The 122,252-nt window shown below is 33.6% G+C and overlaps 4 protein-coding genes across 5 annotated transcripts; 2 read left to right on the top strand and 2 right to left on the bottom strand.

The window, feature by feature from the left end:
- The first annotated feature begins 3,940 nt into the window (after positions 1-3,940).
- On the top strand, positions 3,941-9,265 carry LOC139518669 (uncharacterized). The gene has a single exon (XM_071310143.1). It carries the CDS (start codon positions 3,941-3,943, stop codon positions 9,263-9,265), a length of 5,325 nt encoding a protein of 1,774 aa, XP_071166244.1.
- Positions 9,266-10,427: 1,162 nt separating this feature from the next.
- LOC139518975 (transient receptor potential cation channel subfamily M member 8-like) lies at positions 10,428-121,111 on the top strand. 2 transcript variants are annotated; one of them, XM_071310682.1, is made up of 21 exons: positions 10,428-10,509; positions 20,901-21,169; positions 89,033-89,223; positions 91,198-91,351; positions 92,019-92,169; positions 93,402-93,573; positions 93,964-94,111; positions 94,696-94,937; positions 98,220-98,336; positions 98,941-98,994; positions 100,487-100,643; positions 101,331-101,450; positions 103,398-103,488; positions 104,208-104,439; positions 104,782-104,883; positions 107,295-107,438; positions 110,072-110,377; positions 112,162-112,357; positions 113,912-114,071; positions 114,863-115,047; positions 118,699-121,111. In XM_071310682.1, exons 2-21 carry the CDS (start codon positions 20,926-20,928, stop codon positions 118,767-118,769), a joined length of 3,237 nt encoding a protein of 1,078 aa, XP_071166783.1. In that variant the 5' UTR covers positions 10,428-10,509; positions 20,901-20,925; the 3' UTR covers positions 118,770-121,111. The 2 variants fall into 2 exon arrangements, with proteins under 2 accessions (XP_071166783.1, XP_071166782.1); XM_071310681.1 differs by having other exon boundaries at positions 114,863-115,062.
- On the bottom strand, positions 29,982-64,553 carry LOC139518974 (uncharacterized). Its single transcript, XM_071310680.1, has 9 exons — positions 62,311-64,553; positions 56,044-56,106; positions 52,721-55,376; positions 51,437-51,560; positions 49,103-49,229; positions 43,961-44,079; positions 41,961-42,156; positions 37,334-37,400; positions 29,982-33,790 (listed from the first exon to the last, which is right to left on the bottom strand). The coding sequence occupies exons 2-9, from the start codon at positions 56,081-56,083 to the stop codon at positions 33,463-33,465; spliced, it is 3,657 nt and encodes a 1,218-aa protein (XP_071166781.1). The 5' UTR covers positions 56,084-56,106; positions 62,311-64,553; the 3' UTR covers positions 29,982-33,462.
- Positions 61,627-88,558, bottom strand: LOC139518598 (synapse-associated protein 1-like). Its single transcript, XM_071310075.1, has 8 exons — positions 88,458-88,558; positions 74,592-74,738; positions 72,636-72,775; positions 70,318-70,406; positions 66,675-66,716; positions 62,625-62,729; positions 62,311-62,446; positions 61,627-61,726 (listed from the first exon to the last, which is right to left on the bottom strand). Exons 2-8 carry the CDS (start codon positions 74,730-74,732, stop codon positions 61,627-61,629), a joined length of 753 nt encoding a protein of 250 aa, XP_071166176.1. The 5' UTR covers positions 74,733-74,738; positions 88,458-88,558.
- Positions 121,112-122,252: the final 1,141 nt, after the last annotated feature.

The following is a 122,252-nucleotide window of genomic DNA, read 5'->3' as shown; positions in this document are numbered from 1 at the left end:
TTCCCATGCACAATTTATTCTAAAATTGGTTTTACTTCTTACCAATATATTTATCATATAAATATTCCTGAAGAATATACCTTGTGAGCGAATTTTGTTAAGACAGATTATGATTGGTTTTCAGGGGCCGTGTCAACGAAGCTGTTCTAGGACTAAGACATGTCTTAGGATGGTCTTAGGACACGTCTTAGTCCTAAGTCGGGTTAACGAAAGTCTCCTAAAATAAGATATGTCCTAAATTTGGTCCTAAAGTTAGGATATACAATTAGATGTCTTAGGATAGTCCTAAAGGTTACATCGTCCTAAAACGTAATAAAAACAACAAATATGGCATAAACTCAATACTAAAAATACTAATACAATATTAAACTATCATTAATTAAGATAAAATAAATTTTAAAAAATATTGTTAAATGTTTGTTAAAGATTTAATTGTATTATATTGAATTATTTCGTGCTGCCTTTTTTGAACTATAAGCAACATATTTTAAATAGTTCAAATATGGGAAAAAGTTTACTTCTTGTTTACCTATTCCCGATTCGATACAAGTAATGCAATCGAGTGGACCTAAGGACAAAACTAGTTTATGTACTAAAATTGCAGCACGTATATCACAAATTTTTGTGACCATTTACTTTTATTTTCGTATTAAATTCATTTATATCTTTTATCATATTTAATAACGTATTTATTAGTAAATTTCCGTAAAATTTTTTACTTTTATTTTGCGTTAATTGTTTGTTATATAACAAAGAGTCATCCTCCCTCTCTTTACATATGTCCTAAAATACGATTCAATCTATGTCATACAAATCTCTACATATATTTTCAATTAAATAAATTTGTTAGGATGGTCCTAGGACCATCGTAGTTAGGACTGTCCTAAGACAGCTTTGTTTTACATCCTAAGACATGTCTCAGACACGTCCTAAGACCATCCTAAATAATGTCCTAAGACCTATCGTAGGACATGTCCTAGGATACTTTCATTGACACGGCCCCAGGATTGGAGATATGACGCGAAACGACAGAGAATAATCGAAAGAAGTGAAAGAAAGAAAAATAATAACATCAATTTATTTAAGCGTTACTTATGACTCTTTTGGGAAGGAGACGCTTGTCTGTCGAACATAATTCCAATCTGTTTATTTACGATTAAGTTTATTGGTATAAAGTATATCTCGGACAAGTTCTACAATTTTCGAAGATCGACTTTAAAAAAAAATAGTTATGCCCATTCGGAAATATTTAATAAGTGCATCGCGAGGGACATTGGAGCTGTGTTCTTTTATTTAATTTATAAAAGCACCTCACTTGTTATCTTCCGCTAAGGCGAACGCTTTGTTGTGTCATGGTTGCTTAGCTGGCCTTGTCGGCTGGATACGAATTAAAGGGAAAGTCAACTGTTTTTGATGAAAAACATTGTTTAGTTTATATTTATTTTAATTAAAATTGCCGCTTGTATTAATTGTATTCATTTTTTTTCAGAGAATGCTTATGTCGGGAACATTATAGTTGATTTTGTGAAATGTTTTTTTGTTTTTGTTTGTTGGAAGACATACAGTCATTCATAATTCCCTTCTTTTGATCTTCATAATCGTGATAGTTGTCTCATTCTCAATCATACCTTTTTCTATACTGTTTTGGTAAAATACCCTGACATTGTATCTCAGAAATACTTCTTTTTAATAAATGCGTTTAAAAATTTGAACGTTTGAAATCCTTTAAATATAATCTCCCAGGAAAAAATCTACTTTAAAGATCAGCACATGGTCTTTACCAAGAAACAATTATCTACAAAGAAAAATATCTTAAACTCTAAAATTAATACTATCAGTCGAAAAAGCATTAGTAAAGGAACAAAATAAGATAAAAATAGGTCATGGAGATTCTTTTTGAGATATTTGAGTTTTAAAAAATGGCAAGGAAAAGGGTGACTCGGACTTTTACTCTATATTTGCATTGGTATTATTTGGGTTTCAAATCGAAAATACCCTGTATGATAAGAAAAAACTAAGGCTTCCGAAAATTTGGCACAAATTCCCAAATCTAACCTTAGTACATCCACTGAAAACGCATTATAATACACTTATACCGACTGTCTCTGTATCATGTTTACATGGGACAATCATACAAAACTAATCCATAGTTTCAATTTGTAGCAATTTCACAATTTCGCAAACAATTGAAAAGATAGTAAAACTAGAGGCTCTAAAGAGCCTGTGTCGCTCACCTTGGTCTATGTGAATATAAAATTGACTATGAAGGGCAATAACTCCTTAGGGGGTCAATTGACTATTTTGGTCATAATGACTTGTTTTTAGTTCTTACTTTGCTGTACATTATTGCTGTTTACAGTTTATCTCTATCTATAATAATATAATAACAAAAAAACAACAAAATTTCCTCTAAATTACCAATTCAGGGGCAGCAACCTAACTACCGATTATCCGATTCATCTGAAAATTCCAGGGCATATAGATCGTGACCTGATCAACAATTTCCTGTCAGATTTGCTCTTAATGCTTAGGTTTTTGAGTTATAAGCCAAAAACTGCATTTTACCCCCATGTTCTATTTTTAGCCATGGTGGCCATCTTGGTTTGTTGGCCGAGTTACCGGACACATTTTTAAAACTAAATACCCCAATGATGATTATGGGTAAGTTTGGTTAAATTTGACCCAGTAGTTTCAGAGGAAAAGATTTTTCTAAAAGATTATTAAGATTTACGAAAAATGGTTAAACATTGACTATAAAGGGCAATAACTCCTAAAGTGGTCAACTGACCATTTTTGTCATGTTGACTTATTTGTAGATCTTACTTTGCTGAACATTATTGCTGTTTACAGTTTATCTCTATCTATAATAATATTCAAGATAATAACCAAAAACAGCAAAATTTCCTTAAAATTACCATTTCATCTGAAAATTTCAGGGAAGATAGATCTTGACCTGATGAACAACATTACCCCCGTGTCAGATTTGCTCTAAATGCTTTGGTTTTTGAGTTATAAGCCAAAAACTGCATGTTACCCCTATGTTCTATTTTTAGCCATGGCGGCCATCTTGGTTGGTTGGCCGGGTCACCGGACACATTTTTTAAACTACATACCCCAATGATGATTGTGGCCAAGTTTGGTTAAATTTGGTCCAGTAGTTTCAGAGGAGAAGATTTTTGTAAAAGTTAACGCAGGACGACGACGACAGACGACGACGACTGACGACGGACGCCAAATGATGAGAAAAGCTCACTTGGCCTTTCGGCCAGGTGAGCTAAAAAGAATACAGCGATTTACTGTGTACATAAATTGTATGTGTCAAGATTGAAGGGAAATGAAAAGCAACTGAATGAGGCCCTTAGTTTTCTCATTGAATATTTTTCATATTTATAAGTCGGGACCTGTTATAGGTGACTACAAGGTAAACGTTTCGGTCGTAGAACTGCCTGTAATTGCTTAAATTCTCTTCATTTGAACTTTGGTGGATAAATGTCTTATTACCAATCATACCACATCTCCTTATTTTGATTTAATATTGAAAACTACATGTTAAGAACACCAGATACTTCTTTTAAGCCGCAGGCACATTTCATTGATGGGACAACAAAGGTACAAGGAATAAACCAGTTCGCATTATTTGTTTATTGATTTAAAAATTCAAACAGTATTGTTAAGAAAACTTTTTCCTTCTTCATTTCTTGACAAAATTACTTCATATTCATAATTAAAACAAAAAAATATTACACTTGTAACTGTCGAGATTACCGCGGGATTACGACGTTCCTAAGTTTGTACATTGCCATTGGCGACGTTGGCGACTTCAGTGACGTCGCCGTGGGCTCTTTGAGTTGTTATTAAAAGTTATGGCTGAACAGACGTGTTTGTTTATATTAGCGAAAATATCATACTTTTAACCTCCACATTTATGGTACCGTGACCAATGGATTTAAGCAAGCTCAAGTCGATAAGATCAGGGAACAGAAGTGCTGTTACAAAACTTATTCGGAAAATAGATGCAGCGAAGCAAGATACAGATTTCGATCCAGAAGAATTGAACGCAATATTTGAAAACCTACTTCAGAAGCAAAAGATACTGAACAATTTGAATGAGCAGATACTCAACCTAGCGGAAGCAGAAGATATTGAAAGTGAAATTCTAGACTCAGATGAGTATTGTATTACGTTTGAAACAAAAATAAGACACATAAGAAATTTTATTCAAGATACTCATACCACATCAAAGACACGTCAGAGTGAAACTTCATCGCAAGTATTAAATGTTGATTCTCATCCGTTCGTCTCAGCAAACCTCACAGAAAACTCATGCACGCAGTCGTCACAAAATCCGTTCTCTCAAGCTAGTAACACAGTGAGTACTAATATAAATTCGTATACATCCGCAAGCAGTCAGAATCACTACTTACCAAAACTCTCACTTCCGGTATTCACAGGGAACATATTAGAGTGGCAAACTTTCTGGGATTCGTATGAATGCGCAATACATTTAAACCCTTCATTGACCGATGTCCAGAAATTTAATTACCTCAAAGCGCAGTTACAGAATGAAGCATTACGCACCATAGCTGGTTTTGCACTTACTAATGCAAACTACGCAGACGCCATTATTTTATTGAAGGAGAGATTCGGACAAACACACAAAATCACGCAAGCATACATTCAAGCATTATTAGAAATTCCATCACCACGAAACAATCTTATCAGTTTGAGACAATTCTATGATCAAATGGAAACTTATGTAAGAGGGCTAGAATCTTTAGGCCAATTACAAGACTCGTACGGAACACTACTTGTACCAATTATTTTGAATAAATTACCGGGAGAAATTAAAAAAAACCTTGCCCGTGAACATGGAACAGAAAACTGGTTTTTACGAGACCTCCGGAAAAGTATTTGCAATGAAATAAACATAATTGATGCGGGACAAGACACTGAAACTTCTAACTATTTACCAAGTACATCATCTTTCTTTACCGGAACTAAATCAACAAAACCCCGCCAAAATCAAGCTCTAAATACAAGAAATATACGCCAGAATTTAGACACTAAACCTTGTGTATTTTGCAACGATGTACACGCACCAGCGCATTGCGCGAACGTATCTGATCCAGCATCACGCATGAACATTGTAAAACGCGAGAAATTGTGTTTCAACTGTCTTGGAACACATCGTATACATGAATGTAAGTCAAAACACTTATGCCGAAATTGCAACAAAAGACACCACACAAGTCTGTGTACTGTACGCCAATTTAACAACAAAAACCACGATAATGACAAGAGTAGACAAAGCGTGCAAAATACAAATTACAGCCAACAGCATATGAATTTTCATGGTAACAATGGACAAGCTAATCAGACATCTGTACATTTGGTAAATGACACGAATCAGAAGGAAGAGGACACGTCAATTTTATACTCATCGTCAGTCGAGGTACGTACAAATGTTCTTTTAAAAACTGCAGTAGCACCCGTATGGTCAGACCACTCATGTAGAGACATCCATATACTTTTTGACGAGGGAGCACAGAGATCATTTGTGACTGAAGATTTAGCAAGAAAACTTAATTTACATTCAGAGGGAACTGAAATTCTACAGTTATCATCATTTGGAGATAGAAACAAAAACGTAAGACATTTAGATAAATCGACAGTGTTCGTAGAAACAGATGCAGGACAGAAAATACCGATACACGTTCTAATTGTACCAATGATTGCCGTACCTTTGCAGAACAATATTCGCCACATCAACAGAGGACTGAATTATTTACGGGGACTTAAGTTAGCACATCCGGTAACACAGGAAGAGTCTTTCGAAATATCGTTATTGATCGGAGCTGACTACTACTGGGACTTAGTCGAGGATGAAGTCATACGGGGAAATGGTCCAACCGCCGTGAGGTCAAAGTTAGGTTTCTTACTTTCCGGTCCAGTAAGCGACAAGAGGGATAACTCATTGATGGGTACTAGCATTTTTAATATTCTTGTTTCTCATAAAACGGAGAAGCATGATATAGAAGCATTTTGGAGATTGGAATCGATTGGTATTAACTCGAAGGAAACAGACGAAGACGATACGGATTTTTTGGAAACATATCAAGACACTTCGATTGAACTCAGAGGTAATAAATACTTTGCAAAATTGCCATGGAAACAGGAACATGACGAACTACCATCCAACTATACAGTCACAAGAAGAAGAACAGAGAACGTTATTAAGAAACTTAGTCAAGATCCTAAACTACTAAAGAAGTATGGAGATATAATCGCCGAACAGGAACGCAGAGGATTTGTTGAGACAGTAGATGAAAAAGAACAAAAAGGCGGGAAAATTCATTACATTCCACACCACCCTATACACAAGGAATCTAGCACAACTCCTATACGAATAGTATACGACTGCAGTTGTCGTCAATCACCAAGTCATCCAAGTCTAAATGATTGTCTGATGGACACACCACCAAAATTAAATGATTTGACAAAACTCCTAGTACAGTTTAGAGCCAACCACTTTGCTACATGTACTGATATTGAGAAAGCTTTCTTACATGTTGGATTGAGCGAAGAAGATAGAGACGTTACCCGATTTTTATGGCTTAGTGACCCTACAAACCCAGGAAGTCAGCTGAAAACTTATAGGTTCAAAGCAGTGTTATTTGGAGCGACGTCTTCGCCCTTTATACTCAACGCTACAATACAGAAACATTTGAAACAATTCGGAAACAGTGAAACAGCTAAAGTTCTAGAAAGAGATATTTACGTTGATAACATATTGTCTAGTATGAACAAAGAGGAAGATTTACTTACGTATTTCAAAGAAGCAAGGAGCTTGATGGCTGGAGCTGGATTTAACTTGAGATCATGGAGCTCAAACAGTGCTAAATTACTAGAATTAGCTAAAGAAGAAAACGTTCTAGATACGGATAAGTATACTAAAATACTTGGAATGTTGTGGAACAGTCGAAGCGACGAGATCTTTTACCCTAAGCGTGATATTCCTACACCGGAACTACTTCAACATGTAACTAAACGAGAAGTTTTGAAATATTCTTCAAATATTTATGATCCACTCGGCTTACTTAGTCCGGTTACAATTAGAGCGAAAATCCTGATACAAGAGTTATGGAAATGTGGATTAGATTGGAACGAACTTATACCAGATAATTTAAAGACTACGTGGATAGATTTGACCAAAGATTTGGAAAAGGCAATACAATTCACTATTCCTCGATGTTATTTTAGCAAGCCATCAGCATCAACAGAATTAGTACTTCATGTATTTACAGACGCAAGTCCAAAGGCGTACGGCGCAGCAGCTTATTTGAGTAACGAAAACGAAACAACTTTAGTAATGGCGAAAACCAGAGTAGCACCAGTCAAATGTTTAACCCTCCCACAACTTGAACTTATGACAGCAATCATCGGCGCACGACTAGCTGCACATCTTCATTCAACACTTAATTATCCAAAAATTGTATTTTGGTCAGATAGCAGCATTGTTCTTCATTGGCTAACATCTACGAAGACTTTGAAACGTTTTATAGCTAATCGAGTGAAGGAAATAACAGAATTGACGCATCCATACAAATGGCGGTATTGCCCTACTGATAACAACCCGGCAGATCTTCTTACAAGAGGACTTACAATTGAACAATTTGACCAGAGTATACTTTGGCGGAAAGGACCAAATTGGTTAACAGATAGTAAAAAATGGCCAGAACTAAACAGCGCAAAAAACACCGTTTTGACCTCACTGGTAGATGACAGCGAAAGTGAAGAGGAAATAGACAACTTGGATATGACGAACCAAAATAGTCTAGGCAGTATAACAAATATATTGGATATTTCGAACCATGGATCTTACATGAAATTACTACGTATTACCGCCTATGTCATCCGTTTCATTCGCAACTGTAGACGGGATAGGATTTCCAGAAAAAGCGGACCACTGGAGGTCAATGAAATTCAAACAGCAGTAAATACTTGGATTCTAGATTGTCAAGAGTCGACGTATACAGATGAAATGTCATATTTGAGAGGAGCACAACACCGACACACAAAAGTACCCAGAGTCCGACAATTGGGACTTTTCTTAGACGAATCCGGTCTTATCAGATGTAACGGGAGAATACACAACGCACCAATACCAGAATCAGCGAAATTTCCGTACCTTATACCGGCAAATCATCCGTTAACTAGACTAATTGTATTGGCCGCGCACGAAAAATTACTTCATAGTGGAATGAATGCTACAGTCACCTATATTAGACAAACGTTTTGGATACCAACTATTCGACAGTATGCAAAGAAATTACTCCGCAAATGCGTTATTTGCCGCAAAGTGAATGGAAAATCGTACGTTGCACCAGACCCACCACCTTTACCAAAAATCAGATTACAGGAAGCACCCCCCTTTACAGTCACTGGAGTGGACTTTACAGGAGCATTACTTGTAAGAGACGAAAATAGAATTTTAACAAAAGCATATATATGCCTGTTTACCTGCGCTTCTACCAGAGCCGTTCATTTAGAGGTGGTACCGAACCTAACCGAACATTCGTTTGTTCAAGCTTTTAGGCGTTTCGTAAGCCGCAAATCAATACCTAAGACACTTATATCAGATAATGCAACTACTTTCATTGCAGGAGCAGAGGAACTAAAACGATTATGTGAATCGGCAACACTAAAAGAAACGTTGTCTATACGAGGAATAGAATGGAAGTTCATACCAAAACGCGCACCTTGGTATGGTGTATTCTGGGAGAGACTTATTGCGCTAACCAAAACAAGCTTAAAAAAGACACTTGGACGAACTCAAGTTAGTATGGAAACTCTACAGACTGTCGTGACAGAAATAGAAAGAATTTTAAATGACAGGCCACTTACATATTTTTCATCAGATATCAGAGATTGCGAGACGTTAACCCCCGCTCATCTTTTGTATGGTAGAAGAATATCAGCGCTGCCATATCCGCAAATAGACATGGAGGAATTCAACGATCCAACCTATATGAATCATAAAGAACTCAACAAATGTGCACACAGACAAACTTTATTAATACAACACTTCTGGACCAGATGGAAGTCCGAATACTTAACTTCATTGCGCGAATTTCACAAAACTTTAGGAAAAAACGAACAATCTATTCAAATTGGGGACATAGTTCAAATACACAATGAATCGCCTAGAGTTAATTGGAAACTAGGTATAGTAAATTATTACATTGGTTGCAATGAATTACATTGATTTCCCAGTTAGATAAAAACCGATAATTTCACATGTGAAATAAACGTGGTTATTTCACTCTCTGACGTCATACAACAATAGGCGTTGTCAAGACGTCAATAACGGCCGATCAAAACAAATTGTCAATGCGTAGGAAAAAGATATAGTTCCTTACATTTTCTACATTAATTTCTAAAAAAAAGCCATTTGCCCATGTAATAAAAAGCATAACTAATCGCCGTATTTGAATATCAAAAACAAGACAACTTGTGACCGAACGCCGCTATGGATTAAACTCGTGCTGCGCACTCGTTTAATCCATGCGTCGTTCGGTCACGCGTTGTCTTATTTTTGATATTCAAATACGGCGATTAGTTATACTATAATGAACTTATTAGAGGCAATGATGGACATGTACGAGCAGCACGGATACAGACAAGCAATGGTGAGACATCCCGACCGATCGTTAAACTATTTCCGTTGGAAGTATCGGGGACACGTTCTAATGCTTCAAGCGATCACACTGACGAGCAACATGAAGACACAACGCAAAGAAGTACTAGACCGAAACGAAATGCGAGCATCAAGACCCGGGAGAAAATACGAAAGTGGATAACCAATGTAGACGAAAATGATGAAGAAGACTAGAACTTTGACAATTTTAAAAATACAAATATGGACAGTTAATGTGAAATTTAAGAAAATTTGCACTTTTTGCGGCCCCCAGTATGTCGAGATTACCGCGGGATTACGACGTTCCTAAGTTTGTACATTGCCATTGGCGACGTTGGCGACTTCAGTGACGTCGCCGTGGGCTCTTTGAGTTGTTATTAAAAGTTATGGCTGAACAGACGTGTTTGTTTATATTAGCGAAAATATCATACTTTTAACCTCCACAGTAACAGTTAAAACCAGCGACGAAGCTCACTGAAATTACTATTATAAAAGTTTAATCTTATTGACAAAATAAAACAACAAACGACTTAGACATAAAATTGTGAATGGAAATGGGGAAAATGTCAAAGAGACAACAACCCGACCATAGCACAGACTACAGTAGAAGGTCACCAATAGGTCTTCAATGCAGCGAGAAATTCCTGCACCCGGAGGCGTCCTTCGGCTGAACCCTAAACTGTATCGAATAAAAAAAAACACTATTGGCGGGAAAATATCATGTTCATTCAGGAAACAGAAACAGCCTAAAAATAAGTGCAACGAAAGATTCATAATACCAGTCTTTCCGTTGAAACAAAAACATAGAAAAGGTATGTAGGGAATATTATATTATTTACAAAGTACTGATTTAAGTCACACATTGATAGTGCTTGGTTAAAAATGAAAAACAAATTTTAAGGATAGCCACTTGAAATAAGGACAGCTAGGTTTTCCTGGTAACCACTTATATATATATAAATATATCATGTATATATCTTCATCGTACATTAATACTTGAAGTGTTCGTACGCTATTACGACTGTTAGTGGACTGTCCGTATTAATTGTATGAAAACAAAAGTCATTCAAAAATCTGAAATTATGGAGGAAAGGAAATTTTTCAAAGCTTAAATTGAAACACCGTTGTAAACTCTTTGAATTTTGTTATTGTTGGTACTGAAATTGATTTGAATGTTATGAAAGTTATGAAAACCTATGAACTAACTTGCTACTTTGAATTTATACTTTGGCAATACACAAGGGCATATTTTAAGCAGACTAGAGGGAGAAGTATTTCAACAAAATATATTCGGTGTGTCACTATTGATACTTTAGTCTTGAAAAACAGAATGTAGTGATAAGCTTAAAACTAAGATTTCAGTATTAAATTTACTGTTAGATCGACATTTGGCTTGTAAGTGTTTATAGTAGTTTTATGTAAGTGCCTCATGTCAGTTGGATGAATCGATTCATTCCAAACTGTTTTTCTTTACAGTAATTGTTATTCTAAAACATCGATGTTCAAGGTTACGAGATATTTTGGCGCCACGTTCTTGGTGTCTGTCTCCAGTCAGTTTTCTGTAAATCACTAGTTGTCGTTGAAGGCTTTTCACAAATCTGTTTAACACCGCCACATTATTTATGTGTCTGACCCAAGTCAGTATCATGTGAATAAGTAGTTACCGTTGAAGGCTATCTGTCATGCATTCTGTCGTTAACTGTTTTATCATAATTCAGGCTATTGATTTTTCTTGCTTTCTCTGTTTTACATTTTATTATATCGGAGCCTTTACTAGTTGGCTATACGGCATCGGTTTGCTTATTGTTGTAAGTCCATGTTGATCTATTGCTGCTTACAACCACGCACTTTTTTCTCTGGTGGGTTGCTGTCCATTAGCAGTCATACCACGTATTCTTATTTTATATATACAAACACATTAAAAATCAGACAATGGCAGGATTAGGGCAACCCTTGCATATTTTGTATGAATTTACCAAAAGTTAAATCACAAAGCTCGGAACTCCGAGGAAAATTCAAACCGGGAAGCTCTAACTCATCAAATGAATAGATAAAAACTGTCATATTTCTGACTTTGCACAAGTATTTATATGTGCAAAACGTGGATTAAACCTGGTTTTATAGCTAGCTAAACCTTTCACTTATATGACAGTCGAATACAAGTCCATTATATTGACAATGATGTGTAAACTGTAATCTTCATAATAGCTAAGCTTATACCGTTTTAATAACTCGTCGTTAGAATTACCAATCCTTTTTTCCTGGTCCTCCGAAAGGCCCTTACAAAATAGCTTTTGACTTCATATTGTGAATAATGTTTGCCATACGCCTTTGAATATGTCAACTTATTCAGTATATCTTACAGAAAACTTTGACGAAAATCTAAATTAATACATTGGTCAAAATTTCTGGTTTCCTTTTTTCAGAGATTTTTTGTTCATAGTCTTTAGTTTTGTCACGCAATTTGTGTTTGTTTCCGCATACAATCATCATTTTTATCTTTAAAACAGTGCTACATTAGACAATTTTCCGGTTTCCTATTTCGGAGATTTTAGGATAAATCGTAATTTTTGTTTAAAATTAATACTTTCTAGTCCTGAAACTTTATTAGTTTCCTTATATAATTATGTGTGTTGTTACAAATAGAGTTAAATTGTAATAAAAGATGATTCTCAATCAATAATTATAACTTGAAAATTAAAACTTCCTAGTAAATTATGGTTTAAACCCAAATTAACTCAGTAATTCCACCACTATTACGTTGATGGTAGGAGGAATATACATATTTTAATTAGACCCCCCTCGTCTAATTAATATATATACAGTGGAGATCAGTTCTAACCTCTCAGAAATTCTGTCAGAATCTGTCAGGAGAACTGTTCTAGAACAGTATGTAGAACTGTCAGCCTGACACCTTTTAGTCAGTTCTAGGTTAGAACTGTTCTAGCTAGAACTGATTTGGTCAGTTCTACCTAGAACTGATTTGGACAGTTCTAGCTAGAACTGATCCTGACAGTTCTACCCTAGAACAGTTTTAGACAGTTCTAGCTAGAACTGACCAAATCTTTGGTCAGTTCCACTTCGAGAACAGTTCTACGGTTAGAATTAATTTCAAATTCTACGGCTAGAATTGATTTATAAATTCTACGGCCAGAATTGATTACAAATTCTACGGCCAGAATTGATTTATAAATTCTACGACTAGAATTGATTTATAAATTCTACGGCTAGAATTGATTTATAAATCCTATAGCTAAAATAGATTTATAAATTCTACGGCTAGAATTGATTTGGTTTAAATTTAAGAACTCTTTGTCTAAATATAAAGGCTTCGGCAAAATAGCGATTAATATTATAAAGAGTTTTGCTATATTTTGGCGGTTTTAACCACGCCATATTCTGCATGAATGTGACTGTTCCAAGTCAGGAGCCTGTTATTCAGTGATTTTCTTTTGTTGATGTGTTACATAAATTATTTGTTTTTCTTTATATTTTTTTTAATATTTTGTCAAAATGTAGTTTATATTAATATATATGCTCTTTTCAAATATATAATAAAAAACATGTGGAACCAGAATTTTTTTAGCACGCTGCAGGTTTTAACAATTTGATAGATTATGCATGAAAACCAAATTATGTGCATTAAAAAGAATAACTACACCCTAAAATTTTAAGATAAAATAGGAAGAAATAGCTCTAATACTAGTGCTATGTCTTCTGATAAGAAAAGACTAACATTGAAAAACAGGACTTATTTTCTTGCCACAAAACAAAATATTGTAAAAGTCACTTAATATGAGTTATCTCCCCTTATGTGGCAAGGTTGAAAAACTGATTCGAACAAAAATTTATTGTTTATGAAATACAGCCATAAATATGTCAAAAAAGCATATCATTATTTATATTATCATGAAAAGTCTAACACATGAATTCAATACCACTCTTTAAATTTGCACATTTCTTTAGAGATCCAAACCGGTTGCTATCGTTATCCAAGATGGAGAAAAACATCCTAGTTACCTTAACATGCTTATTTTATATTGACATCCTTGCTACTGAATTACTCATATATTTTATCTGTTAGTTACTGTAAAGTGAGTCTTAAGCATTTCATAAATTATTCAACTTGACATTCATGTAAATTAGATGTATGTATACTGATAAAACTGCATATCAAATCATTCTTGTTTTCCCTTAAACTGAATTTTTGACAAACGTCATCATTTAAACTCAGCACAAGTTTCAATGTCAATAGAACATGACTGATGGGGCTTAGCCGAAAAATCTCCATAGACATGTGATGTGCACGTGCTGATACAAATGCCAAATATTATTGATATCATCTTTCTTTTACTTCTCTTTGTTTGAATTTCATCCATGATACATGTCGTCACAGTGGTGAGGTTCCTTTTTGAACATTTTAAACCTATTTGAAAACAAGACTCATATAATAGAAACAAAGGATGTGGATTATCAATCCCTCTTATATATATCATGTTTCACTCATTTGTTGAAGTGTATTCTATAGCAATATTATTAAATACAACATTTTAAGTCTTTGGGTCGATTTGAAAGAAAAAAAAAGGGCACATCAACCTCCAACACAATCTCTATCAACTATTGAATGATAAGTAAAGATTAAGTTAAATGGGCAAAATAACAAAGATGTAGGTCCGGTAAGGGCCGATTTTGGCCTCAAATTTCAGATTCATCTAACGAAATATTTTGGACACTTTTTGAACACTTTAGTGTCTATTTTACTTGATTCAATTCGTTTATGTGAAAGATTTTAAGTGATCAAGTCATTAAAAACGCTCCGATTCAAGCTTGAATATGAAAAATCTATCAAATATGCAAAAAAAACGTCACTTTTCAAATAGTTTTTGTCAAAAATGAAAGTAGCCGCATCCGTTTTTATCCTCAACCTTTATTTATGTTATGTATTATCATCAAATACAACTTACATTTCAATATTATGAATGAACACGAATGCGGCCACTTTCATTTCACACGGAAATTGTCTAAAATTTAACTAAATTGCTAAAATTATGAAGATTTCAGTAATTTAGCATGACTTAATGATAGTAGTACCCGATATATGTGCATTGTATTGTCAAAAACTTGCCATATTTGGGTAGCAGAAGCATTCTGCTTTCCAATAAATAGCTAAAGATTACATTTTCACAATTTTGTAAAACTGCTATTTTTGGGGGCCAAAAAGGGGTCTTACTAAACCTACTCTTTTATCCATAGTTAGATGTGTTGATTGATAGTTTGTTGTAGATGTATATCAGCTATATAAATGTATTACTTCGAAAAAAATAATATTTTCCTTATTTACATTATTATTTAAAACATGTTTAAGGGCATATTACGAAACAGCAAAAATCTCTCGCTGATTTCCTTCAAAAGTGACTTCTGTTACCTACAATGAAACTATGCATGTTCTTCTGTAAACATACAGAATGCTTTTTGCAATACTTTTCCGAATGAATAACGCAACTTTCAAACCGACAGAAGTACTTTTACCTGTTGTTTTTTTGTTTTTTTGGAAAATTTATTAATAAGCCTGTAATTCAGTGTTTGTCTGTTTATGTGTTACATATTTGTTTTTCGTTCATTTTTTTACATAAATAAGGCCGTTAGTTTTCTCGTTTGAATTGTTTTACATTATCTTATCGGGGCCTCTTATAGCTGACTATGCGGTATGTGCTTTGCTCATTGTTGAAGGCCGTATGGTGACCTATAGTTGTTAATGTCTGTGTCATTTTGGTCTTTTGTGGCAATCATACCACATCTTCTTTTTTATACTTTAAGTTTATCCATTAACTAAAGCAGAATGCAAATATTTTTTGGTGAAATTTGGATGACTGTAAAAAAAAAATCCTGAGGAAATTTCTTGTCTATATAATACATACAGAAAACGTATATGAAATTCGTTTTCCTTTGCTGCAAATGCTTTCAAAATCACGTAAGCCATTTAATGAATTCGAAGTTAAGTGATTTCCCACGAATTTTGTATGGATATAAGCAACATAAAGACATAACACGTTAAATTTGTATGTCATTTTATTTTCCCTTGCCATTCTATCGTATGTCTTGTTGCCGTTTGTGAATATCATTTTGAATTTGAACTTTTTGCCACCCTAAGTGAATGGTCAGATGATTGATTCTCTGTGAATCCTATTGTACTAATACGTCAGGCGCTGATTACGTCTGCATTAGACTCATCAAAGGCACAAGGATGCAACAAATTAGAAAGTCATCATAAAGAGCATAACAAACCAAAATTCAGAAAAGTTGTATATTTTGTAATTGTTTCTAATATCACTTTTGAACAAATGGTAAAGATTTAGGCAATAAAAAATGTCATTTTCCGAGAAAAGTTTAGGGACTAAATGTATACTATTTCTATGAATTAAACGTTTTTATCAGTAGCTTTTCATCTCTATTATTTGTACATGAACACAAGGATATCCGTTGTACAAGTGTTTGAGGTCTATTTCAATGTTGTCTTGCAGTTTTCTGTGAGCTTCTGCCATCAAGTAAACTATATATAAAGTCAGAAGATATAAAAGATGTAACTTATACGTTGGTGAAAAAACAGAATATACCAAAGGGGTCAATCACAACCGGTAAGATTCATTTCATCATTGCATTTTTTTTTAATTACTCATGTACATTTCAAATGAAATATTAATTTTATTTGAAATCAATGATATCCTCGTAATCAATTTAATGTACGAGACAGCTTCACTTTAATGCGGTGACTAGAGGTGAGATTGTGTAAGTAAATACAGTAAGTAAATTATCTATTATAGTGACATGTATAAATATTTAGACAATATACGTATAGTGTCTTGAAATATGAAATGTATTTGTATGACGCTAAGAAACAGCGGGAAATGCGAGGTTTCCACCGGATCGTGCCGAATACAAATAAATTTCATATTTCAAGACACTATATGTATATTGTTCTTATACTGAAATCGATAAGAAAAAAAAAATAGAAAATAAATATGTAACAAATCTATTGTTAAAAAAAGTGTTCGGAAATTCCCTTTTTGAATCCGTTTCATACTAAAAATGTGCGCACGGTCAACGCTTTTACAACCCTATGTAGTTACAAAAAGAAGCATTCAATACTTATAATTACATTGTTTAGCTGGGCTCATTAAAACACGATTTTTATCATTTTTTTTATTCAATTCACCTGTGTACTTTATTGTGGGACCTCGTGTTATCATGAATGATAAGTTTTATTGTGTAATGCAATTGCTTAAGGAATATAACGTGATGTGCAGTAAGCCAATCAGAATAACGTGTTATAATGAAACATACATCTAATGTTATTATTCAATAATTAAAATTGGAGAACAACCATATACCCCACTTATACCGCAGTCCCACTAGGTCACGATCGCACTACGATCTGTGGACAAAATGCAAATTTTGACGATCGTAGTGCGATCGTGTAGATCGCAGTGATGTCGTAATACGATCGCGGTGAGGTCTTCAAAAGACAATCGTGGCACAGTCGTGGCGAAATCAGGTCGAAGAAGAAGCGTAGTGAGAGCGCAGTCAGGTCGTGGTACGATCGCAATGGTGGCTGTACCATCGTAGCGAGAGCGTAGGGAAAGCGTAATTCTATCCGGAGAGATTGCGCTACGTTACTACGACCTCACTACGAACTTCACGTTCTCACCGCGACCAATCTACGATTCCACTACGTATATACCAGGTTAACACCACACTGTTTAAAGCCGGGGTCACACATTCACGATTTCCCCACTAGACCACGATCGCACCACGCTCACCGCGATCTAAATTAAATTCAGATCGTGGTGAGGTCGCGGTATGAGCGGCATGAAAATGTAAATTTTCGTTGCTTTCACGATGCTACTACGTCCTCATTACGCTTCTGCAACGATCCCGCTACGATTATAACACGTTCTCACCGCGCTTATTCTGCGACCTTACTACGCTTATCAAGATCTTTCTACGCTCATCACGTTCTCACTACGACCATACCACGAGCTATCCGATTGCAACACGATCTTACCACGCTTCTACTGCGATTATAGCACGTTCTTACCACGATTACACTACGTTCAAACCGCGATCTTACTACGCTCTCAGCAATAACGTCAATATCGTGTTCCATATCAATACAGTATCATTCCTTCATTTCTATTTCCGATTAATACGTAGATTTCTCGAAAAAAAATACAATCATGCCACCAAAATCTACTAGAACACGTAGGCGTGGTGTTAGGGTTGATGTAGAGGCAGATGGAGATCTGATAGTAACGAATTTTGATCAAGTAGAGATGTCGGACCGACCAATCCGACCTATATTTCAACCTACTGCTGGTCCATAAAGCTGAAATGTCGATATTTTAGTGAACAATAGCGGATATGAAACAGAGGTGTCAATAGATATAGGAAGATGTGGTAGAGTGCCAATGAGACAACTCTCAATCCAAGTAACAATTTTTAAAAGTAACAATTATAGGCCAAGATACGGCCTTCAACACGGAGCCTTGGCTTACACCGAACAGCAAGATATAAAAGGCCCCAAACATTACTAGTGTAAAACCATTCAAACGGGAAAACCAACGGTCTAATTTATATGAAAACAAGAAGCAGGGTTGAGAAGTTAGTGAAAAAGGACAAGAAGTACCAATTACACACAGACAAACAAAACCTGAAGAGAATTAAATATTTTATAAGAAAATGACAATGAGAATAATGGTCGTAGTATGAACGTAGTCAGGTCGTAAGAAGAGCGCGATGAGGACGGCAAGGGCGTGCTAGAATCGTACTATTGTTGTGAACAGCGTGGTATAGTCGTAGTAGAAGCGTAGGTTGGTCGCGGTGAGAACGTGGTGATCGTAGTGAGGTCGTAATAGCGTCGCAATGAGATCGTAGCGCAGTTTCTCCGAATAGAATCACGCTTTCGCTACGCTCTCGGTACGATGGTACAGCGACCTTTGCGATCTTACTACGATCTTAGTACGCTCTCACTACGCTTCTACTACGACCTGATTTCGCCACGACCGCACCACGTTTGTTTTGAACATGTTCAAAATTTGCCACGCTCATCACGATCTTGAAGACCTCACCACGACCGTGATACGACCTTACTGCGATCTACACGATCGTACTACGATCATCAAAATTTGCATTTTTGTCACAGATCGTAGTGCGATCGTGGCCTAGTGGGACTGGGGTATTTTCTGCCGTCCTTGAAAAGACCATTCCCGATTAAAATTTGTCAATATTCTGATCAAGATCCTGTGAATCGTGGATGGAAATTCAAACTTTAATCAAAATTTGTAAAGAAAGTAATCTAATCATGACAACAATCAGATATTGTTCAGGAAGCGTCGATATTCAACCGTTTCAAAGCGTATTTGTCCCAATAATACCGTTCTCTATCCGCTTCTAATCCGATTTGTATCTTTTACATGGTAAAACTCGACCGAGTTTGTAACGACTGCGTCCCGATTCTACCGAATGTAATCCGACAGAGATTGGACAGTGACCAGACAGTGAACCGACGCTGACGGAAGTTATCCGTTCGAAAACAGTCGGTATACTCGGAATGATCAGGTAATCATATCACTGTCCGCTCTATCGCATTGCAAACGGCTTTGTCTGGTCTCAGTCGTATTGTATTCTTTAATTGTCGGGACTCTGACGTGGGTATCATTTGCGAATTTTGTATTAATAACAGGACTGTTCCGGAACGGTTTCGGCAAAAACGGTTTGCAATCGACAAGATCTGGATGCCTGCTGGACTCAATCGGCAGAACAACAGCAATGAAAATTTTCTCCAGATCATTCCCGTTCCACAGGACACCGTCCAGAAAACACAGAACATTGTTAGGATTTTGATAGGATACAGCAGAATCTGTCACAACATAGTCACGCTTGCAATCCGACTAGACAAAATCAGCTGAGTTTCCCCGAATGTTACGGGACGCACCAAACTGTCGGGGTGCCTCGCCGAACTATCCAGAAAATTCCCGACTCGTAGGAATCTGTAACGAATTTAAACGACTGCGTTCAGACAATGATAGGACATTCCAGATACTTGAGGACCGTAATCCGACTTTTTCACTTTTCGTGTCTTATCGCTGTTTGATCTCAAACGGGAGCAATAATCGGTAATGTGTGAACCCCGCATTAGACCATAGTACGATTCTAGAACGCTCCAGCCGTCGTCATCACGCTTTTCTTACGACATGACTTCGTTCATACTACGTAATCATACTAATTGTCATTTTCACATGAAATATATAAAATCTCCCCATGTTTTGTTTTTCTGTATGTAATTTGGACCTCTTGTCCTTTTTCTTCAAGGGCTGAACTATGCTTGACACATCTGTGTCATCCCTGCTATCGTGTACTAAAACATCGTCATTTGAGCTTGATGGACCAGCAATAGGTTGTGATTCAGGTTGGTTTGGTCGGTCCAACATCTCTATTGGATCAGGATTCGTTACTATCAGAGCTCCCTCTGCCTCTACATCTACTCCTACCGCCACGCCACCGTGTTCTGGTGGTTTTGGTGGTCTGTTGTTTCCGAGAAATCTACGTATTAATCAGAAATATAAGGAATGGAAGAGTATACATATGGAACACGATGTTGACGTTATTATTGAGAACGTATAGTAAGATCGCGTTGTGAACGTAGTATAATCGTGGTAAGAGCGTGTTATAATAGGATAACTCGTTGTATGGTCGTAGTGAGAACGTGAGGAGAGTAGTAACATCATGATGATCGAAGTGTGGTGAAAACGTAGTATAAATGTAGCGGGATCGTCGTAGAAGCGTAATGAGAACGTAACTTATCATCGTGAAAGCAACAAAAATTTACATGTTCATGCCGCTCATACCACGACCTCACCTTTAATTTAGATCGCGGTGAGCGTGGTGCGATCGTGGTCTAATGGGACTTGGGCTTTATCCCGATTAAAAATGAAGATACAAACCATCGTAATTTGCATGTGTATTTTTAAATAATACAGTTTAACAAACATCACTAACATTGTTTAATGTTTTATCAATAGATGAGCTAATTTACTTTTGTTCTTATTCACTAGATTCTCCACTGTAGGAAGTCGAAGGCTGCATACAGATGTACAATATTCACAAAACATCCAATTTTATACAAACTTTACCTTTTATTTTAAAGTCTATAACCAGCAATTAGAGCTAGTATGGCAGAGACAGAGGACGATGACATATGGGAGAAATTGAAACAGTTGCGGCAAAAGAAAACGAAAGGGTTGAAAAACCAGCAAAAGAAAACGAATGGGTTTGAAATCCAGAAACAGCACCGTGATCCAGAACCACCTAAACTCGTCCTCTCTATAATTGGTGATTCTAAAAGCTTTGTACCTAAACCATGGGTAACATCAGTATTCAAACAAGGACTCATAGAAACCGCAAAAGGCGCAAAAGGTATATATCAGCTTGTTTACTATAGTACGAAACAAAGACAAGTGATACTAGTATTCATTCTTGATACAACAACTCCAATTACCATGTACTTGTACTTGTCAATATTAGTAGCAATGGAACAAAGCATTCATTGTTCTTCATATAAAAGAATTTTTCATCAAAGCATAGTTAAAAAGCTTGCACGTCACTACATGTTTAATACAAGCATATGTATGTTTTAATTCATAATTATATAAGCAATCGCCCTTTTAGATTTAGCGCTGGCTTTTATTTAGACATTTTATATCTATTTGGATCATATAATTATACCCCCGCTTTAAAAAAAAGGGGGGGTATACTGTTTTACCTCTGTCTGACCTTCTGTCAGTCCGTCAGTCCGTCAGTCAGTCCGTCCGTCCCATGAATATTTTTCGTCGCATTTTACTCAGGAACTACAATACAAGGATTTCTGAAATTTGGTTTCAGGGTTTATCTAAGTCAACTATACCGTGTGATGCGTTTTCAGATTGATCACTCGACAACTTCCTGTTTACCGAACACTTGTAAGATTTTACACATGATAGCCAAGTTGAAAATTTTCGTCACATTTTTCTCAGGAACTACAATACAAGGATTTCTGAAATTTGGTTTCAGGATTTATATAAGTCAGCTATACCGTGTGATGCGTTTTCAGATTCATCACTCGACAACTTCCTGTTTACCGAACACTTGCATATTTTTACACTATTAATATTATCCACTTGCGGCGGGGGTATCATCAGTGAGCAGTAGCTCGCAGTTTCACTTGTTATGATAACGTACACAACAAAATATAACATATAACATGTCGAAAATTGTACAACATTACAAAACAAAATTAAAATCATGAACAAATGATAAACATTTCGGACAACTTATATCCTTCATCAGTAAGATGTAAAATTATTCTTATCTTGACATGTGTTAGTCAAACTGAAATTATTGATCGTTATACAAATTATTACGAATCGATACGCTGGTAAATATTTTCAATATTGATGTTTCGGGGGAGGAATTAATTTGTTAAACTCTTAGCATCCTGCACTTAAGAAAAAGTTACTGACGTTAGGGACTCATTCTATGTTTGTTTCCATTAATGCCCTATTCAAAACCTTTCCCGATCAAGTCTGCCAGCCCTTGACCAACCCTTGAAGCGGTCCCTGATACTGCTCGTAAGGTTTTTGAGATCAGCATTGACGTGGCCAGTAGATCTCAAGTGACGACTTACGGGGAAGTCGGCCTATATATGATAGTAATATGCAAGTCTTCAAGGGAAGGCATTTCTAAAAGGTCAACTATTGAAATCAAAGTATATCAAAGTATTTCATTGAAAGTTTAAACAAGTGAAACTGCGAGCTACTGCTCACTGATTATACCCCCGCCGCAAGTGGATAATATTAATAGTGTAAAAATATGGAAGTGTTCGGTAAACAGGAAGTTGTCGAGTGATGAATCTGAAAACGCATCACACGGTATAGCTGACTTATAAAAATCCTGAAACCAAATTTCAGAAATCCTTGTATTGTAGTTCCTGAGAAAAATGTGACGAAATTTTTTAACTTGGTTATCATGTGTAAAATCATACAAGTGTTCGGTAAACAGGAAGTTGTCGAGTGATGAATCTGAAAACGCATCACACGGTATAGCTGACTTATATAAATCCTGAAACCAAATTTCAGAAATCCTTGTATTGTAGTTCCTGAGAAAAATGGGACGAAAATTTTCAACTTGGCTATCATGTGTAAAATCAGACAAGTGTTCGGTAAACAGGAAGTTGTCAAGTGATGAATCTGAAAACGCATCACACGGTATGGCTGACATATATAAATGTTGATACCAAATTACAGAAAGGGTGGATGTGTAGTTCCTGAGAAAAATGTGACGAAAGTTTCATGGGACGGACTGACTGACGGACGGACTGACTGACGGACGGACGGACGGACGGACCTACAAAATGCATGTTAAGTGACTGCTATTTATGTGACCATTTTATTAAAAATTATGTGACTTTACTAACTGTTCTTGCATGTTGGGGTTCATGTGACTTATCCGTAAGAATATGTGACACAAGAATGTCGCATAAATGTGTCTCTATAATTCAGATTCATGCAAGTCTGGTGATCAGATAATAAATGAAAATAGTTTCTAATTAATTTTGCGGTACACTTCTAGAAGTTTGGTGGTCACACAATAAACGGGATATTGTGTCACATAAATTTTGCCAGTAAACAGCTGGGTCACTTAAATTTTGGATTCATATAAGTGGTCACACAATAAATGGGATATTGTGTCACATAAATTTTGCCAGTAAACGGCTGGGTCACTTAACTTTTGGATTCATATAAGTGGTCACACAATAAATGGGATATTGTGTCACATAAATTTTGAGAGTATACGGCTGGGTCACTTAAATTTTGGATTCATATAAGTGGTCACACAATAAATGGGATATTGTGCAACATAAATTTTGAGAGTATACGGCTGGGTCACTTAAAATTTGGATTCATACAAGTCTGGTGGTCACACAATAAACGGGATATTGTGTTACATAAATTTTGCCAGTAAACGGCTGGGTCACTTAACTTTTGGATTCATATAAGTGGTCACACAATAAATGGGATATTGTGTCACATAAATTTTGCCAGTAAACGGCTGGGTCACTTAAATTTTGGATTCATATAAGTGGTCACACAATAAACGGGATATTGTGTCACATAAATTTTGCCAGTAAACGGCTGGCTCACTTAAATTTTGGATTCATATAAGTGGTCACACAATAAATGGGATATTGTGCAACATAAATTTTGAGAGTATACGGCTGAGTCACTTAAAATTTGGATTCATACAAGTCTGGTGGTCACACAATAAACGGGATATTGTGTTACATAAATTTTGCCAGTAAACGGCTGGGTCACTTAACTTTTGGATTCATATAAGTGGTCACACAATAAATGGGATATTGTGTCACATAAATTTTGCCAGTAAACGGCTGGGTCACTTAACTTTTGGATTCATATAAGTGGTCACACAATAAACGGGATATTGTGTCACATAAATTTTGCCAGTAAACGGCTGGGTCACTTAAATTTTGGATTCATATAAGTGGTCACACAATAAATGGGATATTGTGCAACATAAATTTTGAGAGTATACGGCTGGGTCACTTAAAATTTGGATTCATACAAGTCTGGTGGTCACACAATAAACGGGATATTGTGTTACATAAATTTTGCCAGTAAACGGCTGGGTCACTTAACTTTTGGATTCATATAAGTGGTCACACAATAAATGGGATATTGTGTCACATAAATTTTGCCAGTAAACGGCTTGGTCACTTAAATTTTGGATTCATATAAGTGGTCACACAATAAATGGGATATTGTGCAACATAAATTTTGAGAGTATACAGCTGGGTCACTTAAAATTTGGATTCATACAAGTCTGGTGGTCACACAATAAACGGGATATTGTGTTACATAAATTTTGCCAGTAAACGGCTGGGTCACTTATCTTTTGGATTCAAATAAGTGGTCACACAATAAATGGGATATTGTGTCACATAAATTTTGCCAGTAAACGGCTGGGTCACTTAAATTTTGGATTCATATAAGTGGTCACACAATAAACGGGATATTGTGTCACATAACTTTTGCCAGTAAACGGCTGGGTCACTTAAATTTTGGATTCATATTAGTGGTCACACAATAAACGGGATATTGTGTCACATAAATTTTGCCAGTAAACGGCTGGCTCACTTAAATTTTGGATTCATAAATGTGGTCACACAATAAATGGGATATTGTGCAACATAAATTTTGAGAGTATACGGCTGGGTTACATAAAATTTGGATTCATACAAGTCTGGTGGTCACATCAAAAAAGGATATTGTGTCACATAAATTCTACAAGTAAACTGCTGAGTCACTTAAATTTTGGATTCATAGAAGTGGTCACACAATAAATGGGATATTGTGTCACATAAATTTTGCCAGTAAACGGCTGGGTCACTTAACTTTTGGATTCATATAAGTGGTCACACAATAAACGGGATATTGTGTCACATAAATTTTGCCAGTAAACGGCTGGGTCACTTAAATTTTGGATTCATATAAGTGGTCACACAATAAATGGGATATTGTGCAACATAAATTTTGAGAGTATACGGCTGGGTCACTTAAAATTTGGATTCATACAAGTCTGGTGGTCACACAATAAACGGGATATTGTGTTACATAAATTTTGCCAGTAAACGGCTGGGTCACTTAACTTTTGGATTCATATAAGTGGTCACACAATAAATGGGATATTGTGTCACATAAATTTTGTCAGTAAACGGCTGGGTCACTTAAATTTTGGATTCATATAAGTGGTCACACAATAAATGGGATATTGTGCAACATAAATTTTGAGAGTATACAGCTGGGTCACTTAAAATTTGGATTCATACAAGTCTGGTGGTCACACAATAAACGGGATATTGTGTTACATAAATTTTGCCAGTAAACGGCTGGGTCACTTATCTTTTGGATTCAAATAAGTGGTCACACAATAAATGGGATATTGTGTCACATAAATTTTGCCAGTAAACGGCTGGGTCACTTAAATTTTGGATTCATACAAGTGGTCACACAATAAACGGGATATTGTGTCACATAAATTTTGCCAGTAAACGGCTGGGTCACTTAAATTTTGGATTCATATAAGTGGTCACACAATAAATGGGATATTGTGCAACATAAATTTTGAGAGTATACGGCTGGGTCACTTAAAATTTGGATTCATACAAGTCTGGTGGTCACACAATAAATGGGATATTGTGCAACATAAATTTTGCCAGTAAACTGCTGGGTCACTTAAATTTTGGATTCATACAAGTTCGGTGGTCACACAAGAAATGGGATATTGTGTCACCTAAGTTTGTAGAGTAAATGGCTGGGTTAATGAAAATTTGGATTGATAGAAGTCTGGTGGTCACATAAATTTTACCAGTAAACTGCTCCTTTACTTAAATTTTGGATTCATACAAGTCTGGTGGTCATACAATACATGGGATATTGTGTCACCAAAGTTCGTAGAGTAAATGGCTGGGTTAATGAAAATTTGAGTTTATAGAAGTCTGGTGGTCACATCAAAAGGGATATATTGTCACATAAATTTGACCAGTAAACTGCTCCTTCACTTAAATTTTGGATTCATACAAGTTAGGTGGTCACACAATAATTGGATATGGTGCAACATATTTGAACACTAAATTGCTGGGTCACTTAAATTTTGGATTCATAGAAGTTTGGTGGTCACACAAGAAATGAATATTCATTTTATTGTATCACATAAATTTTGGCAGTAAACTGCTGGGTCACTTAAGTTTTGGATTCCTACAAGTCGGCGGTAAGATATTAGATGGATATCATTTAATTCACTTAAATTTTGGTTTCATACAAGTTTGCTTGTCACATAAGGAATGAAAATCATGCTGTGTAAATTCTTAAATAATCAGGTAAACACACATTAGTATATCAAGTAAGGGACATTAGAACCATCTTTTTTAATATGCTTTCAAGCAGTGAACTTTAATGTAAACTACTTCCAGTTCAGGGTGTGGCTGCATCTTAAATGAGTGATTTGGGGGTTCCAGTTTGAATGGACTGAAATGCTGGGACATTTTTACATTATTGATCAAGTGTGGAGACACTTCATTGTAAAAATCGTGCTAGGTCACTGTCTTTCATATTGGTTGAAACTAACATTCACTGCATTTAATTCTGATTGTTACATATTTAAAAGGTAGGCCAGAGAACAAATGAGTGGTTTCTATGGAAAGGCAGGCAGGTTAACTATACATGCAACATTTTTGCAATTCAAAATCTCGTCATTTTTTGAAATATACTGTATAAGCAACCTAAATGCTGATTTAGAAAGACATACCAATTCAAAACTAGATGCGACAGTACGACACGAATGTCCAAACCAGTCAATTTCAACAAAAATCAGCAGAGCTGAATGAAACATAAACATGAACTGCAAGTCACCATGGTAGACTCACACATCAAAAATCAGCTCAATATCTCGAGCAGTTTAGAAAACAAGAGGCTCTCAAGAGCCTGAATCGCTCACCTTAATTTTTTTGGTTAAATCTCTCATCAATGATTATTTTGGCTTTTAAATGTTCTTTGAATCCTATTTTCTTCAAAAGCAAAAAAAAAATCATTTTCTCCCATGTTCTATTTTAGCCATAGGAGCTATGTTTCTCGACATACAAGGAAATAAAATATAAATTTATACTAGATACTCTGAAACTCATTTAGCCTAAGTTTGGCTGAAATTGATACAGCAGTTTCAAAGGAGAAGATTTTTTAAAGTAAGTCAACATGATGAACAAATTGTGAAAAAAAGTCTTTAAAGGGCAATAACTCCTTAAGGGGTCAATTGACAATTTTGGTCAAATTGACTTATTTGTAGATCTTACTTTGCTTAACATTTTTGCTATTAACAGTTTATCTGTATCTATAATAATATTCAAGATAATAACCAAAAACTGCAAAATTTCTTTAAAATCATCAATTCAGGAGCATTATACCTGAAAAACCAGTTACCCAATTCGGCTGAAAATTTCAGGACAGGTAGACCTTGACCTAATAAATACTTTAACTTCTTGTCTTATTTCCTCTAAATGCTGGATTTTTTGAGATATAAGCCAAAAACTGCATTTTACCCTGTGTTCTATTTTTAGCCATGACAGCCATGTTTTTTGACGAAATAGAAAATAAAACACAAACTTTATTTCATACACTGATCATTCAGTTGAAGTTTGGTTGAATTTGGTTGAGCAGTTTTAGAGGAGAAGATTTTTTAAAGTTAGCAAATATGATGAACAAATTGTGAAAAATTGTCATTAAAGGACAATAACCCCTTAAGGGGTCAATTGACAATTTTGGTCATATTAACTTATTTGTAGATCTTACTTTGCTGATCATTTTTGCTGTTTACAGTTTGTCTTTATCTATAATAATATTCAAGATGACCCAAAACTGCAAAATTTCCTTAAAATTACCAATTAAGTGGCAGCAACCCAACAATGGGTTGTTTGATTCATCTGAAAATTTCAGGGCTGATAGATCTTGACCTAATGAACATTTTCACCCCATGTCAGATTTGCTCTAAATGCTATGGTTTTTGAGATATAAGCCAAAAACTGCATTTGACCCCTATGTTCTATTTTTAGCAATGGCGACCATGTTTGTTGATATCAAAACTTCGGATACAATTTATAAACTAGATACCCTAAGGAACGTTCAGTTAAAGTTTGGAAGTATTTGGCCTAGTAGTTTCAGAGGAGAAGATTCTTGAAATAGTTTACGACGACAATGGAAGCCAAGTGATGGCATAAGCTCTCTTGGCCCTTTGGGCCAGGTGAGCTAAAAAGTCTTGAAAACTGTTTGTTGCGGAATGACGGACAAGGGTAAAACTATTTATCCCCGGCTTAGTATATATCTAGGATTTTGATTGGTTAACGCACGTCGTTACAAAACCCATAGCCCCTGGGTGTTGCTAACCCATATCCCCGGACGTTGCTAACCATTATCCCGGGGAACTTCACGCAAGTTTTCCTTAGTTCCATGATTGCTCCTTGTGAAATATTGAATTTTGTAGATTATCCATGATGTTTGTAATTAAATATTTAATTCATTAACGATTTTGTCCTATTATGCGGATCATTTACACCCATTTCATTAAATGCATCACTTGACTGACACATTTTCAAGGAATGGGACTACTGACCTAGCTATGCAAATGACCCACGTTGACGTCCAACCATCTATGACGTAACTCTCACAACATTGAGCGCCAAATTTGACACAATCCAGTTTCTCTGTCACCGTATTAAAAACGTCTTATATTTGATTACCTGTAGGGTTCTACCAAAGGTAGTACCCTACACCCCGTAAAAAATATGTAAAATTTCCAAATTTCAATAAAACTTTTTTAGATAATGAAAAAAACGTTGTTTTCACGTTACACTTTGTACCCGAATTTCCATAAAACTCGTCCAATTTGGACTAAGACCGGGGATAAATTCGTTATCTACGTTCATATCCGTAGATATGGATATTTTAACACCCTGAAGTACCCCAGTACACCATGAGGCGTAGCCGAAGGGTGTACAGGGTACTGAATCTGTATTATCCCCGGCTTATTATTTTTATTAATAATTTTTAATGATTTATAGATTTTTAAAAAAAAATTTTTTTTTTTATTTTTTTTGATGTGTCAAATATGATCTACTTCTCAATCTCTTGAGTACATAGGATTATCTTCCCACAAGTCTCATGACTTTGACCTAGATGATATTTTTCTAAATTTCAATAAAACTTTTTTAGATAATGAAAATTTTTTACGGGGTGTAGGGTACTACCTTTGGTAGAACCCTACAGGTAGTCAAATATAAGACGTTTTTAATACGGAGACAGAGAAACCGGATTGAGTCAAATTTGGCGCTCAATGTTGTGGGAGTTACGTCATAAAAATTTTTGTTTTAAAATCTATAAATCATTAAATCTTCTCCATGAAATGGGTGAAATGGGTGAAAGATAAACGTAGATAACTTATAGTGTCCACTTTGTGGCCGGGACAAAAAAAAAAAAATTATGTCATTCTAAAAGCCAAATGGACTGGCACATGAGGTCAAAGTCATGAGACTTGTGGGAAGATAATCCTATGTACTCAAGAGATTGAGAAGTAGATCATATTTGACACATCATCTATGGTTACTGGGAAATGTCATATTATGAAAACATTTATTCAACAAAATGATTTTTATTTACAAAGTCATACACAAAAAAAACAAACATCAGAGACGCCAGATCCAACCAACAACTAAATCTGGACTAGTTTTGTTACAGGGATTCATCACACAATAAGTGAACAGTGTACAGTACTAATACAGTATAAATGCAAATAAAATATCAAAATATATCGCATGGAGAACTCATTTTATTGACATTTTTCAAAAGTTAAGTAAACAGAAACCTGAAAATGTCATATCTCTCTTACTGGTGATTGGATTAAGTTACTATATCATTTCAACTTCTACTGTCTGACCTGTAGTCGTATGAAACAAGAGGCTCTCAAGAGCCTGAATCACTCACCTGGTAAACAATGCCTTATTGAACTTATTAACCATGCCAGGAAAACATGTACAGCTAACAATTCTTCAATATTACAAATATATATGACTTACTGTTTATAAATAAAGAAAATGAGACCAAAACACAAACACTTAATACTTAGCAATGGACTGTGAAAATGAGGTCAAGTTCAAATAAAACCTGCGTAACCGACATATAGATCATAAAATATTTTCATACACCAAATATAGTTGACCTAATGCATAAAGTATTAAAAAAATAGACCAAAACTAAAAAAGTTAACTTTGACCACTGAATTATGAAAATGAGGTCAAGGTTAGATGACACCTGTCAGCTAGACATGTACACCTTACAATCATTCTATACACCAATTTTAGTAGACCTATTGCATATAGTATAAGAAAAACAGACCAAAACACAAAAACTTACCCCTATGTTCTATTTAAAGTAAGGGCGGCCATGTTTTTTGACGGATCAAAAATCGAAGCACACACTTTGTGCAGGATAATCTAAGGAACAATCATTTTAAGTTTCATTCAAATCCATTCAGTAGTTTCAGAGGAGAAGATGTTTGAAAAATTGTTAACGACGACAGACGACGACGGACGCCAAGTGATGAGAAAAGCTCACATGGCCTTTTAGGCCAGGTGAGCTAAAAATGGTTACTTTTGTGAAAAATTATAGTTCTGGTGGGTAGCAAAATAATGTACTTTTAAAACATCCATAGCAAATTTCTAAAATTGATATTAAGCACATATATGTGACCAATTAAAATCGAGCATCATATAGGATTATTCCAACCAAATTAAAAAAGTAAAATAGGCTCAATGGGAAAAGACAAAAAAAAAAAGACTTTTGTAAATGAGAACAGCAAAAACAAGAGGAGTCACAACAATTCAGAAATATAGTCATAATTAAAAGTAAATAAGTTGACAGTAATTTTGTCTAATCAGTTTTATATATTGTGTGTTTATTTCCATAGTAATTGTAAAACCATGTGAAATGCAAGTGACTACCGGTCTTTTTAGCCTTGCAGTACATGTTTTAACCTATTTTTTTCTTAATCATTATGAACATTTTATAATTGGAGGCTCCTAGGAGCTTGTAATTGCTCACCTGGCACAAAGCTGCCCTGTCCATAGACCTGTAATTGGGAAATCATTTCAGTTCCCAAACAATTTAATGCTTAATTCCCTTTTTTCATCTTCATTTACATATTAATTTTAATGAGCTTTTCATACATTTGTAATTTTTTTTTCTTTTAAATCTTTACCTTTCCAAAAAACTATAAAATTACCCCTTTTAGTAGGTAAAGGTGACTTTTCTAAAATGATTTTGTTTCTACATTTAAATTCTTATTACATGTCATTTAATGTGCAACTCCAGCTAACCTTATAATATAAGATAAATTTCAAATATTGACATCCCAACCATGACACTCGACATTCAAAACTCCCAACTTTTCAATGCTAAATTATCTATAAATAGTCATATTTGCATTAATCTGCAGTGAAAATTTCATTTCAGAATTGTAGCAAAATAAAAATAGTAATTTAAATGAAATAATTAAAAAAAAAAGTCAAAAGTTCAACTCATAAAGAGTTGATAACCTGATTAATCAAAACTGGCACTCTCTGCACACAATTCTGTTTAAAAATGAATAAGTGTAAAAGAAAGTTAAAATAACAATTCAAATCCCTCCACAATTCTTTAATTGGAGGGGAGAGGAATTATACAATGCATTCTTTTTGCTATTAAAGATATAACTGAGGTGCTATGCCAGCAAAGCATGATATGACTGCAGCATATCAACAAGTGAATTTTCAAAGTAAGTTTTTCCTAATATTCTGTATGACACAGTAATGTTTTTGATACTGTAACATGCTTGACATAAAATTGTAAATTTTTGCAGCTTTGACTTAAAATAACCTTTAACATGGTAAGAAATAGCAAAAATCTGTCGAGATAGTGAAAGCAATCACTGAGAGGAATCCAATGAAAAAGTCATTCAAATCCATTGAAAAAAATATTTTCTGTGGCCTACTTTGCAAGTTTGGCCCCTTTGACCCCTCTTCTCGAAAAAAACATGCTGTAATCAAACTTTAATTGCATTGTTAATGAGAATCATTTAAAAGAAACCCAATTGAAATCACATGAAAAATAAAAAAAGTTGAAAATGTGCCCAAAAGCATTTTTCTCATATTTGAAAACTGTATGAGATACCACAGAAATCACTCACTGAGAGGAATCTAATGAAAAAAATCCAATCAAACCGAAAAATAATTAAAAAAAAAAATGTGTCCAACAGTATCGCAAATTTAGCCCTCGTCCCCTTTTATCCCAAAAAAGTTATCAAAATATGCTTGGATTAACTTTTATAGCATTTTGTCTCTAGAAATCCAATAAAAAAATCCCTATTAAAACCATATAAAAAGAAAAAAAATATGAAGATATGCTAAATTGCATTTTTTTGTACTTTTTACCCCAATTATCTTGAAAACAGTAAGAGATAGCAAAAATCAATTAACATATTACTGAAAGCTTTCACAAAAGGAATCACATGAAAAAGATCTTATCAAAATGGGATAAAATTTTTCCATAACACACAAAATAACATTTTGAGGACCCTTTAGCCCCTTTAATCTTGAAAAAAGGAAGAGATACAAATACAATGTTTGGAAAAACTTTTAATTACATTTTTTAAAAGAAATGAAAAAAAAAATCACATCAAAATTGGAAGAAAAATAAAAAAAATAAACTGTTAACACAGGGATATGTCTCGCCTGTTGCAAATTGTCGGAGAGTATTGAAGTCATTATTTGAATCGTTAAATCAAGTTTAAATATAATACCAATGACCTAGCATTCATTAGTGGTTCATGTTAAACTTGAGATTATCACAAACTTAGAGACATTGAATTTACATTGAACCATAGAACCCCCAAAATCAATCCCATACCATAAATCATACTAGCTATCATTATGTTAAAATATCATAATGATCAGGTATATTCACTATAACAAAAGATAAGTTGCTGAACCCTTGGTGTTCACACACAAAAGATTCCACCAATAAACACATGGCAATAACATTGTACAGCAAAATTTTGCAGTCGTATACAAACAAAAACTAGCGTTTAGCATGATTCATGTTAGAAATCTTTTTTATAATTAGATGATTTTCTCTCAAGTGGATGCATCCGTGATTCTTTTTGCTTTTTTTCCTCATTTCGTCTATAAAGGCAGATCTTGGTGTTGTGCCGGACTGTAAAAATTCATTAAAATAACGTTTTAGTTCTTTTACTTCAGCATCTGTCCATCTTTTCCGTGTAACTTTTTTTGCAATTTGCACTTCTCCCTCTTCTTCCATCTCTTCCTCCTCGTCCTCCTTGTCCTCTTTTTCTGCCTCTTCCGCAAATAGGTTCTCCTCAATGTCAACAGTTTCTTCTGGAATTGAGCTAAAATGAAGAAACACTTTATTTAGGGACTATTTATAAACTAAGATTTCCTGAACATAACAAGTGAAAGAGGATCTTCAATTCTAGAAATTCAATTAATTTGAGTTTCTTTCAAATTCATTGTTAGGCCAACTTGATCATTTTCTCAGACGAAAAACAGTGGCAAACAAACAAATCTTAATTTCATTAACATTTTTCTCTTTTGGGTGTTGCTTAAAAAAAACCCTCTTTTCAACTGGCGATTTAATTTTTTTTTAGTTAAAATCATTTAAAGTAATTAAAATGGAGCAGAATTTCAAATAGGTAAATGAAATCCAAAGAGCTAGAATCAAAATAGCCTTGCCTTAACATTTGATATCCATTATCGCAGGCTAGACAAAACTGTCATGTAACAGAATGCATAGCACAGACTATGGGTTGGAGGCTGAGAAAGATAAAAGGTACTGCAACAAATTTTAAACTGTCTAGCGGCAAAAAAAAAGTATTTCTGAATAAAAAAATATGTGCTTCGCCAAGCGCAGCTGGATACGACCGCAGAGGTCCAATCCTGAACAGTTTGGACAAAAAAGGACACAATATTCAAGCTTGATACAGGTCTGAATTTGGATTTTAATTAAATATTTCACACAAAATAGTTTTCTGTCACAGAATAAATGTAGTTAAAGAACTTGAAATAGGTTAAATGATTTGAATTTATTTTCAATTAAAGTTTTCATGTTGTTGCGCAATACACTGTGCTGTTGTGCAATACTTAGTAAATCTTGTTTTTAGAATAGTCAAAGAAATAGCAAAATAAATTGTGAGAAAAACCTAAAATTAAAAAAAAAAAAAATTGCCATCCCCCCTAAAAATTTTGACCCCCCCCCCCCAATTTTTTTCCAAAAAAAAAAAGGTAATTTCATAAATTTTGAAGAAAAAATTCCCCCCAAAAAAATTTGTTAAGAAATTTAATTTTTGTAAAATGTGGTACAATTTCAGAGATATCAATACACTTAAACACAAGTTATAGTCTGAAAACTAGAAAAATGCTTGTTTTGGGCTCCTTTTTGGCCCCTCATTTCTGAATGATTTTGGCAATTACCCCCAAAATCAATCCCAACCTTCTACTTGTGGTATTAAACCTTGTGGTACAATTTCAGAGCAATCTAAAATTTTATTCACAAGTTATTGTCTTGAAACTAGAAAAATGCTTGTTTTTGGCCCCTTATCCCTAAACGGTTGGGACCATAACCCCTCCCCCCCCCCAAAAAAAAACCCAATCCAAACCTTCCTTTTGTGGTATTGCACCTCTTGGTTAAGTTTCATAGAGATCCATACACTTAAACTAAAGTTATTGTCCGGAAACCAATCTGTCTACGGACGACGACAACGACGTGATAGCAATATACGAACGCAATTTTTTTGCGGATTTATAAAAATTCCAGACATTGCAAGACAAACTGTAGACTGTATACATGTGTGTTTCACTATAAAACCCCTTGTGTATTTACCATGAACCAACACAATTTTCAAACTTTTGATAACGACTGAATTATTAGAAATATTATTTGAAGTTTTTCACCAACCTGAATGAAATTAAAATTACATATGCTAAACCATATCATATCAAGCATTATTGACCTATGATAAGTAGTCCCCATTACAGAGTTTTTGACACTAAACTTGTTCCTTCTGGACAGAAATGTTACTAACTGAGAGGAATAAGTTGGATAAAAGATTTGAAAGATTTAAAATTGAAGTCATTTAGTCTGAGGATGTATCCTTTTCATGGCTTGCCGCTTATTGATTTTGATGAGTTGTTGAATGTGTTCCTTAAAAGTCAGACTGGCTTACGTGAAGGGTCAATCAGTAAGAGAGAGAGGATAAGCGATAGAACGTTCTTAGATTTATTCCATCACAGTCCATCTCTGTCTTAAATCAACATTGATTTACATGGGGTGTCCGATGTCTTGTTGACATCTATAGGTACAAAATGTATACCGCTTGCTTTAGAAGATTTAGTCATAACAGAGAGTAGTGAACTCAGACGAGGGAATAATAGTTCTTATCGAGAAATGTCCCAAGCTAACTAGTCTCCTTCTCTACTGACATGTCTAAACATCACAGAGGTAGGATTCTCACATATTTCAAACATGGATGTCCAAATTTGCAAAAATTGTCTTTTGAAATAAATAATGAGGACGAAGTACGAGGCACAGGATTGAATTATATCGGACCCTGATGTTTCACATTGCCAATAATTGTGAACTCATAAAAGAAGCATCATTCTCTGAGAATGACAATATTACAATGTATGGTGTTCTGGCCATGATTCTTGGAGACCTTGAGTTTTGATAGCTGAGATGATATAGAAATCCTTAAAGAATTGAACGACCCTGAAGATAAGGACAAGGACACCTCAGAATTGAGTGAAATAGTCCAGCAACAACATGATATCATCCAGAAATACCGTCAAAGAATCGCTGACATTCAGACAAACAAACCAAAACAGAGATTTTCACGTCTAACCAGGCTTGATATTCATTGTGGACTGACAACTGTCAAGAGGTGCTCAAAATTAAATATGGTGAAAGGGAGATTATTCAATTTGAACAGTCCATGCAAGTCCTTGGACATTATACTGTCTTCGACTTGGATCTTTTTTTCCAACACAGTTCAAACAACCACCTAGGCATTGTCTGGACACAATATTTTATAAGATTTATGAGCTTTGCTCATAATCCTTGGAAAGCTCATAATTCCTGTTGAGACCAACAAGAATGTGCCTGTCCCAAGTCAGGAGCCTGTAATTCAATGGTTGTCGTTTGTTGCTGTGTTACATATTTGTTTTTCTTTCATAATTTTGTACATAAATTAGGCCGTTAGTTTTCTCGTTTGAATTGTTTTACATTTGTCATTTCGTGGCCTTTTATAGCTGACTATGCAGTATGGGCTTTGCTCATTGTTGAAGGCCATACAGTGACCTATAGTTGTTAATTTCTGTGTCATTTGGTCTCTTGTGAAGAGTTGTCTCATTGGCAATCATACCACCTTTTCTTTTTTTATAAGAAACCACATATGCAGTCTTCACGCTGAGTCGCAGCCCAGGCTAGTGAAATTGCTCCCTGGCCTGTAAGAATCATATCTACAGGCCAACAGAATCTAAAAATTTTCAAAAAATTGAGCTCCAGGCCTGTAGATTTAAGAGTTCGTCGTGAAGACTGCATAAGCCTCAATTCTTTTTACTGACAGACAGACAGACAGACAGAGTGATTCCCATATACCCCCCCCTGAACTTTGTATGCAGGGGTATAATAACTGCAAATCAATACGAGTTATTCTTAATTTCCTAAAAATTTGCTCCAGGGAATTTCAGTTTGCTCTTTATAGTATATATTAATACATGTGTGGTGGGTATTTTCAAACTTTCACCGGATTCTTTTAACTGAAATTTAATTGTAAACTGTATAGATGGTGGGTCTGACCTTCTATCTCCAAACCCCCATTCACGTTTTTTCTGGAATAGCCTTCCCTTAAATGCATTTTAAAGAAATTAAATCTTACAGATTCTCTGAAATAACGTCAGTTTCATCTTCGTCATTACAATCATCATCATTTGGAAAGACTACATCTGCAATGAAGAAGTAACATTAATTTGATTGCTCAAAAAGATAGCTGATTTAAATTAAATCAAACTTTACCATAAGATTGACCAACAGACCAAATATCATTGTCACTCACTAATGAAATTTAGGTCAAAGACAGGTGAAAAGTGTTTAAATGTCAATATAAATAAGAAGATGCGGTATGAGTGCCAATGAGACAACTCTCCATTCAAGTCACAATGTATAAAAAGTTAACAATTATAGGTCAAAGTACGGCCTTCAACATGGAGCATAAGCTCACACTGAACAGTAAGCTATAAAGGGCCCCAAAATAACCAGTGTAACACAATTCAAACAGATAAACCAACGGTCTAAGTATGTACTAAGATTTACCATCAGACCAAATATCATTGTTGGAGACATAATATAAATGAAGAAATTAATGTTTGAAGGGTCTTAAGCTTATAAATACAAACCACATAAGTCGGTTTGAAACACCAAAACGGAATGAACAATAACGGATTACGTTTTGTAGTTTACAAATTCTAAGCTGGTTTACGGTGGTCTTTTTATACTATGTTTGGATCGTTTCAATCTAGCAGATACCAGTTTATTTCAAATGCATTGAAAAGAAACGAGAAATATGTAATGAAAGGTTTAGTTTTATATTTATCAGTTTTAATTTGATATTAAATAGAAACAACTTATTAATATGGATGAGTTAAAATTATTAGTTTGAACAAGAGTGGAAACACTGAAATGTCTCGACTGTTCTAGTGTTCATAATATAATTTATGTTGAAAGTATAAAAAAGCATTGTATACCACAAGCATTACATTAAATTAACTGTACTTGAGATGAAGGTGAGATAAACCCTTTCAGACATAAATGTAGTTCCTACACTCATTCCATACAACAAATCTAGTTTACCTATTGGTAAAAGTATCTCCGAATTAACTTCATAAAAATAATAACCTTGACCAATGAACCATGAAAATAATGATAAGATCAACTAACACCTTCTAAACAGACATACACACCTTACAATTATTCCCTACACCAAATATAGTACTGAAAAAAGACCAAATCATTGATGATTTAACATTGACCAATGAACCATGAAAATGAGGTCAAGGTCAGAGGATTATTGCCAGACAGACATGTACACCTTACAAACATTCCATACACCAAATATAATTGACTGAATGCTAATAGTATCTGCGAAATAGACCACAACACAAAAATTTAACTTTGACCACTGAACCATGAAAATGAGGTCAAGGTCAGATGACACCGGTCAGTTGGACATGTACACCTTACAATCATTCCATACACCAAATATAATTGACCGAATGCTAATAGTATCTGCGAAATAGACCAAAACACAAAATATTAAATTTGACCACTGAACCCAGGGATCTCCATGGATGAAAATTGAACCATGGAGGAACTTTCACCATTACAAACCGTGTCTACCCTGTACAGTGTAGCGCGATCGGAAGTATTTTATCCCTCAATACAAGGAATGGTGAACATGCTAATTCATTGCTTATTTAAATTATATTTATTTGAATTTTCATTATAGAATTAGAAGTATCAATATGTTCATTTATTGCCGTTTTTAACCATTCAAATGCCAAGTCTTCATGGTCCCCCCTTAGTCGAGAATGACCGAAAGCTGTCATGAAGGTCCCCATGTAGATTTCTTGTATTTTTGGTAATTGTTATGGGGGTTAAAAATCATATGATGTGGAGTTTATTTTTCATGGACACTGTCAAATTCTGAACCCATTACCGGTATGGCTGATTTGCAGCAACAACAAAACGATTCGTACGGGTTATGTATAAGGTTAAAGAGATTTGTACAGCAAATGAAAAGGTTTTTAATGACTTTATCTGACAAATTGATGCTGTGCAACATGCATCTTTCGAGTGTGAATAGAAACCGGAAACGCGGATGTATCAATTTGATTGTAATATACGAAATGAATTCAGAATAACGATACGATATTTCTTTACAGGAAATATTTATAAGTTTTTACTTTTAAACTTTTAAAGTAATTCTAAATTATCGTTACAGCAGTACTCGAGTTATTTGCGATGAATTAATATTTACTGTTTTGCGTCTTATTTTGTTCTTCTTAAAAAAGGGGGATGCTGATTGCGTAAGTCAAAATAAAGCACGTGTTCGACTTGTTAAACTGTTTTCTTTGTAACTGGATTATTAATTTATTTATTTAATCTAAATTATCATAATCATTTGCTGAAACTTAGTCTATTAATTCGACAAATGGATCGTCTATCCTCAGATAGTATTCTCCTGTCTGGTTTGTTGATCTACCTGTACAAGCTCAGGTACAAGTGATTAGCGATCTTAATCCGGATATCCCGCAGGCGTTAGAACTGTGTTGGATTATAACATAAAAAGCCTAAGGGTTATGCAATTACATGCATTTGATTATAATTGATAAAAAAAATGGCGTCGGGCTACAAAAAATGATGAAGTTTTGAACGATGGCGGAAGACAATTTAACGATGGCGCAAGACAATTTAACGATGGGTCGAGTCATTTGACGATGGCGCAAGACATTTGAACGATGGCGGGGCGCCATCGTTAAACAGGCCATGGAGATCCCTGGAACCATGAAAATGAGGTCAAGGTCAGATGACACCTGTCAGTTGGACATGTACACGTTACAATCATTCCACACACCAAATATAGAAGACCTATCCTATCCTATTGCTTATAGTTTCTGAGATATGGACTTAACCCTGTAAACTGATCCATGAAATGGGGTCGAGGTCATGTGAAAACTAACTGACAGACATGAGGACCTTGCAAGGTACGCACATACCAATTAGTTATCCTATTACTTATAATAAGTGAGAAATTAACATTGCAAAAAATTTGAACTTTTTTTTCAAGTAGTCACTGAACCATGAAAATGAGGTCAAGGCCAATGGTCATATGACAGACAGACAGTTCGTAACACAAGGCATCTATATACAAAGTATGAAGTATCCAGGTTGTCTACCTTCTGAAATATGAATCTTTAAGTCAAGAGCTAACGCCGCCACCGGATCAATATCCCTAAGTCTCGCTTTTTGCGACAAAAGTCGCAGGCGGGACAAAAATGATGAGAGCGCCGTCTACAATATCAATAACAAAGATGGCGGAACGTAAACAAACCACCTCGCCACGAAATTGAACTTGTTCTCTTATTTCTTGCTTATTGTACACTATAGTCCGCACCCCCTCTGGAAGGTCCAATTTTGGAGAATAAAACCGTGGACTATACAGGCCTTTCTAGGGACAGGTCAACATTTTTGTTGTAAATAAAATAAAGTGTGTAAACTGGTTCCTGTCCGACTACAACACTTTGTTCGGGTGTAGCAGAGTACAAGCAGATACCAGTTAGTTTGTAAAATAGTAAATATGAAACCAAGTGCGGTAGGCAGAGGCAATAATCGACTTCCTGTTGTTCTGGCCGCTGACTCGTCATTTTCCAATAACCTCCAAAAATGTGTTTTCAGGGGCAACAATTCCTAAAGGGATCGACAGCTTTTTTAAAATTTTACAGGTAGATAGAATTTGACCTTCTGATCACTTTTGCTAATCAAACTTCTCATCTATTTTCTAGTTTCGGTGATAATTGCCAAAAACCTTTAAAAAAAAATCATTTCTTGGTCAATAACTCTTAATTAGGTTGTCTGATTTTTCTGAAATTTGGCATACAGAAATAATGTCCTTCTTGTCATTTTTGTAACTCATACCATTCATCAATCTTCTATAGTTTTCCAAACAATAGCAAAAAAATGCAAAATTCTGTCAAATTTACATTTTAGGGGCAATAACTCCAAAACGGGGAATCCAATTAATCTGAAAATTTCAGGGTAGATAGATCTTGACCTTCTGATCCGTTTAACCCTGCCAGATTTGTTCTATCTGCTTTAGTTTTTGAGTTATAACCTAAAAAATGCAGTTTAACCCTATTTTCTATTTTTAGCCCTGGTGTCCATGTTTGTCGATAAATCAGGATATTGGATATAATTTATAAACTAGATGCCCCAAGGAACATTCACACTGAATTTTATTCAGCAATTCTGTTCAGTTGTTTCAGAGGAGAAAGTTTTTAAAAAATGTTGACGACGCCCGATGCCAAGTGATGACAATAGCTCACATGGCCCTGTGGGCCAGGTGAGCTAAAAAGTCATTGCACAATGAAAATGAGGTAAAAGTCACATGATACATTATCTGCCTAAAGTTTTGATCATGAGGTTCATGAAACCAAAAAATCTAGTCGCTAGGTACTAGTTTCAAAGTTATTAACAATTTGAAAAAGTTTACGCGGCCTGAAAGAAAACCTATGTCTCGCTTTTTAGGGACTTTTCCACTCAGAGGAGACAAAAATCAGGAGTTGCTTGACAGACTGCTTACACAATGTTACATGATCACAAAATTTTTGATGTTGTGTAAAAATTGAAGGCTGATTCAAGGAAACAAAAAATAGAAGGCCTGACGTCGAAAGTTAACGACCCATTCCATAATGTGACAACATTTTTCTTTTGTCAAACAAAAATCATACCTTTTATGTCCATGTCCTCTAACTTCTTTCCTTTAAATTTGGAAGTCAAGTTCAAATCTTGAATGAGAAGAAGTTTACTAATTTGAGTCCTCTCCAATAACCCACTCATTTGTCTGTAATGTTCTTTGTGAACAGAACGGGTATGCCCTAGGTGATTGCATACCCAATCCAGCTGGTATTTATCAAGGTTAAGCATCTGTAAAATCATACACATTATCTAACATTAGTACTTGTACAACCCCTCTGAAAAATCAAGTATGCACAACTTTAAAGAAACTTTCTGATTCAATTTATTAACAGATTAATTCAGGGAAGCATACCTGTCAACTGACCCGTATTCTGCGGGTGTGACCCAAGATTTTCACAATTCTGAGGGATCACCGGGAACACCCGCCGGGTCATTGAAATAACCCGGGAATTCCGAAAATGACCCGATTTCACCCGTATTTCTTAGCCTTGAGATTGATTTCATAAGTAATAGTCCTTTGAAATACCGGCAAATACGTAATTCTTCCATGAACAGGAAGTTCACCTAGCTATGTAAACTGTCAAATTAAGTGACCTATTAAGTGCATGGCTTCACTTGACAGCTTTGGTGTCAAACACACTGTTAATTAACACCAATTACCTTAGCTTTAGGTCGTAAATAAATTGCACCATTGCCAATGGCATTGGTTTACAAACTAAACTAGAGTTACTTCCCCTTATTTGTCACCATTCAAAATTATTCCTTATATTTACGTTTTATGGGTGAAAAAGATTAAATCATAAAAATATAAAATTCAAATACATATTGAAAAATAACTTTTCATTATTTTTATACCTTTATACAATTTTTTTAAAAAAAAGTTGAAAATTATTTTTTACATTTATACTTCCTTGTGTAACAGTAAATTTAGTCCGGTAGTAAAATCTGTCCGCCAGACTTTTTTCCCTAGGAAAACAAGTCCATGATCATTATTTTACTAGGAATGTAAGTCCCAGGACAATTTTTCCTAGGAAAATAAGTCCATAGGTAGTAAAATATGTCTGGCACATATTTTCCTAGGAAAAGTTTTCCTAATATGTTATACTAGTATTTTTTTATTATAATATAACAATTATTGAAAATTAAAACAGAATCATATTTTTAGTTAAGATTTGAAAGTTTCATTATTTTTTCCCATTTAAAATAAAGAAAAGTGACTTTGTAACCTAGGAATGTTAATGACATGGACACGATGTCCTAGGAAAATAAGTCTGGGGACATATTTTATTAAAATATAATACACACCTCCATAACTGAATAATGAAACATAACATTTATATTGATATTTTTAAATAAAGGGCATGGACGATTTTACCTAGGAATGTTATTGACTTGGACACGATTACCTAAGAAAATAAGTCTGGGGACATATTCATATACAACTGTAAAACTGAATATTGAAACATGAAATTTTTATTAATCTTTTGAAAAAAAGGTCTGACATTTTACCTAGGCAGTAGCAATATTATTGACATGGACATGATTTCCTAGGAAAATTAGTCCAGGGACATTCATGTCATTAATATTTTTAATGCTCAAGCACTTGATCCGAACAATATTTTAAATCATCAAAATTGCATTTCCATGTAAATAATTTGTTTCATTAAAACGTTCCTTTTAAAATACAGGACATGGACGATTTTACCTAGGAATATTAATGACATGGACAAAATTTCCTAGGAAAATTAGTCTGGGAACATTAACTTTATTAAAAGAATTGATACACAACTCTATATAACAATATCAAAATATAACATTTTTATTTACATTACAAAATAAAGGGCATCTACAGACAGCTAAGCCAACGTCATACTGTAACACAAACAATTTTTTGTGGTTGCGTATAAACAACTATAAACTGTACATTTCTCCTCTTCCTATCAAATATGAAACTATAACAGATGCTTAAAATCTGTCTCAGCATTAAGTTAATAAAAGATGTCACAATTTTACTGATCCTATATTATTTTACCTGTGTAAGGGTGGCCATGTATTTTCTCATGGAAACGGAAGTGATTCTATGAGGTGATACCAGCTGCAGTTCATTACAGATTTTCTTTACTGAATCATATGCCCTTGCATAATAGTTCACTGAAAAAGAGGAATTTATATACGTACATCAGCTACTGTAGCTCAGTACTCAATGATATATAGGAAGTAACAATTAAGAAATAAGTGCCACTGTAATGCTAACGCACTGGCCTGCAAATACCACATTTTAATAGTGCTTTTATAAACAGGACCAGTTAAAGTTCATATGTTACAAAGTTGAAGTGTTATTCCCATGAAACCAGCTCCCTCCCCTGTTTTTATACACTGTCATAATAGACTACACCAATGTCATCAGGCACCAATATTCATTCAATTACTTACAGTAAATCAATGTTTGTTTTTTGTACATATAAAAAATTTCACAGTTTTGGGCAAAAATTGTATTTAAATTGATAGATGTACTTATGGCCCTTCTGAATGATACATTCAGTCGAAAGAGCATTATTAAGAAGTCAAAATAAGCTTAAAATATTGATAGGTTATAAAGGTCGTTATTGAGACTAGAGCATACCCGCGAATTCGCAGGTCCGTACCCGAGTTAAAAAACATGCTCTTTATTTTTAGCTTGGATGCTTAGACGTCATATTGTTGTTTGGTGAAATCAAGCTGATAATCAGGTGCACATTAATGTCCAATGAAGAAGTCCAGGAGTAGCTTGTAGCCATTCATACAATGTGAACATATAACTTACACATGATTTTCAACCTGCATACCAGGATTTGTATGTAATAGTTGCCGCAGTACATTTAGTTTGACCTAAGTCCTTATAACATTATCCTGGCTACAAGCTTAACCCTTTCACCGATTGCTGCCCAGACAGAAGCTACTCTGAGACGATGGCTTCCCTGGCTACTTTTACTCAAGTGGGAGATCTTCATAATAAATGTCAATGAAAAATTTGTTTGTAGTTATTTGTGTATTTATTTCATTCACTAACACCATGTTCAGTTTTTTTTATGTTTTGATATTTTTTCCTCATAAAATATTCTAATTTTCAATTTTTCGGCATTATTGAAGTGAAATTGTCAAAATTCTGCTCTTTGACCCCAAATCGTAAATTTTTAACCCAAAACGGCAAAATTTTGAAAAAATTTGTGAGGCTGTACAAATTCCTCACACTGAATGATGTCCATTCCAAGTGTTTTGTACATAAAATGACATTTTATGTCAAAAATGTATACTAGTTTGGCTTAATTTTTCCATATTCTTTCCCCAAAAATGTTCCCTCATTTTAAATTCTCGTAAATTCCGTAAATTTCCTCTGATTTTGACACGGTTTTCAACAAACGGAACCGCCATGTTTACACTTTCATCCAAGTATCCATCAAAGAAAGATGACTCATGTTTGCACTGTTTTGAGCGGGAAATAAAGATGTATTCCGATCCCGGTAAAACGGGACTCATCGTCAGCAGTCTGAAGCGTGAATCCCAGTTAAGCCTGGCTACAAACTAGTATTTTATTTTACTCTTATTTCAGTGCATGTAGCAGCGTAAAATATATGTTCCGGACCGTATGAGTATTTGGACCGTACGCGTACGGTCTGGACCGTATGCGTACTTTTTCAAAATACTCATACGGTTGGACCGTACGTGTACGGTCTGATTAATATCATTAAGAAGTTGCTTAAGTTTATAAGTTACAAATGCATGTAAAGTTCATGTACAGATCAACATAACTTAACTCTCAAATTAGTATGGAAAAGTTCAATTGTAATTGGAATAAAAGCTTTATTTGTTAACTAATAAAAAAATTCACGCTTATCTTGTATTTAGTATGTCGATCAGTAATACATTAATAAAATTATGATCATAGAAATTTACGATATCGAAAGTTAACATGATGTGGGACGACAGTTTTAGAATATTAGAAACTTTACAAAAAAATGCAAATGCAAAGGAACATGAATGAACTGCAAACATGTAAATGTATAAAATATATCATTAATTGTGGTAGCAAGTGTCACCTTGGGCGAGAGTACCAAAATAGTATTCAGATATACAATTAAACAAATATTTAATGTCAATTGTTCAATTGTTCATTTTATCCATCTAAAAGTAATTGTAATGATAACAATTTATAAAACTAAAAATAAAGATTGTGATAAATGGTTATCTCGTACTGGACCATACGCGTATACTCATACGGTCCGACCAAATACTCATATGGTCTGGAACATATATATCAACAATATTCCTACTTTCGAGGTTATCACAATGTTCATTGCGACACCATGGATTCAGTGTTCATTCTGTACCAATACTTAGAACTAATATCAATGATATACTGCAATATATAATTGTTATGTAATCGATAAAAAATAACGACAACATGTAATAAAATGCTGGGTTGAGTTCAAAATTGTAGCAGCTACGTAGCCCCTATCAGTATCTATGTAGCAACTAGTCTATATCTACACATTCAATTGTCAAAATCTACATAGCACTACGTACTACATAGTCAACCCTGACTCAGAAGTGCATTTGTGGATTCTATTTCCTCATGAACGACCAAAAGACGAATATTTGAAGGCCAATAGTCTATAAGACAATAGCAATTTAAAGCCAAGGAGTAAACAAAGACTCAAAGACTGATGAGAACTGCAATAGATGATTTAAAGATGATTGTTCAGAAATGAACGTTTAATAATTTCATCTGCCGACATGATTGCAGATAAAAAAAAGTTGTAAATAAAAAAACAATAAAAACAAATATAAGGGAATACACGTGCATTTAATAATTTCATGCCTTAAAAACAGTAAAAAATATATTAATTCTCAACCCTAACATACTTTTTGGCTTACTGCGATTTGATTAGTTTTCACTGTTGCTCCTAACTGATGAGCATTTGAAATCCATCAGAAATGTGTATGTTTAATAATTCTCTAGCTTAATTTCTGCATATCATTAGCAGCGCAACATATAATATTGTTTGTAGCAAATCATATATTACATCTGAGTCTATTACCTTTACAATTAAAATGCATTAATAAAAGTTGGTCTAAATACTCAAGGTACGGTCATCTTTCAAAGTTACGACCATCTTGTGTCGGTTACGACCATCATCCAAAATACTATAGTTGAAGTTACGACCATCACACATTTAAAGTTACGACCATCATGCTTGAATTTTTGAATGACTATTTTACGAAAATTGGAATGTTTTAATGCATCAAATTTGGTTTTAATATCACAGGACTGCCGAATAGTATGTACGAGTTTGGTTCAAATGAACCTTTTAGTTCACGAAAATCGGAAAAGAAAAACTTATCCCTAGAGTTGTCTTCCTTCTCCGGATGGTCGTAACTTTTAGTTACGACCATCCGCTTACCACCAGTGCATATTGAACTTCCAATTGGCATAAAAAACATAACTTTGCAAAGGACACATTTAGAAAGGGACCATCCTAGTAAACTTTCAATTTTTTTGTTAGTTTCGCACAAAATTTGTTAATTTGCATATAGAACAAGAGTGCACACGCTGAAATGTCTCGCCTTCTATACTAATCATTGATGTTATGTTGATAGTCCTAAGTATAAAGCTTTATTACAACTGTCTCATAAACTTAACATTAACCAAGATAACTAAACAAAGACCAATGAACCATGAAAATGAGGTCAAGGTCAGATTAACCATGCCAGGCAGACATGTACAGCTAACAATGCTTCTATACAACATATATAGTTGACCTATTACTTATATTTTAAGAAAAATAGACCAAAACACAAAAACTTAACACTGTGCAATGAACCGTGAAAATGAGGTCATGGTAAAAAAAAACCTGCGCTACTGACAAAGATCATAAAATATTTCCATACACCAAATATAGTTGACCTATGGCATATAGTATTAGATAAAGACCAAAACTCAAAAACTTAACTTTGACCACTGAACCATGAAAATGAGGTCAAGGTCACATGACATCTGCCTGCTAGACATGTACACCTTACAATCATTCCATACAACAAATATAGTAGACCTATTGCATATAGTATGAAAAAAAACAGACCAAAACACAAAAATTTAACTATAACCACTGAACCATGAAAATGAGGTCAAGGTCACATGACATCTGCCCGCTAGACATGTACACCTTACAATTATTCCATACAACAAATATAGTAGACCTATTGCATTTAGTATGAAAAAAACAGACCAAAACACAAAAATTCAACTATAACCACTGAACCATGAAAATGAGGTCAAGGTCAGATGACACCTGCCAGTTGGACATGTACACCTTACAGTCCTTCCATACACCGAATATACTAGCCCTATTGCTTATAGTATCTGAGATATGGACTTGACCACCAAAACTTAACCTTGTTCACTGATCCATGAAATGAGGTCGAGGTCAAGTGAAAACTGTCTGACAGACATGAGGACCTTGCAAGGTACGCACATATCAAATATAGTTATCCTATTACTAATAATAAGAGAGAATTCAACATTACAAAAAATTTGAACTTTTTTTTCAAGTGGTCACTGAACCATGAAAATGAGGTCAAGGACATTGGACATGTGACTGACGGAAACTTCGTAACATGAGGCATCTCTATACAAAGTATGAAGCATCCAGGTCTTCCACCTTCTAAAATATAAAGCTTTTAAGAAGTTAGCTAACGCCACCGCTGTAGTCGCCGCCGCCGGATCACTACTATCCATATGTCGAGCTTTCTGCAACAAAAGTTGCAGGCTCGACAAAAAATTGGCAATGATTTTTCTGGTAAGCTTGGTTTCAAATGGTTAAGAGGTTTCACAGACATGGCCTTTTTAAAACATTTCCACATAGTGTCATATTTTCATTTTTTTTTTTAAATTATCGATTTTATATGGCAGACATCTTGGATTTCTGATCTGAGCAAAACCAAACTTTGTAGAAGACAGACAATCCAATGAACATTACAACCACCTTTTGTTTGGATTGGCCCAGTAGTTTCAGAGAAGGTTGAAATGTAATTCTACAGATGAAAACAAACGCACAAGTTTTGACAATAATTTGCATGACCCTTTGGGTCAAGTGAGCTAAAAATTTAGCAACCATTGTATATAAAGTATGCATACCAGTATTTGGAAACAGGTACGGATTTCCCTGGACTATTTTTGCTAGTTTTCTTTGCTCATTATTGGCAAGAAAAGAGAGAGCTCTTCTACAATCTGGTGGAATAATTACTGGAACTGGTCTTCCTCTCTGCAAAAGATTAATGGTCATGAAGGTCTAAAATATACAGCTAATAAATTAAAGGTCAATGTAACAAACTTTTCTTGAAGACTTTGAAAATCAAAGCACTAGAGAGTGAATATAAACCAGTCTCTCATTAGCCACTTTGGCTCCCTTTCTTGACCGTTTTCTCATTGATATGAAAGCCACCTTCTTATTCAATAGACATGAAAAAGATGAAGTTGTGTGACAAAAACATTCACAGGCTGATAGCTACTAATAATAGAACAAAAGAAATTGAACTCTCTATTATAAAAGGCAGGAAAGGTCTTGCATTTGTGTACATTAGTTGTATCCACTGTAAAAGCTTACAAAATCTAGACATACATTTGCAATTAAGCATATAGATAAATAACAACTGTACTAATCCCTGATAATATTACTGACAGTGGGTATCTTTACATTTGGGATCCTGAGAAGTTTCATGAAAACAATCATGAATATTCTTCACATATTAATTAATATACATGCAAAATTTGAGTTCTGATCCTTGTTGTATTGCTACAGGAAAAAATTCCAAAGTTGATGCATTTTCTGTAGCAGTAATATCTATCTTAGTCCACCTGCATCAGTTTCAAACCAGTGTATCCCAAACTCTGTCTGACCGACAAAATGCCAGACAAAAAATCATTCAGTCACAGAATTTTTTAGGATTTTTAGTTAAAAATATAGTATAAAACAAAAAATTCCTTTTTGCTAAGTCAGTTTGGCACAGACTGTTCAAACAATTAGTAATATTCTTTCATTTCATTATTTTCATTATCTATCAGATCTTAGAATGTAATCTCTGGTCCGAGCTGTTTGGGCTCAAGAGAACTTTTTCCAGTTGTTGTCATTTTAGTGAGATGAAAGGGTCCTTTTGTTAAACAATTAAGACCATATATTTCAGCGTTCTTATAAAGCATTATTTATTATGAACTTGTCAAGCAATTGTGACTGAGGGAAACAAACTTAATGGCTTTTGCATCGATTATGATGTACTTGAAAAAAACGCCTTTTCCCGTCGTTATTTACTCACAAGCGTCTCATGAATAATGGCAGATTACCAGTACGGGTCGAGCTCATATTTAACAGGGAGATAATTTTAGCAAAGTAGCTTTCAGCCCAGTACACTGATCATTAAACTACAATTTGGGTTTCATCCATGTAGAGTTTGGATCTAAACAATTCAGTTTCTAAGAACATTTCCTTCAAGCATTTTCTGACAAGTTGAAAGCCATATGGCAACAAAAGTAAACTCTGCTTCACAAGCGCAGCATATCAACAAGTTGATTTTCAAAATAAGTTTTCTAAAGGATTTTAGCAATTAGCATGGTGAACTAAAGGAAAATCTTTGATCCTTCCAAATTCTGCTATTGAAAACTAAGTTTTAGAAGAAAAAAATCTGTATTTCCTCAATATTTTTGGAGACTATTTTTGGGATATGTTTCCAATGAAATTTGAAGTGTCCATATGGTACAAAGTACACACCACATAATTTTTAATTTCTCTACTCTCCACAGTGAATACTCCTTCATAAGAAATCAGTATTTTTAACTCTTTCACCGATTGCTGCCAAGACAGAAGCTACTCTGAGACGATGGCTTCCCTGGCTACTATTACTCAAGTGGGAGATCTTCATAATAAATGTCAATAAAAACTTGTTTGTAGTTATTTGTGTATTTATTTCATTCACTAACACAATGTTCACAGTTTTATTCATGTTTTAATAATTTTTTCTTCTTAAAATATTCAAATTTTCAAATTTTCGTCATTTTCTAGGTGAAATTCTCAAAATTCTGCTCTTTGACCCCAAATCGTAATTTTTTAACCCAAAACGGCAAAATTTTGAAATTTTTTATGAGGCTGTACAAATTCCTCACACTGAACGATGTCCATTCCAAGTGTTTTGTACTTAAAACGACATTTTATGTCAAAAAAGTATACTAGTTTGGCTTCAATTCTTCCATATTCTTTCAAAAAAATGTTCCCTCATTTCAAATTCTCGTAAATTCCGTAAATTTCCTCTGATTTTGACACGGTTTTCAACAAACGGAAGCGTCATGTTTACACTTTCATCCGGGTATTCCATCAAGGAAAGATAACTCATGTTTGCACTGTTTTAAGCGGGAAACATAAAAGAGGTATTCAATCTGGTGTTATGCAAATATATTTCTTTAAGGTTACTTAAAATTTACCTTTCCTCTCACTGTCATGAGATCTTGTTTCTCCACTAGATATTTCTCCACCTCAGTAAAATCTTTAGAAAGCGAGTCATCTATATCCTGAAGACCTTGACTCCTTGATGCAAAACTTTGCAGCCTGCAAAATAACATAAACTGTTGCCTAAATTTAATTTTCCAGCACATTTTGGGACCTTATCTTAACAGCAGGTGAGGCTAGTACTTAAAACTAAAACATCTATTTTTAAAAATTCCTGCACTTTTGTTCCAATCTGCCCAGAGGATACAAAAAGGAAGATTAAAATGTGAAAAGTTAACAGAAAATAAACAATAGCTCACACAGGGTTGCCACCCTTTTTCAGACATGGAATTCCAGGGGTTTTACAGGGTTTTCCCAGAATTTCTCCAGTTTTCAAGGATAGATTCTTTTGAACTGAATCGTGCAACACTGACATACACTACTTCTCCTAGCACATTCATTAATCAGAATTGATTACCAAAGTAAGGGAAGTAACTCAAAACTTGGAACCGTTTCACTGAAAATACATCTACTCATTTTTAAAACAATGTACTGTAAAATAATAAATCAATGCCATGTTTTTATTATGCCAAAATATGTTTTGATCAGGTGATGATTCCAGTTAACATATTTAAATCTCAGAGTAATCAAACTAAAACAAGCAAATTTACATGCATTAACCCTTTCACCGACGAGTCCTGTTTTACTGGGATTGAGGCTTCAGATGGCAGACGATGAGTGTCTGTATTTCAGGATTACGGTATAGGGTTTTGTTTTTTGCAGGAAAATGAAATTATTGCTCTTTACTTCGAATCCAGTTGAAAAGAATTAAATGGCAGTTTCATTTTCATTTAAAGACGACAAATTAAAGATTTTATGGGAATTTTAAGTTGAGATAGACATTTTTGAAAAGCTTTTGAAGGATAAGAAAACTATGATTCTATCCAAATTTCTGTGTTTGAAGTAAAAGTAACAATCAAAATGGACATCAATTTTCAGTAACTTGTTGACATTTTGGGGTAAAAATTTTGTTATTTACATCTTTTTGGAACTTTCATGAATTTTTTTTACAAATTTCACCTTTTTAATGCTGAATCTGAATGCAAAATTGATTAAAAAAAAAAAAAAAAAAAAAATACAAAATGACATTTAGAATAGTAAATCCTTTCTGCCATGTTATCACTACAACAAAGCCATTGTCCAAGAGTTACTTTGTGAAGGGCTACTATCGGTGAAAAGGTTAATTTCTGACTTTTCAGAGTACGAATATGAACACTTACTTTATGACTTCAAGTTCACCGCTTCTTCTTTTGTTATACAGAAGCAACCTTGCTTGTGCAAGGGAAACCACTCTGTGGAAGTTGTCTGATGTGAGAGGCAGTTCTTTTAGTTCCTTCACAAGAAATTCAGTAATGTCCCTAATGTCTTCTGGGGATGGAAGCTCTTTTTTTTCCTGGTATTTTCGGAGATTCAAGACATTTCTGGCAGTGGTTGTTACTTTCTCTTTCCATTGTCTTGTAATTTGGTTCAAAATGGTTTCACATTCTAGTGCTTCCTTTGAATTACCATTGCCAGATTTTTCCACAATGAAACCCCATTTACTGCATATTAGCCTATTAATGTCATATTTCAATTTTATGGCATTGCTTGGAGATAGCAAGTCCTCATTGTCATCAGCATTTGGATAAGAGCATTTAATTGCTGCAACCACAATGTCTCCGAAGTGCTGAGGTTTTAAAAAATCCCATAGTGGTTTCTGTTTTATATTTTCAATGTAGTCTTCTTCTGATTTATCTTCACCTTCATGTGAATGTTCTCCTTCAGACGCATCTTTATCATTTATCTTTGACTTCTGTATAGATCTGAGATGATTCAAAAATCGTGCGCAAAGACGCATCCTTGCACTTGCATAGTATTTTCTCTTCTCTTTGTTGCCTACATTCATTTTTAACCAACTCTCTCCAAGAGCCATAATTAGTGGATCTTTTTGGGCAATATCAGAAACTTCATCACGCGTCATGATGGACAAGACTTCCTTCTGCATTATGATTGTTGGCTTTGTTTTAATATGTCCAGCTAGGATTTGTGACTTAATTATCAAGTCTTTTTTTCTTTTCTTGGTTTTCAGATTCAAATATTTATTACACTCAATATTGTGGCACTTTAAACCTTTCAACAAAACCCATTCTCTGCAATCAGGGCAAGGACCATACTGAGTTATATCGAAATAATCTTTTGGCCTTCTTGCCAAAATTATCTCCCCTTCGCCCTTTTTCAGGCACTGGCGGTTATGCCGGTCATCTCCCAACTTGCGTAGAGCAGTGAAGTCCGGTTCGAATTTAACTTCATCTTGATTTCTGTGTGTTTTTAAGTGTTCATTTATGTGAAGGACAATTTTACCGCAAAAATAACATGCATGGGTGTTATCATATATTCTTATATCTCTACTCTGCCCAGCCTTTGTTCTTGGTCTTTTCAATCTGTATCTTTTTATATAAATGCCTTTCATGTTTGAGTCCTTCATAACAAAATCAGATTCAAACTTATCTAGTACTTGTTTATTGTCAATCCCATTATCAGAATCAGAGTTTATTCTCTGTTTTTTATTTTTATGGAAACTCTTTCCATCAGAGTCATTCGTTCTCTTTACTGATTTTACAGTTGAGGTTTCATCATCTTGGAAAGCTACATTTTTTGGTTCTATTAATTCTTCAACTTGATAAAGTTTCAATAAATCAGGATTACCCAATTCAGGAAAGTTGCTCATTTGTTTTTTATTTTTATGGAAACTCTTTCCATCAGAGTCATTCGTTCTCTTTACTGATTTTACAGTTGAGGTTTCCTCATCTTGGAAAGCTACATTTTTTGGTTCTATTAATTCTTCAACTTGATAAACTTTCAATAAATCAGACTTACCCAATTCAGGCAAGTTGCTCATTAATGGGAAAATATCTGAAAAGTCTGATGCATTTCCATCATTGTCTGCATGTTGATCTTCAGGATTAAATAACACAGATAGCTCTACTTCATCACTGGGTTCGTTTACTTTGTGACTATCATAAGAATCAAGCGATAGCTCGACAGTTTTCTGTTTATAATTGTTCTCTGCAGCCTGCTCTCCTTCATCACTGGGTTCGTTTACTTTGTGACTATCATAAGAATCAAGTGATAGCTCGACAGTTTTCTGTTTATAATTGTTCTCTGCAGCCTGCTCTCCTTCATCACTGGGTTCGTTTACTTTGTGACTATCATAAGAATCAAGCGATAGCTCGACAGTTTTCTGTTTATAATTGTTCTCTGCAGCCTGCTCTACATCATCACTGGGTTCGTTTACTTTGTGACTATCATAAGAATCAAGTGATAGCTCGACAGTTTTCTGTTTATAATTGTTCTCTGCAGCCTGCTCTCCTTCATCACTGGGTTCGTTTACTTTGTGACTATCATAAGAATCAAGCGATAGCTCGACAGTTTTCTGTTTATAATTGTTCTCTGCAGCCTGCTCTACATCATCACTGGGTTCGTTTACTTTGTGACTATCATAAGAATCAAGCGATAGCTCGACAGTTTTCTGTTTATAATTGTTCTCTGCAGCCTGCTCTCCTTCATCACTGGGTTCGTTTACTTTGTGACTATCATAAGAATCAAGCGATAGCTCGACAGTTTTCTGTTTATAATTGTTCTCTGCAGCCTGCTCTACTTCATCACTGGGTTCGTTTACTTTGTGACTATCATAAGAATCAAGCGATAGCTCGACAGTTTTCTGTTTATAATTGTTCTCTGCAGCCTGCTCTCCTTCATCACTGGGTTCGTTTACTTTGTGACTATCATAAGAATCAAGCGATAGCTCGACAGTTTTCTGTTTATAATTGTTCTCTGCATCACTGGGTTCCTTTACTTTGTGACTATCATCTGGTAATGTAGGTTTTTGTGTCTGATCTGAAATATGATTAAATACAATGTTTTAGTCCATACTACTGCTATGTACAGTTGTTTCCTACATAATTACTGTTTGTCCTACAAAATCTTGAGAGTAGTTTTTTCAGAAATATTTTCTTTTTGCTGCTTCAGTGTAGGAACGAAAGTGTACAGAAAATCTGTTGATGTTTTTTACTTGTTTTGATGCATAATTTAAAAAAGAAATTCCCATTACATCCGATTATTTTGTTTATATTGGCAAAGCAGTCTCAGAGGAGTTGACGACAATATTGAAATTCACTTTAATAGGGTCCAATGTTAAAATCAGTTCAGACATATTGGATAGCACCAAGGCAAACCGAACACAATTTTTAAAGGGGACCATCCTAGGACCATTCAACCAAAGTTAATTTCAAACTGGCTCAGCAGTTTCAGAGGAGTTGACAAAAATGTGAAAAGTTAACAATGACGGATGTAAAGTGATGACAATATATAGCTCACATGGCAAGGTGGGCTCAATAAAACAACATGGCCTTACCTGGAGACAATGAGATCCAACTGACCTATATCAGACGTTGCTCAGTGTATAGCAATGGACTTTTGATATAAATGATAATTACATGTACCTCTCCATTTATTAACCCCACCACCTTTATCATTATTCATAAATTATCAAGTATATAACTACCTTTAGCCCATTTAAGATCATCAATGAAACTTGCAAGCATGTTCTTCTTTTTGGATAAGTATTCTGAAAAAATATATAAATAATATAAAATAATGATATAAAAAATCTAAAGAACAAAATCATTAGTTCTTGCAGTCAACTGAAAAACTTTAAAAAAAAAATCTACTCTGCCTACAGCAGTATTTTACAACCGATGGTTGTTGTGATGTATTTTGTAGTTTATAATGCTGAAATTTTATTTTGTCTTTGGTATCTAAATATGTTTTTCTTGATTATCATATCACTCAATCATAACTTAATAACTAGATGTGTCAATACGATACTAATGCCCAGCATGCAAATGTCGAACAAGTATGGACACACTACTTTACTTGACACAATATATGCTGAACACAGAAATCAGACATGACATAAAAAGTTCTGTTTTTAAAAATTTCGTTCCATTTTGGCCAACAGTAAAACCTACATCAAATCTGTTGTCATAACACCAGTGCGGAATTTCATAAAAAACATGAAGAGAAAAAAAAAAAAACGAAATCAGATGAAAAATAAAGATTTTATGAACAAGTACGAAATAGCCCCTTAAACATCGGAAACCGGAAGTCCTAGCTCAAATCTGATTGAAAAAGGAGTGTTGGAAATTTCATGAGGAATTCATAGCAAAAAATGATAAATTATTCGCCTACTCATCAACAGCAATTTTCCAAGTCCACGGGATGTAACTCCATCAAAAATAAAAAACCTGAAAAAAAACTATCTGTAACTCATCAATAAACACCTGCATACAAAAAATTAGTTCAATACATCTCGAGGCATTTAGAAAAAAAGTACAGAAAACAGGAATTTTTCCAAGTTCAAGGGGCACAACTCCTTCAAAAATCAATGAAATGAAACAGAACTCAAATTCGATCTGTAAGTCATCAATGTACACCTTAGACCAAAAATCAGTTCAATATTTCAAAGCATTTAGAAAAAAGTCTGGAAAACTTGTCGTTGCGGAATGACGGACAAGGGTAAAACTATATGCCCCGACCACTTTGTGGCGGGGGCATAATAAATTCCCAGATTTTACTCTGGTCACTTTTGGATGTTTGTTAACTGAGGTAAGGTAAAGGTCTGGAGTCACACATTTTTTTCAATATAACACTAATATCTGTAGACCACCTGTAATATTATGACTGAGGTTAAACTTGGTTGAGAATGATAGGTTATCTATGAAATTTCACCACAGAATGATGTGTAATTCATTTATGGCTATTTTGTATAACATATTTCTAATTTACTAAATTTTTTTCAATTTTAAGAAGATTTTATGACTGTGTCTAGGGAAAGATATATATTAAAAAAATTATATTTTACATCTGCAAATAAGTACTTTTGACTTCAATCATGTTATTTCAAGTTTTTGGGTGGTCTCAAAAATTCATTACAAAAATATTACAAATTTATGAAAATGGGTATACAGACACTACTGTTATCTTATAAATGTATTGCTTAAATTTCTGGAGTCATTGCTTTTATAAATGTGTATGGGGCGTCGCTGGCCAAGTGGTCTAAGTAGTCGAAATACTGTATCACTAGCCTGTCAACACTGAGGTTGCGAGTTCGAATCCCCCACGTGGCAGGTGTGCTCTACTCCAATCTTAATTGACTAGGATTGTCAGTTTTCCTACCAAAGGCTGATGGTTCTCTCCTGCTTCCTCCACCGATAAAAACTGACCTCCACGAAATAGTACAAAAGTGCTGAAAGTGGCGTTAAACACCAATCAATCAATATAAATGTGTATGTGTGCTTCATTAGTAATTCTGAACAAAATTATTTTCACATTTCCTTTGTTTATGATCAGATTTTGTGAAGGAACTTAATCCTATGTTAGTGTCTGTAAACCAAAATTCAGATTTTACCAAATATGTAACTTTAATTTAAAAGCTTTTGCAATGACATTTTTTTGGTATCAAATACAAATTTGACGTTTTTTTGTGGTTTTTTTTTGTAAATTTAGATGAAAATATGAATTTTATAAAATTATGAGGTATATCACACTGCAATGTATTTTTTTCCCCCTTTATGTTGTACAGGATTCAACTTAAATTTACTAAAGGGAGATGAAACATTAAGGTTCTTATAGATATGAAAAAAGTCTTGATTTGCCTGTATAGGTCCTTGAATTCAAATAATCAGACATCTTTTATAAACAGTCAAATCTCATTATAACATATAACAAACACGACATTTTCTATTTTCTTCATAAAATAGTCAATTTTTGCTTAATTTGAAGGCTGTAAAGACCAGAATGCTTGTCAAGTATCACAACATACATCTGCATATTAGTTTTAGATGCATGATTTTTTTTATTAGTTGTTTTTGGCTTTGAACTAGCTGTCAGTAACTGCGAGTACTCTCAAATCAGTACTAATAGTCTTTTTGTTGTTGGGATGTATAAGTGCTGAGCCACTCTGTTTTTGTTAGATGTATTTCTATCCATCTGATGAGTTAAGCCTTTTTCAACTGATTTTTATAGTTCGTTCCTATATGTTGTACTGTTACACCACTGTCCAAGGTTAGGGGGAGGAATGGGATCCCGCTAACTGGTTTAACCCCGCCACATTATTTACATATGTGCCTGTCCCAAGTCAGGAGCCTGTAATTCAGTGGTTGTCGTTTGTTGCTGTGTTACATATTTGTTTTTCGTTCATTTATTTGTACATTTATTTAGCCGTTACTTTTCTCGTTTGAATTGTTTTACATTTGTTATTTCGGGGCCTTTTATAGCTGACTATGCGGTATGGGCTTTGCTCATTGTTGAAGGCCGTACGGTGACCTATAGTTGTTAATTTCTGTGTCATTTAATTTGGTCTCTTGTTTAGAGTTGTCTCATTGGCAATTACACCAAATCTTCTTTTTTATATATATATTTTTGCGTATATATTTTTGACTGCTAAAGTGTCACAGTTTATAAATAAACTACCGTGAATATAATGGGTTTTTTTTTCAAAGTGAAATAATATAACGATGAAAATGGTACTTTTTTTAGGTCTTTGATCCCATATATTCAGGATACTTAGCAGAATATCTACTATGTATTATACAGAATTCAAAATAGATCTGTAACTGGTCATATTAAAACTATATACCAAATATCAAATTAATATCTTCAAGCATGACGAAAAAAGTGCAGATAACTAGTTATTTACGTGAATTTTCTAAGTCGAAGGACCACAACTCTGCACAAGAGTCCACACGCTGAAATGTCTCGCCTGCTTTCCTAACCTTGATTAATTTTATGTTGATAGTCCTAATGATAAAAGTTTTACTACAAGTATCACATAAACTTAAAATTATCAATGATCCATGAAAATGAGGTCCTGGTCAGATAAACCATGCCAGACACACATGTACACCTTACAATCATTCCATACACCAAATATAGTGGACCTATTGCTTATAGTATTAGAAAAACAGACAAAAACATAAAACTTAACATTGACCAATGAACGACGAAAATGAGATAGGACATATGACACCTGCCAGACAGACATTACACCTTGCAATCATTCCATACACCAAATATAGTTGACCTATTGCTTATAGTTTTAGAAAAACAGACCAAAACACAAAAACTTACCATTGACCAATGAACCATGAAAATGAGGTCAAGGACAAATGACACCTGCCAGACATACATGTTCACCTTACAATCATTCCATACACCAAATATATTTGACATACTGCTTTCAGTATCTGACAAACGGACCTATTCACGTAACTGTAACCTTGATCACTTATCCAAGAAATGAGGTCGAGGTCAGGTGAATCTTGTCTGATGGACATGTAGACCTTGAAATGAACCCATATACCAAATATAGTTATCCCATTACTTATTATAAGTGAGAAATTCCCATAACAAAAAAACTAAACTTTTTTTCAAGCAGTCACTGAACCATGAAAATAAGTCAAGGACAATGGTCATACGACAGACGGAAAGTTCATGACATAAGGTATCTGCATACAAGGTATGAAGCATCCAAGCTAGTCTTCTACCTTCTGAAATATAAAGCTTTATACAAATAGTTTACGCCACCGCCGGATAGTAATACTTATGTCTCACTATGCGACTTAAATTTTGTCGCAGGCGAGACACTAAAATCATCAGATCGGAACAAAATTTGAACTTGATCTGTAACTGGTCAAAATGAAACATTATACAAAATATCAAATCATTATCTTCAAGCACAATAAAAAAAGTGGGGAAAACTGATTTGTGGGGACCGACAGACAGACTGACAAAGTGCAAACCTAGTCCCCTTTGGCTTCGCCGTTAGGGGACTAAAAACAGACAAACCCTTTCTGGATAATACACTGAAATAAGTGATAACAGTCATGCAATGAACATATTGAAACAAATATATATTATTATATAGATGACAAAGAAATACTGAAATTTCTCAGATGAATCTGATATCATCACTTATCGGTTGATTATTCACTCATGAAACTTTTTATGTCTTTTCTCAGCATATTTTTGCAAAATGTACCAAATTTATTCTCAGTATTGCCCTTTTAACTTTTCAGAATTATCGATTATAAGAATGTGAAATGCAATATACTTTATAGTGCATTGGGTAATTTTTGCAGTTTCAAATTTTTACAACATTATAACCGTAAATTGACCCAAAATTCATAAAATATTATGGAAAAATCGAAATAGTCGGCATGTAAGAGAATTAAGCAATTTATTTTTACACATTTACGTAAAACCTCATAAAAAGGGCAAAACTATGAACCTCACAAAAATTTGCCGCAATAAGGTACTTAAATTGGATGCAGTCATATTTGGTTTTTTTTATAATCATACGCTCATGTTTGATGTTATTTATCATGAATACTACTGGAATAAGACATTTTTTAATCATGTTTTGTGATCTATTTATAAAAACATAATTAACAATTTAATTTGATTTTTGGAAATATACCACTTGTGACGGAACAACAATAATAACTCTTATGAGCACTGCTGAATTATTTTGTTGTTCGGTCACTCGTACAATATTTTCAATTATTAACTTACAAATTAATTCAATTGTAAAAATGACCAACATCTTAATCACTTTCATGGCTGAAGACCTGTTAGTAAATTCATTTATTTTGAAGAGTTAGTCGTCATGTAAACTTTGCCACAAATCATTCATGAACTTAGTAGAGTCCAAAGACATGAAAGAGTACATGGATAAAATTGAATGCTGTCTAGTATTATGTAAAACTAAGTCTTCAGCCATGTCCAGTTTAAAGATTGAAACAGTTACTTGTACTTAACCAAATGATCAAATCAAAAGCCATAGTTGAATAGTTACATAAAAAATGTTTAGTATTTAACTTTCCTTGATCTTTTTTTTTTTTCAGTAAGAAAAGTTCTTTTTCATCAATCTTTCCATTCAATATGAATTAAAAAGAATCATTCAATACAATTTAAATGCTGTAAACATATATATGTATTGTTTGCATTCTTTGATCAAATGATTTGAAGTATTCACAACTGTTTCCTCTGTTTCTCTCAAGTAAAACATGCTAAAAGTTAACTTTGATCAAAATGTTATAAAAGCATAAATACTCATTCCAATCTGCTCCCAAGAACTTCTCAAAGATCTCAAGAATGGCTCAAGATTAACCATCTTCACTGTAAACCTACATGTATATATGATTATGCTATAGTTTATGATCAATTTGGTACAATATGCTTGGTAAAATATACCTGCTCTTTATGCTGACTGAAGCAAACTTAAACATGCATCATCCAAACTAGAAGTCAGACAGAAGATGTCAGTTTGTCTGACCGAATGTCAGATACAGGTTTCTGGAATTTCCCAAGACTGAGAGGAATCAAATGATAAAAATCGAATCAAAATCAGAACGATAAAAATTTGCAATGCCCCACAATATGACATTTTTCGGGCAGTGTTCTCCCCAGATATTTCATTTAGCATCCTTGTAAACAGGGACATTTGAAATATAGTACCATCTTGTTTCTAAAAAATATAGCATCACATCCATAACATAATCTATAAGAAAACCAATTCAGATAGCATCACATTCAAGAAATATAGCATCACATTACCATGATGCAAAAGGCCCTGGGGAGAACACTGTCGGCCTGTTTAATATTGAAAACAGTAACAGATACAAAACATAGAGAGCAGCCACTGCCTGACTAAGGGGTCATATAAAAACCTTACGAGTTAACATAATTTGTAATAAAATTATTTGCTTACACTGCATCATCAGCTTTACAAAATACATCAATCATGTTCTTGTGCAAACTATCATGGTATACAAGGACAGGCCATTTCATTTTACTTGGAATTCCAGGTAGTCTTGACCACATAATGGTTCTATCTGTCTCCAATTCTGGAAAAGATTTAGTATTAGTTTAAATGCAAATTACATTCAATATCAAACGACTATGATGCAAGTTTTCTCAATTCATTTGTAAGGCAAAACTTCATGGAAAAGTTATTATTCTTTAATATCAAAAGCAAGGCCAAAAAAAATAATACCCTTGTTTCCTGCTAACCAACCCACAAACTTTTGGATTGGAATGTATCGCTGACAAACTCATTTTCTGACGGACTACTAAGAATTTCTTCCTCAACCTTGGGTTTTAAATGGATATCTAATAGAGGGGTTTGCTCTGTCAAGATTTTCCAATAAAATGTAAATATTGCATGCATTCAAGAATGGTGTTTCATGTGATACAATTTCATACTGATATTTCTATTGTATATATTCTTAATGTTTTATAATTCAAAGAATTTCTGCCTATGGTTACACGTATATATAAACCTGGTCTTAAAATTTAAGGTCTAAATATTGGAATTATGTAATTTCAACTGATAAGTATCAAACAAAAAAAACTTCATGAAAATAATATGTGTAATTATAACTAGAGGCTCTAATAAAGAGCCTGTGTCACTCACTTTGGCATATGTGAATTAAACAAAGGAAGCAGACAGTTCATGACAAAATTGTGTTTAGGTGATTGTGATGTGTTTGTACATCTTCCTTTACTGAACATTCTTGCTGCTCACAATTATCTATAATGAACTTGTCCCTGTGGTTTCAGTGGAAAATGTTAGTAAAAATTTACAAATTTTATGAAAATTGTTGAAAATTGTTAAAAATTGATTATAAAGGACAATAACTTCTTAGGGGGTCAATTGACCATTTTGGCCATTTTGACTTATTTTTGAGTCTTAAATTGCTGTACATTATTGCTGTTTACAGTTTATCTCTATCTATAATAATATTCAAGATAATAACCCAAAACAGTAAAATTTCCTTAAAATTACCAATTTAGGGGCAGCAACCTAACAACCAGTTGTCCGATTCATCTACAAATTTCAGGGCAGATAGATTTTGACCAGATAAACAATTTTACCCCTTGTCAGATTTGCTCTAAATGCTTTGGTTTTTGAGTTATAAGCCAAAAACTGCATTTTACCCCTATGTTCTATTTTTAGCCGTAGCGGCCATCTTGGTTGGTTTGCCCGGTCACAAAACACAATTTTTAAACTAGATAGCCTAATAATGATTCTGGCTATGTTTGGTAAAATTTGCCCCGGTAGTTTCAGAGGAGAAGATTTTTGTAAAAGTTAGTTAACTAAGATTTACGAAAAATGGATAAAAATTGACTAAAAAGGGCAATAACTCCTAAAGGGGTCAACTGACCATTTTGGTCCTGTTGACTTATTTGTAAATCTTACTTTGATGAACATTTTTGCTGTTTACAGTTTATCTCTATCCATAATAATATTCAAGATAATATCCAACAAGAGTGCACACGCTGAAATGTCTCGCCTTCTATACTAATCATTGATGTTATGTTGATAGTCCTAAGTATAAAGCTAAGCTTTATAACAATTGTCACATAAACTTAACATTAACCAAGATAACTAAACATAGACCAATGAACCTTGAAAATGAGGTCAAGGTCAGATGAACCATGCCAGGCAGACATGTACAGCTAACAATGCTTCTATACAACATATATAGTTGACCGATTACTTATAGTTTAAGAAAAATAGACCAAAACACAAAATCTTAACACTGTGCAATGAACCGTGAAAATGAGGTCACGGTCAAATAAAACCTGTGCGACTAACATAAAGATCATAAAATATTTCCATACACCAAATACAGTTGACCTATGGCATATAGTATTAGATAAAAAGACCAAAACTCAAAAACTTAACTTTGACCACTGAACCATGAAAATGAGGTCAAGGTCACATGACATCTGCCCGTTAGACATGTACACCTTACAATCGTTCAATACAACAAATATAGTAGACCTATTGCATATAGTATGAAAAAAACAGACCAAAACACAAAAATTTAACTTTGACCACTGAACCATGAAAATGAGTTCAAGGTCACATGACATCTGCCAGTTGGAGATGTACACCTTACAGTCCTTCCATACACTGAATATACTAGCCCTATTGCTTATAGTATCTGAGATATGGACTTGACCACCAAAACTTAACCTTGTTCACTGATCCATGAAATGAGGTCGAGGTCAAGTGAAAACTGTCTGACAGACATGAGGACCTTGCAAGGTACGCACATATCAAATATAGTTATCCTATTACTTATAATAAGAGAGAATTCAACATTACAAAAAATTTGAACTTTTTTTTCAAGTGGTCACTGAACCATGAAAATGAGGTCAAGGACATTGGACATGTGACTGACGGAAACTTCGTAACATGAGGCATCTCTATACAAAGTATGAAGCATCCAGGTCTTCCACCTTCTAAAATATAAAGCTTTTAAGAAGTTAGCTAACACCGCCGCCGCCGGATCACTATCCCTATGTCGAGCTTTCTGCAACAAAAGTTGCAGGCTCGACAAAAACAGCAAAATTTCCTTAAAATTACCAATTCAGGGGCAGCAACCCAACAACGGGTTGTCTGATTCATCTTAAAATTTCAGGGCAGATAGATCTTGACCAGATAAACAATTTTACCCCTTGTCAGATTTGCTCTAAATGCTTTGGTTTTTGAGTAATAACCAAAAACTGCATTTAACCTCCATGTTCTATTTTTAGCTGTGGCAGCCATCTTGGTTGATTGGCCGGGTCAAAAAACACAAATTTTAAACTAGATACATCAATGATGATTGTGGACAAGTCGATTAATTTGGCCTGGTAGTTTCAGAGGAGAAGATTTTTGTAAAAGATCATGGAGATTTACGAAAAATGGTTAAAAATTGACTATAAAGGGCAATAACTCCTAAAGGGGTCAACTGACCATTTTGGTCATGTTGACTTATTTGTAAATCTTACTTTGCTGAACATTATTGCTGTTTACAGTTTATCTCCATCTATAATAATATTCAAGATAATAACCAAAAACAGCAAAATTTCCTTAAAATTACCAATTTAGGGGCAGCAACTCAACAATGGGTTGTCTGATTCATCTACAAATTTCAGGGCAGATAGATCTTGACCTGATTAACAATTTTGCCCCCATGTCAGATTTGCTCTAAATGCTTTGGTTTTTGAGTTATAAGCCAAAAACTGCATTTTACCCCTATGTTCTATTTTTAGCCATGGCGGCCATCTTGGTTTGTTGGCCGGGTCAAAAAACACAAATTTTAAACTAGATACATCAATGATGATTGTGGCCAAGTTTTGTTAAATTTGGCCCAGTAGTTTCAGAGAAGATTTTTGTAAAAGTTAACGACAGACGCCGGACGCCAAGTGATGAGAAAAGCTCACTTGGCCCGAACGGTCAGCTAATAAAATTTGATATTATTATCATAACTTACGTGAAATAAAAAACAGTCTGGCGGTAAGGGTTGTTCGACTGAACCTAATCTTTTGTGCCAAAATTGTGTTTTTTACTATATAAAAGCAGGCCCTGTTGGTCACAATGATTCCCCTATATGACCTCGTAAAAGGTTTTGAAAGATATATACAAATTTGTAAGGGTTCCGCGGAACCCAGTGTCTGGCCTACTTTTGATGTCTATATTTTCAGTGTGATAGGTGAATGCACATAGTGAATGCAATGTTGAGTCCATTTATACGTAAAAAACAGAAAAACAGAAATAAATACTTAAGTCCATTTATAAGTAAAATACGGGAAAAAATATTTTTTTTTTTACTAAATTTACTTCTGGATACTATCTTGTGATCATAAACAAGCTTCTGTCCAAGTTTGGTAGAAATCCAGGATAGTTTAAGAAAGTTAATAAAATTTCAAAAACTTTAACCACAGAGTGAATATTTGTGGACGCTGCCGCCGACAGAATGTAGGATCCCTATGTCTCGCTTTTTTGACAAAAGTCGAAGGCTCGACAAAAACATTACTATTTATATCAAGCATGTTACTGGAATCACAGGATTATTTTATTACACCTTAAAACACATCCTAAGATTTATAATAACTTGAACAGAAACTTTATATCATAACCATAGATTAAGTATTCATAACCATATTAATTTTTTTATGAATACTATGTTTTTTTGTAAATTTGTAGCAGATGTTGCAAAACCAAAAACAGTAATCATCTTGCAGTATTTACAGCCAATTGTATAATATCCATTTTATCTGACGCCATACTTTACAAACCTTTTTCCTGATTATCATCTGATCTACTTCCCAATGACGAACCTGCGATAACAAAGAAAGAATTTAATACAGGCCAACATTTTACTTAGACTTTTCCTGAAATAAATTTTTGGGAGGTTGACAAATTGTTATTTATTATTGTATGAAAAACTGCTATGAAATACATTCACATCACTACTACAATCATTCCATAAATTACTTTGGGAGTTTAATAAAAAAAAAAAAAAACAATTTTTGCATTCTTGGGGAAAATATTTCATTGATCATCATGGAAGTTGGAAGTTTTAAAAGCCTAGTACATGTGTGTCACTACAGATCTTAACATAACAGCATCATTATATATTTGTACCAAAGAATTTTAAAAATTAGCAGTAATCTATATACATGAGAAGAAAAGTTTTTATGCACAATTTCACATATTTGATATCACAATTCTGATTTTTTAATTATGTTTATTCTTCTGTTTGTTGCTGGAAATAGATAAATTCCAACTGGGGTATTTTATCATAAATATTTGAAATCATATTTATAATTTAACATTACATTTTGTTGCTCTGACTCCCAGGGTTCGACATTAAAGGTAGCCTGATTGCCCAGGACAAAAAAAAAGTCGTCATGGGCAAGTAAAAGCTGAAGTGTACTTGTCCAATGGACAAGTGAAAAATAAAAGTAATTAACAGTGAAATACTGAATAAAGTCTTAATGTTAATTCTCCTTAAAATCAATAATGCGCAATATCAATCAACTTGACCGTATCGAAAATTCAAAGTATTGTTTAGTATTTTCCCTTTGTTATTAAGTGCCAGTCTTTGTAAGAATCAGGCAATTTAGATAAAAATCAAAACATGATCAGAAAAAACCCACCGAGTTAATCATGCTATTTAATGCTAACCATCATCCTGAGGTAAAAATAATTGGTCTTTCGTTTGTGTGTGTCTGGTAATATCAAATAACTTCGTTAGAAAATTGGTTAGAATGATAGCAAATTACAGAGTTATCTCCCCTTATTCATTAATTTCTAGTGCATATCAACCAAATTGTATCTTCTATTACCAGAATAGGAAACAGAAATGAATGTTTTTTTTGTGCATAACTACATTTTATGAACTGAAATCAATGTCAAATTGGGTGGGGTTTTTTGGTCATGTTTTCAGCACTGCCTGATTCTTAGGAAGACTGGCACTTAATATAAACATTATAAAGATATTGTCCAATCAGAGTATGATTATTCAATGACACATTCATTAATGATTATGAACCAATCGAATTAGACCTTGCTATTTTAGGAACATTAATTAGTTGAGCATATTTCATCAGAGCGGATATTTACCTGATGACAGTAAACCCAGAACAAAGACGGATATGTGAACTTCTAGTAAAATTAAGTTTCAACAGTTCTTTCCTCATTATTAGTACTTTAAAATACTCATGCTGAATGTAGAATAATGAAATACATGTAAATTATTTTTTTATTTTTTTTTGGAAAATTCGAGGACATCATTTAATAAAATGAGGGTCACACCTGTGCACATGCACACACTTGTAGTAGTTCCACAAACAGTATTCTGTTGGTTTTTTACCAACAAATCTTTTAAACATTTTTTAAAATTGTCGTCTTCAATACATTTTTGCTAACATCATGAACATTATGAAAATTTAAGCATGTTGAGAAAAGTACTTCAGCAATTCCCTTTGCTATACATTTGTATTTACCTGATTTATAATTTTATATCAACAAATAGCTGTTTAAAATTTATGTAGTAAGTTATATTTGGACAAGTGCTTTGTTCTATCGGACAAGTAAGTTTTCATGGGCACTTGCCCGAAGCGCAAGTTGTTAGAAAAGTTAATGTCGAACCCTGACTCCATATAAACATGAAGGCTACAGCAGGTTAAAACAAGTAATACTGTGTTTGCAAGCAAGACACAAAAGTCACCAAAAACCAGCAATATGGTTGCTCTCAGCCAAAATCTGAAGCTGCCATGAAATTCGGAAAGCCATGTTTATCAAACAAATCAATTTTCATTCAAATCCGTAAATTTTCATATTTAGGCAGGAAAACCAGTCACTATGGCAACCAGCCACGTATTGTTCCCCCCCTTTTTGTGCATAATATTATTAAGTATGTTAAACTCTACCAGTGTACTAATTTTCAAGTTTCTGAGATATAGCAATGTCCTATTTATTGACCTTTCCCCCTTTTCCGTCAATTTTTTTTGTTACATGCACCCCTCCTGGGCAAGTCCAAACTACTAATTAAGTTTCATTTTAATCCCTTCAGCCATTTTCGAGTTTTTATGTTCAGAGGAAGAATAATAACTAGAATTGCCATTGCGAGCAATAGCTGATGTAAGAAATCCATATACCAAATTTCATTGAAATCGGAGCATGTTGAAATTTTGACGTGTTTTGGTGGCCATTTTGAAATTTTTTAAAACTTTAGATTTTCCAAACATCCTACCAAGTTTCAAAGTGAATGCAGACTACACGAATGAATTTTATTTTTACAGGACATTCTGTCTGGTAAGCATCCTAGCTTTACCAGACCGAATGAAATTTTACCAGACCAATTGTTTTTACATCTAATTGTATATTATCCGACAAAAAATAACAAACATATGACTTTGTTGTGTCCTACTCCTCCCAAAAAATGCAGAAAAACAAAATGATGTAACAAGAGGGTATATTGTTATGAAAGTTGTGCACAATTGCTTGAATGCATTTAAGTGAAGAGTAATGTCCCATTTTATTGGATTTTGACAATGTTTGTAAACTAAACATAATTTAGAGTTTCTGTATAAAATATTATTTCCTGTTTCTTTTTTATTTTTTCATATATCTTTTGGTTTTCAATTCTAGCATTTATATTTCATAGCTGAATTTTGTGATCTGCTTGGATTTTTATTCATTTATTGTAATTAATCGCCAAACCCGGAATTATCCTTATCCCTTCCCAGAATCTGATCCAGTTTTATTTACCTTTCCGGTTGTGCAAATGATAGCAGCCATTGTTGTTTTGGACAGTAAGATATGTTTTTACCCAGATTTACACATTACTGGTTGGCGATTTTCGGCATAAAGCTAGCAGTTGAACAAAATAAACATCGCTGTGATGAATAATAAAGATGAAAATGAATTTGAGATCGTTTGGCAATTTTGCTAGAATGTTAGAAAAATCCATGAAAAAAAACACCGGACATTCGGACCGGAATTCAACAAAATTTTACCAGATCCATTATTCACCGTATTTGTCCGACGTATTTCGTGTAGTCTGGAATGGCCTGCACAACTCGTAGATCTCGATTGGACAAGTTCATGCATAAAGAACAGAGGAAAAAAATAATGAGAAACGAAACAAAAATAATAAGTCTCCCAACGAACTTCATTCGGGAGACTTAATAAACAAAAAGAATAAGAAACCGAACAAAAACAGTAAGTCATGGCCACTTCATGATCAGGCACTTAATAATAAGAAACCGAACAAAAACAATAAGTCCCCCAACTTCGTGGTCGGGGACTTGATAAAAAGAAACGAAGCAAAAACAAAAGTTGCAAAACTTTGTTTTGGTGACTTAACTATAAACTTGTATATGGAAGACCAATGTCTTAATATTATAAAAGTAACCACAAAAAAATATATACCCTCTTGTGCTAATGTTGTCAGTTGGTTAGGTTGTTTTATCAGCGAGACTCTGTAAAAGTAATTTCTCCAGAAAACATCTTCTTTAACTCTGTAAAAAAGATATAATTAAATAATGTGAATTCATTTCTATTTGTTGGTGACAAGATTCATGGTCCTCCTGACAAAATTCAGTTTTCCCTTTAATCTCTTTGAAACAATTGGTTTCTGTTAATACAATATTGATAACGCTGTAATCATATTTCAATTCATATTTTTTATTTTTTTTTTTTTAAATTTGTTGACACTCGAGATATTACCTTTCTATTTTCATATCTGAAATTTTTATGAAAATAGCCGGTGTTTTTATCATAAATATGTTTTACGAATTGTACAGTTTTACACCAGTCATGATCAGCTGTCTTTACTTTTTCGTCTTACTTCCAGTCATTCTAAAAGCTCGTACAGTCCGCAAGATTTTGTATATCGATGTTTCCGAACTAGATTATTTAAATTGGAATCCGGGAAATGACCGACATAAAAAATAAAACAAAAAATAGATCAAAAAGACTAAATCTTGTTTTGATTATACATGTTTGTAAATCGATTAAATTTCTATTCTGGTAAATAATGGATTTCGATCAAGAGCATCAGAAATAACAGACAATACTTTCAATCATTCCACATCAAATTTAATCATGAATGGATTTTCCCACGGTCGGTCAGAAAGGTCACCTGTGTTTACTGTTTATACGATATTTCCCGCCAAATAAAAATCTTGTGCATTGGACAAAATCGATCTTTAATATCTTTTTATATTGGCATTCAATATTATTGTGAGTGAAGTCAAATTAAAGTTCAACCACGTGCACTCGCTGTTGATCACGAATATGTGTATCATGGAATTGTCTTTACACGGCAAATATTTTTTTAGATTGCTGTAAATAAAATATATAAAATACAAGTTTCCAAGTTTACATGGATTGTCCGTAAATGAATATTATGCAATTAAGTTCAGGATTTCGGGATCTGTGAATTCTTTTTTCGAGATGTCGGGAAATTAGGATTTTAATTTATTTAAATTCGGGACCTTCAGACTTCGTGTTTTTAAAGCCGGGATTTCGAGAACTGGACCCCTCCTACCCCCACCAAATGCAGCTCCATTATATTGATTTAGCATAATGAACAAACACGGAAATATTAAAATAAACTGTATATGCCCGGGAAGAATCAATATCTTCTTCTAGTTTTATTATTTGCGTTCCGTATTTTAGTTATACATCTCCAACTTTCGGACAATATTTGTTTGCAGTAAAAAGTAAAAACTACGAAGAATTATCAAGCTACTAATAAGGGAGCTACTATTTGATTTTTATGGGGGGCTAGGATGAAAAATTTTGTCCTGCATTTTTTTTTAGCTGTAATCTCTGTCCTGCCTTTTTATTTTTCACTCTGTTCGGTCCTGCCTTTTTTTTACCTAAATTGTCATCCTGACTTTTTTTTTTGCAAGTGTCTCATCCTGCCTTTTTTTTTTTTACTCAAAACTCCTGTCCTGCCTATTTTTTTCAAATTTCATCCTAGCCCCCCCCCCCCCATAAAAATCAAATGGTAGCTCCCTAATATACAATTAAGTATTGCTCACTGTAATTATTTTTATCTCATAACTGACCCAACGCAGACTGAATATTAAATACAAATTATAGAAATATTTTGCATGTGACCGCGTCAAACTAAAACGTATGCAGCATCACTTGAGACAGCATTCTGCTAAACAATGGATTTACGTGGAAAATAAATCAGTAAAACAAAAATAACCTTCAGCTTCAAGAAATAGGAATACATGTAAAAATAAAATATGTTTAAAATTTTATGCAAACAAATAAGAAAAAGATACACAAAAAAACTACGAAAAGGAACATAAAATAAAAAATAATTTTGAGGAACAAAGAAAATAAATAGCAGTTGAAATATAAAAAAATATAATTAAAAAAAAATAGGCTATTTTTATTAAAACAAAGTTCTCTCCAGTAATTCACCTGTAAAAATATTTTATGTCAAATACGATGTAGAACTAATATAATCAATAAAGTGACTAAGATTAAAATTACAGGTAACCTGTTTCTGAAATCAGTAAACCGTAATTCTAGCAGCACGGATTAAGATGAAAGGACAAATGTATTACCATTCACACCTGGATCTGTTGATTAATGACCATACTACCTACCATAAAAATGTCCGATTATTCATATCCAACTAGACGGATTAAGGCATCCATAAAAATAAGTCCCTACCCGTACTGTATGTGGATAAACATTTAAATTGTACGATGAAATAAACTTACTGTTTGGGAACAAGTTCAAATCTCATTTTCCGTAAATTAGGATCTTCCTGTGATGTTGCCATAGCAACTGGAAAGGAAGCATCAAAGTCAAACTGAAACTGGACACCAGCAGGGGGATTTCTCACAAAGTTTCTTTTGTCCTACAATAAAACAAGAACAGAAGACTGATTCATCAAAAAAAATGTTCAGCTAGCTTTTTAAGAATACATGGAAAATATTCTAAAAGACAACAATCCACAACTTCAATAGAATCGTAATAAAAATTAGAAAAACAGACTGATATGAAAAAGAAATATCAAAAGTTTATGTTGAGCCTCCTTGTACATTTACATTTATTATAAATCATTGTTGAGGGCCAAACAATAACCTGTACACGAGTTCTACTACACCATACCTGCAATTTTTTTTTATGAATTTTAATCAGATTTAGGTTTAAAAACATCGGAGACAAACAAATCAACACATCAATACTTGTTAAGAAAGATAATTAAAAATATTTCTTTGAAAAACTGTCAAGACAGTTGAAGACACCATACATGTACAAAATGAACATGCAGACATGCATTGACTCGTAATCTTTACTTCTATAAAAATAGCATGTTTCAGCTAAAGAAATTCCAAAAAACTATGTGCAGCATGTATTGTGGATATATTGTAAATGAGAGTCATTATCTATTTAATTTAAACAAGCATTCTGAGCGTATAAAAAACAATACATAGTCCCCTACAAGCTGGGGCGCAGCTTGATATGACGGCAAAGGTCGAATCCTAAACAGTTGGGGCAAGTATGGACTCTTTGTCAGACTAATATTTAAAAACAACACATGAATCATCAAAAATCTGTAATCAAATCAATATCTATAAGCAACATGAAAAAAAGTTCTTAAAACTGATTATGTGCGTGAATATTCCAAGTCCAAGGACCCATAACTCTGCAAAATATCAGACCAGAACCAAAATGGAACTTGATAGGTAACTGGTCATGATGAAATTATATACTGAATATCAAATCAATGTCTTCAAGCATCACGAAAAAAAAGTGCAGAAAACCGATTATTTGCGTGAATTTTTAAGGTCCAAGGACCATAACTCTGCCAATAAATCATCCGACCTGAACAAAATTTGAACTTGATCTGTAACTGGTCATGATAAAACTATATAGGAAATATCAAATCAATATCTTCAAGCACGATGAAAAAAAGACTTTCGTCTGTGGCGACATAACATTTTTTTGCAATTTCTGAATTTAAGGTAATTAGATCAATAATATTGCTTATACCAGCACAACTTTTTGACACTGGAATTATTATGGCAGTAAAAGAATAAGATCATAGAGAAACACACACACAAGCAATAACAATGTTTAATGAACTTCTGTGAATATCTATCTGATTATTTAAAATCTATCTAATCATATCACATGCATCCTTTTAATATTTATATTAGGAAAAGTATAGATTATCATTGGAGATCTTTATAACCATACATTGATATGCTTGCGTTAAGATTGAAATTAGATATATAGAGTTGACCGCTGATAATCTGTTTATACCTGGTTTGTATTTTTGCAATGCAACATCAGTGATGATGGCATTTACATGTATCCAACTTATGATGTCAAACAACAATGATTTTTCATATCAGCATACTGAAATAATCATGACTTTAACATCGAAGAAAAAAGCCTAAACTAATGACAAGGCCTAAATTTTTTTTACCTGTTTCCGCCTACCCTACGGACCTTAATTTTTGTGCCTGCCTTAAAGTTTTTTTGCCAATTTTTTTACAAGTACTATTTAAGTCTGTATATGTCTTCAACACAAACCAGTCAAAAACTTTTGAAAAAATAAAAAAGTTTGCCTACATGTACCTTGCAACCCTAGTTTTTTAGAGCATGTTAGAGGAAACAGAGGTATTTTTTTCTTGGTCCAATTAAAGATAAGAAGTAACACATACTGTAGACAATGCAAGGATTTGTTTTTTCATAGTCTCCTCTTCATTATAACCAACCCAGGGTGGTACAGCTGTTTTGGATCTCTTGCCTTGTTCCTTCTTCTCTGTAGCAAACTTCTCCTGTTCCTTTGCAAAATCTCCCATGATGGTCTACAACACAGAATTTGTAAATACATATATATGTATCGGTGTATGTTTATTTTGCATCATTGTAAGTACATGTTCTGAGTATTACATAATTACCTTATGTACATATAAAGATAAAGGATGTGGTATGATTGTCAATTAGACAGTCATCCACCGAAGTCAAAATTACAATTGATTTATCATCTACAATGGGAAACCCCCATACCGTAATCCAAGCTTTGTAAAAGGCCCCAAAATAAAATAAATTGTGAAACTATTCATAAGAGACGATAAACAGCCATTTTTAATAAAAACGCAAAACAAATAACAATTAAAACAAAAAGACAACAAAAACTATTGGACTTCAGGCTCCTGACTTGGGACAGGCACATAAAGTGTGTGGTGGGGGTGCATGTTTGTGAGCGCTCAACAACTACAATGCCGACGACAGCATCATACCATAACAGGGGCCGAAATTAGCGCTGGTCCGGGACCAGTAGATTTTGTCAGCTGGTGGTCCGGCGGACCAGTTGAAAGGAGTAAGTTCGGTAAGTGCCATATTTGGCCCCAATTATAAAGTTCATGGTTACAAGACAATAATTGTTTTAAGTTGCCTTAAAGACATGTGAAAAAGTTAAACAGAGCTGTTTTTGTCAAAGTTTAATTCTAACACAACAATTTTTACATTCCAAAACGGTCAAGATAAGGGATTTTGGTGAAATTTGACAAAATCAGCGGGATTTCAACCAAATAAAGGACCAGGAAACATAGAGCGCAGGTGTCGACAAGCTTAATATTCAAATAAGACATGTTAAATGTCTTCACAAACATTATTTTAAAAGATCTTTGTTGTCGAAGTATGCGCTCTATGTTTCCTGTCAAATAATCTTTGGAAATTTACCCATTTTCATTGATTTTTTCGTGAAAAATCAATATGATTACAACTTGTGACGTCATAATGAAACGCAGAAACGTAAAATTTTAAACAAAATGGCTTATATCCTATCTTGTCAATGTATTAGCTATAATTTATCGTGATATTGGTCAATAAATCCGAATTCGAAATTTACGCTAAAAAAGTGGGCCATTTTAGGGCCTTATTGAACATACTCCTTTGTCGATAAAAATCTCTGATTGCATCGCAATGTCAGTTTGTTTACAAAACAAATTACCTGAGAAATCAATTACGCGGTATTGGTACTGGGGGTATTACAATTGATCAAATTCATCAATATCTCGAGTGAGCGTCCTCATAACAACAAAAAAATGTGAAAATTATTGGAAGCGGTTAAACCGCCGAAAAAAAAAATTAAAATATAATGAAAAAGAAAAGGAGGATAGAAATAAAGTATAATATGACATTTGACAAAAGAAAATAAAAATATCAAAAGTCCTGGGAAAGATCGTCAATGCCTCAATAATATCGTCGATCGCAATGTTATGAATAGTACAACATGTGCAAAATCTGCAGTGACAAACCTGGATAAAAAAAGTATTTTTGTAACTTGATCTTAAGTTTTAAATTAGATTCTGTACTAGTACTTGCTCATGCAAATTCTGAGCAACATAAAAAAAAAGCTACAAGAATAAAGGAGAGGAAAGGCAGGGAAAATCATTTAAACTTTGAATAAAAAAAAATCAGAAAAGCTGGTGCCACTGACTTTGTGATATTGAGTTATTCTTTAGTTACATTTCCAGCACATTCTGCTAATGCAGAACCTTAAGGGACTTTTCAAGATCAAAATTGTGTTCAAGTTTTTTTTTCGGATTTATTATTGATTATGTTTGACACTGAAGATATAGGATCATTTGATACACTGCCAGCTGGAACATTTCTGGACAGAGCTCCAGACAACCGAGCTTGGTACCCTATGGTCGTCGTGAAGTTAGTGATGATGTTGAAGACACTATTAACATTTTTACAGTTATTGATCCTAATCTTTATAAAGAATATCATTAACTTGATCAGAATCAGGATCAAAATTTCTTTGATAAATGTATAATGTTATGTAACTAGACCAGCAGTATGCAAATAAAAGTAAGCATCTGTAATTTATTTTGGAGTTTGTCAAATTTATGTCATTTTTGCAGGACCAGTAGAATTTTCAGTGCACTGGTCCGGCTGGCCAGTACACAAAAAAGCTTAAATTCGACCCCGGCATAATATGACCGCAATTTTTTGCAGTCATATAAAACAGTGGCCTTATTGTGTGACAGCCAGAATTGAATGAATCCAAAATTTGAGTGACAAAGGAGTTTAGTGGTGAAATTTATGACACAATATCCTTTATGATGTTCATACCAGACTTGTATGAATCCAAAATTTAAGTGACCCAGCAGTTTACTGGAAAAATTTATGTGACACAATATCCATTTTTTTTGTGTGACCACCAAACTTGTATGAATCCAAAATTTAAGTGACCCAGCAGTTTACTGGTAAAATTTATGTGACACAAAATATCCATTTTTTATGTGACCACCAGACTTTTATGAATCCAAATTTTAAGTGACACAATAACCATTTATTGTGTGACCACCAGACTATTTAAGTGATGCAGCAGTTTAGTGGGAAAAAAATTTGGGACACAGTATCTATTTATTGTATGACCACCAGACTTGTATGAATCCAAAATTTAAGTGGCCCAACAGTAAAATTTAAGTGACATGATTCCATTTTTTAAAATGAATGTGACCACCAGATCTGTATGAATCCAAAATTGAAATTCTCTTCACTGGTTAAATTTATCTGTAACAATATCCTTTTACTAGGTGACCACAAGATTTAAGTGACTCATATGATATCCTCGATATTTTCTTGAAATATAAATATTCCCAACAATCTTACAGCTTTTACATTAATGCTAGCATGACAAATCTGTTTGTATCAATGTTTGCTCAAGCATTGCAAATAAGATAGGCGGGGCTTCAGCTTTTATACACCATACTTCAATTTTATTTGACGTTACGTTTGAGGTTAAGGACACTAAATTTTAAAACATCACATGAGAAATATTCTCACATGTTTCCTTACCTGTAAATATACAATACAGGCAGGATTCTATTTTGTCAAAATCATCTCCCCAGTTCATTTTCACAATTGTAGAAATGGAAGCCAAAAATATTTTTTTTCTCTTAAATATGCATTTTCATCATCCAACTTAAAAGACTGTTGTCAAGTACTGTTAGTAAAAACAAGAACTATCTTTAAAAAAGATATCTGACATATTTAAATTTGAGTACCGGTATATGTTTAAAACTATCATTTCGATAACCTTCAGAAGCACAATGACTTAATGATGCAGGACCTCTTTAATAAAATCTCCATCTGAATGTAACTACAAGAAATTCTTTACCAAGTCTGGTTATATTAAGACAATAATATATAAGAATATTGTGATGACACCTAAAAAATTTGTCAAAAATCCAGTGCAAATAACAAGAAACAAATATACATTTACTACTGTTTACATTAAACTTAATTCATGTTTAACAAAGCTAGAAACTTTTGGTAGTATAAGTAGTATCTTTCTGTTTACATTCACCAAAACCCCTCGGAAATCTCCCATGCGTAGGTGCGTTCTAAAAGTCATGTACAGTGAACCCTGAATAAACCGGACACCTGTCTAAACCAAACTTGTTCTGAAGACCAATCATATCACATTTTATGCATTGTGAACCTGATTAAACCGAATACCTGCCAAAACCGAACAAAATCTGAAGTCCCGAAGAGGTTCGGTTTAGACAGGTTTCACTGTACGTTCGTACAACAAAGTTTACATTAAAAATTATATAATTGTCCTGAATAAACAGCTGTCATGGATGCAAAGAGCTATTGGAGAAAAAAATATTTTAATAAAAATATAAATCTTTGTAAGATCTAGTTCAAATATTTATAGTTTTTAACTTGCTTTCCATCACGATATAATTTTCGAGACGTTTTTTCAAACACAACCAAATCACTCACCATGACAGCATTTAGTCCAATCACAGAAAGGATTTTCGAGCATGCGTATTCTGTTGCCATAGTTAAGCGTCCTTAAGTTCAAAGGGCACAAACTGAAACTATACCGACTACGTCGGAAAAATAGCTATTTGAACACACCTACTCTGATTTTGTGATTCATTAGATAGGTATTTTATTTGACCCATATACTTCATCATTTAGTACTGTGATTTTTTTATGTTATAAAGTAAACCCCGTAGCTTTGCTATATAAAAATGATAGAATATGAAGCGATATGATGTATCAAATACTCTTGCTTTGTACGTTTTGAAGACAAAATATTCATCTCAAACACATCCAAACATAAAAAGGTGCACTCAATTTTCTCTTTCGATACCCATTTTTTAAAATATTTTCTTTAGTCACATAATGGAAGGGTAGACACGGATATAACTGAACTTATAGAATGATATGTTCTACATCCGTGGTAATTTTTAAAAACGGGAGGTTATGCATTTTCTTTATCCAACTTGATAGATACCCATGTCGTCGACTTAATATCTAATTGTTCTGCTTAACTATGTAATAGATAAATTAAAAACTTATGCAAATGTTTTTTGGTTTTTTTTTTAAATAAAACACTTTGTATTTGAGAAGAAAACTTATTTTAAGTTTCTATTAACTTTTTAATGAGCTTCGATTCTTTTTTATTCTATTTCAACCGGGTTTTCGCCTTAATATTTCGTCAATGAAAGAAAAATAGAAGCCCCGCCTATCTTAATTGCCATGCATGAGCATGAGCAAACATTGATACAAAAAAAAAAAAAAAAAAAAAAAAAAGAGCCAAACAAAAATTTGTCTTGCTAGCATTAATGTAAAAGCTGTAAGGTAATTTGAATTCATGGCGAAACTCCTAGGCCTTTTTTGTGTTTCCAATTACAGAGTAACATAGAGGATGGCAGGGTTCGACACTAACGGTAGTCCGGTAGTCCGGTGCCCCCCTAAAATCTAGGAGGACTACTAAAACATGGTTAATCAGTAGTCCTGTGGACCACCTGGAAATTTGTATATGGTCTGGCTATTTCAATGCTAAAAATTGGCATAAAAGTCCTCCCAATTATGTTTACATTATTCAAAGACAGTGATGGCATTTGGAAGAACGTAAATTTTATATTGTTATTGTATGTATGTATGTATGTACGTAGATCCCTCCGTTTACGGAGCACCCCTCGAGAGCTGCGAGGGTACAGTGGAATCCGTGTACACTCCCTATCGGGATTAATGGAGATGTGTCACTAACGTATTTACAATGTTCAATATTTACAAGGACAATCCCCACCCAACACCAGGGAGTGTTAGGACACCGGGCAGAGTCTGTTATTATGAAAGCACTCTTGAGATCCAGATTTCTGATCAGAATCTTCACAGTGTTTGTAACACATGGGATTTTCATAGCCTGGGGTCCTGGCTAATCTTGTCAGTATACGACGCGCAGCTAGATTGGGCCGGATCCCAGGCTAGGGATTTTCAATGTAAAATGAAAATGTCTGATAACCAAAATGTGAAGAAACTGGAATAAAAGGTCAAATAACTCCACCTAACAAGGCCTTAGAAACTGTCTCAGATTGCAGATTTTGCATTTCATTTTTCAAAATTTTCTGATGGTAAAAGTTCAGGAGTAATAAAATTTATTCACTGAATGTCAACTTTGGAAATTAGTATGGCGTTCATTATCACTGGACTAGTATATATTTGTTTAGGGGCCAGCTGAAGGACGCCTCCGGGTGCGGGAATTTCTCGCTACATTGAAGACCTGTTGGTGACCCTCTGCTGTTGTTTTTTATTTGGGCGGGTTGTTGTCTCTTTGACACATTCCCCATTTCCATTCTCAATTTTATTTAATCTATCTGAAAAAAAAACAAAATATTTTCAAAACTCAAATGAACATTTGTGTGCTTTTGAGGTGCTCAGATGACAGGAAATTGCATCTTATTTCGAAAAAAATTCTTGGGGGGGCATGCCCCCAAACCCCCCTAGCTAGTTCGGGCCGTGTTGCGGCCCTCACTGGTGATAGAGGTGGACTACCAGGACTACCCAAAATTTTTCCTTGGTAGTCCTGTGGACTACATTACCTCTAATGTTAGTGTCAAACCCTGGGATGGTCGGTATGTCAATTTTTTTTGCTTGCCGAAATCCTGAATTTTTTCCCTTTTTTTCAAATTTTGTTGTTTTTGGCTTGAAAAAGGTTTTTCCACCTTCATTTTACCACGATCAGAATTTTTTATAGCATAAAACTTGGTTAGTCCTTATAGTAAAAGACAACATTGAATGTTTGATGAAATTTGGGTGATAACACAAGGTAGGGTCAGTCTGGTAACCGTAAACACATTTTTTGGGGCCTCAGGACTAAACAGCTTTACAAACCCCAGAAATCAACCTGATCAAAAAAAAAAATAGAAAGTGCACAACTTCATTCCCTGCAGAACAATCTGTGCAAGTTTGTTAAATTTTGTCAAGGCATTAAGGAGGACGAGCAGATAAGAGAAGTGTGATGACGACGCAAGTGAACCCATTATGTAGCCCTGCTTAAGCAGCAGGCGTCAAAAGTATCATCTCTTTAGAAATCAAATAAAACAATTTAGACATTGGTAAAACATCTCAATCGAAAGAGTGTAATTTCCATTGTTGAGTCTAGTCTGATGTTAACGTATATAATTATCAGACTGACAGAGATCACGATAAAATTGCCCTCTCAGGAGTGACATAACTTATCTACAAGTGAAATTATCGGAAATATGAATGTTCATTCATGTCCAACAATTAATATAATCAAACTATAGCTGGACTTATGGTCATAGCTCTAACCTTAACGCTAACCAAACCCTTACTCTGTGTATAACCAATACATTTTATAGTGATGGCAGAAACAATGTACAAATGTAGATAAGAATATTGAACTGAAATGCTAAATGATTGTTAACTTACCCTTTATTCACGACTGAAATCACAACCAACATAGATCAAAAATAAAATAAATAACAAAACATTGAAAAAGAAAGAACAAACTAAAAACAGAAAAAGATGAGCAGGGAAAAAATATATAAAAGCTTTAAGCAATAGTTGTGCAAGAAAATGAAAAAAAACTGTCAAAAAAATGTGTTTTTCCATTACAAATAATTCAAATAATCAAAAAAAGATAACTACTTAAGCTCTCAACATAAACCTGTAAATTTCGAAATTATTCATCTGGCATAAAATCAAAAAAACTCTTAACTGATGAAAAGAAAAAAATGCAATGTAAGGAAAACCATTAACTGAAAATTCTAATATATCAAAACGCAAGTCTGTACAAAATGCTGCCGCTTGGCTAAACTCAAAATCAGAATAAAAAGCTATGAAAGAACAAGGAAAATGATTCAAAAATAAAGATGCCATCAACGTCTTTAGTCTCCTTGGTAGCCTATAAAAAAAGAAAAGATAAACGCAAAATGAAAAGACAGAAGGATGATGAATAAATAAGAAAATAAAAAAAAAACAAAAAAAAACAGACAGTTTATTCCTATGAACAAGGATTCATTAAAGTCCTTCAGTCTATTCCAACGTATGAAATACAGTGTACATCTCAATAGTGAAAAGAACAGCAATTCCTGTAATCAGCATAAGCAGAACAAGAACAGTCATATCCATGTTATCCTCCATCTTGAACTAGAAGTCAATGCATGTCACATAGCTTATGGTATATTTTTGTGTTTATGCAGATCTTTGAAAAAGTTAGCCATCACATAAAAACTTGGACCATGTCATAGGCTGATTTGTAGTTCATCAAAGGAAAAAAAAATGGTTTACCCCAAAACCACCAGGTCAACTGACAGACCATCATTTCTTTTAACAAATAAAAACAAGAGTGCACACGCTGAAATGTCTCGCCTTCTATACTAATCATTGATATTATGTTGATAGTCCTTAGTATAAAGCTAAGCTTTATAACAACTGTCACATAAACTTAACATTAACCAAGATAACTAAACATAGACCAATGAACCTTGAAAATGAGGTCAAGGTCAGATGAACCATGCCAGGCAGACATGTACAGCTAACAATGCTTCTATACAACATATATAGTTGACTTATTACTTATAGTTTAAGAAAAATAGACCAAAACACAAAAACTTAACACTGTGCAATGAACCGTGAAAATGAGGTCACGATCAAATAAAACCTGTGCGACTGACATAAAGATCATAAAATATTTCCATACACCAAATATAGTTGACCTATGGCATATAGTATTAGATAAAAAGACCAAAACTCAAAAACTTAACTTTGACCACTGAACCATGAAAATGAGGTCAAGGTCACATGACATCTGCCCACTAGACATGTACACCTTACAATAGTTCCATACAACAAATATAGTAGACCTATTGCATATAGTATGAGAAAAACAGACCAAAACACAAAAATTTAACTTTGACCACTGAACCATGAAAATGAGGTCAAGGTCACATGACATCTGCCCGCTAGACATGTACACCTTACAATCGTTCCATACAACAAATATAGTAGACCTATTGCATACAGTATGAGAAAAACAGACCAAAACACAAAAATTTAACTTTGACCACTGAACCACGAAAATGAGGTCAAGGTCACATGACATCTGCCCGCTAGACATGTACACCTTACAATCGTTCCATACAACAAATATAGTAGACCTATTGCATATAGTATGAGAAAAACAGACCAAAACACAAAAATTTAACTATAACCACTGAACCATGAAAATTAGGTCAAGGTCAGATGACACCTGCCAGTTGGACATGTACACCTTACAGTCCTTCCATACACTGAATATACTAGCCCTATTGCTTATAGTATCTGAGATAGGGACTTGACCACCAAAACTTAACCTTGTTCACTGATCCATGAAATGAGGTCGAGGTCAAGTGAAAACTGTCTGACAGACATGTGAACCTTGCAAGGTACGCACATATCAAATATAGTTATCCTATTACTTATAATAAGAGAGAATTCAACATTACAAAAAATTTGAACTTTTTTTTCAAGTGGTCACTGAACCATGAAAATGAGGTCAAGGACATTGGACATGTGACTGACGGAAACTTCGTAACATGAGGCATCTATATACAAAGTATGAAGCATCCAGGTCTTCCACCTTCTAAAATATAAAGCTTTTAAGAAGTTAGCTAACGCCGCCGCCGTAGCCGCCGTAGCCGCCGCCGCCGGATCACTATCCCTATGTCGAGCTTTCTGCAACAAAAGTTGCAGGCTCGACAAAAAAATCATTACTGGGCCAGGACCAATTATAGCCAAGTTTTTTTGGTAATGCATAACAAAAACTGAGCCAATAAATAGTACATACATACATTCATAATAAACTGTTAACACAGAGATATGTCTTGCCTTTTTGTAATTTTAATAATTAATGCAAATTTTGAAATTAAAATAGTAATACTTTAACATGTAAGTTATGCAAGTATTCAAAGTCAATGAACCATGACTGAAGGTACATGGCTAAACAATCTCCATGGAAATGAGATGTGCCAATTCTAATACAACTGCATACCAAATACCATAATGCATTGACTTATCATAAGTCGTTCCTTTTAAACAAACCTAAACACAAACATTAACTTGTAAACTATGTAAAAGTGTCAAAGTCAATGAATCATGATGAGGGGGTGGGGCTATATAATCTCCATGGAAACGTGATTTGCAAATGTCAATAAATTTGCATACCAAATATCATTGACTTAACATTAGCTGTTCATCTTGAACTGACCTAACCACGAACTAATACATGTAAACTAAGCAAACATTTCCAAGTCAATAAACCCTGACTGAGGGGGCAGGGCCAAATATTCTCCATGGAAATGAGATATGCCAATGCTTATACACCTGCATACTAAATATCATTGACCTACCACTAGTGGTTCCCCATAAACTGATCTAATCACAAACTAATACATGTAAAGTAAGCAAACCATTCAAAGTCAATAGACCATGACTGAGGGGGCGGAGCCAAATAATCTCCATGGCAATGAGATGTGGCAATGGTAATACATCTGCATACCAATTATCATGGACATACCACTAGTGGTTCCCCATAAAACTGAGCTAATCACAAACTAATACATTGTTGACACTGTTGCCAACGCCAGAAACGGCATACCTATGTCTCGCTTTTTGACTCCGTCAAGGCGAGACAAAAATGTGTCAAATAACCAACAGTAAAACCTTCACCTTTACTTAACTGAATGTCTGGTCCAGTCACATATACAGTCCTGTCTACCCATAATGTGGTTTATCAGTATTTTCAATTATTATCATCAGTATTTTAAGAATTCTGTCAGTACAAACACCGGTGAGTGTCACAAATATGCAAGGAGGTCTGGGCGCATATGCCCCCCCCCCCCCCCCCCTGGGAAAATTTTGAAAAATTAGATGCCATTTCCTGCATTCTGACAGCAATTTGGGTCATATTTTAAAGATGGAAAACAACCTTCTTGGTACAAATTTTAAAAGGATTCCTTCACCTAATCCTATCACCTATTACATTTTTGAGAATATTTGACTTTTTTTATAATGTTATAATTTTCATCAACCCCATCGGCCATGCTGATTTTAATATTCAATGTCAGAAGCCCGATCATTGAAACGATGGCACACTAATTCAGGATCAAAATCAGATTTTTTTCCAGATTCGCCCATCTCCGTAGATTGTTTAATACAATCTGTAAAGCGTATTTTGACATAAAATTCCGTGAAAAATATGGACAAATCGTACAAGTAATCACCTCTGCATATACATGTACACCTTGGGCTTGGGAATGACTTGGACTTTTACATTGAGGGAAGTCTGTTTACTACAGCAATATTTGTCATATATTTCAGGTAGGTGTCCTTAAAATAATGGGACTTTTGACAATATTTATTGTTACCCGTCAAATATCTTCTTATGTAAAAATAGGAAATGTGGTACATGTATGATTCAATAAGACAGCTATCCACCAAAATTCAAAAGAACAAAATGTCTGTTCCACTACAGCTTCCTGTCAAATTAATGTGACTTTTGTCCACCAACAAATGGCAACTAAATTACATGTACATGTATATCTGTTGGGTGTCAAATATTTTCCTATGTACATTAAAATACAGCAGCTATTTGTACAAAAATGAGCATGTATTGATCAAAATGTGACTTTTGATGATGCATCTAACTATGTCACTTATTATAAAGTGTCCACAATAATGTGACTATTGTCCTGTAACTATGTGACACTTGTGAGAATAGCAGCAAAATTAATTTAGCATGAAAGTTCCAAAATTAGCTGAAATACACAACACTAGGAGTGTCACAATACACTATTTTTCGTTGATTTGCTTCGTACGTACATGTATATGCAGATTATCTTTATATTATGTCACACATTTTTATCGGTACACACTGGAATATTAAACATGAGGAAATGTAAATTATGTCAAGACCCATGTTAGACAACTGGAAATGACAAAATTTCTGTCTTGTGATATTTGATAGACAACTTAACACATTCTTACCGTAATCTAATGCCTATAGTGAATTTGTAATTCATACGAGAACATCAGAATTGAATGATAAATACAAAACATTGCTGAATCATGCAGTTGATGGTAAGAGTGAAACAGAAGAATGTGGTTATTGTTAAAATTGGTGTAATCAAAGGAATATCCATGTTCCAAACTGTATGAATAAAGTCTGTAATAATCCGAATCAAAGATTAATAACAGAAAACCAGCTGGTACATCATTCAAAATAGAAGCCATGGCCATGCTTCAGAAAAAAATGTGACAAGTCACATGGTCAGTAACTTCCTGTTTTATGTCCATAATTTATGGGCCATCCTATGAAAATAATGTAATGTTTTGCATCAGCAGTGTTTGCCCTAGGCTATTTTAGAATAGTGGTCCTGCTACGCATAAATTTCGGCTGCCATGCTTTGATCAGAGCCACTAGGCTTCCCGCTCAGTGAAAAACTATCCGCTGTGTAAATTTATTATTGGTATAAATTGTAAACGAGAAGTGACAAAACACAACAGGTAATCACACATGTTCTGAATCTCAACCAACTGATAATTGGCAAGACATTGTGTGCTGGACATTTACAACCTCGTTTATAGTCTGGTGTTTCAGTTTAAATGATAAATTAACAGAGTTCGCGAAAACTTTTTTTGATCCGTCAGTCTTAGGACTGACAAAGCAAGATTATATACCGGTCCTACAAAATCTGTCAGTTTTATCCTGAAATAAAATCAGTAACTTATTTCAACGGAAATTAACTTTATTTATTATATAAGGTTCCAACGCCGATCGTTTGCCAGGAACAACTCCTTGAATCAAGCCGCTTGAACAAATTTGATAGGCCACATGTGACTTGCCGCCTTGGTCAGTAGTTTGTTTATAATAAAAATCGGAAACCTGTTACGGAAATTACCGACAGGTACATCTGATGACCAATGAAAAAACGGTCCATCTGATAACCGATGTAAAAACGTGCCGACATAGGCACTGCAACGGCCGTTTTTGCATCGATCATCGAGACCGTCGCAAGTGGACAACATACTGGTCCCAGCCTCATTTTGGCGGTCAGGACGGACGATTTTCGCGAACTCTGAATTAAATAGGTCAGGTCCCACATATCTTTCCACATCAACAACCTTCTCCTGGACACCGGAGGTTTGACATTGAGATTTAAGTTAATCATAAAAAAAAAAGACGCGAAAATTATCTTCTGAAAAAATTTAATCAGAAATAGGTGAAAAAATTTTAGTGCAATAGTTTTCACGACACGCTTCAAATTCACCATGGACCCCACCAGACATCAAAAATTTTCTAGGGAAAACACGGATCAGAAATAATAAATGTAATGGTCTAAACCAGGGCTCACGCTACAGGGCGACTAGAGCGAAGATGTGGCTTTTCCTCTCGTCACTTCCATTTCTCTAGCTCTCTGACCAGTAATGCCCTCATGTTACACATTTGTAATTGGAAGGGAGTGTATCTAAATTTTTTTTTACGAAACAAATGCCTGTGCTGTGTAAATGGCGGCCTTTATTTTAAGATTGGTTGAAAACTGGACGAACAAATATATAGTTGGTTTTGTGGCATTATGAAGTGGGGCGAACATTTAAAAAGTTTCAAAGCCATTTTAGGCGAAACATATTAGACGATTATGCCTTGAACTCGTTTTATTGCTGGAAAATTAACAAAATAGACTTCGATTTTGGAACAAATAGTCATTGGACTAATCTTTCTTCAATCTGTGGGTAAATGTTATGTGATTTTGAGTCAACCCCCCCCCCCCTTTTTGAAGTTAAATGGTTGCTCCCTAACGCCTGTGTTGAGGGTGAAAAAACGCGGAAAATTGTTTGCGTTAATAATAAGTTCTATTTAAAGGATCAGGGTACCACAAAGGAAATTATACCTACGTGTACATGTTATTTGAACTGCTTGATGGTAAAGTCACACAGTACACACAAAAAAATACATGCATTAAACTCTTCAATTTCAAAAAAAATTATAATGTTAAATCCGTTGATCTGTACGTCCAAGACGTCAAAATCGAAATCTGCACAGTATTGGAGAGCGGATACAAATTCGTCGTTCTCTTCAAACAATAAAAAACCACGTGGAATTTCTTCGGACGGCATTGGAAATGTTGGGATATTAATTTCCTGCCTTTTGTCACATGACCTAAGGAAGGAAGTGTCACATAACGATAAAATAATGAAATACTTACCTATTCAAGAAATCTATATTCCACTGTTAAGTGTTTCATCAAGGACTGGTGATGAAATGCATCAGAAACGGTGCTCTGGAATGCTCTGCAGACGGTAACTGTTTTCGCGCTATTTTCCCTGCGCATGCGTCAGATAAAGCATTGCGGACCACGTAAATTTCCGAGGAGTTACGAGTAAAAAACACACGAGTTCCGGCCGGCGGGTTTTTCAAAAGTGTAAGAGAGATAACTCAAACATATCACACAAGGACGTCCATTTAATGGATAAAACTTGTCCAAACAAAATTATGTGACCTTTCACAAAGGAATTTTTGTGTCATAAAACACCTTAATTTTGCTAAATTTCTAATTTTTTTATGTGACAGTCACATAAAAGGGAATGGTCACATAAATAACATTTGTACACAAATAAGGTCACATAACATGCATTTTGCAAACACGGACGGACGGACGGACGGACGGACTGACGGACGGACGGACGGACTGACAGACAGAGGTAAAACAGTATACCCCCCTTTTTTAAAGCGGGGGTATAATTAATTTACAGTTTGGTTACATATAATTATATTTTGCAGATTGTTTGATTCTCTACAAAGGTTCGTCGGAAAAGGTTAGCTCGATCGTGAGAGAAGCAGTTGAGGATTTTAATAAATTGCAATTAGAAGGCGATGATGTGTTTATAAGTATAGTGGGAATTCTACCGGAAGAAGAAAGCTGCAAGACCTGGTTTCATCTCCATCACGAAAAAGAAACAAAATACGGTTGGGTAGGATTAAATCATTTTCTATAAAGGTGGTAACGTTAGTATACTGCAATCCATCTTTATATTATATTTAACTACTACAATATTAAAGATTTTATTGCCAAAAAAGACAAAGATTTTAAAAAGGCTTATCGAGAGGTAACCGTGCGCACATTTTGAGAAATGTACTTCGGTCAACGCTTTTACACCCCAATGAAGTTACAAAAAGAAGCATTCAATTCTTAAATGCATTAAAAATACATGCAGCTAGTCGAAAGTTTTAATGAAGTTTAATACAACCATTCAGTGCTGTATAAAATTTTATAATTCTAATTGCATTTTCTTGTAATAAACTTCTTTTTTGCATGATTCAATTATTTTATTTTAAAGATTGAACGTATTTGGTCATTAAAGAATTTAAGATTCAATATATGAAAAATCGATCAAATATGAAATAAAACGTCACTTTTAGGTGGTTTTTGTCAAAAATGGAAGAGGTCGCATTCATGTTCAGTCCAGATATTTATATATTTATATATGTAGGACTCTAAAGTGCGATGGTACTCTAAAGTGCGATGGTCACGCTAAAGTACGATGGTCTACGCTAAAGTGCGATGGTGTCAGACGCTAGAGTGCGATGGTTGTTTGTGTTTTATAAGTGCAATCAGAAATCACGCTAAAGTGCGATGGTATGACACGTTAAAGTCTGATGATGTAACGGGAATGTGGTTCAGGCAATGGTTTTCGTTTGTTGCTGAGTTCCTATAACATTTTCGTTTATTGTTTTAATTTTGTGTCAAGCCTTAGTATTCTACTTTGAATTGTTTTACACTGGTCATTGGTGGCCTTTGTCTGTTGCATGGTCTATGGTATATGGTATAACCCAATATAGCTTGTTGCGGCATTGACCAAGGCTTTACGTTGACGACCGTATGATCATTAGCTGCATACATGAACGCATTTGGGATTGGATGGATAGTTTTTCTACATCTTCTTATGTTTATTTAAAGTACGATAGTTGTTCAAAAGGTGTAATGGTTACACTGCAGTATAGTACATTGTAAGTACATCCGGAATTTAGTGGAAGTCGTTTTTTAATAAAATAATATGTTATAAGACAATGCCCCGTGTTAAAGGTCATACTTAAAGTTGCATATTTCAATGACATTAGGTCGAAGATAGATATAGTTGTCGTATTGGCAATCATATAGTATGATGCTACTACACATCTGTTTGTTAGGTTGCTGTCTTATTGACGTATATTCATTATTTAACAGTAATATTAACCATATACATGTAGTATTTTTTTTTGTATTGAATATAATTCAATTAGAAAGTAACTGTTTTGATTAAAGTTATTTCTACAATTTCACAAATTAAGTTAACCTATTCCAGCAACGACCAAACATTCCAAATTGTGATCATTTGTTTTTCTCTTCTCTTCTTTCTTTTCTAATGTAATAAAATTCCTTAATCTGGACAAATATTCTCGTCATAATGCTGTCGAACGTTGCAAACGTCGATGTATTTGCGGGAAAACTCACTTTAACGTATCAAATCATCGTACTTTAGCGTATCAAACCATCGTACGTTAGCGTAGATCATCGAACTTTAGCGTAACCATCGCATTTTAGCGTCCCCATCGCACTTTAGAGTCCTACATATGTCATGTATTATTATCAAATAATCATTACATTTGAATATTTAGACTGAATACAAGTGCGGCTATTTCATTTTAGACAACAACGCTTTAAAATTAGCACAAACGCTGATAGTTTCCAGTATTTTTGCATGAAAAAAAAAAGAAGATAGCATTTGATTTCTATTAAGTTATCATACAGCCCACATGTATGTAAACCTGCTTTCCAAAAAATAGCCTAAAGAAGACAACTTTGTAAAAACGTTATATCTTTGGCCCAAATAAAGGTCTTACTGGGTCTACTCTTTTCTTTGGGACCAAAATCGGTCTAGTTTTTTACCATTTTTATTTTTTGTAAGGACTATTGGCAAAAGAAGGACAGCGACTGTCTGCTGGGAGAAACATATCATATTTGGATGGAGAAGAAAAGGTCATATGCTGAGTTCCATGCTTCCGTATTGAAAGAAATAGCACAAAACGAAATATCTTTCATGACTCTTGAAGACAAAGCATGTAAGTTTCATTCGGGTCAGATTCATACCAATGTAATATCAATGTACTATATGTTATTGTTTCAAATTACGGTGAATGGGTTGTAGTGTGAGTATTAACTTTAAGGTACCAGTTCTAATGTAGTTTGAACACCATCTGCAAAAAATATTCAGCAGAATTGGAAGCAACATTTATTCAATATTTTTTACTGTGGAAACGTGAAAACAATTAACATAAACATTCAATAAATTGAATGTCAGAACTTAACACATTTAACAACAAAAGATCGTTAATTCTTTGGGTTTTAAAAGTCATTTTTTGGTTTCGAAAATACTTTTAAAATGTTAAACAATATCACAATGATGTAAAAAATCACAACGTAATATGTTCGGTGCTTCTTCAAAGAAAAATGATTATTATATTCTGTGATTTTGGGACGTCGTATTTTATTCAGTTTATCTCGCCTAGTATATTTTTGTGACATTTTGTGATTTTGCCATTTGATTAGGGACTTCCCGTTTTTTTTTTCATTTAACATTATATTGTTATAACAAAAAAGAAAATGACAAAATAGCAAACTGTGAGGGATAATCAAAGCGGAAAATCCTTTAAATATACATTATATATTTTTTAATATTTTTTCAACCTTTGAAAGTATAAAGAATAATACAGTTCATCATATAATTAGTGCAGTGGAATGTTCCAGTTCTAACAATAGTAGCAGAAGGTGACTTAGATACAGTAGAAGCCGTTAACCAAGTTTTGAATCAAAACTTGCCTATACTGATTATTAAAGGTTCGGGGAAAGCAGGTGACTTTATTGCTGAATTCATTGAAAAGTAAGATATGATATTTCTAGATAATTAAATGATTAAATAAAAGAGATAATCAGTATTCACTCTCCTGTAAATGTTTCCGGTAACAGCATTCGTCATTGCACAATATTCATCGGAATTCCATATTCAACATACTTTGTTAAAGTTCTTAAACTTTTTATAAGCTTTGATCCGTAAACAAATATATATATCGAAATTTTGTCACGTACTTTAACTTTTGAGCATACGGGTATATATCTACCAATGGATACAATATTCCCGTGCTTGCATTTCCTATCATGATTTTCTTGATAGAGGGTTCCTGCTCACAAGGATGCTTTTAAACCAAGAGTTCCGAATGGTGAAGTTGAAATCATCCCTTCGTAAATTTTACGGACGCCATCACGGGTTGGTTGACGGTTATGTAATAACCTTTTCACAAATGATATCGTATATGTCCGTTACGTCGTAACTACAATCCCCTTCCCTTTTGTGAATATGACCTACCGAATTAGACTATTTACCGGATTTGTTATCACATAAGCAACACGACGGGTGCCACATGTGGAGCAGGATCTGCTTACCCTTCCGGAGCACATGAGATCACCTCTAGTTTTTTAGTGGGGTTCGTGTTGTTTATTCCTTAGTTTTCTATGTTGTGTCATGTGTACTATTATTTGTCTGTTTGTCTTTTTCATTTTTAGCCTTGGCGTTGTCAGTATATTTTCGATTTATGAGTATGACTGGCCCTTTGGTATCTTTCGACCCTCTTTTAAGAGTAACAATAATACTATCACTCGAAGACGATAAGGTGCTCATTAACCAAACACAACACAGTGTTATACGCGTTATTCTCATTGTTAAAATTTGACTTCGAAGCTGTTAAATTGGTGCTGTACGCGAGATTTGTCAGATGTTTCGCTAAAATTATATAATTCTAAAAAAAAACTTTATTTATATCGCGAACAAGTTAGCCTCGACCAAAACAATTTTTGCCAAGGAATGATTGAATATAGAATACCACTCACTGTTAATTTTTTAAGCGTTTTGGTCACAATCTCTAGATTTTGTACAATATTGCCGTATTGCTGTGTCATGGCTATTTATCTTATGAAAATGTTACATTTTGATCAATTATTTAAAAAATATGAAATAGTTTGAAATATTTGATTGTAGAATCAATATGTCTTATAACCGTGTATTTTCCTTACAGCACTTACAAAACGTTTAACATAAAATTAAGATTTTTTTTTCAGAGATACCATTAAGATATCTGAATATATCAAAGACAAAACACCACTGTTATTTGGTATATCTTCTCATGACCTGATGAACAAAGAATTTGTCGGCAAAGGTTATGGTTCACAAAAGCACCAACGAAATGACCTCGAGTCAATCATGGAAGCAATACAACAGCACAAATGCTTGGTAAGTGGTAAACAGTACGATATAATTTCATTTTAAAACACAATACAGACAACTGGTGATAAAAATTGTATTGCGCTTCATAGTCAAAAGTAAAAGTACTTGGTAATGCGTCATAGTATGATTCCACTGTAATATGTTTCTTTTCAAATGGAGATATTCTATCAAAACAATTCATTTAGTAGTGGTTTTTTTTAAATTGTGCATAAAAAGGTGAGATTAAACTTGAACACTGTCAAGTACAGTTTTCAATAAAAATCAAGAGGTATATATGGTATATATTTTTATTGATGAAGATTATATGCTTGTTCGACCAATGTTGTTAACATATAAATTGCACAAACCACAACTGTGTTAGAAAAGTGAAATGAATGAATCCATTTATCATGACAGATAACGATCATTGATATAAACAAACAAACACAGCCACAAGAGTTTACAGATGCAGTTACAAGAGCGATCATTAGCGGCTGGTCCCAAAACAAACCTGATGATGACGACCAGATTTATGGCAACTTAGAAAATGAGGAATTTAAACGAGGTATAGAGTGTTGATTTTCTTAATATCATTGTAATATTCATCTAAAGCTATTCCTATCATCAACGGTATTCATATATATTGTGTTTTTGTTAATTCCTCTAGCTTATTTTATCAAATTATATTAAACTTAAATCTTTTCTAAAATGCATCAACCCATGAGAATGAAAAGCCGTGAAGTCAATCAAAAATGGCTTAACGCTAAAACAGTACCCCCGAAAATAGGTTGTTCTTCAGTACCTCATGTCATAAGATTTGACTCATCTATACTTCCACCATTGTATTAAAATATATATTATGCAAAATATATTTTACTTAAAAAAAACAAAAAAAACCTATTTTATCTTGACTTCTAAAAGGAATCTGTACTGACATTCACACTTTAATTGCTAATGGTGGTGAAAACAATGTTATAACGCCTGAAATATATTCTGACGCAGGTTGCATTTAAAAGTTACTCAATATACCACTATGCATTTAATCAATCATTTAGCATATTTTATGGCCCTGAAATGTTTAGGAACCGCTTAGGTTATTTAATTTAAATAACGGTGTTGACTTAAGTTCTATATATGAATATTTTATAGTACAAAGCTATTACCATGCTAGTACCAACGACGAGGAATTTCCGACAATAGATGAACCAAATATAAAAGAAAGACACCCAACATTAGTATCTATAAATGCTATTGGGACATTACAAACTGATAATCGAAGATTCAAGGAATCCATTAAGGAAATACTGACTCCGTCATCTTTACCCCTTTATTATTACATTGCATATCAGTTGATACAAGGAATGCAAAGAAAGAAAACGGCTACCATAGAGGTAATGTTATGTTTACATCAATTCTATGTTCACATCATATTCATGATATTGATTAATAATCATTTTAATGCGATTATCTAAGTATTATTAACTTTTAAATGTCTAAAGTAAAGAGAAAAAAGAAATTGCTGTAACATATACTATTATACTCTATAACCATACTGTTCTAAAAACAAAAGCACTATACATGTATATAGTAACATACAAGTGACATTGCATATTGTTTATACACTATACATTGGATAAGAAGCGAAAAAAACATTAAAACTTATATTGTATCGATTATCATAGATGACGTTTTTCATACATGAGAAGCAAGATCTGCCTACCCTTTCTGAGCACCTGAAATTACCCCAAGTTTTTGGTAGGCTTCGTGTTACTGAGCTTTTAGTTTCTATGTTGTGTTTTGTGTATTTTTGTTTTTCTGTGGTTCTTTTTTAGCCATGGCGTTGTAAGTTAATCTTCTAATTATGAGTGTAAATGTCCCTCTGGTATCTTTTTCGATTCGTTGTTGTTCAGTGTTTCTGTTGTATTGCTGTTTTCTTTTTAAAGTTAACGTATTTCTCTCGGTTCTGTAATGTGACCAAGATTTGTTTTTGCATAATCATTTATTGACTTTTGTGAAAGATTTATCAGAGCATAGATGTACCAACTCCCAGGTTAAGCTCATTAGAAGCTATCTGTTGTTCTCTATTAACAGATTAAAAGAACCATGGCCAAATTGGCTGTCTTTGGTGTATCATGTGTGTTGTCCTCCATTAAGTAGATCTAGCTACATCTCTAATCTTTCAAAAGTTATGTAACAGCATTCCCTTCAATAGAGGACAGGTGAACTTTCAAAAACATTGTGTTTGCCCGGTCTGTTGAATGGATGGACGAACGGACATAGTCGAACGATTTCTAGACATATCCGGATCAATTTTCTTGAAATTATACTTCGAGTGAACGATCGCAACAAATTTATCCGCATAATTCTCCATTTATTTAAAAAGATAAAAGGTGCAAATGTATATCAGGCGAAATAACATTTTTTTTAAACAATCAAACATTTTGGTGGGTTCGTGTTGCTTAGTCTTTGTTGTGTCTTGTGTACTATTATTAGTGTATTTGTTTATTTCTTTGTTAGCCATGGCGTTTTCAGTTTATTTTTGATCTATGCGTTTAACTGTCCCTGTGGTATTTTTGCCCCTCTTTTATTCAGTGGGTTAGAGAAAGTTTCGGACACAAAATTTAATTGTTTAAAATGAAGAACATAAGTATGTTAAAAGCACTGGTCTACATCTGTATATTAGGCCACACCAATTTGATTCCTTGTTCGACGGGCCCGCCCGCACCTATTTTTTTCAAAACAGATTTTTTTTTATTTTTTTTATATTCCCGCTTCCCGCATCCGGAAATGTAATCATGTCCATTTCCCGCACTTTTTTTTTTTGTAAATATTATAAAAAGATATCAACATTTGTTTTTAAAATCACAGTATAACCTGTATATAACGATTTTAAACATAAAAGCACCCCACCACACTTTGTAAATATCTGTGAGAATATTTGTTTCAGCATAAAACCTATTTATCCAAAGCGGGAGTGCTCCGAATAAATTTATAACAGCGAAAACCTGTAAAGAACAAAATATTGGTTACTTTCCCCCTTACTTATATTCCCTATCAAAAAATGTTCGATGTTAGAATAAAGTACAAAGAACTTGAGTCTTCTGAAGGATTTGCCTTCAACTGCAGTTATATTGTATGCTGGCGAAACAAAACTATCCATAGCCGCAGCATGTTTATGCACCTGTCCTGATTGATTGAGGGACCTGTCGTTCAGCAGTTATCGTTTGTTGATGTTGTTCATTGGTATTTGCCCGTTTGGATATACATGATATATAAATTAGATCGTTGGTTTTCCTGTTCGAATTGTGTACGCTAATAATTTTGGGATCCTTTATAGCCTGCTGTTTGGTTTGTATCAAAGCCCTGTGTAAAAGGCCGTACTTTGACCTGTGGTTGTTTAATATTATCAGGTTGAGAACAACCCTCCCTCAGACAAGGGGTCATTTTACTGATGTAGAAAAGAAAATAGAAATACCAAGAATTTGTATAGTTCTTCTATACAAAACCTTTAAAAACTTAGAATTTTGTACCCAAAAAGAGAAGAGTTACATCATATTTTAAACAACTTTTTCTAAAAGAGGGGTCCACTTATTTTGAATAATATTAAACTGTTAAAGTAAATGTGCTAACATGGTTAAAGTCCAGGAATATTACAAAATTCTTGGACATGTTTTGACCATTTAATACCAGATAGATATATAGTTCTTTGAGAAAATATGAGCCCTTTTGTACAAACAAATCTATTATAACTTATATTGATCCCTCATAAAACATGTAAAAGGGATATTTATAACATTAAGGGGTTGTCCCCAAACTGATTATGACTTGGATGGAGAATTGTCTCATTGTCAGTCACACATACATAGAACAAATTTAATTATTTCTTGGTGAACAGGGAAAAAATACTTCAGAAATTAAAGAAATGTCAAAGTACAAGTGATAAATCAAGCTTTAATATTGTCAAAACCTACTATTTTATGTTTACAAAAAAAAATTATAATCGCTCGCCTTTACTTTTCAAGCTTCGCCTCAAAAATTTGCAAATTAAATATTTTTTTATTAACATTTTCCAATCGCTCGCTCGCCCCAAATTTTGGAGTCCAAAAATCCGTAGAACAAGAAATTAAATTGGTGTGGCCTTATATCAAAATGAAAGGGAAGACATATCAGTTATCTTAGTATCATTTTATGTTATACCGACCACAACAAGACATCCGATCATATTAAACCAAACTCGTTAATAAATACATTTTTATATATGTTTTGCATCGTTTTCCGAAAGATAGGCGTAAAAAGAAAAATTAACACAATATACTGGAAATTTGCCCTTTCATTCTTACAGTTTTGTATGATAAATTTCCATACTCTCAGAACCGTTCATTGTCATAAAACTACTCTGGATGGCGATCATAAAGCTTCCGATGCTAAAACTTAACCTTTACCAGTTGGAGCACTTAGTTCAAATTTTCGTAAAACTCTTTATCAAGGAATTAGTGATAGGAAATGCATCTGTAGAATATCGATCAACTTTCAGATATATACCCCATATACAAGTGGATATATTCATGAATATTAATTACACCCTTCAAATAGAAATCATGTGTGTCCTAAATATATTGCTATTTGTATTGCAAAATAGTGAGAAAAAAATAAATCGTTCTTTATTTTATTAGAATTTCAATATGCTGTTAAAAGCAGCTATTGTAGCTGACAGAGATGAATATGTGTCAGTACTATTAGAAGAAGAAGGTGTAGTGTTTGAAGATAAATACTTTCCCGATATTTATACGGTATATGTTTATACATACTCACTTTTCGTTTTTTGTTCTGTTTTGACAGTAGACTTTTCACGAATTATTAAGTGTGTTGTTTTTATCGCATTTCAAGATGCCGTTTGTTCTGTCCATTCGATTGTTTCAGATTTGTTTAAGTCGGGTTTTAGAGCTAATTATTACCAGGTATCTCTATGGGTTTTATCAACACAACAAAAAATATACAAACAAAAGTTTTTAATATACTTAAGACAGTCATCCTAAGACATTTTACGACAGGAAAGAATTTAATACTGAAGAGTCATTATATAATCGTAGTTCGAAAAATAAATAACACCATGGTAAAAAAAAACAATCACTGCATCACATGAAGTCAAATTACTGCCATAACAACATTTCATAAATATACGGACTGCTGATCAGAACAAGCCATTTAGAAATATGGGTAGAACTGTGCTGTTTATGTTCTATCTAGGGCATCCAAAAATGAATTCGTTTAGGAATATTGACAGACTTATCGGAACAATCGAAACTTATTTTTAATATACATTTTATTTGCCATTAAAAGCCCATCATCAGTCATTCTTCACTTTTAAATGTTTGGTTTTTTTTTCAATTTCAGGAAACGATTCGATCCCAACAAAAAGCAAAGACGGCCCTTCAAAATGTGTTTAAGGTAGAATAACAATCCTGAGTGGTTACTGTCAAAATATAAAAAAAATAAGTAGTTTTGCACCTTATGATTACCATATTTAACTAATGTACATGTTAAATGGTAGTTTTATTCGCTTTTGAAACATAACAAAAGAACTATTTAACTCATCTTATACATAAGCATAATACATAATTTTTTATTTAAAACGCCCAATCAAAAATTGTAAAGCCGAAATATGTAAATTCATTTGAATCTATATGACTATCTATGGACATATATCGAGTTGGAATATTGGTTTCCTAAGAAGTTCATAAACAGAGACAAAATATCAAGGCCAGAAGGATACGAAAGGAATTGAAAGAAATAAAAACAAAATAAGTCTTGAATTTACAACAACGAAAGCTAAAGATTTTGCTGTATTGAACCTCCCAAACCCAAAACGGAACTATGGTACTGTAAAAATTTCAAGGTTGAGAGAAAATTCACGATTTTAAAAAACTATCAAGGATAACGCATAGTATTTTTTTCCCCTTTCATATGCAGCGGCTAAATCCAGATAATAATCCGGATAGGCAATTCAAGATAATATAATTTCCTTAAAAATTGGGTTTTAAGCATGATTATACAAACGTATACTTTAGATGCATTAGTATTTGTTGGAAATTAATTTTCGAGGACTATGTTGTTACATTGGAAAAAAGTAAAAACACAAAAATACTGAACTCCGAGGAAAATTCAAAAAGGAAAATCAAAAATCAAAAGGCAAAATCAAAAGTCCAAACACATCAAACGAATGGATAACAACTGTCATATTCCTGACTTGGTACAGGCATTTTCTAATGTAGAAAATGGTGGATTGAACCTGGTTTTATAGCTAGCTAAACCTCTCACTTGTATGAGAACATCGAATTTAGATGTTCAACGAATTACAAATGAAATATAGGTTTATAATCAGACTTTGACAAATCAACAATATCATATATCAACAAAAATTGTGAGTTTTCCTCAATCCACGAAAATTGGTAAATCTTTGTAATGTATTTTTTTTTTATGAAAAATGTTTCACATAGAATTTTTTTCAAGCATATTATAATAACAATACACAGGAAATTAACATCAATGACATAAACTCTGTTTGTCTGATGCAATAGTTGAGATTTTGTTGAATGGCTCATTGGAAACACAAACTATGAATTTGATCAAGGTATATATGCATGAATATCATGAACTGTAATACACCGTGTCCTGTATAATTAGTTATCAAAGGTACTAGGAATATAATTTAGTACGCCAGACGCGCGTTTCGTCTACATAAGACTCATCAGTGACGCTCATAAAAGTTATAAAGCCAAACAAGTACAAAGTTAAAGAGCATTGAGGATTCTAAATTCAAAAAGGTTGTGCCAAATACGGCTAAGATAATCTATTCCTGGGATAAGAAAATCCGTTGTTTTTTGAAAACTTCAAAGTTTTTTATTACACATTTCAATTATTCAAATCAATTTATTTAAAGTGGGGTTCCTCTACAGTTATTCAGAAATTTAAAGAGTTATGTTTTCCTCCGGAAAAGAAGAAAAAGAAAAAGGACAACCTTAATAAAATCTCACCAATTGAAGTGTGTATGATCGCAGGTCGACAGATTTGTCAGGAATTGTTGGGTTATCGTAGAGGTAAGTCTTTCATGCAATTGTGACCTTTTATTAAGTTAAAATACAACGATTTGCATATTTTGGTCATGAGTACGTCCTTTGCATCACCATTTTGAAGCAAATAGAAAAAACCAGTCTGTCCGAAGCTATGTCTATAATAGGTTATTCGGGCTAATGACTTCCAATATTCATTTGTTCAAGATGTTGTTAAATCATAACCGGTTTTGAATCTTATTCTAAATCACATTTGAAAAGAATCTTAGGACAGTATCAAGGCATGGTCTGATTAGAAAATATTCTCTGTTAAAGTAAGTGACAGGCATTCCAGAAAACGTGGACATGGATTTTTGGTATACAATCAGTTACGATTGAATATACAGTAAGCTTGACTCATACCATTCTCTTTTCAAGACAATCTCTTTAATTATCTGTATTAAATTTTACGCCACATTAATGTATCATGGATAAACTGGATCTATACGATGTGAGAATAATCGTTGCGGTTTGAAGCAGTATTTATTTAAATAAGTTTTCTGACACTGAAATTGAGAGTTTGACCAACATTTCAATCAATCCATTTCTTAAAGAACAAACTGGTGTGTTGAATGAATATATAACATTTATTGTAAAACCTATATTCAAGGGGGACTTTAATCAGCCTTTAGATATTATCTGTATATTGAAAGCTCTGTCATTTGTCTTAAACAGATAACTCTCTAAACCGGAAGGAAAAATGGTCCGCATATCAAGATCTTCTGATATGGGCAATTTTTGTAAACAGACCAAAACTAGCTACCATATTCTGGATGAAATGCGAACAACCGCTATGCAAGTATTACATATTGATAGCTATACATTATGAATTGAATAATTTAACTGAAAACAAAAGGCAATATTATTGACGAAGACGAAGGAATCATCTAAGTTGTGACACTACGCTGCACTTGACAAAAACATCTACACCAGAAGGTGTAATAATTTATATCGAACAAAAAAGCTCTTGACTCGATCTGTCAGGTTGTTTACTGAAATTTTTATCCATGGGTAAATAGTATACCGACGATCAATAGTCATATTTCTACTAAGCAAATACAATTGAGTTGACAAACTAAAATCGAGGGAGGACACATCAACTATGAGGAAAACAACGGAACAAGAGAAACACTGATATACATCAAAAGCGAACGCCAACATACATTTAAACGCACTGTAGATATCAACTGTCATATTTCTTACTTGAAGGAATTATTACTAAAAAAAATTGGGTTAAACCTGGTTTTATGTCTAGCAGCCAAACATCCTGCTTATATGAAAATATATGGAATCAACGCTAGAATGACTTCACTTGACAAGAAAACAGTACAAACAAAAGCAAGAAAACTCAACACAGAGAAATACAAATAAAAATGATATAATAGTGCATCACAACATATAAAACGCAGAATGACAACCGAAACCTTCCATGAATATACGATGACACACATAACACCATAAATGAAATATAGACTGCACGTCACATGAAGGAATCAACTTCATTAAAAGTGACACGTATTTTTTATGACGTTTAGATAATTACAGGTTTATTTCTTAAACTTAAATAGATTGGTTAGATTATAGACATGTACAAGAATATTAAAATTGGGTTCAGTTTGTAAGAGTGTTATCATATACATTTTCTAACCATGTAGGTTTTTCGTCTAAATCAAAACTGTGTATAAAAACAAAAATCAAATGTATATATAAAAAAGAAGATGTGGTATGATTGCCAATCAGACAGCTGTCAACAAGAGACCAAAATGACACAGACATTAACAACTATAGGTCACCGTACGGTCTTCAACAATGAGCAAAGTCCATACCGCATAGTCAGCTATAAAATGCCACGATAAGACAATGTAAAACAATTCAAACGAGAAAACTAACGGCCTTATTCATATAAAAATTAAATAGTTGTTTACACTGAAAATCATCTAAATGAAGTAGCTGATGTTTTATTTTAACATTTACGTACAAAGAAAATTAAAATGAAATACAAATGAAATAACTGTAATCACAGTCATGATCATGTAGAACCTAACAGGAAACATATATAAACACCATCAAACAAAAATCGTACATACGAACATTGAGTAAACTATAGTATACGGACACATAAGACATATGTGAACTTTACCGAAAATACTAACAATCCACAAACGAAATAACAGAAAACGCCTCAGCAAGAAATGACCCATAACTATTATTTCCAAAACATTTTACTTAAGCTGCTTCTATGAAATATGTCAAATTATGATGAGAAACTCATTCTGAATTAAAAATGTAACAATATATTTGATGATATGTTTGTTTATACATATACATCTCGAACGTCAAGATAAAGTAATAATGAGGTCGAGTTAAAAAATGCCGAATATTAGAATGGCTCCTTTTTAAAATTGAGTTTGTTTCCCTCTCAGTTTTAAATCATTCATATTTTCAGTTAAAGCTAAAGGATGTTTCTATAGTATTAATATAACTGGTACCAAAAGACGACAAACTGTATAAAATATAATCTGAACTATAAATCACAGGTGGCTTTTTATTGGCATTCATTGTTCTTAAGAAATGAACTTCACAATAATTGTAGTTTTTAATCATATTTTAAATATTTCTTTACCATACATTTATGCATTATCAAAATTAATGGATAAACGCTGCGAACGATTAATAAATGTATCTATATCTTTAATATTTGAATATATTATGTATATATTGTAATATATTGTACTCATTTAGTGTGCGCATTATTGGCCAGCAGTGTATACAAGAAAATGGCAGCCAGTGCTACTGACCTAGCAACAAAATCTGACATGGTTGCTCAGTCTAGGTATTAATTTAAACATTTAAAATATTGGACAAATTAATGTTTAAACTGGGAGCGACAAATTTTAATTTTTTTTTGCAACAATACTATGTGACTAGTTATATCGAATTATAAAGTAGGTCAAAATATCTTAGAATTGAGCTGCATTTCCAGTAGTAATGGTATCAGTAGACTATATTTGTATGTCAGCTAATGTCGAATGAGTGATTATATGCCATAAAGTGTTTTATTTCTAATTTTTTGATGCTTTTATATTTTTTCTGTTGAAACCGAATGGAAAGAAAATAACATATATACTTACTGTTTGAACATTTTGCCAGTGTGGCATCAATAAAAAATTCCGTCAAAAATGTATCTGCTGTTTTATATATTTTACCACAATACGTTGAATCGTTATGAAACTCTACTTTCTAACACAGAAAAATAACTCCAAGAGGGAAAAACTATCAAATAGTTACCAAAGGTATCAGGCGTATAATTGTTTACACCAGACGCGCGTTTTGTTTACATAAGACTCAACATTGCAAAGAGGAATTTGAGGTAAAAAGAAAAAGAATAAATCGGACAAAATTAGTGCTAGAAATAGAAAATCTCAAAATTGGTTTACAATGTTAAATCATGGTTCGTCTTCAAAGCATGCCCATTGTTGGTTTGCAAGATGAACAATGTATCTGTGTTTTCGTAATACTATTAATACAACATTTAACATCTGTATTGTACAGGCTCTTTGCAGAAAGAGCATTAGATTTGCAAGCGAGATTGTATGACGATGAACCTGAGCTTGCAATGGATTTAGTTATGACAGAACAAATCGTTTGGGACATCAGCATAAGTCCGATGCAGTGTGCCTATGAACATGATATGCTGAACGTTCTTGCTCAAACATGCCCTCAACGACGTTTGAATAAAATATGGTATAGCGGAATAAGTTCTAGTCTTGGAGGTTTTTGGAAGGTAAAAGTACTTGACCGGTTTTATTTGAATAGGGTTAAAGTTATCATCTAGTAAAATTACAATCAATTTACTGCGAATCAAGGTATTTCTCTTTAAGAAATGAAATCATATTAAGGCTTAAATAACTGAATGTACTTTCCCAATGTATCACTTCTTTTGGAATTTTGATATTTATAATTAACATACTACAAATGTTGTTTTATTATCAATATTAACAATGATCTAGAAAATAAGCTGAATGTACGAACAGGAAATTCTAAATTCATAAGTTAGGAACGACGAAAAGATCTTTTTAATTGATTACTTTTTGAATTGAGATATTATTTATTACTTGTTGTACAGAAAGGCTGTTTAAAAGCTTGGTGCTGTTGCTGCAAGAAATGTTCAACGTATGAAGGACCAAAGGTTTTTGTCGCTCCTCTAACCAGGTTTTTGATCCATTACGTAAGTAATACATACATGCAAACTGAATTAATCGAGTTATCTTTCATGGTTTTGAATACGACTATAATTTGTCTATATACTTTGCAAATGAACGCCCTGTTATACTTTTGTATGTCTTTCTTTATTATAGTTGATCCTCTTTTTATTATATTTGTTGTAGGGAAAATATTAAGAAGAACATTTTCCTGACAATATCAGAAACATCTATTCAAAAGTTGAAAATTGAGATAAAACAATCGCTTCCATTTCATTTCAAAACAAAAGCATTGTTCATTTATTAGAAAATGTATTGATAAAGAACATCCCTTTATGCTGTTTTTTTAAGAATTAAGGTGTGTTCGATTATGTCATAATATAAAGTATACTGAGTCACGACTGTTTAATAGTTGCCTGGTTACTCTTTTCTCACTCATTTCTCGTTGTTAATGTTAGTTTGAAAAGTTGCCTGGTTACTCTTTACTCACTCATTTCTCGTTGTTAATGTTAGTTTGAAAAGTTGCCTGGTTACTCTTTACTCACTCATTTCTCGTTGTTAATGTTAGTTTGAAAATTTCTTTTATTAAATGTAGGAAAAAGTTAGATGCAAATATATTTTTTTTTAAGTAAAAGACACAGTTTACTTCGCACAAAAATGAAATAACAAGTCAGAAGTCATAACTGTAAAACTGATATGACAATACATTTTTTTTAAAACGAACTTGTCACTTTTGGTGGACAAAGTTTTCTAAAGACACTTGGCGTTTCTACATTTTGTGTAATACTCTTCTACCTTGGACATATCATAAATACTTCATAATTCAACCAGTTATTATCATCAATACGTTTTGACAAAAAAAAAAACTTGTAAAGTTAAAAAAAATGATCTTAAACATGAAATCTCAAAATTTATACCAAAAAAAATATAAAGCAGGCCATGTATATAATTCTGTTAATTCGTTTTGTTTTGATCAGGACCTGATTACTAAGAATCAAACTTTAACCAGCAGTTTCATTGGAATATATTGATTTAATGCGCACTGGGAAGGCAGAATGAAATTGCACATATCTGGATTTTTGATAGACAGGATAATTTTGCCAGTGTGTGACCTATCAAGAGTATGATCATCTAAACCCATTTTTCAGTTCGTTTTTTTCAATTAACCGTCCACTCCCTAATGTCATTGACGTCATTTAACCGACCGAGACGTTGACCACCAATATTCAGATCATATGTCTCGCCAGACATAAAATTCAAGTTACTCTACTGTCGATTGATTGATAATAAGTTGATCAAAGTCTAGGGGTAAATATTTCATGTATGATTAACGTGCATAGGGCTTAATATTCTATCAACAAGATTCATCTGATTAAACTTTCGGACGGGACTGCGTACTTGTACATCCCGCACAATTAAACGGACTCCCAACTATTGCATTGGTTAAACAGCCGATCGGAACAAGACTATTCGTGATCATATTTCTATTCCACATATCACCATTGAGTTTTAGTACTGTCAAACTCTATTTTGATATATAACTGTAAACGTTTCATATATTAAATGGAAGAACAGCCGATGCGCAGACCAGTGAATAGATTATTCCTTTCCAATCAAAAGTAGATTATTTAACTAGAATTATCATCCTTATTTAAAAAAAAACATTTAAACAAATATTCCGCTTTTGTCCGTTTTCCATACGTATTTGTATAAGTTTGCCATACATTTTAGAAAACCAATTTAAGAGCAATGACGTTAAAAAAAAGAGGGACGAAAGATACCAAAGGGACAGCCAAACTCATAAATCTGGAACAAACTGACAACGCCATGGCAAAAAATGAAAAAGACAAACAGAAAAACAATAGTACACATGACACAACATAGAAAACTAAAGAATAAACAACACGAACCCCACCAAAAACTAGGGGTGATCTCAGTTGCTCCGGAAGGGTAAGCAGATCCTGCTCCACATGTGGCACCCGTCGTGTTGCTTATGTGATTACAAATCCGGTAAATAGTCTAATTCGGTAGGTCACATTCATGAAAGGGAAGGGGATTGTAGTTACGACGTAAGGAACATATCCGATATCATTTGTGAAACGGTTATTCCATAACGGTCAACCAACTCGTGATGGTGTCCGTAAAATTTACGAAGGGATGATTTCAACTTCACCATTTGGAACTCTTGGTTTAATAGCTTCCTCTTGAGCAGTAACCCTCTATCAAGAAAATCATGATAGGAAATGCAAGCACGGGAATATCGTATCAATTGGGAGATATATACCCCGTATGCAGGTGCTGCTGGAATGTTGCTACGTAGAAATGTTAAATTACGCATACGTATGTACGGTCTCTTATTATCCATGCATCATATACTTTACATCCTGACTACATATTCCCTTTCACTATTATGATTTTTTTATTTGAATACTTTCAGGTATTCTTTTTTGGTGTTTTGGTATGTTACAGTGCCTTCCTATTACAAATGGATGTATTTCAAGGAATAGTATCATTTGACGTCAACGAAATAGCTGTGTATGTGTATCTAGTTGGAGACATTTTCGAAGAGTATAGGAATGCGGTATGAATAATATTTTAGAATAATCTTTAACCTTTTTAATCTATGAATATCACTTTTCTGGGGTTCACAGTTTATGTGAAATTACTTTATCTGTGCACATTGTGATTCAGAGGCATATGTTGATTCCAAACATCTGTAAAGAGTACAGACAATTTAAGTGTGTTTCTTTTCTCTTTCAATAGAATAGAAATATTGACTGTTCTACTATTTATAAAAGTATTTTTAATCACTTATTTAAAACATAATGACGGTCTTAAATGGTATCAAAATACATACCTGTATCTAAATAAGCATTTCCACTAATCTTATGAGACCTATACTACCATTTTCTACACGAGAACATGTCTGTATTCAGTCAGGAATATAACAGTTGTTGTTCATTCGTTTTATGTGTTTTATCCTTAGATTTTGCCATTTGATTATGGACTTTCCGTTTTAAATTGCCTCGGAGTTCAGTATTTTAACTTTCTACTACAAATAAGCTTAATGGGAGGGTTTAAATCTCTTATAACACGTTTAACCCCGCCGGATGTTTGCGCCTGTCCAAAGTCAGGAGCCTCTGGCCATTGTTAGTCTTGTATGTTTTTTTTAATTTTAGTTAAATAGTTATATATGTTTTGGAGTTTAGTGTGACGTCCATTTGCACTGAACTAGTTCACAATTGTATTAAGGCCATACGATACAGTTTTGATCCTGTATTTACAAGTTCATGAAAATTTGCAAATAGGCTATTTTTTACCTGATTAAATCAAATATGTAATAAAAAATTTACGTTCATGTGCTACTTTTTGAGTAAAATGAGGTCGAAATTTTGTATATTTGCTCAAAATTCAGATTTGTGGCTGTAATTTCTTTTTCGAAAGAAAGACATAACTTTTTTGTTATAAAAGATAAACACAAATTGTTTTTTGTTAAATAATCGTTAATTTCTGTATTTTATAAGTATCCTAAAAAAATATGCATTTTTTTATTTGATAAATATGAGTTATTTCTGAATATGCATTTTTTTATTCAGAAATAACTCATATTTATCAAATGTTCATGAATTGAGGAAAAAACGTCATATTTTGCTGCATGTTTATCAAAATTAAAAAAAATCTTCTATTTACAGTTTTATAAAATTTGGGTCACATAATCTCCCTGCAAAATGAAACAAATTGCCGTTTTGAAAAATAGGGGTCCATGAACTCGTTTTCAAATTAAATCAGTTTGAATGATAAAAATCAGTCGAAAAATGCATCTTTTCTCGATATGTCACAGTTTGACGTCGCGAAAATAACATTTTACGTTAGCAACGTCATTACCTCCCCTGTAACTGTATCGTATGCCCTTAAGGGGCAGCTGAGGACCACCTCCGGCTTCAGAATATTTTTTCGCTTAGTTGAAGACCCATTGATGGCCTTCGGTTGTTGTCTGATCTTTGGTCGGGTTGTTGTCTCTTTTACGTATTTCCCATTTCCATTCTCAAGTTTGTTATTTGTTTACCAAAACATTTTGTAAAAGTTTTTATCTGAAAAATATGCCTGGTTGATGCGACTGTCATACAAGTGAGATGTTTAGCGCTATCCAACCAGGTTCAATCCACCATTTCCTGCATAAAAGAATGCGTGTACCAAGTATATGACGATTTTTTATTCGTTTAATGTGTTTTAGTTTTGCTTTTTGACATTTTGTAAGGACTTATATCTTGATATTGACTATGAAGGTAGGTTGAAAACAAAAATTTACGGCAAAATTCCCAATTGTGAGTTTTCATTCCATACGGACTTTCCGTTTTGAATTTTCCTCGGGAGTTCCGTTTTGTTGTGATTTTACGATCGTTCCATTTCATGTACTTTTTAAAGCTGATCGAACACTTTAAAAAAAAATTCTGTTTCGATAAAAAAAAATATCTCGGAAAAGTGACATTATTTCTTCATTGACAGCATGTTTGTAACGTTTGCTTGGCGGTTCTGTTACGCAATAAATTGAAATATCCACAAATTTTAAATCGGTTACATACGGAGTATATATCGTCCTGTTGATAATTTATTCCAGGGTTTGAATTTAATATCACGATTACTTGAGAAAGTTTGATGCTTGCATCGAAACTATTACACGAAGGGCTCTAAGTGAAGAAGTTTGAGTTAGCATTTGAAAGCTTTACGTACGCCATCGCCTGTTGATAAGTCGTTATGAAATATCTGTGTCACAGATGACCAAGCATGTATTTCAATTATAGGTTTGACATTAATTTACGTGATCAAGTTGACGACATAGAAAATCTGCGCACCCTTTCGGAGTAGAATAAATATATTTTAGTTGTGTTGGGGTTTGTGTTGGTCACTATTGATGTTGCATAGTATAGACTGTCTTATTGTCGATTTTTTATTTGCCCAAGGTTTGTCCAATTTGTATCAATATAATTTTCGTGTCTTCTGCATTTCTGATAAAACTAGGGATAACAGTGTATTCAATTTCTACTCATTTGTATGATGTTGTTAGAAAAAAATTGAGAAGAAAATAAAATTGTGTCCATCTATTGAAAAAGACAACTTGAATTTAAATCATAACACGATTAGTCCATGGAAAGGTTGAATCACTGAAAATTAGATGCATTATCGTCAGCCATAATTTGTTTTTATTTTTTTCAGTTTCGGAAGAATGCTTGTACTAGTTGTGTACCGAAAATGTGTAGATGTAGACATGAGAACACACCACGTCATTCCTGTTGGTATAGACTGAAGAAATATCTTTTTAATTTTTGGAACATCCTAGATGTTCTTTCATTTGCGCTAACAATCGTGGCTATATTTGTCCGTGTGTTCAGGTCAACAAAAACAAACAAGACATACCGACGTTTTTTCAGCATGAGTCTATTTGCGATGTACATGAGATTTCTTCATGTCCTATTGATGTCAAGGAAACTTGGACCAAAAATCATCATGATAAAAGAAATGGTATGTCACTATCAAGTAATCATGCACTGCCTACATTCCCCCTTTTAATGACTTGATTCATATAATACCCATCAAAACACAACCGTGCAGGTCGGAGTGTTTTCATATCGAATCTCGCATTCATTTATAATTTGTTCATCCGGAACGCATTTCTAGATATGCCGTCATCAGGAATGGTAAAACCGTAACATTTTTACGTTTATCGCAAGCATTTGTAAAAATATACAGAAACGTGAAAAGTAATATGACGAAATATTTACCGGAAAATAACTAAAAGGGGATTTACATATTCGTTTATTAATTTTTTTTTCTTAATTTATCAACTGGTTTCTTAGAAAACCCTTAACAAGTCACTTTTGCTGTCAAATTTTTGTTTGGGGTAAATTTCTAAGTTATTTATGTAGCACTTTATATATAGTAGAAGGATGATGCGCAAAAAGCTTATTGGACAATCTTTTGTCGTACATTGACTGTTCGTAAAATATCTAACTCGTTTGAATTACGTATTGGTTTCTATTTCATGGCATAGCTAGCTTTATCCCATTCCTGCACCACTTTAAGAAAATGTTCTTCAATTGTGCAATCAAATTTGCCTTCTAGATTTAAGTATAGAATAATTTTATTGAACCTTAAATACATGCAGACGTACATTATTGTGAATTTCTTGTGTACGAAATAACAAGCCGTGCATCCATTACATTAAAACCAATTTTTTGACATGTCTGTATCTGCTCAACTTCGGTTTTAAAAGTTTTGCGCCAACTAGATTTATATCGAGATCTTTAAAAAATCAAACACCCACATCTTCATTTTACATTTATTTCTGTTTGATACTAAATGTGACGTTCTTTCTTTATTCTTGTAAAACTGACTTCATATGTATCATTCTTATTAACAAATGAACCAAGTTTGCAGTAATATATATATATATGATGTTATCTCACTAAATAATTTATAATTTGTTGTCATAGTTGAACACATCTATTCCGTTGACCTTGAGATAAAAGATACAACAGATAAAATCAAGTCTGCCTCATATCTTAACCTACATTTAGATATTGACAATGCGGGTCTATCAAAACGAAAGACAAACGAGATGATTTTAGCCTCCAAATTTTGAACTATCCTTTTCTATGAAGCCAAATTTGAGCAGCGTTTGCATACGGGGTATATATCTCCCAATAGATACGATATTCCCGTGCTTACATTTCGTACCATGATTTTCTTGATAAAGTGTTGATGCTTACATGGACGCTTTTAAACGAAGTTCCAGATGGGGATCTTTAAATCATCTCTTCGTAAATTTTATGGTCACAATCATTAGATGTTGGACCGTAATGAAATATCCGTTTCACATATGCTAGCAGATATGTTCTTAATGTTGTTATTGCAAACCCGTCCCCTTTGTACGAATGGGACCAACCGATAAACCTTGTTAAGCGGGTTTGTGCAAATATAAGTACCACGACGGGTTCCACATGAGGAGCATGATGTGCTTACCTCTCCGGTGCATATGAGATCACCCCTATTTTTTGGTGGGGTTGGTATTGCTTAGTCTTTAGTTTTCTATGAATTGTTTTGTTTACTAATGTTAGTCAGCTCGACTTTTAATGACATGACGTTGTCAGTTCATTTTCGTTTTATCAGTTTGAATGTCCTTCTGGTAATTTTTGTTCCTCTTATACAGTGATTGTATAGATAAGTTAAAATGGTTTTCATTTTGAAGAGACTTTCATCATGTTTATTTTTTTTTTTTTGCTCATCACATTATGGTGCATTTTCAGTTAAAGGATCTCTTTCGATTTATTGGAATTTTATTTGTATTTATGGTTGGTGTTGGGGTACTGTATCATGCGAACATGTATCCAGCACACAAAGATATGTGGAGTTCAGTCGATTGGAAGTACTGGAGAATATGGAAAATCATTTATATTCCATACTGGCAAATATATGGCGAATCTATGTTAGAGGAGTTTGAAGGTAAGCTTTCATTGTATGTGTTATATTAAAATCTGAATAAGAAAGTCGAGAAAAAAAGCTAAAAATAAAATAAGATCGGTACTTTTTACTGCAATTTTAATGTGTATGTCCTAGTTATCAGTGAGATGAGAGAGTAGAGGATATTCTAGGTTTTAATTTTTCAACAAGTTGAGTTTAACGTGTTTAAATCCTAATGAGCTAAGATAGATAATTCTCATGTAAGAAAATTCTGCTTAACACTTTCGGGGATTATTAAATTGAAATTTCATTTGTAATGAAAGCGTTTGAATTCTAACGTCAAATACAAAGAAAACAAACACGCACTGAAAACACTGTTGTTCAATAGTTCATTAGCATTACCATTTACGTATGAGTTTTACACCCTATCTATTTGTTATGAAAACACCTTGGTATCTAATTTAAGATTGACTTTTTAGCAAATATATCAATGTTATCACAGGAATATCATAGTCTGTACTTCGATACTAAAGTGTTGAAAAATATGCATCATATTCCTAGATTAGTAAATCAGCCAAATGTAAAAGGGACCGTGTCTCACTGACAACAATATAATTGTGTGTCTTAATGCGTTTCATTCTTTAAAATTGTGTTTATGTTATTATAGCAACTTATACCATATTTTGCAGTTTTCTAACATAAAAAATGTTGGAGCACAAAGAAACTTTTTGAAAATGCGTTACCATCTTCTATCAAGAAATCTTATTGAAACGAAAACAGCGGTAGTTTATCAATGATTTCACTAATGTGGCTGTAGGTTGCACTTTGTAAATACAGCTGTTTCTCAAACCACACCTCTTTTAGAATATTCATAGAAAATTAATTATGTTTACATACTGGTTCCTAGTTATGCTCTCTGTGTTCCATCTCATAGAGACATAACTTTGGAATGTTACCAGTAAATTTACATGTGCATATTGTTTACATTGAAATCTGTGGTAACCCTTCATTCGAGGTAGGGGCAGTTAAGAAAATTAGTGTTAGTTTAAATTCTGAAAAGTTCAGGGCATATAAACGTTGAAAATATGCCGCACAGCCCTATATTTTGACCTTTGTAAAAAATTGTAGTGCATATGAACTTTCAATTCTAGGATAAGATTTTTTTCAAAACTTCATAGTAAAAGTGGTACAGTTTTAGCCGTAAAAGGAGTTCCTATCGGAAATTGCATTGTCAATATTTACAGAAATGCAACCTAACGGTTACTTGCAAAAGTATATCATAAAGAAATATAGTCCATAGACACATTATTATTTGTATTAATCTTGTAGTCATGGGTAAATCACGATTTAAACATTTAACGAAGTGAATATTTTCTATGGCTTGTGTGGCAAACAAACTACGAAATAAAAATATCCACGAAAATACATTTTTCTCCAATCGCCAATATTTGGTATTCACGAACATAAATTGATGTACATGTATGTATATTTCAGCAAACATTATTGAAATTTCCCAGTTATTGATTTTAAATTTCTTTTCTATGGCCACAAAGTTAAAAGGTTGTGCTAATTTCAAAATCAAAATAAATATTTCAGAAAATAAAGATACTTCATGCACTAAAATACAGAGCGTATGGGAGAATACCCCTTCTATAGAGCGTTGCAATGAGTATGATTGGATACTTGTTGTGATAACTGCTTTGTATATGCTGATGTCAAATCTCCTCCTTGTCAATCTTTTAATAGCAGTATTTAGGTTTGTATATTTTTTCTATTACAAGCACATAAAAATATTTTCGACTGAACATTTTAGTCATTACATGTAACTATGATCATTTGGGTTTGTTTTTTATTTTTATTTTTTTGCTAAATTCCTTTAAATTTGTCAAATAAAAATGAGAATTATAATGGGGAGTGTGTTTAAGAGACAGCAATTCAACCAAACAGCATACTACTGCAGAAGGCCACCAATGGTTCTTCAACGCAGCGGGAAAATCCCGCACCCAAATGAAGGCGCCTGCTGGCCCAACTTAAGTAGGCTAATTAAACCTTTCATCATTGTTTTATGAGAAGAAATATGAGGATTATTTTTGCATTTGCATCTTGTTTAAAGACTATGTTTGTTGTCACATTTTACTTATCTTACATCGATATTTTAAGATTTTTTGAGATTTAAGATTTAAAAGCTTTTAAATATAACTTTAACCAAATTTCTGTTTAACATTCGCGCATTTTCCTCTTTTATTTTCAACAATTTTTATCGTTAAACAATGCCTTTGTTAATCAAGCAAAACATGGTCCTTTCGAAACATACCACTCGTAACTGATAAGTTGTCTATCTTCTCTGGTGTTAAATACTGTTGGGAATTTTTTTTTGAAACGTAAATATTGATTAGAGATGTCACGGAAAACATCTATTTATGATACTTCGACAATTTTTCAAAGTATAACGTTCTCGAAATATGTTAAAACATTTCTGCAAAAGCTCTCATTCAAAAAAAATAAGCCCGTTTCTCTTATGCTAAATGGGATGATTTTTACCCTCAGCTATCGATTTGAACGGGTACAGGAAAACTCTGAGAAATTATGGCGATACTTGAGATATGAAGTCATTATGGATTATCGCACTAGAATACCTGCACCTCTCAACCTTGTGATCAGACCAATATTATTCGTCGTTAGCAAGTGTTGTTTTAAGTGCGTGGACAAAGAAGATGCCAAAGTTGCTGCTCGTGAGTATTGGTCATGTGTAAATTGCCTTTCATTATTTGTTCGACAATAATGAAATGTAAAATGAAGGTCACATCAATTAAGGGATTTGAACGAGCTATAAAAAGGTGCGAAAACAGGTGCGTTGAAGGAATAAGCATCTCCTGCTATGCATGAATTATTCACTAGCTGAATAAATAAACACTTTGCATTGTGTCTAAACTGTTCAAAGTCTACTACATAAACCTACTCTTCAATGCTCAGCGGGTAGACTAACATTCACAAATTACTGCATTTTTTCTTTTTCTAGGTGACAAAAATCCAGGTATATGTACATTTTACCTTTCCAATAGTAACTTTTACAATAAATTATAATGCAATGTGATGTACCTTTGGTGTTGACATGAATATCAGCAATGTGGTCTTTTTGTTTTTATAAATTTCCCGTTTACAAAACTTTGAATTTTTCAAAAAATTAAGGATTTTCTTATCCCAGGCAAAGATAACCTTAGCCGTATTTGGCACAACTTTTTGGAATTTTAGATCGTTAATGCTCTTCAAATTTGTACTTGTTTGGCTTTATAAATATTTTGATATGAGCGTCACTGATCAGTCTTATGTAGACGGAACGCGCGTCTGGCGTACAAAATTATAATCCTGGTACCTTTGATAACTATGAATACTAATATGTTGTCAGTCAAGGCACAACCTTGCAAATTTGCAGTTTTACATGCGGGAATCATTGTTCATAATCTGATGAAGGTTTGACAGTGGCAGATATAGGCAATGATTTCTTTACGTTCAGAACCTTTACAACTAGTAATTTTCGGACGCATGTGTTATCTGTCTCTATCCAATAACCCTCAGTTTCTAGTATCATTCGTAATTGCTTCCCATTATAAACATCATTGTCTTTCTCTTATTGCAAAACCTACCATTTGAATTTATTGTTAATATGCTCTGATTTTAACATGCAGGACATATATACAATTATTAATCTATTAATCAATGAAAAAAAAATGTAACTAGAGCATTACGACTTTTTTGGTCAAAGGATGCAGGAATCCAATTTCTGCCTAAAAAGTTTAATGATGTGAGAAATAATTTGACTAAATAAAATTGCTACTTTTGAAACATACTACAACTCCCATTACTGTTTGTATTGCACCGAAGATCTGTTTTAAAAAAAACAAATATATACAATGGACACGTGTTTCAGAAACAGCATCTTTTGTGTACACTTGAGATAAAATTTGGTTATTCAGACACACATTTAACATCTAGTAAGCTTTCCTGATGCTCAGAATTTCCGATGATGGTGGTTTTGTTCGGGTTTTAGGAGGCTATTCAAATCATTATGCATCTAAAGGCTTTGACGTATGAATATACAGGTTCATCAAATTCATCCATTTTGTTTATGTTTAGGATTTCACGGATAAACATTAGCAACACAGGTAGTCAGTTCATCTTTGTTAACCACTCACCATTATGAATTATGTCTGAACAAATATCTTAAGAGACAACAGGAACAGGTTTTAGTTATAAGTGACTATTGCAGTCTGTTTTAAATCATTTATTTAATAGTTGTCAAACGTTTTACTAGTTTTTAGACACAGTGTATTCTTTAAGAACGGTAATTCGTGTCTTTTGTCTTTTTAAAGTTTTTTTCCCCGATTTGATGAGTCAAACATTTATAAACTGATATTATAGTTATTTTTCTGATGGTATGCTGTTACACCACTGTCTCAGAACATAGTTGATCCCTCGGGAGAATATTAGACACCGGACAATCATGTACTAGTATGCACTTGTTCTTAGCCAGGAGCCTGTTTTTCGGCAGTTGTCGTTGATAATGTTTATTATATAGTTTGCTATTGTTTGGTATATTTATCAGGATGTTAGTTTTCTTTTTTGAATTGTTAAACGTACGTTTTGTCAAGCAGGGCTTTTGGTAGATTTCTATATACACCTCTCATGTTTGATAGTTGTAGATAACTTAACTATGTAACTATTTCACAAATTACGTCGCTTTTTTGGACAAATTTTATATTCATAGATAGTTTGTTTTGTTAACCTACTGGTTCCCATATAGACTTATTAAGAAGGGGTATGGTTAACATTCTGTTGTCAGATAATTAAAAATGGCATATTTTTGTGATTATTTTTAATCTAGCATCAGTTGTGGCATGATACGAGTTATATATATGTATTTTCTTCTCAAAATACTTGATGACGATATGATACTACACGGAGAGAATATGCTTGATCTTCATGTTATAAAAACATAATCTTTCAATCAGTTTAATTGAGGTCTGCAGCAGGCATGTCATAGTTTATGTATTATTGTCTTAGTTTCTTTTGGCAAATTTGGCAAAACCAGGAATTTTTGGTCCTCAATGCTCTTCAACTTCGTACTTTATTTGGCCTTTTATAACATTTTTTATTTGAGCGTCACTGATGAGTCTTTTGTAGACGAAACACGCGTCTGGTGTAAATATTAAATTTTATTCCTGGTATCTATGATGAGAGTATTTGTTACCTATTCTGACATCGGACTCGGATTTCTTTTAATATAAGTGTTACTGTTATAGTACGTATCGGTGTGTGTTTGCTTTCATAAGTTGGCTAAAGGTATAAGGGGAGGGTTGAGATCTCACAAAACATGTTTAATCCCTCCTCATGTTAGCGCCTGTCCTTATCAAGGCGCCTCTGGTGTTTGTAAGTCTTTTATACTTTTTAGCGTAAGTTTATTAGTATGACTTTGAGATTTGTATGACCTCCATTATCACTAAACTAGTACACATTTTTGTTTGGGTCCAACTGAAGCACGCCTTCGGGTGCGGGATTTTCTAGCTGTGTTGAAAACCCATTGATGGCCTTCGATTGTTTGTGTTATGATCTACGTCATTTTTGTAACTGGTTGATCGTTGTCTCAAAAGTATTCATACCAAATCTTCCCTTGTATATTATATAATTAAAATATATGTCAAGAAATCTTTTACAAAATCATGTAATTTAAAACCTGACCTTAAAAAAACGTTTTATAAAATTTCACCTTTGTTTTATCAAATCGATTGCAATCAAATGACAATCTACATACATGATAGTTTTCTGATTCATATCAATATTTTTTGTATTATTATTTTTAAAAACAACAATGGTCTTTTCCTGTCCTGACGTAAATGACGTCTTTACTCAAAATCAATGCAATTTTTTTTATCTATTAAAATTGAGAATGGAAATGGGGAATTTGTCAAAGAGACAACAACCCGACCATAGAAAAAACAACAGCAGAAGGTTACCTATTACATGTTTTAAAAAAAACTAGTCAGACTGAATTTCAAATATAGAGTTTATTTTGTAAGATTTCGATACAGGGATGCACATATGATATATAAATAATACAATGACATGATTTAGCTATTAAATATATATATATACATATACATAAATATAACAAAAAAGAGTACATGGAACAAAAGTAACTATCACAATAGTCAGCAAGTTTCAATTTTTATTTTGTTGGTTTTCGATAGAGGGGAACATATATATTGCAAAAAACTTGCTGACTGTATATTAAAAGGACAGTTTGTTTAAGGTTATTTTTTTATCTTATTAAAAGTAGACTTATTTTTCGTATGCATTCAATTACTTTTTATTTGTATTTTTTTCAGGTAAAAGAAAGTTGGATAAAATCAACGCTCTCCAATCTTTGAATGCAATTAAATGCGTTTACAATTTTTGAGATGGCACACAGAAGACAAAAGAATATCGAGTGTTTGGCAAAGATCATTATAAACTTATACTAAAAACGGAAATCAGAAAGGTACAAGAAGTACAATATGGAACGTGAAACATTTAATCATTGAGAAAGAGATTATTCATAATATGATATAATTATATGTACATAGCTTTACAACATTGAAATTGGTAAAGATCACTCGAGCCATTTTCTCTTTGCCTCTATGAAGTTTGATGTATGCTTTAAAATGTGTTTATATGATGGGTTTTCTTTCTTTCTTTTTTTTTCATGAAGAAACATCTGAAATTATATAGACACAATGTATAAACAAAATAAGTAACACTTGTAAGATGATCAAATCACAATTGATTTTGTTAATAAAAAAACTGCTTCTAACAATAGCCACTTTTGATCCATTTTACTTTACGTGTTGGGGTTAAGAAACATTCATAGTATTTTTCTATATTAATCCAATATTTAAAATATTCGATTCAACCATATATTGTGAACAATATGATTTTACATCAAATTTGTAAATATAGTACTTTTAAAAATATCAACTAAATATCATTAACTGTTTTACTAAAGACAAAATCCTAAGACTCATCTAAAATGTCTTCTTTAGTGCTGAAAGGGAATAAACAACTAAATTCAAAGTCTAGTATGAAATAAATAGCCAGAAACATTCTCAAGTTTTTTTTTTTAAATTGTACATAATTAAGTATCTTTTAATATACATGTCAATAGCAATGAAATTTTTATATGGTGTATAAATGTATGATGTTAATCTGTGTATTAACACTCCTGAATCGGGTAGTAATGGCGATTTAATTGCTCGTGTTTAGTTTTATATCCCCATGCACATTTTAATTCAAAATTGCCTTTAATTCCTACCCAGAAATTATTAATAGATATATTCCTGGAGACAATAAACTTGTGAGCAAACTGCAGGAGATAAAAACTGGCTAAGACAGAAACTTCCTGATTTACAATTTTGTCAAGGAGTGATTAGATATGAAAATATGATGAAATACAACAATTGGAAGAAGAAAATATAGAATAAAATTAAAAAAGTATAGCCAAATCCGTGAGAGGAATCAGAGCTTTGCATGAGGGAGATACATTCCTTAATTTATAATAATTTCTATCATTTTGTAACAGCCGAATGTAGTACAAGAAATAAAAATGAAATTTGCCTTCTAATACCTCTACTTTGATAAAGTGGGGTATACTGTTTTGCCTCTATCTGTACGTCCGTCAGTCCATCCGTCAGTCCATCCATCTGTCCGTCCGTTTGTCCATTCCATGAACTTTTTTCGTCGCTTCTATCTCAGGAACTACATAACAAGGATTTCTGAAATTTGGTTTCAGGGTTTATATAAATCAGCTATACTGTGCTATGCGTTTTCAGTTTCATCACTCGTCAACTTCTTGTTTACCGAACACTTGTATCATTTTAAACATTATAGATAAGTTGTTCGTCACATTTTACTCAGAAACTACAAGACAAGGATTTCTGATATTTGGTTTAAGGGTTTATATAAGTCAGCTATACCGTGTGATGCGTTTTCAGATTTATTTTTCGACATCTTAATGTTTACCGAACACTTACATATTTTTACACAATTAAAATACTATTAAAATTATTCACTGGTGGAGGGGGTATCATCAGTGAGCAGTAGCCCGCAGTTTCACTTTGGTATTTTTATCTGAGCGTCACTGTTCAGTGTTTTTTGTGATTCTGCTTTTTTTTTACGCTTCTGTCGACGAAACGCGTAAAAAAGGTTAATTCCTGGTATCTATGATAACCTGAACTATAAATAGCTTTATAAAACATTGTATAACGCATTTAAGTGTTCCGTGTGCAGTAATATGGGTTTCTTGACTTATCTTTTATGCAAAAGCTCGGAAAGGATAATTGGGGTGTTATAGCTATGATTTACTCCATTTTTGAGTTGTTATTTATTAATAGCGTTTCAACTGATTGTAAATATTTCAGTTTTCATTTGCCATTTTTCAATTTAATTTTTGAATATCGCAAAGGAACGATATTTTTGCTTTTTTGTTATGTTTTATTTGTTATCTGTTTATTTTACATCTTTTTTATTTTTGTTGGCCATTTTGAAAGAATTTTATGCGTAACTGTATACATCCAATGCTTCAATTGTTCCTAATGAGAGTGAGTGCACAAAAAACTACTTGAAATGTAAACACATATATTGTCATCCACTACAGCTAAGACTGTGTTGCCTGGATACGAATTAAACGGTTATTTACGGTTTTAACATGTTTTGTATGTAGCAATAATTTTTTATTCTTTTTGTCATTAAAATTTCTGCTTGTAATTATGGTTTTCGGTATCATTTAAAGAATACTCATGTCGGGGATTTTTCAAGTTGACTATGCAGTAAGATTTATTTTCTTTTCATTTTTCAAAGCAATAAAATTTGTGTATATATAGGAAGATGTAGTATGAGTGCAATGAGACAACTCTCCATCCAAGACACAATTACAATTTATTAAAGTAAACCATTATAGGTCTAGGTACAGTTTTCAACACGCAGCCTAGGCTCATACCGAACAGCAAGCTATAAAGGGCCCCAAAAATTACTAGTATAAAACTATTCAAACGGGAAAACCAACGGTCTAATCTTTATAAAGAGAATTTACATCTACTTCATTTGAACTTTGGTGAATATTCTTTTCATTGGCTAATATACCACATCTCAATAATTTTGTCCATATCTTTATTTTAGTATAAACCACATGCATTGTATTTCAAACATACTTCCGTTACAGAAACAAACAGATTGTAAGATCCTCTACATTTAATCTTTTAACATCTACTTTTCAAAATGTAGAAAATTGAATGGATATGGGGAATATGTCAGAGAGACAACAACCCGGCCATAGAACAACAGAAGGTCACCAACAGGTCTTCAATGCAGCGAGAAATTCCCGCACCCGGAAGTATCCTTCAGCTGGCCATATGTTTAGAGGCAGGTATAACAACAATCTCCGGTATTTTCGCACTACAACATAAGAACTCCAATACAACTCTGTAGATTTGTGTTTTTTTTTCCTTCTATTTTTAGAGTGCATGTGGTCATTCTATAGCTGTATCAATCACGAATAGATGCACCATAAGACTGATTTGAATTTGGCGTTTTTGTTTTTTGAAAATGTTTGCAGATTTCATGACAGACACTTTCAACTATCAGTTAGAGACTGCAGCTGACGACAGAAGTAATAACTTATCCCTAACACTGTTTTTAGTCACTACATTGATAAATTTGATCGTTTTTAGCTCACCTGGCCCAAAGTTATACTATAATTAATTTTTAGGAACATTAGGAAAATTTCTGTAGATTTTTCAGTTTCCTTATTTTTGTGATTCTGAGATGATTTATACTGAAGTAAAAGATGTTGCTCCCTCAAAATTTGGAATCCATTAACCCGGATTTGTTTTCTCTCAATCGATTGATG

This window comes from Mytilus edulis, chromosome 4, assembly GCF_963676685.1.
Source record: "Mytilus edulis chromosome 4, xbMytEdul2.2, whole genome shotgun sequence".
In the NCBI taxonomy this organism is placed as follows: domain Eukaryota; kingdom Metazoa; phylum Mollusca; class Bivalvia; order Mytilida; family Mytilidae; genus Mytilus; species Mytilus edulis.
The sequence above is the reverse complement of the archived record's forward strand: the minus strand, read 5'-3'. Positions and strand labels throughout refer to the sequence as shown.

What these genes read in the sequence shown, in the direction of transcription:
- LOC139518669 (XM_071310143.1), top strand. Translation starts at nt 3,941, where the DNA reads ATGGATTTAAGCAAGCTCAAGTCGATAAGATCAGGGAACAGAAGTGCT.
- LOC139518975 (XM_071310681.1), top strand. Translation starts at nt 20,926, where the DNA reads ATGGCAGAGACAGAGGACGATGACATATGGGAGAAATTGAAACAGTTG. An exon ending in ACTTTCCCGATATTTATACG is followed by an intron (nt 98,337 to 98,940) that starts GTATATGTTTAT and finishes TTTCAATTTCAG; the next exon opens with GAAACGATTCGATCCCAACA. An exon ending in CCAGGTTTTTGATCCATTAC is followed by an intron (nt 104,884 to 107,294) that starts GTAAGTAATACA and finishes GAATACTTTCAG; the next exon opens with GTATTCTTTTTTGGTGTTTT.
- LOC139518974 (XM_071310680.1), bottom strand. Translation starts at nt 56,083, where the DNA reads ATGCTTGCAAGTTTCATTGATGATCTTAAATGGGCTAAAG. An exon ending in TCATGACAGTGAGAGGAAAG is followed by an intron (nt 49,230 to 51,436) that starts GTAAATTTTAAG and finishes AATCTTTTGCAG; the next exon opens with AGAGGAAGACCAGTTCCAGT. An exon ending in ACATGGCCACCCTTACACAG is followed by an intron (nt 42,157 to 43,960) that starts GTAAAATAATAT and finishes ATGATTTTACAG; the next exon opens with ATGCTTAACCTTGATAAATA.
- LOC139518598 (XM_071310075.1), bottom strand. Translation starts at nt 74,732, where the DNA reads ATGGGAGATTTTGCAAAGGAACAGGAGAAGTTTGCTACAGAGAAGAAG. An exon ending in AGATGATAATCAGGAAAAAG is followed by an intron (nt 62,730 to 66,674) that starts GTTTGTAAAGTA and finishes AAATCTTGACAG; the next exon opens with AGCAAACCCCTCTATTAGAT. An exon ending in TGTAAAGCTGATGATGCAGT is followed by an intron (nt 61,727 to 62,310) that starts GTAAGCAAATAA and finishes ATATACATGTAG; the next exon opens with GTTTACAGTGAAGATGGTTA.